This window comes from Camelus ferus, chromosome 5 (genome assembly GCF_009834535.1).
Source record: "Camelus ferus isolate YT-003-E chromosome 5, BCGSAC_Cfer_1.0, whole genome shotgun sequence".
NCBI lineage: Eukaryota > Metazoa > Chordata > Mammalia > Artiodactyla > Camelidae > Camelus > Camelus ferus.
In genome coordinates, this window is record NC_045700.1 from 48,570,239 (window position 1) to 48,714,417 (window position 144,179).

At 35.4% G+C, this 144,179-nt stretch overlaps 1 protein-coding gene and 1 non-coding gene across 7 annotated transcripts; both read right to left on the bottom strand.

The window, feature by feature from the left end:
* Positions 1 to 3,530: 3,530 nt before the first annotated feature.
* TRNAA-GGC lies at positions 3,531 to 3,602 on the bottom strand. Its single transcript has one exon. It is a non-coding gene; the product is annotated as a tRNA-Ala (tRNA).
* Positions 3,603 to 47,742: 44,140 nt separating this feature from the next.
* Positions 47,743 to 116,021, bottom strand: LNPK (lunapark, ER junction formation factor). Of its 6 annotated transcripts, none has more exons than XR_004319952.1 (15): positions 115,869 to 116,021; positions 110,405 to 110,493; positions 108,804 to 108,845; positions 107,620 to 107,807; positions 95,989 to 96,047; positions 91,333 to 91,373; positions 85,173 to 85,256; positions 85,038 to 85,089; positions 68,612 to 68,824; positions 60,809 to 60,914; positions 59,492 to 59,562; positions 58,535 to 58,705; positions 56,907 to 56,989; positions 56,565 to 56,732; positions 51,460 to 51,596 (listed from the first exon to the last, which is right to left on the bottom strand). XR_004319952.1 is itself a non-coding variant. In XM_032479729.1 (14 exons), the coding sequence occupies exons 2-14, from the start codon at positions 110,429 to 110,431 to the stop codon at positions 51,588 to 51,590; spliced, it is 1,158 nt and encodes a 385-aa protein (XP_032335620.1). In that variant the 5' UTR covers positions 110,432 to 110,493; positions 115,869 to 116,021; the 3' UTR covers positions 51,454 to 51,587. The 6 variants fall into 6 exon arrangements, 4 of the variants coding, with proteins under 4 accessions (XP_032335619.1, XP_032335618.1, XP_032335620.1 ...); XR_004319951.1 differs by having other exon boundaries at positions 85,173 to 85,268; XM_032479729.1 differs by lacking the exon at positions 56,565 to 56,732 and having other exon boundaries at positions 51,454 to 51,596; positions 85,173 to 85,268.
* Positions 116,022 to 144,179: the final 28,158 nt, after the last annotated feature.

Consider the following 144,179-nt stretch of genomic DNA (forward strand, 5'->3'; position numbering starts at 1 on the left):
GACCTGAAATGCCCTGTTAGTTTTCTCTGCCAAAACTGGCAGAGCTGCTGGGTCAGGCTCAGCTGGCACCGGCTGGGAGGCCAGTGCTGATTCAGGGGTGGCCCGAGGCTCCCTACTTTGGGCTCAGCAACAGGGAAGGTGGTAAAGAGGCATGCCTGTAGCTTATTCTTCTGAAAGGCACACTTGAGGAGGACAGCAGGAAGGGAGGCAAACTGAGGCCAGTTCTTAAGCAAGGTTAACGGAGTCCAGCAACAGGCTTTCCTGTGAAGATTACTCAAGACGCATTAGCCATCTCCAAATCCACAATACTTTTTTTAATTTAAAATATATTTTTTATTTCAAAAAGCATTCCAGTTATAGTATATGGGATATCTCTTGAGGTAATTAAATTTTTGTTGCTTAGAAGGCTACAAATACCATACAGCATGACTGATAGGCCCATGGAAAATCAGTGTTTAGGTGACTAAATAGAGAAAGGTTGTCTATGCACTTCACTGTAGGCATACTCAGACAGTGTTCCTTTTTCCTCACTGTCCACAGTTAAATTTTGATCGAACCTCCTACATTGCTCAACAGTGGCCAAAATATTCATCAAAATCCTACTCTAAACAGTCAACAAGAAAACTGGCAAATCACATTTGAATAGGTTCAATAATTTTCTATGTAAATGAATGTAACTAAAACTAAAAAGCATAGATTTTACCTTTCCTTCATGCTGCTTCTTAAAGTACGATTTCATCTAGCTTCATTATAAGACAACACTGTCCTAATGTGAACTCTTCTTTACTAAGAAAAGCTGTCTAACGGAGGCTTATTTCTTCACTTGAACGGGCCATAAATGAGGTTTCACAGGCGTAACGTGAGACTCAGATGAATGTCTAAGAAGGTAAATTGTTCAGATACTGCTCTCTTTCACACTGTGCACTGAACCTCTCAAATACATTCAAATAACTTCAGACGGGGCCCCGTTTCCTTTCCCACAAAGGGCACCTCGCTCACCATGATAGACAAAACAGTGCTCCCCCCCCGCCCCCAAGAGGTCCATGTCTTAATACCTAGAGCCTGTAAACATACCCTTTACATGGCAAAGGGGGCTTTGCAGTTGCTGTACACCTGAAACAAACACTGTAAATTTACTACACTTCAATAAAAAATTAGAATTTTTTTTAAATGAAACTTTGCTAGTGTGATTAAGAAAAGGATTTTGAGATGGGGAACTTGTCTTGGACTTTCCAGGAGGGAGGAAGGGGTTAGAAGCCAAGGAATGCAGGGGGCCTCTAGAATCTGAAATGGATTCTTCTCTAGAGCTTCCAGAAGGAACACAGCCCTGCCAACACCTTGATTTTAGCCCAAGGAGATCCCTTTCAGCCTTCAGACCTCTCAAATTTGGGCTATTTTAAGCCACTGAATTAGTGATCATTTGTTACAGCAGCAATAGAAAACTAATACATTTGTGTATTACCTTCCTTCCCATCCTACACCCCGTCTCTCCTCCACATGCACACTGGAGCCTGCCCTGGCTGAAGCATCAATTCTTCCAGGAAGTCTTCCTTTCTGACCCCCATCCCAACCTCCCCTCCAAAGAGATAAGGTGCCTCTCTCAGTTCTAACCTCCATCAGAGCCCTTGTCAGACCATTATTATAATTAACTGATGCTCCCCGAGCAGACATCAAACTTCCGAAGGGCAAGAACTGTGTCTTGGGATTTTTGTATCCCTTGCTCTCAGCATGGGGCGTGGCACAGCTCAGACCCTCAAAAAATATCTCTTAAATGAATAACTGCTGTTTCAAAGGTTTTGAACAGTTCATCATCTCCCGAAAACAAACTATACCCATTTTCACCTGAGATAGGGAACATCTATTGAATGAATGAACAATTGGGGGAAAAACGCTGTTGAATCACAGTAACTGCACCCATGAATGGTGTCAGAGAAAAATAACATTGTGCTGACCAGCCCACTGGCCATTTTACGCTCCTCTTTTTGCCCCCAAGACTCAATTACCAGCTTCTAGGCAGTCCTCTGTCAGGCATTTCAACAGAGATTGCTGGTTTAACATAGATTTGCCAAATGTTAACTTTGCTCATGTAGCTTTGTGTTATGTTATACTGTCCACAGCAATAGTGCCAGAAAAGACGATCTGTATCATTTAAGAAACTTGAAATTTTTATCTATATTAATAAAAGAAAAAAGTTACTAAAGCAGTGCAGCTATGTTTCTGAAGGAAGGGGAGGAAATGCCTTCTAGAGGGACATAAAATTCTGAAGGGAACAGAAGCAAGATTTTACAAGACTATTTGAGATAATGTCAAGTACAAGAACAAAAGAACATAAACTAAGGCTCAGAAAGGGTCAGACCCTCTAGGAATTTAAGCAGAATTTCTTTAGACATAGAGAAGGAAGTTTATAGAATAAAAAGCAGAGGGTTGAAATGGGGGAAAGGCTGTTGTAAATATATCTGAAGCTGTTAGACCAAAATTGTTCCCTGAGTTATACTCAAATCATAGATCATGGCTTCTAATTCCTCAGAACAGAGCAACTCAGCATTGAGTAATGGGCTCTCTTTGGGTGGTGTCATTTTTATCTTCTTTTTAACTTCCTTTAAATCAGTCCTTTAATTTAGCCACTTGGCAGGGCCTTAGGGTATATAAGCCAGTGCTCTCCAAGGTTACCAGACAAAGTCTTGGTCTCACAGATGAGAAAACCAAGACGTGGAGTTTAAACTGTTTGCCACGGGACAGGTGATGAGTCCCTGACCAGGAAGTCTGGAATTCAGACTTATTAGACCACAAAGGGGCTGCTTATTGAATTGAACCCTGGCTTTGTGATTGTTTTTTTCCATCTCAGAAGTGAAGTTGTCATGATGAAATGCCCATTGATTCCAGGGACCACTGTTATTATTACTTACTTACCAAGGCCAAATCTTTCTTTACAAATGATGCCAATTATCATCTGTGTGATTTACTTGATGCATAGTCTTGTTAAATGAGTGGTTTGGCCAATAGTGTGATGTAGTCAATGGGGAAAGAAATCATTCCCAGAAGGAAGTGGGACTTGAACTAGCAGCTGTGCGATGGGCGGAAGTTGGCTAGGTGCAGAGAAGGAAAGCAGAGTGGAAGAGAGTCCTGAGATGCACAGTGGGGTGGGGCCATCAGGTGTCCTAAGCAGAGATCTTCTTTCAGGGAGATGTCAGCAGCCTCCTGGTACAGGACAGGGCAGCATGGAAGCTGGCTCAGGGGATAGTCAGCTCCTGACCAGACCATGTCCAAGTGACCAGTTCTTTCAAGGGGCTGCCCAAATCAACAAACCCCACTTAGGGCAGGTGACTGTCAGAGAAAGTCATGCACATCAAAGCAGCATGGATTGATTGAGGTGGTAGAAGTCAGAACAAGGATTAAGCAATTGGCTAGTTTTTCCTGCCCTTCTGCTCTGTGAAACAGAGAGACTGGCAATGAGTTTTTAAATGCATATTAAAAACAAAAATGAAATAATATGTTGTTCTATTACATTTGCACAAATTTTTATCCCTTAACAGAGGCACTGGGGATTGAACCCAGGACCTTGTGCATGCCAAGCACATGCTTTACCACTGAGCTATACCCCCCACACTCTTTTTCTGTAGAAAAAAATTTCTTTAATATTTAATACTTGTAAGAGTTCTATAAAACAGGCATTCTTGTCTTCACTGATGAGGACGTAAATTGGACAAACATTTTCCAATCATAATTAATTCACTTACTTAACAATTATTGGTTGAGCACCTCCCTATTCACCAGGCACATGCCTTTGAAACATCTTGCCTTTTGTTCGCCCTCCTTTTCCCCAGACTTCTCTTACTGCCTCTGGCTTCCTAGAGCAGCTCATCAGTGATAATCCACCCAGACCCAGCCTCTCTAGACAACGGTCCAGGATGCAGACCTACCCTTCTCTCTCGTTTTCCTTTCAAAACAAATCTGTTTGGTGTCTCATTCTACTAGGGCCCTGCATTCAGCTAGCTCCACCCAGTAAAGTACAGTGAGTGACATCAAACAAACATTTAAGTTAAGTTAATTCAACCAGGTACCCTCAAGAACAATAATAGATTTTTTTTTTCATATAACCTGAACCCTTACCACCAGTTAAATATCTCATCTGCTACTCATCTAGAAATAGTGATCTAGTCTAACTCTGAAGCGAAACTGTGTTACCTAATTACATACACACAAAATCATATGTGGTGAAATTTATGGGCATTTTGATGGTGATTTTGACTATGCTGAATATTCCCCTTAATTACTAACATTAGAAGCTGACCCAATCCCTCAGATGCTCCTCTGACTCAAGCTCAACCAAATGATGCCAAAGAGCTAAAGAGCTAAGGTTAATCATCTACTCACATGTTTCCTTTGCAGAGACATTTGTGTTGTAAAAGAGGACATTTGGAGGAGCAGTGGTTTATTCGTAAGGAATAACACTGTGGTGGGTGTAATACTTACCGGGAAGGGGCCTTTTAGCCAGGCTTCTCCTTGATACAGCAAGCTTTGAAATCTGTCTTCTTCAGCTTTATTAAAAGAACCAGACTGGTCCAACAAAGTAGTTCACATGCCTTGGTGCCCTTATATACATTACAGATGCTTTGGGAATATTGTCATCAGTGTACAACTCAGTGAATCAGATCAACACTTAAATGCTTACTGAGCGTCTAAGAGGAAGCTAGCTATATAAGTACTTTCCTATATATTATTTCATTTAATCCTCACAATCATTTTGTGAGGTAGGTTCTGTAGCTATTTTTATAAATGAAGAAACTGAGGCTCAAACAGCATTAAGTTGCACATTTGGTAAAGCAAAGATTTGAACTCAAATCTGATTGACTACTGAGCCAACTGCAACGGAACAGTGCTTCTAAATGACCTGCCTACAAACATTTGATGCCACTTACATACAACCTTTTGATTTGGGCAGGAAAGTTTCCAAGTTCCTTGTAACATAGATTATAGTATAGATTGTCTAATAACTCCCTACACCTCTGTATCACTTAGCAATTTGAAAAGTGCTTTTAGATATATTATCTTAATTGACTAACAAAACCTCATGAGGCTGCAGGGCAAATATTATTACCCTCAGTTTTACAAAAGAAACTGATGACCAGAGAGGGTAGGAGCAGACACAGGGTTGGGAAAAGGTGGACAATTTTGTAGCTGAGAATGATCGGAAATTGACTCTGGAACATCCTGCAACCCCACATGGGCCAGGCTCAGACTTTCCATCAGTGTCACCAAGCAACCACCCATAGCAGAGCCGTCAGCATGCGGTCTACATACGGTACCAAAATCAGGAGGCCAAGGTCCACTTTAAGGAGCCTATGTCTTCCTCCTTAGGAAACTATTTCTGGCTCATGCTGAACAGATTAGAACATTCCAAACTCATACCAGGACTTGAGTCTGAATCCAAATATTTCTTTTCAATTTCCATAATGTTTTTCTCCTTTCTAAAATTGCTCACTTAATTAAAGATCAGCCTGTTCCTACCCCTTTCTCAATTACTTTCCAAAGCACAAAAATTACATCAGGCAAAAATTTATGTGCTTGTTCTCCACACTGCCACATGCTTGCACCCCTACCCAGTCTCAGATTCCTCCAGTGTATCTGTGCTTGTAAAGGCTTTATTCATGGGTAAGGAGAGGTTAGATGACATTTGGCTAGAAATCCAAGAACATACAAATTCCATCTGACCCACAGGGACCCCAAGACAGAAAACACACAAGGAGAAATTACATGAAGGAAACAAGATACCATTTTCTTATTAGCCAGATGTGACTCTCTTAGATGACTCTGGTTTCCCGTACGCTCGTGTGGACCAGAAGGAAACCCCCTGACCATTATTCTCTATTTATGTTTCAGGCATAATAGCGACAACCTTGGATTTCATCCCTGAAAAATTTCCCTCTGCCGAATACCAAACCGTATCTTCAGAGGCCACAAAAACTGACATTCAGCGTATACAGAGAACAAAATAGGGTGAACACAGAGCTACCATTATGCTGGGTCCAGGCCTCTACCCCGTGGGCCGCGTCAGACAATGTACAATTACAAAGCTATCAACAAAGTCGGCAAAGAGCAGAGAAGACTTTTACCACAAGATAGGAATGAGCACCTATAATAGCAGATTCCCCTAATGAACTGGAAGGTCTGAGGGGTTAAATGCATGAGTAAGGCCTGCAAACCCTCCTCCACCTCGGGGCTGGATATGCCAGTCCAAGATTTAAACAGATGGAAAGCGCCTCTTCTGTCCTTGAGAGGACAGATAAACATAATAAAAAGGAATGTGATGCCTGCTTTTTAAATTTCTCTTTTCAGTCACTTCTTGGCCATCTATTTCCTAAATGTTACAGGAACTTAATGCTACAATAATTCAATATGCAGGGAGATGTAGTCAGCCCTGAATACCCAGATCCAATCACTGAAGCATATACCGCTGAGACTTTTAGTTATTGGTTTGAATGTTCTTTTGTGGCCACTCTTCTACAGAGCTTGAAAGTTTTCCAACCCCTGTCTTGCTAATTCCATGCATTAAAGATTGAAAGGCATCCAAATTTCATTTCCAAAGAAACATGTTATACCAAGGATGATTATTATATTAAAATCTGGAAGCCCACAAGCTGGTGCCTGAGATATTTAAATTATCCTTTTTTAAAAGTATGCAGTGACATTTTCCCCTTGGCTTTTATAGCCTGTGGAATCAATGCTAGAAAGCAAACCCAAGGAACTGGGTATATTTCTAAGGTTACCTTGAAGAGAACTCATTTTGAATGGCTCTCAGTGAAATCTTAGGCTTAGAGAGCACCCTGAGGTGCACTGGTTGCTCACAAGTGTTTTGCTTGATCAAAACAAGGTTTTCACATTAAAAAAACAAAAATTTGTTGCCAACATTGAAAGATCAGGACTTTTCTCATAAGAAAAGTAGGAGTTGTGACTTTCCTTTTAAAACCAGAAGCTCTGGCCATGCTGCGCAGTGTCCCCACGTGGCCAGAATCAGCCGCAGCAGGAGACAGGCTGCTCCCTGCAGACAAGCAGAGGACTCCAGCCTCCTACTGCGCCCACCACCCGGCCCCCTCCCTCCCAGTCCTTGGAGGCATTTTAGTTTGTGACCTTTGCTCCGAAACAATGGTTTTCACCTGAGGGTTTTATCAGAGTCACCCAGAGAGTACTCTTCACCCTCCCCCTCCTTAATCCAAAATAGGTATGGAGAACCACCTCCTTAAATATCATCCTGTCCATCAGTGAAGTAGAAAAAAAGTGTCACTTCTATTTACCTAAAGATATTAGTTTATGTTCCACTCTTACCACTGAGGCAAAAACAGATTCTACTATAAAGTGTCTGACAATCAAAACCTTCCATCAATTTGCCTAATACATTCAAACAATCAATCAATACAGAGAAGGAGGGAAAAAAATTTCAAGTTAATTCATTTTACACTGATAAAACTGGTAAAATGTCTTAGTCAAAATAGTCAAAGTAATAACTATCATCTGCTGTAAAGCTTGACTCCTGGAGTTTTATCCGATGCTTTACTGCAAAAAATCTTTAAAGGGTGGGTGGCAGGGGGTGGTTCCTAGCCACAGCAGTTAGTTCTATGAATCTATTTATGAGAACTGAGATCCTAATGTCTTAAAACAGCCACCTTTGTGATGAGTCCAGAAGCAGTCCAAGACCCCAAGCCTAGTGTAGACAAATGCTGCCCCAGGTGTGGACCACAGACCAGCAACATCAGCATCACCTGAGAGCTTGTTCGAAATGCAAACTCTCAGGTCCCATCCCAGACATACGGAATCAGACACTCTGGGGGTGAGACCCAGCAACCTGAGTTTTAACAAGCCTTCCAGGTGATCCTGCTGTATGTTAACATTTGAGAATCTTCTGGAGAGCCAAAAACATCCAGACTCCTGGGCCCCACTCCCAAGTGCATTTCTAACAAATTCCAATGTGACACAGCCACTGCTGGCCAAGGGCTCACACTCCGAGCAGCATTGTTCTAGACCCGCGGGTCTCAGCCCTGACTGCATATTAGAATCATCTGAAGAGGAGGAAAAATGAGAAAGAGACTGTTGCCAAAGTCCCGCTCCAGACCGACTGCCTCAGGGGTCTCTAGGGACAAGGCCAAGCTCCTGGGAACCTTTAAAAGCCCACCAGGTAATTCTGCTGTGCAGTCAAGTTGAGAATTACTGCTCTCAACACAGCTGATCTCTACTGTCAACTTTAGCTCCCCAACAAATCGACGTACTCACTTGTCTTATCTCTGGAAATGTTCGGAGACTGTATCGGTCTCAAGAGATAGCCATGGCCGGTAATCTCAGATGTTTTAGTAAACATTTCAAAGAGCAGCCTCTCATCAGTTTGGTAGCAATTGTTCCCAACAGTCATCTTCTGACCCATGTTCGGGTTCATATTTGAAGATGGTGTTATTTAGGGATAACTGGTAAGGGACGATGTCAGCAAATTGTTTCTGCCAGTAGGTAGAACCCAGAGCCGTGAAAGTCAGACATCCTCCAAATAACACATTCCATGGCAAAAACTAAATGTTTTGGCTGAGGAAGAGACACACAGATGTTCCAGCATTCTCAATACCAGTGTGATTTCCTTCCAAGCAGCTTCAACAATTCCAAAAGAGATTTGTTTAACCCTTTAACTAAAGTCAGCAAAGGTATCAATATGGTGGCGGGGGTCAGAGGATGGTATACACAATCTTAAAGCCTCCTTAGGACACCGGTTAATACAGGAGCTGCGGGAGGATATGGCCCCCGACTCTACAAAAACACTTTAGGGACTGAAAAAAGCTATGATGAGAAGAACTGTAGTAGACGCCAATGTTTGCCCAAAACATTTCTAAAAAGATTTCTAAAGGAAATTCCTTAGACTCAATGGATCGAAATATCCTCAGACTTGAGTTTTTCCTGAGGAAGCATGTTTTAGTGACAGCTCATCGAACAAGGGGAAGGAATAAGATGAAAACAAAATGCATATTCATGTGTAATAACAGAGTAAAAAGACACGGTAGGAGAAAATATTGATAAACAAATATTTTCCTGGAGAAAGTGGTATGTATATTTCAGCTTCATAAAAATACACTTGAAAGGGGGGAAAAACTTTTTTTTTCCATTTTGGCTTTATTAGAACAACAAGAGACTTTGTGTCTCCCATCAAAGCACAGCCAGGCCCTTTTGTCATGTCTGAGAAACTATTGATTCCTCTATTAAATTGTGCTATATGGAAAAATCTTGACAAGAGCAATATCATTTATTAGACTAACAAATATGTTAGTTGAGCCAGCTTTGGAGACTTCTAAAATCCATTATACAACTGCAGCTCTCTTTCAGGGACCGGGATGTATTACCGAGACCAATTCTCAGGACACAGTATGACTAATTTACTTGCACATTCCCGGAGACCATTATTTCTTAGGAAGAGCAGAAAAATTATAACCTTCAACTTTGGGGGAAATCACCAACAGCTGATGTGTCTATACTGAATATCTCAACAAGCTGTTTCTAAATCCCCTAATATTTCCGTTCTCAGCATTCTCTGACACTAAAAATTTTACAAGGGGCAAAAACAAGAGAGACTACAAAGAATAAAATCGACAGATAATCTGAGTTACCTTTTGAGGAAAATAAGAGATTAATTTGTAGAAGGTCATCAAAGCCTCCCCTCGGCTGTAGCCCGTTCAGATCTCACCTAATCCACTCCTCACCCTGTTTCTCTGCCTTCTTTTCTGAGGACAATGAGACTGTGGGGCCCTTTTAAGTTCTCAAATAATACATTCTACTCCCGGCCATACGCATTATTGTCCGTGACAAGCAAAATATGCTAAACTCAGAGACTCATAGCTCTAGAAGATGCTTCAAAGTGCACTTTGCCCAACCACTCCCCTTTGCAGCAGTGAGACCCAAGGGGAAAGAGACTCAACTAAGAGGCACAATAAACCGATGGTAGAGCCAGGCAAGCTGGCCCCCGTGCCATGTGCTTCCACCCGTCTGCCCCGCAGGCTCCCTTCAACTGTTGCAAAAGTAGTAAAAAAAAAAAAAAAAAAAAAAAAAAGAGAGAGAAAAAAAAACACACAAAAAAACCAGGCTCCATCTTAACTCATTCCACTCTGAAGCAGAGCTGGAACACTCACCTCAAGACCTTTCTTGATACTATCAAGAGGCGAAACTGATCACTCCTTAGGATCAAAGTAAGTGCCTAAGTCCCATGCAGAGAATCTAATGCACATTGTCCCAAACGCATCCCCCGCTCCACTGAGCTGTGTGCTGAGACTGGTGGGGTCTTTGAGGGTGCTGACTCCTGAAGGGAGAAGGGGATGTTTCTGGGACTGCCTGGTGTCTCCCAAGTGCAAGATGCTGGCTTGCCTTTTTGCCAGTCCTTTCAGGCTCTGGATGAGGTGCTCAGGACAGGAGGAGGATTTTGTGATAAGTCCCTACTGAAGGAGGAGGAAAACTCTGTTGCTTTTGTCTACATCCAAGCAAGACGCTCAGAGTCAAGCAGGCCAGAGTCGCAGCATCCTCAGTCAGCATCTGCTGTGTGTGTGGCACGGGAGGATATGGGGCAGCAGCTGGAGCAAGCCGGAAAAGAGGGGGCAGGGAGGAGAATGACGTGGAGAGAAGAGGAAAGAAAGGGGTGTAAGTGAAAAAGAAGGGAGAACAGGTGAGGAAAAGGGCTGAGTTCTGAAAAAGAATTATGATAGAGCCTTCTAATGCTCACCCAGATCCTGTTCTTGTCTTCTGGGACCTTCTGAGCTTATGGAGAAATGTATCTCTCAGTCTTTGGGTGGGGAGTGACTAGTCCAAGCCAGAGCGGGTGGGCGTGACATGGGGTGGAGTGTTTTGCACCAGCACAAGCCCCTCAAGGGCTGAGTACCCAGCCTAGGGGAGACCAGAAGCTCGTGTTGCTGTGGGCAGTGCCATAAGACAGGAGAAGCCTGCAGTCCTGAGCCAACGCCTGGAAGACGTTTGCCTGGCGTCTCACCCAGACAAGTTCTGCTTAAGTGAGAAATAAACTTTGCTATATTAAGCCACTGACTGTTTACTACTGCAGCATAGCCTATCCTGGTTAAATAAAAGAATAGAGTAGGAAGCAGAGAGAAGAGAGAGAAAGTGAAGGAAGAGAAGAGAAAGTGAAGGAAGAGAAGAAAAGGGCAAGGGGAAGAGTGGGAGAAAAAGGAAAAAGGAAATGTGGGGGCCAAGTGCAATGGCCTGTCATGTAAATTGCCTTCATCCTTGTTCAACAAGCTCTAGCAGCACAGGGAGGATGCAGGAGAATGAGTTCAGGAACAACTCCCGAGGGAGAAGTCAGTGTCATGGGTGTCACTCTGCTACAGAATGGAATGAGTTAAGATGGAGCCTGGTCATTGGGTCTAACTTCATTACATCAGAGGTGAAGAAACTGACCTCCAGAGCTCATATGTTCCTTACCACGGTTGCCCCACAGTGGGTTCCTAGCAGAACCAGCCAGGGCAGCTCCTGGAGCTCTTGCCTCAAGTTCCTCACTGCTTGGTGGCTGAAGTTTGCAACCATTCTTGTCTCCCTGTCAGGTGGGCTACTGGCGTGGAGTTCCCCACAGTCTTTAAAGGGAAGGAAATAATAGTTTACAAGCTCCGTGGGGCCAGGGACTGTGTCTGTCTTGGTCTCTTCCATATCCCTTGTGCTTACTACAGCGTCTGGCATTTAGTAATGTAATATTTAATAAGCAAACACACGTGCATTACATGAAGCATGACTCAGCAAGGAGACGACCACAAACATATCGCAGTGGTGAACGTGATAGTTTCTTCACCTCTGATGTAATGAAGTTAGACCCAATGACCTCGCTGCCATTTCCAACTCTGATAAGAGTAGTAATAACAACAGCACCAAGAGTGGCAGTGAATGTTTACTGAGCATTTACTACATGCCAGGCACGGAGCTTGGATTATTACATTTAATCTTCACGGCAGCCCTATAAGGGAGGCATTACCATACCCATTTTGCAGATGGCTAGCCTGAGGCTCAAAGAGGTGAAGACACTTGTCCAAGACCACAGAGCTAGTAAGTGGTGGAGCTGTAATCTGGAGTCCTGAGCCCATACTCTTAACCACTCTGCAAAAACTATTACCATAAAATACGTCTATTACTGTGGTTAAAAAAGGAAAATTAAACCTAGAGACAAAGCAGATGTGTTTTTTGACACTCTCCTGAGATGCAAATACTCTACCAACCCCTACCCCAGAAAGAGTCCTAAAGGAGATAAAGTGCCTCCTAGAAACAAAGTTGAACCATTATTTTCCACCTCTTCTGAGAAATGAAGGGCTTTTGTTCCGGCTGAATATTGCTCTCGCTCTGTGTTGATCTAGTTACATCGTTTAGTCCACAGAAAGGATAATAGGAGTCTTCCCTCTAGACAGCCCCCCATCTTTCTGGGCTCCTCTGACTGTTGGGACAACCTCCTGTCCGTCCTCGTCCACATTTGACCAGCTAGGTTGCTGACCATCCCAGCACCACGCCCATATGCAGCCTCGGCCCCCGCAGTCTTCAGGGCCAGATGTATTTCACCGGAAACACCCTCCACCCATCACTCTTTATTTCAGTGTTGGTTACTTGTGTCCCCATCTGTCCTAAGAATTAAATAAGAACGTAAACCAACAAACAATTACAGACATTTTTCTCTAGGCTTCTAATGGAACTGCAGGCTAACCAGGTTTCAGTGAATCTTGGGGATCTAACTTTTTAATTAAAAAGTTGTTTCGAGAGAAGACTTGAGTAGAAATTCTAAGTAACTGCCTGCCAACTCCAACTACCATACCCAAGGACCAGCAACAAGGAGAATTGTATGCAAGGAAACAAGACTTTGACTGCAGCCTCAGAAGGGAAAGACGCCTGAAAACACGGAGCCAGGAGGGTGGGCTGCATCATGATACAGCACAGCTGGACAACGTTATCCTAACCAAGAGAGCCCATTCTGCTGGAGGGTGCAGACATGGCCTTGTGCTCTTTCCATTGGTCTGTACAATGTATTTGGTGCAATGTCTAAAAAAAAGTTTTAATTTTCTGTCCATATATTTTAAACAGAAGATTTCACATAGAATCCAGATTTCAGACTTAATCTTGAAGTCAGATCTGGCAAAACCCTGAGCCTACTTCCCCCCAGGGCTACCATGGGATGGGGCCTTTGATCTCTGGTTCACCACAGACCACACCACTCCCTGGTATCTCACACACTGGCCTGCTTGTCTAAGTTACCTTCCTGGATCCTGCAAGGCCCTTGAGTTAGCCTGTTGAATCCTCATCACTGCTGACTGGGGATCAAAGGAGGTTATGGACAGGTTGTACATGAGTGCACGTAGCCCCCATGTCTTTTTAGACCCCTAACGTGGTCACTCATGTCTCCTTATACTTGACTCTCCTCCCAGCATTGTCTGTTGGCCTTAATAGAATAGGGCTCATCCAGATGTGGGTCTGAGCCACGTGTCCCATTCCTAGATGGTATTGCTGGTTATCTACATGGAACCTTTACTTCTGAGTTCCATACACAAATGTATAGAGACATAAAGCAAATCAGGGCTTTCCAAATTAGTGGGGCTGGGGTTAAGAATACGGATTGACTGCAAGTGGACATGGAGGATCTTTTGGGAGTGATGAAAATGTTCTAAAAACGGATATTGGTGATGGTGGCACTATCCTGTAAATACACTAACAATCATTGAATTGTACACTTAGGTGAAATTTTATTGTATATTAATTATACCTCAATAAAGCTATTTTTTAAGTCATTCTGACCACTTTATGGGAAATAAAGTTGAGGGGTGAAATCAGGGGGTCCACTTTAAAGGCTTGTATAATTATCCAGGTGAAAGTTGATGGGGACTTAGACCATGATGGCAGCAATGGAGGTGGTGGGACATGGTCAGACACTGGACATGGGACATGTCTGCAGGCAGAACAGGCAGAAGTGGCCAGTGTGAGAGAAAGAGAAGGCAAGGATGACACCAAGGTGTTTGTTGAGAGAATGGAGTTGTCACTTACCAAACTGGGGGAGACCGTGGGAGAAGGTGGTATGGGAGGGTGTAGGAAATGTAAGGGGTTCCATTTTAGACACATCAAGGCTCGAGAGATCCATTAGGCAAGGAAGCTGAGAAACTGAGTAGGATGGAATATACAAGTTTAGGGGAGAGGCTGCCTGAGTGAAATTGGAATAATCAATGGAATTCCCTTGAACCAAGCCACTGAACCAAGGTTTAGGTGAGCTGCTGGTGAGATGCAACAGGCAAGACTGCATGTGCACACATATTCAAACATGTATGTTTATATATTACATGTACACACATTGATTTTTGCCTGTATTCACATATATCAAAGTATCTGCATACTATTAGAAGTTAGGCAGGCACTTTTGGGGCAAAGAGCCCTGAATTACAAGCTGAAGGAGGAGTGTAAACAGTAGGCAAAAAAGGATATAATCCATTTCATGTGTACTACTTTCATGAATAAATAGCAATATCCAATAATGTCATGCCAGGATAGGACAACACTGTCTAGTTGTTAATCATTCCCAAATTAATACATAACTAAAATAAAACTCCACTGGAAACTCTGAAAAAATAAAACAAAAATTAAAAATAAGGCAGACAACAGTAAGATATTTGACTGCTGCTTTTTCCCCCAGCATCATAAAACTATAAAATCTTAGACATGTAAGGGATCTTGAAATGCATTTAATTCAAGACTGAGTTACACAGCTGAGATAGAGCCCCCAAAAAGGCGAATCAGCTTGCCCACAAGCATGTACCTAATTTCTTTACAAGCAATGAATGAAAAGTAGCCATCTTCCACAGGAAAAAAATAAATCAACTTTGTACATTCTGGAACATATCACAAGAGGATAGCTGTTATGGCACCAAAAACTTTCCCCATTATTTGAGTGTGTCAAAAATTTTAAAAATTCAATGGAAAGCAGTTTAACTATAAAAGTCAAAATATTAAATGTGCGTATCTTTGAACCCAGTGATTCTACTTCTAGAAATTTATGTAAGATATTTTGAAAAAATCTACAAATTCTGTTCCTCACATTTTTATTCTATTGCTTCTGTTACTAAAACAAGTAAAAGGGGACTGTTAACACTATAAACTGAAAGTAAATGAAATCTCTATCAAGAGTGTTTTTAATCAAATTAAGGTATACCAGACAATGCAAATATACAACCACAGAAACAACCATGTGGTGCTATATTCAGCAATATGAAAAAACTCAGACATGATGAATATAAAACAGACTGAAGAACAAATGACTGAGGTTTCGAAATTTTAAACATTCAAAAACGAACATATAGTATACTCACATTTGAGAATTTAGAAAAGAATGAAGAAGAAGGGCAGTGGAGGAGGGGAGCAGGCCAAAAAGATACCTAGAAGAACATTCACCAAAATGTTAACCGCGGTTACCAGTGAGTGCTAGGATTTCAGATGAAGTTTTTTTCTTATGATTTTTCTGTATTCCTTGAATGTTTCTTACTATGAGAAAGCATAACTTTTATAATCAGAAAAACTTTAAAGCTAACTTCATTTTGAAATGTATACGCTATAAATAAGCCTCTCTTTTTCCCCATCCTCTTTCAGTGAGAGAAAAATAAATGCAAGTGGGTTGTTGACTCACCCCGGAAGGCCGTTCTGGTGCCGGATAGAGAACTGAGCTGGCGCTGGGCTTGCAGACAGACAAGAAGAGCAAAGAGGTAGGTACTGGGTAAGAACGGAGATCCGGCAGGTGGAGTAAGGGCCAAGCGACTATAATTTCCGCCCACGGCCCGGTATCAGGATGGGTCTGTCCCAGAAGCAGGACGACTTGTCTGTAATGGCGGGAGTGTTGCGGGAGGGTGGGAGGAAAATGGATTCCTGTGGGCAGGGCTGGGGCAAGCCCGTGGGGGAGGTGGCGGGGCTGCAATCCAGCCTCCAGCTCCACTCCCAAAACAGCCCCAGTCTGCTAAGGGATCAGTGATTCCTCAAAAGCACCTGCTGGCAGGAGCAATGCCTCAGCCCCAAAGCTCCCTGCTCACGGGAATGCCTGCTTTCTCATACAAAGAAGCACCGTTTTCACTGTTGGTTTGTTCATGTCTTGTTCCTCCCCTCTTGTAATGGGGAAGGATTCATAAATGACAACCAGCCCTTGACCCCTGCCTTCTGAATACTGATCCCCAAGCCAACTCAGAGAGCATACAGTGTCTCCTCTAATCAAAGGCTATGCAACAGTCCCTATTTTGAAGAAAGGTTGCCAAATTGGATCACAAAACCTGCACATCCTGCCTGGACTGCTCAGGCCCTTGAATGGCCTCTGAAAAGCCCTGGGTTCCTTCCTTCCTGGACCCCACTCGTCTCCTCCCTCCCCACCAGCGCGGTGAGAAAAGTGAGCATTTTCTTTCTTATTCACTGAGACCACTAATGTTTGAGCGCTAAGTCCGTCACTCTCTTTGGCCACCTACCCCCACCAAAGTAGAGGAAAACCCTAGGTTCCTCCTTTTGGGTTTTATCATTGAAAGATAGGCCTTTTGGTGCCACCAATGTGCCCTTGGGAAAAAGTCATGGTGACCAGCAAAGGGTAGACAGGCTTGGCCCAGAGATGAGGCTTCACCAAAATTACACATTTTGCACAATCAAAAATGGATGTTTTCACCCCAATGTTCATAGCAGCACTATTTACAGAAGCCAAGATATGGAAACAACCTAAATGTCCATCGAGAGATGACTAGATAGAGAAGTTGTACTATATATATACAATGGAATATTACTCAGCCATAAAAAATAAAGTAAGGCCATTTGCAGCCACATGGATGGACCTGGAGATTGTCATTCTAAGTGAAGTAAGCCATAAAGAAAAAGAAAAATACCATATAATATCACTTATATGTGGAATCTAAAATAAGACACAAATGAACTTATTTACAAAACAGAGACAGACTCACAGACATAGAAAACAAACTTTACCGTTACCAGTGGGAAGAAGGGGTGGGAGGGGTATTTGGGAGCTTGAGATTTGCAGATACACATTACTATATATAAAATAGATAACAAGTTTCTTCTGTATAGCACAGGGAATGATATTTAATATCTTGTAACCTATAATGAAAAAGCATATGAAAAGGAATATATGTATATATATGTATGACAAACATTATGCTGTACACCAGGAATTGACACAACATTGTAAATTGACTATACTTCAACTAAAAAGAAAAAAAAAGGGTGTTTTCAGGTCCTACCTCCCCAGGGGGAAAGCAGAGAAAACCTGAACCAGTTTCTGTTGCTGCAAGCTTGGGATGGGTCCCAGCCATGATGAAGCAGTGAGGCCCACATGGGTCCCATGAGGCTTCCTCCATGAGGGTTTATGCCCAGGCCTGCAGGAGCCCTGGGTCTGGGCTGCTGATCCCTGAGAAAGGTAGACACCAGCAGGGAGGGCTGTAACCATCCCTGAAAAACATTTCAAACTGTGTTACAAGCTAACCCTGCCAGAGAGAAGTCCCCTACTCTGCTTTCTACATGGTTCTTAAGTCTCTTCAAAGTACTCAATGAAAAAAATGTGGCTTCTATAAAACTCCAAGCAGACTATTATCAGGCAAACAGCTGCCATGTGATTAGAAACACAGGAAATATTCTGAGGAAGGGATGCTTGGTGCTAATAATTTCTTCCTCTTTGTTCCAAGTATGGTTCCCAGAAAATGGGATAAGGGAATAGTTTCTGTTCTTGTTTTTATTTTCAAAAAATACAACTATAAAATAAACACCCATTCATTGTAGAAAATGTTTGGATATGCAGAGAATTACAGAGAAAATAATCAGATTTATTTATAATCCCAGCACTCAGATATAACAATTCTTTTGGTGTTTTATGATATATTTTGGTACCACATTCCTTCCACTTTGTGAAAACATAATTGAGATCATATTTTACATAAAATTTGGAAATCTGCTTTTTTTGCATAACATCAGTTAGTAATCATTCCACATGTTATGTTTAAAAATCCTTATAATTTTAGTGGCTGCATAGTATTCAACCATATGGCATGACACCATTGGCTAATAATTTCCCAATAAGTAACTCTGTGAGAAACATCTCTTGAGTCTCTTTTTACATTTCAGATTATCCCTTGAAGATAGCATTATATCAGTGATATTGCCAGTGAAGGGTAAATTCTGTAGTTAATTAAAGGACAACATAACAGCCATTTTCACTTAAAGTTATGTCATGTCCTTCCAATATGTTTTACCTTTAAATATGTATTACCAAATATGAATATATTAGCAAGGAAATGACTTTTTATAGATTTTAACTTTTAGAAGTTTTTAGACTTATAAAATTGATTTTTTAAAAGAATCCTAATCCTAGAAAAACAGTTCAGAATGTTAACTGCTCTCTTCAGCAAATGGTGTTGGGAAAACTGGACAGCAGCATGTAAAACAATGAAGCTAGAACACTTCCTTACACCATATACGAAAATCAACTCAAAATGGATTAAAGACTTAAACATAAGACAAGATACAATAAACCTCCTAGAGGAAAACATAGGCAAAACATTATCTGACATACATTTCAAAAATTTCTCCTAGAAGAAATAAAAGCAAGAATAAACAAATGGGACCTAATGAAACTTACAAGCTTCTGCACAGCAAAGGAAACCAGAAGTAAAACAAGAAGAAAACCTACGGAATGGGAGAAAATTTTTGCAAGTGAAACCGACAAAGGCTTGATCTCCAGAATATATAAGCAGCTCATACGACTCAATAAGAAAAAAATAAACAACCCAATCCAAAAATGGGCAGAAGACCTAAACAAGCAATTCTCCAAGGAAGACATACAAATGATCAAAAAGCACATGAAAAAATGCTCAATATCACTAATTATCAGAGAAAGGCAAATCAAAACTACAATGAGGTATCACCTCACACCAGTCAGAATGGCCGTCATTCAAAAATCCACAAATGACAAATGCTGGAGAGGCTGTGGAGAAAGGGGAACCCTCCTACACTGCTGGTGGGAATGCAGTTTGGTGCAGCCACTATGGAAAACAGTGTGGAGATTCCTCAAAAGACTAGGAATAGACTTACCATATGACCCAGGAATCCCACTCCTGGGCTTGTATCCAGAAGGAAATCTACTTCAGGATGACACCTGCACCCCAATGTTCATAGCAGCACTATTTACAATAGCCAAAACATGGAAACAGCCTAAATGTCCATCAACAGGTGACTGGATAAAGAAGAGGTGGTGTATTTATACAATGGAATACTACTCAGCCATAAAAACTGACAACATAATGCCATTTGCAGCAACATGGATGCTCCTGGAGAATGTCATTCTAAGTGAAGTAAGCCAGAAAGAGAAAGAAAAATACCATATGAGATCGCTCATATGTGGAATCTAAAAAACAAAAACAAAAACAAACAAACAAATAAACAAAAACAAAGCGTAAATACAGGACAGAAATAGACTCACAGACAGAGAATACAGACTTGTGGTTGCCAGGGGGTGGAGGGTGGGAAGGGATAGACTGGGATTTCAAAATTGTAGAATAGATAAACAAGATTACACTGTATAGCACAGGGAAATATACACAAAATGTTATGATAACTCAGAGAGAAAAAAATATGACAATGAGTGTGTATATGTCCATGAATGACTGAAAAACTGTGCTGAACACTGGAATTTGACACAGCATTGTAAAACGATTATAAATCAATAAAAAATGTTTAAAAAAAATGTTAACTGCTTATGTCTTTAGGAGATGGAACTTGAGCATACTTTTTTTCTTGCCTTTCAATTTACTGCAGTTTACCAAATTTTCTATACTATGCATAATGACACTTTCACAATGTTTCATAAAACAATATAAAATTTCTTTTAAAAGAATGTGTATGCTTCTCTTTTACATTTCTAGAATAAGCCACTATAGACTATAAGCATTTTTATTCATTCTCATGCTTATTCAAGTCTGCAGTTGAAAAAGAGGGTTGAATTCCATATTTTCATTTTTTCCAGAAAATGCTTTGTGAATAATTTAACTGGATTCAAGCAAAGGAAACTAAAGCTATTTATAAAAACATGGAATTATCTCTTTAGTTCCACCTGTAGGATTTGAGTGAATTTAGGGCTACTGTCTTTGTCAATTCAGATAGTTAAAAGAGAATACTGTGGAATGGGTGGCTTATAAACAACAGAAATTTCTCTCTCACCATTCTGGAGGCCACAAATCCAAAATCAGAGAGCCAGCACGGTCAAGTTCTGGTGAGAGCCCTCTAACAGGTTGTAGACTGCTGACTTCACACCATGTCATCACATAGTGGAGAGCAGAGAGAGGAAGTAAGCTCTCTTGTGATGTTTCAAAGGGCACTAATCTCATTCATAAGGGCTCCATCCTCATGACTTTATCTAATCCTAATTAACTCCCAAAGGTCCCACATCTTAATACCATCACATTGAAGGAATAGGGTTTCAGCATATGAATTTGTCAGGGGACAGAAACGTTCAGTCCATAACAGCTACCAAACAATAAAGCTTATCTTTCCCCAAAATATACCTAGGTGCATGTGCACACACACACATGCACACAGGCTCATTTAACACCCAGTCGATTTGACACCACCTCTCCTGATACAGGAATACAGAAGCAATAACAAAATTGTAAGTAAGATAAATGCACAGGTCCTAATCCCCCCCATCCAAAGGAAGGAGCATGTATATACAATTTCTCATTTCCCATCACAACCATCATTTTTAATTCTTTTTTTCCCTACCTTTTTGTTTTTAAATGCTTAGGCAGCAGAAATGGTTGGTTCCCTTTTTACAGAAAAATATAGATCTGATATAGATTGTAAATTATTGGGAAATGATGGGTTAATTTAAAAATAATCTTTGACTCGTTTGCATCATGTAATTTTTACACCAGAAGCATGCCACCCAGGGAGGAGGATATAACTTGGTTGCCAAGGGAACCCTTCCTGATCTGAGAAGATGAAATTAAACAATGTTTGAAGAGTGTATTAAAATATTTATTATTGTCATTTTTATTATTAACAATAATAAATAACAAAAGATAGCATCACAAGATTTTATGAAGCCTCATGCACATAAAGTTTGGAAATGGGGGCTGACTTAGGCAAGAGGCTTCTCTTGGCAGCAAAAAAAGAAAACTAGAAGACACTAAGAAAATCCTGTGGAAGAAATAGATGTTTCTATTAAAAGAGAGCATGAGAAAAAGCAATTAGAACAGGACATATATAGAGGAAACTACATGTATTATATTACTATAATTATTAATATTTCTCCTTGAAAAGCTACAATATTGCAAAAAGTTCTTGATGCCTGAGTTGCAGGAAAAATATACTTATTTCTAAAGCCTCAAATAAAGAAAGATTTTGAGAACAAGAATAGCTATAAAAAATTTTGGCCCTATAAATGAAATCAGATATACTAGTTTTCCTATTTAGTCTCAGTAAGAAAAACCAGACTTAAATTAAATATAGTTGGTAACAGTTTGGGCTCAGTACTTCATGTTCTTAAATGTGTACCTAGGCATTTATATTTCTTTATATCTTGTTCTATATTTTATTCCATTGTTTATACTTATCATTAGATGCATTATTTTTGTATGACATTATTTTTAATGACACGAGTCTCTAGAGAAAAAGTTTAACTGACGAGTTCTAACACGATTTTCTTTTATGCATAATTAGTAAAAGCCTAAGATTAAAAAAATATCTATAACCAAAAGCATAGTGTTCACCTGGCGGAAACTACCCAAATCTTAGGCATGGGGCCAAGAAGATATTCACTAAAGGGTTATAATGACAAATGCAAATCTAGTAATTAAAAGCAAACTCACATTAGCTTAAATACTTCATGCCACAGTTAATACTTGCTTCGGCTGCCTCTGTTGCCATGGAGATGAAGAGCAGCTGGCAGGCTGTGTGTCTGTGGTTCCCAGCTAACCATGGCTGCACATCAGAATCACCTGGGAACTTCTACAAGTACAGATTCTTCTAGCTCCACATCCTCCTCCCTTGAAATTCTGATTCAGTGTATATATATATACACATACACACATATACATATTAACTACTCTGCATATTCAATGCCTTTTTTATTTCATAAAGATTGGTTTTCTTCAAATTATTATTTTCTAGCTCATAGTGCCTTCAATGTATAAAAAAAAAGTATGAAAGATGTAGTCTCTGACATTTTATAAAACTCTTATAGGTATAGTTCCCAGATGTTTGAACTGAATCAAATTTTTTCTAGAAAAAACTTGGGTGTTGTTGAGGTTTGGTATAATAGATCCTGTGTCAGCATATTCCCAGAAAAATACTGCTGCTTCACCCTTCTCTGGTTCAACCTTTTAAGCAACAAATATCAATGATTACAAGGATTCCCTGAGCAATTTATAATATTAAGGAAATTTGATTGCTTATTAATTGACTTGTTTTTCTGGCTGTCTGACCAAAACAGAAGGGTCAATAAAGACATTTTCTGTTCTTTCCAATTCTTGCCCTCATTTGCAAACAAATAAAATGAAGTCCCAGGAGAATATGTGTAAGTGTGCTGATCTAGGAGGAAAGTGGGGCAAGGGGCAAAGAGGGTTAGACTGCCCTCTGGAAAGGCAGGTCAGCAATCCTGATCTAGTACCAGCTATCCCTGCTTTACCATAAAGGAAAATAGAATTTCCCCATGAGTGCTTCAGATTGAACTTGTAAGTACAAGATGGGTAAATGCCAACTGGAGACGGAATATATTGTCCAGCAGAAGAGAGCACATTGGGAGTTTATAACTTGGGAACTCACTGCTCTTGTGGACTTGTTTACTGAGCTAAGCAGATAAGTAGCCAGCCCCCAGAGACTTCCAGTGTTAGCACCACACAAAGACCCATCAAACACAATTAAATAAAAGGATGACTCTAAGTCCATAAATGTTCTGTACCCACAGAGGTGCCACAACCACCCATCTGAATGACTTCTAATTAGCCTTTTTAAGGCACATCCATCTCAAGCCCACTCAAGGGATCAGGCTTGGCAGACAAGATGGCGCCCTGTTCTTCAGGCAGAAAATGCCTCAGTTGCACTGAACAGCTCTAGAGGGAAAAGAGCCAGACAGGAATTGGGTTCATCCAGGAGAGTGTCCTACTGGGTAGTCTCCTTCTCTCCTCCCCCTACTCCATCCCCCCTTCAACTTGGCTGGCACTTCAGGGGGCTGGGAGAGGTGCCACAGCCAGAAGAGCAGTATCTGGAGAGCTCTCCCCACACTTCACATTATCATCAATGCTCCTTTCACAAGATTCCCCTCTCATGAGGCTAAGTGTCTCTTGACTCCTATTGAACCCCGGGTAAGCCGCCTTCCTGCAGCACGCCCAGCTATGTAAAACGCTGCAAAGAGGATATAAGCAGTATAAAATCTTGATAGAACAAAATAAAATGTGCACCAATGTGCATCTGATAGATGTAGCAATTGATTTGTGGATTAGGTTTTTATTTTCAGCCCATTGAAAAGAAATAATGTATGGAGGCAATCTAGTACTAAGCATTTTAGAAAATCTATTTGAGATCATTTCAGCAGAAGCTCTGGCAGTTTGTCATAAGAGGGGAGGAGAGCAAAGGATAATTGTCTCCAGTCTAGTAAAACACAGAATAACTGCCATCACACTTGAGTGAGCTTATAGCCAGCCGGTCCCAGGGCCTCCAGAAGATAGAGCAGTTAATGTTCCCTTTTATTTCAGAGGTTATGTCACTTGTATCACAGATTTATACCATGATACAGCAATTTCATCCAAACAGATGGATAATGATGTCAAAGGCAGAAACCCTGTTTTTATTGAGTTTTGCAAAGATTGCTCAGATAGCTGCTTCAATTGAAAAGCCCCAGCAGTACTTCAGCTCTTAATCTTTGTAATCTCAGCGGTATTAAATTTCATCATTTTTGTTTGAAGGAGGAAAATTCTGCAGTAATGGCTTCCTAATAGGAAACACAGAGGCTGCAAAGCTGGGGGCTCTCGATGCGGCTGCTCCGTAAGCACTGCTGATTTATAGGGCTGTTTATGACAGAAAGGAAAATTATCTTCTGCAGGTATAAATCAGGTAAAGAGTAGGAAATTGAACTTAGATATCATCTTGTCAGATGCTTAATGTTCTTCCTCCTGTCACTTTGGATAGGCCCAATTTGTAGAATACTGCAGAGGTAAAAGAAGACAATTAACAGTGACAGGATAGTAATAGATGAAGCTATAAAACCAACCTGCTGGTGCTGGATGCTCTGTATGATTTTAAGATGAAGTGGTGCCAAAAGTATATATTAGCTCAAACCAACCATTTCCTGTGTTCAGCAATACCCAGTGTGGCACTTGTTTGTCACTTTCATTGAGATCTACATACTACAGTTTACATATTAATGAACCCATAACATCTCACCTTTCCTGAAAGTCAAAGGAGTTCCACCGTGGCTTATTTGTTGTTGACTTACCAAAAACACAGGGATTATCTGCTTAAGGAGCAAGTAAGGAGGTTTCTCACTATGGTGATCACATTGCTGGCCAACACCCAGAGGAGAGACTGGGACATAAACTCTCCTGTCCTGAGGAGCCCAGGGATGTGTGAAGAGGTCAGTACCTAGTTAGGGGAAATGCCACCAACACGGTCCCCAAGCCTAGTCTAGGTAAGCCCTCCAGAATCACCTGCAGAAAGCCGATGCCGAGCTTCCATGACGGTCTCTGTGCCATAAAGGTGGGGAAGGATAGAGTCCAGTTAGGTGAAAGAAACTGGCTGACCTTGGGGGCTGGGGTCGCTGGTGGCAATTATCTGAAGGGGCTATAAACAACATTATGGGAAACAAACTCAAGAACGATGGCTGTTTTAGGAGCTCTGTCAAAGCCAAGCTAAGGCTTGACTGTCAGAAATCCAGGGCTTCCTGTCCTGGACACTGTTTGGTTTTGTTTTCTGTTTTATCAAAGCCCCACGGAACATTTGGTGTGACAGGGAGATTCTATTTAGAGAGAGCGAATCACAGCCCCCCAAGGATCCTCCGTCTCCAGATTAAGTTTCTGCAGCTGGTAGAGGAGATTCAGTCACATGTTGGAACCTGGTCAGTAAACTGGCAGGTGCCAGGCAAAGAACATCAGTGTTAGAAATATCCACCCCTACTCTAATAAGTTGTAACTGATAGTAATAATATGCAAGAGAAAAACGAGTTGCCTGTGCACAAGATGGTAAGTTCCTCAAAGAGGCGGAAGTATGGGATTCCAGAGAAACCCACAGACATGAGGAAGCTCTACACCACAGTTGCCTTAAGGAGGAGTTTCTAAAGGACTTTTGGCAAATGTTGCAACATACAGGGAGGAACATTTCCACATAAGTACTAAAACCTGGAACTCAGCAGACCTGCTTCTGAAACCCTAAGGCTCTGGGTCTCCTGCCCCACGAGCCTGCCTGTTAGGAGCTCCACAGAAATCGACAAGATTAAATTGCAACCAGTCACAAATTGGAACCTATGTCTTTTGTAAGAGATAATGTTCTGCTGCTTCGATCCTCAATCACTCCTTGGTAAATAAAGATTTAGAACAAATATCAACGTATTTGACATGTGGTTTTCAATCCACATATTTCTCATTTTCTATTTGTTTTCCTACCAAGCGTATCATTTGTCTAATATGTGTACATTTTGATCAGTTCCTGATATCAATGAACAAGGTAGGCAGGGTCACAGTGAGAACTGGGCCAGGCCAGATGAGCCAGCCAGGTGAGCCAGACGACACAAATGGAGGGGAATTGGACAGGTGGAGGCCAATGCCAGGGAGTGCCCCGACTCAGTGCTGATGAGAACCACAGACAGCTGTTGGGACAAAGGCTAGGAGCTGGATTAAGGAGGTGAGAGCAAGAAACACAGGAGGGACCAAGCAGTCATCCAGGGCCCGTCTTTGTCATTTGCCTTGTGAACAATAGGAGATGAGTGAGCAGTGACATGGGGTCAGAAGCCCCCTCCTGATGTTGGCCAACAGGAGGCATAGTGTCCCTTCTGTTCTGAGGACAGATATTTTAGGAACACATGATTCCATTGTGTTATTTGAGGAATAATGAGAGAGTGCATCTATGCCCACCTTCTCCCTGCACTGCATCACTCCTGTTCTCTGCCTAAGAACTCCCAAACTAGGCAGCCAGCTTGGTTACATGTGTGCATTATTTAATGTATGAATTTGTCCTATCTATTGTGAACAAGTTTTAAAGTTAGCAAGCTCTGCTCCTGAACCTCCTTGTACAAGATAACGAAATGGCCTCAATTTAGTCTACTTCAAGAAAACTCGCTGGAGGTCCGGGAAGAAAAGCCCATATTACAGCGGATCCAAATTGAATCCTGACTGGTTCAGAACAGTACTGTTACCTGAAGTGATGCTCAAATGAAATAATCATATCATACTCCACCCTGCAAATGTCATTTTTAAAACAAATATTCATCTACGGTAAAGATGTAGTTAAGAATATCAGTCAGCTCATTACCTAAGATCCTCTTCACGTGATGTCCTTCAGGTCTTAGCACAAGGAATAGTTGTGTAGGGAAACTGATTTTGCTTTTTCTTACAGCTATCATGAATTATATAGCTTATCAGATTTTTCCTCTTCTCACTAGCTGTTAAATTGGAAATACTAAATATTGCCACTAGCAAGTATTTAGGCATTTGTAATAAGCACTTTGGAATTAGCCCTACTCCTGGCTCCATTTTATTTCCCTACCATTTTTCTTTTGCACTGATTTTTTAAAAGTTACTTCTAATGTATGTTACCTTGACATATTTAGGTACCAAAAAGCTATCTTAAATTCTTTATGGAACAAGATGGTCCAGAGAGAGGGAGACAGAGACAGAGACAGAGAGAGGCTAATGAAGAAATTTTAAAAACCTGTAAATAGACTTAACCTATGATCCAGCAATCCCACTCCTGGGCATATATCTGGAGGGAACTCTAATTCAAAAAGATACACACACCCCATTGTTCATAGCAGCACCATCTACAATAGCCAAGACATAGAAACAACTAAAATGTCCACCAACAGATGACTGGATAAAGAAGTTGTGGTATATTTATATTATGGAATACTACTCAGCCATAAAAAAGAATAAAATAATGCCATTTGCAGCAACATGGATGGACCTGGAAATTGTCATTCTAAGTGAAGTAAGCCAGAAGGAGAAAGAAAAATACCATATGATATCACTTATATGTGGAAATCTTAAAAAAAAAAAAAAAAGACACAAATGAACTTATTTACAAAACAGAAACAGACTCACAGACATAGGAAACAAACTTATGGTTACCAGGGTGGGAAGAGGGGTAGGAAGGGATAAATTGGGAGTTTGAGATTTGCAGATACTAACTACTATATATAAAATAGATAAACAAGTTCATACTTTACAGCACAGGAAACTATATTCAATATCTTGTAGTAACCTATAATTAAAAAGAATATGAAAAGGAATATATGTATGTATATGTATGACTGAAGCATTATGCTGTACAACAGAAATTGACAGAACATTGTAAACTGACTATACTTCAAAAAGGAAAGAAAGAAGGAAAGAGAGAAAGAGAGAGAGAAAGAGAGAAAGAAAGAGAAAGAAAGAGAGAAAGAAAGAAAGAAAGAAAGAAAGAAAGAAAGAAAGAAAGAAAGAAAGAAAGAAAAGAAAGAAAAGAAAGAAAGAAAGAAAAAGAAAGAAAGAAAGGAAGAAAGAAAAGAAAAAGTAAGGAAGGAAGGAAGGAAGGAAGGAAGGAAGAAGTTTGGGTAAAGGTAGTGACATTTCCTTCCTGAGGCTTCTAAAAACAGTGTCAGCCACTAATGGTGGGGTGGAGAGGAAGGCAAGCCATTGAAGGAGACTCAGAAAAGAGGCCAGAACTAGCAATGATCTTGAACAAGGAAAGTGACGTTGTAGATAGACCAGCTGAAGAAAGGGTGCCTCATGTCAACAGAGCGTAGTGGAGCTGAGCAGGGGAGAAAGGCCACTGAACTCGGCATTAGCTGGACATCTGTGACTTTTGCAAGGGTAGCTGCAGTAAATGCTGGAGGCAGAAGCCAGACTCTGGAGTTAAAAGTGGAGGCATCAGGAATAGACTTTTCTTTTTCAGAGACTTGGCTGGGAAAAGGAGGGAATGAGGTAAGTGTAAGAGAGGCAGGAAACAGGAAAGATTACTTGGGGATGTCAAAAGCTTGAGACTCTGGGCTTGTAGGAAAGTGCTAGTGAAGAAGGGATGCTGGAGGGGAAGAGAGAGTGAAGAGGGAGCTGGGAAGAGAAAAACAGATGATACAAGTCTTGAGATGGAAGCTGGGAGATGTAATCAGATAAAAATAGCAGCTCTGGAAATGCGACAAGTCATCAGGAAAAACGACCAGTCTAGCAAGTTATTTGACACAGCATGCCTGCATTTTTAAAATGTTCATCCTATCATTGTAATCATTTTTTTTTAATACTATTGATTAGCTAGGTAAAAGATCCCATGAATGAATACTACTTGTGGGATGGAAAAATAGGCTTGTCAACAATGAAACAGAAAGGACATTGTGACTCACAGACACACATGCTCAGATCCCATGCCTTCAGATCCTCACTGACACAGGTATTGTGTCCTCTGTGTTTATAGACAAGGGACTTCTAAGCTGAAACAAAAAACAATTCCAGTTTTCCTCATCTCCATCTAATATGGCACCTCCTATTGGAAAAAAAATGACCACTTGAATCATAAAAAATGCAGAGAAACAAGTGCTGTTTACACCTTGAGATTGTGAATACTTCTGCCCATAGTCATGTGCAGTGGGGCACCGAGGGCATCAGCTATCCTCAGCTGTAATTCAGATTTCCAGAAGAGACAGCTGGTCTTTTTCCATAAACTCCTCACTGCTTTTTAATCTTATCACTGACACCTACTAGGAAATACCATAAATCCCACATATTTCTCCTTTCTGCTTACAAATTTTCTTTTGGCTTCTTCAGATTATTTGGTTTCTCTGTGCTTAACAATTTAAGTTAAATTAAAATCTAATAGAGTCAGAACTCAGAATTCCCAATTTATCTTATAGTAGGATAAATGCTTTAATAAGCTCAATTTTTTATCCAGAGTGTGATAACAAGTTTTGAAATTAAGTATAAGAATTTAGGAAATAAAAAAGGACTCATTCCTGGCTGTAAGGCACTGAGCTATGTTTAAAAATACATTAGCTGATATTTTTAAAGCCAGGGTTAGTTACATATAGTCTAACTATAAACAAAGAGGGACATTTGACTACATAGTTACTTTATGCAACTATAAGAACAAAACTTCTATGTCCCATTTAGTTTTAGGTAAACCAGTACGTACATACATGACAGTGCTATGTGACTAAGGAGGAAAGTGTGTTGAGATTGCAGAGACCTGGCTGGCTGGTCAGGGAACCTTTGATCGAAAATATAGCATTTGAACTGGGCTTTGAAGGGTTGGTAGGATTGTAATAAGACAAGGACTGAAGGAAGAAATGCCAGGTAGAATGGCAACACCAGCAAGAGAAAATTGAAATGTACAGGTTTTTAGTCATCCCACCAAAAACTGACCTTGTCTCGTCTGCTAAATTCTAGAATATGGGATTGAAACAAACACAGTCCATACTCTCAAAGTTCTCACAGGACACGAGGAAAGCAGCAGCAGCAACCCGACAATACATGTCTGTGTTTTCTGCCTTTAGGATGCTTTGAGCAACCAGAGAAGAGAAGCTGGAGCTTTGGCTCAGCTGGAGATCGGCACATTGGTAGAGTAGAAGAAGGGCCATCCCAGCAGAAGGAGCAGCATGTGCAAAGACACATAGACCTTTTCCCTCTAGTTTCTAATTATGTAACTATGAAAATAATAATAATAACATTCATTAAATTCTTAACCAGGTACAGGTTTTGAAATGTCAAAGGGTCCTCAGACATCCCTCTGAAGTAGGTACTATCTTCATTTAACAGGTGAGGCTACATAACTTGCCCAACATCACACAGCCAAAGGGAGGATTTCAACTCAGCGTGTCTGGCTTCAGAGCCCACATCCTTAACTACAGTTAGCCTATGTGGTGAGGTCAAGGAAATGTGGGAGATTTGCTCTTACCAGTTCTATAGTTTGGAGAACAGCTATATTTTTCAAGCCCTAAAAGTTGTCTGGAAGGCAGTCTATTCTCAAAAATACATTGAGCACTCGGAATACTATAATCAAGACACTAGCACCTCTGTCTCTGGTGCTTTTATATTTCTGGTCAGATGCTGAGTGGACTGCTATCATGCTGTCTGGCCCAAACCTCCCTTGTCTTGAGAACCCCTCTTTCTTTTCAACTATGTGATCCCAGTGGGGACTGCCATGTTCTTGCATGGCCTCCTCAGCCACAGTTGATGGATCTAGAAGTGTGTCTGTCTGGGCTTGATTGAACTACAACTGAGAAGGCACAACTGGTGAATCTAATGGCAGGAGCTGTGAGATACAAGACTTAGCAGCATCATCTATGTGTTCTCTACCACACGAGGACATTAATCCACAGTGGTTGAGGGCAAAACCAACAGGCAGAAAACAAGCACATGAAAAAATGCTAATTATCAGAGAAATGCAAATCAAAACTACAATGAGGTATCACTTCACACCAGTCAGAATGACCATCGTTAAAAAATCCACAAAAAAATGATAGAGAGGGTGTGAAGAAAGGGAAACCCTTATACACCATTGGTGGGAATGTAGTTTGGTGCAGCCATTGTGGAAAACAGCATGGAGATTCCTCAAAAAACTAAAAATAGACTTATCATATAATCCAGCAATCCCACTCCTGGGCATATATCTGGAGGGAACTCTAATTCAAAAAGATACACGCACCCCATTGTTCATAGCAGCACCATCTACTATAGCCAAGACATAGAAACAACTAAAATGTCCACCAACAGATGACTGGATAAAGAAGTTGTGGTATATTTATACAATGGAATACTATTCAGCCATAAAAAAGAATAAAATAATGCCATTTGCAGCAACATGGATGGATCTGTAAATCATCATTCTAAGTGAAGCCAGAAAGAGAAAGAAAAATATCACATGATATCACTTGTATGTGAAAACTGGAAAAAAAAAAAACCACAAATGAACTTATTTACAAAACAGAAACAGACTCACAGACATAGGAAACAAACTTATGGTTACCAGGGGGAAAGGTGGGTATTAAGGGATAAATTGGGAGTTTGAGATTTGCAGATACTAACTACTATATATAAAATAGATAAACAACAAGGTCCTACTGTATAGCACAGGGAACTATATTCAGTATCTTGTAGTAACCTATAATGAAAAAGAATATAAAAACACTTATATATACATGCACATGTATGACTGAAACATTATCCTGTACAACAGAAATTAACACAACATTGTAAACTGACCATACTTAAAAAACAAAAGTCAGGCAGAAAGAAACACAGCTGGGAGTTGGAGAGAGCAGGAGTTCTGAGGGCACTTGAATGTCTAGATCCTGTTGTCCCCAAGGATTAGTCACATACCTCCCCTACCTGAATTTAGGCCACGTACAATAAACCTATAGGCTTCCAAAACATTCCCCTCTTTCTTAATCTAGCTGAAGTTCTGCCACTTGCAGTCAAAAAGGTCCTGACTAACACAAGCATAAAGAATTAATGTACATAACAATACTCAAGAAAAAAAAACACCTTTACAAACAACCTGCAAGCAGGGGCTGCTGTACACATCTTAAAATACCATGTACATATACATGTGGAAAGAGTTTGATCAGGGGACCCTTTCCTGAAAGTAGTAATTCGCAACAGATAACTCAGTTCATGTTGCCAATTGATTCAGCTTCATCCATCCCTCTTCTCAAACCCCAGAAATTTTAGGGCTAGGCAATCCTATATGCTTTAAACCATGGCAGTTCCCAATAGTTTCCCGAGTTCTTAAAAAATCTGGAAGAGGTCCATTTCTAAGTCAAATTGAACACAAGTTGTGACTCCACAGTGAAGCAACTTATTTTTAAATAAATATGCCAGAGGCTAAAGTCCAAATGTGTGCTTTTTCATTCAAAGCCATCCCCTGCGGTCTGTACTTGGTCTGTGAGGCTGCCGTGTCTCAAAGCAGCATAGGAACTCCATTTGGGGCATGGCCTTCACAACTTACCACCTATGCTCTGAATATTCTTAATGGTACCAAACCTTTATCATTGGAGACAAGTCTGCACTTTTGGAATGAGCCAAAATATTTGGAGCCAAGGCTGTTGATTAAGGTGAGTAACACAGCTTAGAAAACCACTTGGCATCAGAAATAAAATTTGAATATAAATATGGAGATAGACTTTTCTTTCGTTACTGACAAATTGCCTCTGACAAGTGATTTTGCTCAGTTATAAACTGTTATAATTTTATTATATAGTTTAACTGCGAAGTAAAATTTAAAGATCTTATTTGTATGATTTATCTAATCAAATTCATAAATGAGGAGAAGGAAAACCTCTTCTCCTGTCCAAGATCTGACAATAAGAGAAATGCCACTAAAAGTGTGTGGAAGAACCATGTCAACTTGTTTAAAAAAAAATTACTTTGGATTTTACAGAAATGTCCATTCAAACTTCAACAATACTGAATCATCTGGACTACCATCTAGCCCAAGGGAGACATTATTACCTTGAGGGATGAGAAGGGACAATCCTTCACTCTAAATTCTTCCCTCTAAACGTGATCATTTTCTCTTTGAAAAACATAAAAGTTAAAAAATAATATATTTTTTGCCTTTTAGAAAGTTTTCTTCCTCTGTAAGTTATTCTTTTGCCTACCCCATGAGGCCAGTGAGTCTACTGAGGACTCTCTAAGGGTCCAGGAGACAGAGATGTTCGAGGATTCTCGTCATATTTTCAGAATGATACACTATACAGAACTTTCCAAATCCTCTTTTTCACATATTCTCTGTGAAGTTGCAACCCTCTGTGAAGAGCGTTTCAAAGCAATCTCTCATGTTTCCCAGAAAATAAATACATCTGATTTGGAAATTCTTACATCAGCAAGATTGTGCAAATATTATTTGTACCAGTTATTTCTTAAATAAATAAATAAAACCCAAGAAAATCTTTTTAAAACATCATTTCAAACAATACAAATAGAAATGTGACATGCATGGCATGGCTGTCTGCTTTACTTGCACTGTTTTACTGTTTCATATTCTGAGCAAACAGAGAGGCTATTTTCCCCCAAGGGTTCAAGAGGGCATACGATTTCATTTCTTCAGAAAATTGTTTCTCAAGATTTCAATCTTCTTCGCTGGAGATGACAAAACATAATATCAGAAACACTTATGCTTTTTATGTACTATATTTTCAAAGCATAAATAAAAGCTCAGTATATATTTAAGACAGGTAGATTCAAACTTACGTATAAATCACAAACATATTGCAAAATAGTTTTATAATGTAAGAATATTTTTATTTTAAAATGTTTAAGAGAAGGTCAATAGAAAAACTAAGCCCTTTAAAAATATTTTGCATTGTCACTCTTATTTTACTCAGGTAGCATTCAATTTTCTAAATCTTGGGGTTAATGAGACAAGTAATACAAAATTAAATTGGATTTTTAGAAAGAGGGATTCAAATGAAGAGCATTCAGCTAAAGCTTCTTTTTCTTTTTCTTTGTACAGTGGTGAGCACTATTTTGGTTTTCAACCCCATTACACTTCTATTCATAAAGCATCGTATAAAAACTTTAAACCTCAAATGTTTTAAGAATAAAACAAATCATGCATCTATGAAAAGATGAGCATAACGGCTTTTTTTGTAGCATGCCTAGTGCACTTCTTAACTGGTCTTGCACAGCATTAGCTGAAGAATTTCCATTAGCGTTAATATCCTCTTAAGTTTCTACTGTCCTATCATTTAAAGCAATAATTTGAGGATCAGTTCGATTTCATGGGAATTTCACGATTCCAGGTCAGCTTTGTGGCTCCGTGACACAGAGAAATTCAGTTGTTGAGACACTGAAGTTTTCACGGTCTTTTGTACAGTAATTGACACCTACACACCCACCATACACATTATTTAACTAACGCCATGGATGAAACCAGTTACAAAACAACGCCCATCAGCCTCCCACTTTTCTTTTCTTGGCTCCTAGCTTGTTTGCAGACACCACAGCGAATAGGTTATCCAGGAAAACATCAGGGTTGGTCCCTTAAGAGATTTAAGAGACACTTGAATACTTGTGTCCCTGTTCCATGAGGTTGCTGTCTTGGGTTAAGGCCTTGCCTCTATAAGGTCTCTGATAAGATATCAATTTCTGATCTGGGAAAACTTAGCAGGAACTCGTTAGCAGAGTTCCCTACATGTAGCTGATGTTCAATATATGCTTATTGAATTGAAACAGCACCCATGAGATCATGTCTGTGGGATTTGTCCAATTAGTAATGAGCTGAAGCATCAGAGGACAGAGTGAGAGTTCTGAGTGCAGGGTTGGGGGGCAGAGGAAAGAGCAGAAAATACAAATCTCACCTGAAGATACAAAATTCTTATGTAACTGGAATTCTTTTCCAGTTACATAAGAATTTTAGGAAGGGGCTTCATTGTGTGCTGAGCAAACTATATTCTTTTTTTTAAAACATCATTTTATTGAGTAATAGTCATTTTACAATGTTGTGTCAAATTCCAGTGTAGAGTACAATTTTTCAGTTATACATGAACATACATATATACACTGTCACATTTTTTTTCACTGTGAGCCACCACAAGATCTTGTATATATTTCCCTGTGCTATACAGTATAGTCTTTTTTATCTATTCTATATATGCCTGTCAGTATCTACAAATTTTGAAATCCCAGTCTGTCCCTTCCCACCCCCTGCCCTACTGGCAACCACAAGTTTGTATTCTATGTCTATGAGTCTGTTTCTGTTTAGTATTTATGTTCTTTTTTTTCTTTAATTCCACATATGAGTGATCTCATATGGTATTTTTCTTTCTCTATTTCACTTAGAATGACATTCTCCAGGGATATCCATGTTGCTGCATATGGCGTTATGTTGTTGGTTTTTACGGCTAAATAGTATTTCATTGTATAAATATACCACATCTTGTGCAGCCACTGTGGAAAACTGTATGGAGATTCCTCAAAAGACTAGGAATAGACTTACCATATGACCCAGGAATCCTGCTCCTGGGCATATATCCAGAAGGAACCCTACTTCAGAAAGACACGTGCACCCCAATGTTCATAGCAGCACATTTACAATAGCCAAGACATGGAAACAGCCTAAATGTCTATCAACAGATGACTGAGCAAACTATATTCTTGACACCAAAAATTATTTTTACTGGTTGCAAGAAAGTTCAGAGAAGTCACCGCTATAAGCTTAGGCAGCATTTTATATTTTCTCATTCATTCAAAATAGAAGAGGCCCGAGGAATAGGAACATTGCACCATGACTGAGAGGTTGTGAGACCTGAATTTGACCTGACTAATGAACCTACAAAAACTTCAGCAAGTCTCCTGGCTGACCTTGGAACTTTATCCTGTTACACTCTTGATAGAAAATCCTGCTCCAACCTTAGTGTAGCATCCTAGGACAAACCCTAAAAATGAGCAGTTACAACAGCCATATAACATGCATTAAGAAGTTGAAATACAGGCTTTTCACACACACAAAATAGAAGACAGCTGATGGAAGGGATAAAATGGAAGAAAGAGGCTGCTAATATTTGACAAAAGCAAAATACCCAAAGATCAGAGAGAACCACATATTAAGAACTTCTAAGACAAACCACGTGGCTAAACTGTTCACAGGTTGGTCTTCTTCTCAACTTAGTGTGGCTGAAGATTCTATATTCCATGTTCTTCCTGCATTCAGCTGCTATTGTTGGGTGATGTAAAGCATTAATGATCTCAAGGAAGATCATGTATGGCCGACATGACTTCTGAGTCATATTGCCCTCATTCTCCTATTTTCCAGTTGCATAAGAGTTAATTCCTGGAAAACACGCTACAGACTCTCCTGGAAAAGCTGTCGCCCAAGTGTTGACATGGTACTTTTTGAGAAAATAGAAAATGTCTAAGTTTCCTATATGCATTAGTCCTTTAGTAATCTGAAGGCAGAAGCCTGAACCAAATAACCTCCAAGCCTCATCTAGCTCTTCCATTTTAGGAATATTCAATGCTGGAGTAACAAGAGCAATTTTATTTTTTAAACAATAGGTAAATTACAATAACTGTAGATGATATAGACGTAGATGACAATAAATATAGATACTAACTGGCGGGAGAACATTGCCTAGTACCTCACGTAGAAGAGGAACTTTTCATTGAGAGGTAATGATTTTGAAATTCCAACGTAACAAGGGCGCTTAGGCAAACAACAGAGATTAAGCAAGTCATCTATCAGGGGATACCCCAGCTTTTGGGAAACAAGTGCCCAAGGTCTACCAGGGTTTTAGATCCAGGAAGGATCTCTCAAGGTCATCAATATTTCCAGCCTTCGGGATTGTTCAACTAATGCATGGCCAACAGGCTATGTTCTATTCTGTTGCGTTTCACCAAAAGAATTTATCCAGGCCCCTTTCTTTTAGGCTCTTCTTGATGCTAAACAGCTCACGCTTTTAATCTGCTTTATTCAGCACAAAATATGAAATACAAAATAAAAGCAGTGGTTGACTTCCATAACCACCTTTTGTTTTACCTTGTTGGCTCCCTTGTGCCCTATTTGAATAGTACTGTATCTCCTTCACATTCCATTCTTAATGAGGTTATTTACCTTGCATACCCAATGAGATTGTGCCTTATATAATAAATTCTCTTCTCTGAGATATGTCTAAGAGGGCAGCCTATTTAACTATTAAAAGGATTAACCTTTTAACTGAGAGTGTTCTTAAGGCTGGACACAACTTTCATGCTGAGCTTTCAATTACTTAAAGATGTCACCATAGCATACAGAGGTATTTACATTTACATATACTAGTAGATCAACCTTAGAAATAGGCACTCACTAACTCTGCAAAATAGTTGGTAAAGAAAGCTCATTTGTTGCTACACGCATATTGCTCTTGCCTTTGTGTGTTAGTGAAATACATGTGTGCTAATAATGCAAACTGGAAAGTAAAGAATATCATTTTTAATGCATTAGTATTGCCATCAATTATGTGTGCTAATGAAATACATGGAGGGACAATCCACACAGACCCTTAAAATTTCCTTTTAGCCAATAATTTTTCTTTTCTTCCCCACTCAACTTTTTACCATAAGTGGTAACATGGACTACCTTAATTCTTCTCATATTGTCATTCCAGGTAGGAATGAAAACAAACAGAGAAATGGCCAAAATTCTAGAAACAGAGAGGCACAAGTAAAAGCAAATGGCTTGAATAATCTACCATTTGGACAATAAGATCGCTTGACTTCATCGATGGGGTGGTGGAGGTGAGGCGGGAGGTGGTTGGAGGTTAGGGAAAATAGAGAAAAGTCTTACAATTATGTATTTAGGCTTATATAGATTCTTGCATTTGAGGAAATATTAAAAATAATTTTCATAAATCATTTTTCCTCCAAAATCCAGTTGACTTTTGCATTATGGCACATCTCACTCTCAGATTCTCATGAAGATTATCACTTAGTCTGCTTGATTAAATGTTGTTACTGACCTAAAAAACATCTGTTTATAGTGGCATTCAAGGAACTGGGAGAGCAGCTGTCTGAGGTTAAAACATTTTGATCTCTTTTCTCAGGAAAGGACTAATTGAAAGGAGAATCTCTCCTTGGACAAAACCCATTTTGTCCTGCAGTAGTCCCTGGAAAATCTAGTCTGTTTACTAATGTTTTAGGGCTTATGTGTTATTTCTAGAGAATTCAACTATTTATTGATAACCTATCAGGTACTGAGAATACAACAGGGAATAAAACATTTAGAAATTTCTGGCAATTTTCTACTGGGGGGAGGGGTACAATAAAGATGCAAAATATACAGTACTTTAGATGGTGATAACATTGCTATTGGATGTTAGTGATGATAGAGAAGTTTTAGACAATTTTAATGTAGGAAAAAAGCAGGAAATGAAAATGAAAGGATATTTTAAGGAGATTGCTGTCAGGTTAGGGAAGGCAAGTTGATATCCGAGTAGAAACCTGGGGATGGGAGGGTCCAGCTAAGCAAATACGTTTAAGGCAGAGAAACCATTAAGAGAAAAGGCTCTGAGGCAAAAGTATGGCTGGCGGGTTGGAGGAATGCCAAGGAGGCCAGTGAGGCCAAAGAGAGACGGGACAATAAGAGCAGGAGCATGAAGCAGGGGGTGAGAGTGGATAGTGTAGGACTTTATGAGCCATTGCAATGTCTTGGGCTTTTACTCAAAATAATAGGGGGAACTATGGGCCTAAATGTCCATCAACAGATGAATGAATAAAGAGGATGTGGTATGTACACAATGGAATATTATTCAGCCATAGAAAAGAAAGAGATCCTGCCCTTTGTAACAACATGAATGGACCCTGAGGGCATTGTGTTAAGTGAAATAAGTCAGAGAAAGACGAATGCTGTATATCACTTATATGTGGAATCTCAAAAAGACAAACTCAGATAAACAGAGAATAGAATGTTAGTTACCAGGGTTTGGGGGATGGTGGGAGAAATGGAGAGCTATTGGTCAAAAGGTACAAACTTCCAGTTATAAGATGAACAGTTTGGGGATCTAATATACAGTGTGATGATTCTAGCTAATAATACTGTGTCATACACCAGAATATTGCTGAGAGTAGATATTAACTTACTACAAAAAGAAATGGTAACTATGTGACAGGACAGAGGAGCAGCTAATACTACAGTGGTAATCAGTTTATAATTTATAGATGTATCAAATCAACATGTTGTACTTCTTAAATTTACACAATGTTATGTGTCAATTATATCTCAATTAATCTAGAAAAAATGAAAAAAAAAAAAAAAACGAGAACAAAAAAAGATGGGGAACTATGGAATGGTTTTTGAGTAGAGGAGTGATCAGACCCTATGAGCAGGCTCACTTTGGCTGCTGCTGAGAATGGATTGTGAGGAAAGTGGATGAGTGCCTGTTACAGTAACCCAGAGGAGAGATGAGAGGGGCTGGGATCTGAAAGAATCGAACCTTTGTTAAGACAGCATGGAGTGAAAATAGAATTTGTCTATACAGACAGCCAAATATCTAGGTTACAAATGATTTTATTTTACAAATTCTAATTCATATCATTTATGTATTGTGAAATCAATCCATCGGTAAGAGCACAATTAGTGGCCTCCCATGTTAAAATACATTATAAAGCACATTGCATTCTTTAAAGTTACTGCACATTCACATTAAAACTTGAGTCAAATGTTTGAGGAATGACAGAAGGACCCTGTGGAGTCCAGGGGTTCTGTGGAGCAGAACATGAAAACTAGAGCTCCCTAGGCTGCTGGGAAAGATGCCATATCCTGTGAAAACAGATGAAGGTGGCCTCAGACCACTCTTGGGAGGCATCAGGAGAGGTGGGGACTGTTGAAGTGACTGGAAGCAACAGGACAGCCCACTTCCTCATTACTCTCCTGGGAGGGACTGAGTCTCACAGCCCTGAACTACTTCTTTGCCTTCCTTACCAAACATCTGCCAATAATGTCTGATAGCAAAATATGTTAGCAGAAGTTTGTAGAATGCATGCTCTTCATGACCAGAACCATCACAATGCATGAATTACATATAGTTAACAGGAGTCATGAGAATTACATGGAGAAGCCACAAAAGACTAGGGGAAATGTTGATATCCATCCTGAATTCAATAGAAGGACATGCCAAACACTGGGGACACAGGTGCTGGGTGAGAACAGGATGATTGCAGAAGAGGATACAAGAGAAAGGAAGGGGAAAGGGGCCAGACAAGGCAGCTAACTAGTATGGGGTCCTCCATGGGGCCAGTGCCTCTAACCAAAGGTTAAGTGGAGAGAGGCAGCTGATCATTGAAGGTAGACCTCTAGGTAAACCCAAGGGAATGGGACAGCAGCATTCCATACCCCTCCCTCCCTGGCTTCAGTAGAAGACTTAGAGGCACAAGGAAATCCAAAACTGAGTTTTCTTCATTTCATTCAAAAATCTTAAGTTTCAGAGAAGGTAAGCATCTATATCAGGGGCATAGCATCCTACTAAGAAATGATTCCAATTCAACAACATGCATGGAGAACATACTGTTTGCAAGCATTGTTCTAAGTGGAGAGGTGAAGGTAACCATGAGACAATTAGTCCCTCAGTGAATGTGCAATCCAGAAGGAAATATGCATCCTTTGTACAAGCCAAACCAGTATTTGACGTGTTCTCAGAAAAATGTATTTTTTTAACTGAAGTATAGTCAGTTTACAATTTTGATAGACAAGAAATAGGAGATATTTTTCAGGACTTTCAGTGAAAATCTCATTGGAAAGACTGTTTTTTAAATGTCACAGACTCAGAGAATTTAGATGTTGGTTTTAGAAATTTACTTAGTACAAAGAATAGAAAGGTAATTTTATACAGAACAACTTATGATCATCTTTTCTGCTGGTTTTCACAAATCAACTCAATCTGCACGGTAGCACAGAAGTTTATAAAGCCAGCGGTGAAACGGAAAAGAACGCACACTGTTCCTTATTAAGTGGAGGAGAAGCCAGCAAGCAGTACCATATTCTTTTTCAGCTTCTAAATTAACAGCAACATCTCCATTAGTGTTTCACAAAATCAGGGCAATCCAAGGCGTGACTATCTTGCTAAAGGGATTCTTCAAGATATCCTTCAGAATATTGACCAAAAATATTACTATGGAACATTTTTACATGATATTTTAATCACTTTAAAGCATATAAGGTAGAGAGTATTGCTGGCAAAAAGCCATCTTGAACAAATGAACAAGACCAAAGCTGGTATGATATAGTAAAATATTTATGAATCAACCTAGGTTCAAATCCTGCCTTTGCCACTTACTAGCTGTGTGACCTTAGATGCATTACTGAATTTCCTTGAACTTCAGTTTCCTTATCTAGAGAATGGAGATAAATAATTTTCTGTTTCAAAGAATCCTTCTAATGATCAAGACATTATGTACACAAGATGTCTTACAGCAGGTTGGATCTATATTAAACATTCAATCAAGTGTGGTTCCCAGGTAGGAAAATGGCACATCAGAAAGTGGCCTCTGTGTACACTGCTGTACATACGTAGACATTTAACATAACTGCCCATAAAATGAATATTTCTACAAAATCTTACATGTGTTATAAATTTACCTATCTAGTCTAAATCATGAAATTTATTCTCATCTCTATCACAAATTATCACAAATTCTCAATTTGGGACACTTGAGTCAGATTTTGCTGTAATTGCTATCACAATTCCAGAGTAATCTGCACCAAGATGCATTACTGCGTACTGTGTTGTGATTATTTCCAAATGTTTATCAGAACCCAGATTTAGGAAATTATTTGTCCATCCATAAGAAGCAGTCTTGACAACTTGTGAGATTTCCAAAGAAATATATTAAGGGAAGATCAAGGATTATGGTGCCATATTGTGTATAAGAAGCAACTGCTTATTAAGACAAAACCTTTGATTCATTCCTCTTAATTAAAGGAATTAATGAGCTGTGCATGCCTATATATGTGCGTATAAGGGAAGGAGGAGAAACTATGTAAATGTATGCGAGCTTTCCTACCATTCTACTGGCTGAAAGAACTTTATTTAAGCTGCTGGAAGAAAAAAATTATCTGAGCTTCTCAGATTCCTTCCTAACTTTTAAGTCCACATTTTTCATAAAGCATTCATTTCTCGTCTTTATTACAAAGTAACAGAGGTCTTTATGCTTTTACTGCCCTGATAAACTTTTTTTCCCTCTGCCTTTTGAAGTTGAACTCTTTCCTAAGACTTTGCACATATGAAAATGTTCTGACTTTGGGAATAACTGAACTATTTACTTGAATTTAGAAATCTTTCTGTAACACAGTGATTTGTTGTAGATCACCATTCTAAAGTTTTAATTTTTCACTTTAAAAAACACTTGCTAAAAGTAATACACATTCTTGATATTCAGTTTGCAAAGTACGGGGGGGGGGGGAGTGAAAAAAAAAAGTAACATATACTACAACCCAAAAATGATTTGTTAAATTTGTTATTTTATAACATGTCATGTTGTTACATTTTTATAAATCCCCCTTAGATCCTTGTACATGAGACCAGACTATGTATAATGTGTAACCTCATATTCACTTTTCTCTTAATATTAAATATTGAGCATTTTCTCACATTAAAAATACTTCAAAAATATTTAAATGCATTATTTAAACCCTCACCCAACCTACAAAGCAAATGTACAAACTCAAAGTATATCCTGAAGGAGAAATGGAAGAAGTGGAAGGAATGAGACCAGGCATTGAAGCCCTCCGCCAGCATTCGCCAGAGTATGAGGACAAAAACTCTTTATCACTTGATAGCTGTTCTGTAGTCCGTAAAAAGTTAAGAGTTTGAAACTCTTCCCAGTAACCAGGTGCCCATGACTTCAGGTGCTATGGAATGGTCAGTTACTGGCTTGTGCTTTTGGCAACAGCAGTTCACGTGAGAGAAGCTACAGGAGGCAAGTGGGACCCCACAGAGCACAGACACAGTTTGGTTGTGTACATATCAATTTATAAAGCACATAAGCTGAAAGGACTAAAGACTGAAAAAGAACCTAAGGAAGAGAAAGCAGGTAGTGTGTTGCCATGACAGAAAGCAGTGAAATAACTGTAAAACTTTTTCTTAGCATTGTGCTTTAGATTTCTTATATTAAAAACCAAGAGAGAGAGAGAAATAGGCAAGTGTAGGTGATAAAAACTAATTTTATGGTTGCCTGAGCAGAAAGTTCCAGGATGGGGGTGGAGGGAGGAAACAAAAGGGGGGTTGGTGGAACTTTAATCATCAAATCCAGTAAGATACCTTGTGATTCCTTACAATACCCCTATCTTATTTTCAAAATGCAATCTCACTAAGCTGACAAGTTTTAAGCAATTTTCACATCTAAGTGATCACAGATAAAGCTATCAGCAATCTAAAAAACACACAAGACCAACACAAGTAACTATAGTTTCATTTTTATACTGATTTTGCCACTGCTGTAGTATTGCTGCTTTGTACCTGCCATATAGCTTCTGGCCATGGGGATGATTTGATGTATTCTTTAATGCCCAAAGACAAGGTGCTTGAGATTCAATTGATTTTTTACATCATTAAATATTTCAGTAATGTTAAGTAATATCCTTGATAGTTCTTCTCCTAGAAGAGAGCTACAGCATTCCTGCTCTAGTGATTCATGGTTTCCTTTGAAAATTAGATGAGAGCTATGTATTCTCTTCCTAGAAAAATGTGCATGCACACTTAAAAAAGTCGGCAGAAAAGTTCCAGAGGCCCTGGGACTCCCTGAATCCCTGCTGACAACCTCTGTACCAGAAAAGGAGGAATTCATAAGGAAATAGTAAACTGGCTGAGCACTGTAAAGGGAGATCAAGGAAGGACAGGACGTAGAAAAGGAAGTTTCCCATTCTAGTCCAGAACTGGCCTGGACTTGCCCTATTTACTTCTTACAGCAGCTCTGTGTATTCCTCATCATTTTTCTATAGTCAAGGAAATCAAGGTTCAGAGAGATTACATAACTTCCCCACAAGGTCATACTACGAAAGTGGCAGAGTCAAAATGCAGGCTCGGTCTCCTGACTTTCTAAGTCCAATGTACATTTCACTTAGCACTTTCTAAGTCAACTTACTGGGTTTTCATCTTGGGACTTCTTAAAACAGAACTGACCTATTAGACTAAACTTCTACTAGCCTGTGAACTCCCTGAGGGTAAGGTCCATGTCTCATTCATTTCATATCTCCAGTGCCTGGCACATAGAAGGCACTCATAGAAGGAGAAATGAATGTATAAAGTAACACACTGGGGCAACAATCCCATACACAGTGGTAGAAGCTACATGCAGCTGTGTGTGGGCATAACATAAAAATCCCTGTCACCATTAAATATTCCTTTAGATAACCACTGGGCAGAGACTTCAACATATTTTAAACTGCAAATGGTAAAACTCTTGTACAGAAACAAGATTCAATCCTTTTGGGAAAAAACACATTTATAAGACACAAAGTAGCTTTACAACAACCTGCCTAACATTATCATGTCAACAATTAACATCTTTTGATAGTGAACTACTGCATCTTATTAAAAAAAAACCAAACCCATATTGAAAACAAGGGCATAAATTAGGACTGTTTCTAAAGATATCTAATTTTACAAATTTTATAAGAACACAAATGCATTTTTTGTTTTTGCAATAATTGCTCTGAAGATTAAAACTAAAGCACCATTTCAATGTAGTAAAGGTAATTGCTGCATTTACTGCTCATGTCATGTTGATGTATGACCATGTATCAAAGGTCATCCTTCTGTACTCATACATTATCAAATTTGAAAGCACAATATTTGATTCTGACCAACCTTTAAACTGCCCACAATGTGTGTGAAAAATAGATGAAGTTCTACTTTGGGTTTAAAAAAAAAAAATGAACCCATGTTTCGGAAGCAGAAGGGTCAAGAAGCCAGTGGCGAGGTTAGATGTCAGCACCATGAATCTCGCACTGTCTTAGCTTATCAATGAGGACTCGTACAATGATCACAAGCTAAAATTGCTGTACTAATGAAGACAAAGGTCTAAAAAATTAGATAGCACAGGCTCTCTGACAGAGGGCAGTACCTTGCAGACAATAATGAAGAAATAAGGGCATAAATCACTCTTTAGAGACAATAAAACCTATAATGCACAAATGGAACTGTTTACATGACTATTGGAGGCACTGTTAAAAACAAGTGTCAGCCACCATACCTCTTGTTATGAACACAGCAACCCCAAATTCAGCTTCTTCATTAGAAGGCAAGTCATCTGCTGCCCACCTCCTCTTCCTACTCCAAATACACAGCACTACCATCCTAACTCACAATTTAGTAGTCTTGTACCATCCTGACCTAAAAGAAATACTGAACATTCTCGCTTGCTTCAAACTACTGCTGACAATTGTTTGCTGGGGGGATAAATTGGTCTTATCAGAATCTACTAAAACCTGAACAGCTGCTGCTCTCTCCTTTGCTGGTTGAGGGGAGGGGAGGTGGTGTGGCAGGGTGGGCCAGGGGGAGGGCAGCAGGAAAGAAAAAACATCCCCACTCTTAAGTAATGATTGTGACTGTCTTCAAATAAATAAAATACTATTTAATTTCACCAAGCCCAATTACAGGAGATTGCCTTATTAAAAAGATCATACAAACATGCAAAACGAATCCAGGTCTTCAAAAATACGAGAAACCCAAGAGCCTGAGTCTATTTTTTTCAGATGCCAAAAAAGGAAAGGGCTTATAGGCAGTAGAGAAAAGGACAGGACTTCAAGATCCCAGATTCCAATTCCATTTACAATATCCATAAACTAAGTGATCTTGGGGAATTAATTTAATCCCTACTTGACAGGATTCCATCCCCTCACATGTCTGTGTGAGACTGTTAAGAGAATGGATATGAAAGTAACCAGAGCACACTGCCTGACCAGAAGTACATATTCAAAAAAAATGTGCATGTAATGCCCCACTTTCTTCATTCCTTCAAAATCAGACTAAGATAGAAATATTTATTTTCACAAAAATAAATGATTTTCCCCAGTTTTCCTAAATCGAGTGCCAGGGATCTGGTAAAAGTCTTTGGCAGTTGAAAATTTGGCCTATTCTCATATAATCCTGGAATAAGAACTTAAACTAATTTATGAGGGAGATTTTTGAGAACTCTTTTTAATCTTCTCAGAGTGCTTCCAAATTCTATCAATTTTGCTGCCAAAGGAAAAAGGAAGGTACAAATATTAAAAAGAAAAATGCATAAAGCAGAAAATCTAGGTTTAAAAAAAATCAAATAATATAGAAGTAAGTAGACAGTGTTCTCCTAAAACCCATGAGTAGTATAAATGAAACTACATATAACAGGGCCTGTAGAAGAGAAAGGATAGGAAATTAAATGGAACCTAAGTTTCATACAAAGGCAAGCTGATAAAGGTAACCAGGGGACATCCACTATCCAATAAATTCAACATTTTTAAAAGGCATTTTAAAATAGTATTAAAATAGTGTAGATTTGTTTCTGAGAAAAGAAATTAGGCTGAGACAAATAGTTTATGGATTGATACACTTTAATAAGCTTTTAATTCTGTACTCATTTTAATTTTTAATGTTGATTATATTCTAATAAATGTACTTTTCTATATTTTCTATTTATCTGTCTAAACTCAGATCCTGAATCTGTGGACATAAATCAAACACTTACTCATCCTTTAAAGGAGTTCACCAGCATACTTGTTAACCAGTCTCATTTGCTTCTGTCTTTTTTTGTGCATAGTAAAGTCAACTGACCGAGTGACCATGAAAAGGGACTGACTGGGGTTCCTGTTTTTTAGCAGCTGTTCCTCTTCAGCAATGACCATGTTATTGTGTGATTATCTCAACTGGTTTTAATTGAGGCAGAAACTAAAGCTCTACCAATGAACTGTTCAAAAACAAGACACTAGTTTCTTACATTAAAATTGTTCACAGTAACAACAGAAATTTTATATATTCACATTTTACTTATTAACTTGGTAGATTTAATACATTTAGGTCTCTAATAATTTTGAAACAAGTCAAATTACAAACTAAGATTTAGCAGATCATCAATTCACAACTGTATCTTAGTCCATCTTTATGTAAGTACTTTTATTATTTTTAATAGCTCTTTGGGAGTTCATAAATTATATTTAAATTTCTTCTATAATTTTTACAATGAACTGAAGTTATACTAGATAATAACTTACTAATTATTTTCTTTCAATTTTCTAAAGCAGCTCTGTTCTCCATAATTGTTTCAAAATAACTACCATAATGCCATAAATTATCTTCATTCTTTGACCCTTCCACTAACTTACTTGCACACAATCCAACAGGTAATATTGTAGAGTAATACTGTAAAGTATTATTATAAGGAAAAGAATTAGAAAAAAGTTTTAAGATAGTTAAGTAGTTACTGTCAGCTGGAAATAGAAGTAAACATGTTACGTATTTTAAATAAACTCTAACACCAATACTGATTGACAGTGTAAAATCGGTGGTTTAATATAAAGCATCCTACATTAAGAGCTGAGATCTGAGTGATGGCTTGGCTCAGGTGCTAGATATCCCTATGACTTCATATAAGTCATTTATATTTTCCAACACTCACCATACAATATTTAATGAAAATCATTATACAGTTAGTATCTCTTCCCCAACCTCACGAAGCTATAGCTCTCCTGATTCACTTATGTTCACCAAATAATAGTGACTGTATCTAATGCATACAATGAGAAAGACCAATTTCAGGAATAAAAGGTATAACTTAGTAACAATATTAGCAAAATTTCTAAACTTGGGTTCTAAATGGAACTATTTTAATTAAATTCAACAACTATTACTGAGTGTCCCTATGTCTATGTGAGGAAGAGCACTAGGAGGCTGGGGGATTAGTAAAAACTTTGTACATGCAAACCACAGAAAACAGTAGCACAGCTGTATTAAAAGTGGGGGGTGGGGGGGGACAAGGCAAGAGGAATGGTGGCAGTAGCTGTGGTGAGAAATGCCAGAGATAACTAGGAGTAAAATGACTTAGGCTTTGCAGGCCGTAAGGGTAAGTTTGGATTTTATTCCAAGAACAGTGAGTAATGATCAAAGGGTTTAAGTAACAGCATGACATGATTTGTTTTCCAATTGTGAAAACTCTTTCAGGCTACAGTGCACAGAATAAACAGCCATGGGCAAGACTGGAGACAAAGAAATCAGTTAAGAGACAAATTTGAGATGATACAGGCCTGAATTAGAAGGCAGTACAAAAGTAATTAAGAGCAAGATTTCTGAAGTCATTTGCCTGCATTCAAATCCCAGCTTTTTCATTTACCAAGTTGCTTACTCACTACACCTGTTTTCTCATCTATACTTCAGAGAAAAAAAATTTCTCACAGGGCTGTTGCCAAAGAACAAATAAAATAATACTCATACAACAGTTAGCATATTGCCTGGCACAGAGAAAGAATGCAAATGTTTATTACCATTAACATTAGTGGGATGGAGAAATGAGAGTATAACTGGAAGATGTTTAGGAGATGGAAACTGACAGTTAAGACAGAAAAAGGGGAAAGGGATGAGTGGATAGACTCTACTCTAGTTTCTGGCTTGAATAGTACCACTATTTGATGAGATTAGAAACACAGAAAGTTTGAAAGTTCTGAAGGTTTGAAGCAGAAAATAGTGTTCATTTTAAAATAAACTGATTGGGACAGACATTCCAGCAGGCAGGTGAAATACCACTCTGAAGTGAAGGAAAGAGATCAGTAGCGATCCGACAATCAGAGAGATAGATGGTAATTAAATCCAGGAGGGTTGATGAGAGCCCTAGAGAGAATACATGGAGGGAAGAAATGCTGACATAGTAGAAGCTATGGAACACCAACATTTAAAGGATGGGCAGGGGAAAAGAAGTCTGAAAATGACAGAGACTAGCCAGAGGAGCAAGAGAACAGTAGTGTGAGAACTCAAAAGCTAAAAGAAAAAAAACTGTTTCAAACTAAAGGGAGTACTCAATACTGTCGGACAGTGGAATAAGTTAAGACTGACAGTTTTCACTGCATTTAGCAACAAAGTTATTCATTCACATAATAAATATGTGTGGAGCACTGTGCTAGGCCCTGGAGATACAGGGGTAAATAAGACAGGAGTCTTGCACACATAGACTCTATGTCATGAAGGGATACAGTAAACTAGTAAGCAGATAAAATACTTACACATTGTGATAATAAAGTGACATGACCCAGTAAAAGGCAGAGGTCAGCTTTAGATAAGGAGCTTGGGTGGGCATCTTTCTGAGAAAAAATTTAAGCTGAGACCTAAGGTGGGAAAGGGGTTAGCATGGTCAGAGAATTCAGAGGCCCTGAGGCTATGTGGAAGAGGGATGGAGAGAGAAGCCAGACCTTGTCTGTAGATTATGCTAAGGGTATAGTGAGAAAATTTAGATAATGACCTGTTGAACATTAGTAAGTAGGGAAATTAAGATCTCTCTAGCTAATAGCCCTTAGCATTAAGTTTGCTTTTTCTCACTTATACTAGTCTTAATCAGAAATAGGACATTTTACCATTCTTTCAACCATCAGCTGTTTATTACACTATTAGAATAAAGCTTTCTATTTTAAAGGGTACTTTATGATTACAGCATGTTACCCGTTGTATTAATTTTACTAATCCTCCTTTTAACCATCTTCTGTATTTCTTTCAAAGATATTTCTCATAATATATGCTTGATTTTATCAACAAATTATATTTCTCTGAGGTATTCCTAATTTTCCACTGATGTACATCTGACTTTGAATGTTTTTTAATAAGAAAACTCAGTAAGGTGTTCCTAAAATAGTATGGTCCAATAATGCACAAAAAACCTGATATCAGGCTTCATTAAAAAATACTATATTCAGTAGGACTATATTCCATAGTTTCAGCTTCCTATTTCCTTAATTTATGCATTTATATACATGTATATGATAAAGAAAAGTTGATGAAGAAAACTTTGGCTTGATTCTGAACAGCTGAATTATATGTTCATATTGTTTTTTCATTTCCTTACCTGCAAGAGGAAGGATATACAGCCCTTTCATATTCATAGTATAAAATGCTACCATTTACCATTTATCTATTAATTATCAGGCAATGAGCTAATCACACTACATAAATTATTTCTAATTGTACCCATACCCCCAAAAGTAGGTGTGATTCTTCCAATTTTACAGATGAAGAAAACAGTCTCAGAGAGGTCAGGTGACTTGCTCAAGACTGCAGAGCTGGAATTAGCCCAGTTCGGTAATCTTGAAAACTCTGGTCACTATACCATTACACCTAAGACCATTAACAGACTGGGCTCCTTAAAAATACCTATCAGATATAAGATATTAAAGCATAAAGATGAATTTTTAAATGATAACAAATGGTATTGTCCCTCTGGCATAATAACTTGATTACAATTTTCTTTTTAATAATAGAGAAGAGAGATAAAAGGAAGATAGAAAAGATAACAGTGTACTTAAAAAAAACGTCCAAGAATTACCATTCTGGGTCAAAAAAATTTCCCAGTTAATCCTTAATACAAATTAAATTCAATGAACAACCAGTAACTAACTGCTTATTCTCACAAAACTATGTCTCTCGAAATAAAAAACTACAAATGGCCTAAGTTTTTCCTGAATCAGAAAAATCTAATCTCTAATTAGATTTTAATTGTCACTATTTCTAAATGTCACTATTTCTCTGAATTGGAAAGGCAACAAGTCTAAATAAAAAGATCATAATTTGATCTCAGTTGAGTGTATAGGCTTATTGAATGGTGAGCTCTTCCTACTAAGACTTTTCAGGTAGCCAAGCATCCACCCAAGATGTTGTCTGAAGGAGGCTTGATATTTAACAAAAAGAAACTGCTGCCAGATATCTTTATTTTCCTTAACAAAATACACACAAGAGCACAAATTCACTTATAATATCATCATTATTTTACAAATATAAATAACGTTCAAAATGCAAGTACAGTCAAGTGCAGAGATATTTCCTATATGTTAATATGTAAACATAAGCTAATTATATACATCAGGTACCTCTGGCCCAGCTGCAAAATAAGAGACATCCAAAAGTAACTCTGCACTTGACTGTTCAACTTTATTCTTAATGAGGATTCATGTCCATGCCTATATTGTTACTGCAGTAACTTTCATACCTCTTAATGTAAATGCCTAAATAGACATTTCACCCCCTGGCAAATATCTCAAGAGTTAAAATTCTATCCATTTTAATTATGAAGTATTAAAAAATCTTAATTGAGTTTCATTCCTTAAAACAAACACTTTTAGAACTTATTCCTAACTAAAGTTCTTCCTATGTCAAAATGGATAGTATTTACAGGTCACAACTAGAAAATAAAACTCCTATCATATTTGTTTAATTTTAGAATGAAAAAAAAATACCTAAAAGCTGTCTAAACAGTATCAGTTTTTGTACATTCAGAAGGATCTTACTTTACTGACACCACTTGCTTTTAATTTTAGTACCCAGTAGACATAACTTCAACATACTGAAATAACTAGGCAATCTAAATTCAAATGATATCAAGCATGTCTTTTGAGTGGGAAAAAAAAAGCACCACCTAAAAAAGCAATAACTGGCATCAACAAGACTACAGATACCCAGTTGAAGGCACGTGGAAGCGTTTACTACACTGTCAAAGGTTCTCCACATAGTTCAGGATTAGGAATAGCATCAGCTCTGGGAACTGCTGATTTGGCTTCACTCATTGAGGTTTCCTCGTTCTCAGTCTCTTCTTGCTTCTCCTCTGGTTCCTCTGTGCCAGGTGCTTGTTCAATCACTTCTTTGGTCTGCTCTGTATCTGGTGTTTTATCATCTGTCTGCTCTGTACTGTTATCAAGAACATCGTGTTCTTCTAAAGATTCTGAAAAGATAAAAGGGTCAAGATTTTAGGAATATCCAAATGTTGAAACTACTGAGTAAGATAAGCACACGCATATGTGGACTAAGAAACAGTCTAAGAACAGTCTAACATTATCCTTAAAGTCTTTGAAAATATGTCCTTAACCCCCTATAGCATACCATATATGAACTGGTGTGAATGAAGGGGGAAAAAATTAGGAGGGAAACAAAGCCATAAACATACTTTTACCTAAAACCCCATATATCATGAAATATAAGAACTTTCATAATATTTAGCAACTTTCCTAAAGATGGATTTGAAAGTTCAATGTTCAACTATATCAAAGTCCCAAGAGAATCATGTGCTGTAAGACAACAGCCTAGCAAACAAAGCAAGTATACTGACTCCCAGATTATGTTTCCTGAAGGAACTGGTCTCCCTTGTGCCCAGGCAACCCTATGACCAATGTGTAAATGTAAACTTTCGTGTTTGTGTACGTGTAGGTGGTGTGATTTCCCACACTGATGTACTTCTCTATTATCCAAGGACTGGGGAGGTCTGGATCCACCTTTTCCCCTCATCCCTCTGCAAGACAAGTCCTCAGGATCTAAACCGCTGGGTCAGAAGGGACTGCCAGGGAGAGAAAGGGATGAGTCTTTTGCTCCTGTCTCCATAGCAAAAGCCAAGGAAGGGTCTTAGTCCCTACCTGGAAATTTACTCCCTTTAAACTCTTTTGAGTTTCATTAAATTCAAATCTCTTAATAATAATTTAATAATAACAACAACAATAATAACAAGTTTAATTCTTTAAAGTTTAAAGAATGGGATAGGGAAGGGAATGACAGAAACAGAAAGCTTTGGGCCACCCAATTTCCAAATCAAAGTAAAAACCTAACGCTGAGGTGTTTCTTTGTTTTGTCTTTGTAATAAATAGCAACTAATATTCTTGTTAGGAGAAATATGTTTAAACCACATCAGCTACACAAATAGGATTTTTGTACCCTCACAGATGATCCCTTAGAATATATTACAAATGTTACTGATTCAAAAAATCTGGAGGGAAGGCCAGTCTACATTAGTAAAAAGTTCCAGTTTAGTTTCTTGTATAGTACAGGCCAGAATTTTCTAGATAAATAAAATAAATAGTTTTGCAAAGAAATTATGTACTATATATACACATGTTGACATGGAGGTCTTACAAATTTATGGTTTCATCGTATCAGTTTTAATAAATTCAAATTATCTGTATCTTACACACTCTATGCCAAGACTCAAAAAATATTTTAACTATTTCTTCAAACAGATACCTTAGACGCTAGTTTACAGAATTAATTACAATCTCTTTCTCTCTTTTTATATATAGAATGAAAGGCCAAAACTGCACAGTTAGGGACATCCAAGTTAATGAGGTTTTACTGTATGAAAATTTCACATGATCACAAAAAGCAGTGAGGAATGTTCACGTCACAAAAATGCTATTTTTATCTTAAAAGGAACTTAAAATGGCACCACTGTACCACTTGGAATCTTACAAAAATCCAAAGTGGAAAAGCAGTAGGTCATTTGAGTTTTGTTATTTGAATGCCTCAGTGCTCAAAGGAAAAGCAGAAAGTGAAATGAAACTCTACAGACATGTACATGTCATTTCTGCTACAAGGGCAAACAAGTCCTTCAGCGAAAAACTTCAGGAGTCACTAACCATTTGCATTTCTACCTTCACAGAATTTATCCAGGGCAGAGTTTTAAGAGCCATGATTTTCCACAACTCTCTGGCCATAGAGCAATACTTACTTGCCAAGAACTTTACAATTGATTATAATTTAGTAAGCTTTCCAATAAAGTCACACAAAATGAAAAAACATAAAGCTCAGAATCCAAGACTCTGTTCATCAATAAACGTATTTAAGTGAACACAGGCCCACATAATTTTTCATATTCTGTCTGACAGACTGCCTCAGTACTGAACTTAAACAGGGGAGGTATCAAAGTTCATGATTTATCATATTACCAAAGCTTTGTGATACAACTATTTTCAGAAACAGACACATCCCTAGTCAAATCCAATTTAATTAAAAAATTCTGGGGTCTTAAAGAAGTAGTTAATACAAAGAGAAGAACTATAGTACTTAATTTCGTAACACTACAGAGGTGAATTTTAAGAAATACCATGTGCTGTCACAATCAGAAAACAGCATTATACACATATACAAGTACACCAAAACTTGCTCATCAATACTGTATTGTATTTCAGAGACTATATAGAAGACTAAAAACTAGTGAAATGATGAGTGGGGTTTGAAAACAAACAAAAAGCCTATTAATGACTACTTTTCTCTCCCCAGGTTAATTTGCAGAAGAGTAATTTTAATAGCAGTAACATTACAAAAAACCTGTATGTGCACATGTGTCATGATGCCTATAATGCAGACATCAGCTAGTAAAAACAATGTAGATATTCAATGTTTGGAAGCCAACGCCATTTTGTGAGAAGTCATCCCAACAAGATTTAACTGAACCAGGTGTGCAAGATCAACAGAGAATTGTATTATCAGTTTAATAACTAAACCACAGAGCTTTATAATAAGATTAGTAAATGTATTCCAAAAGTACACTTTATTTCTATGGGAGAGTATCATTTGCCTATTCTAAAAACAGTTTTTCTATGAAGCTGTGGTTTAAAATAGCTTGGTGGTATAAAATGCATTACAGTAGATGTCAATATTTAGGCATAAAATGCTGAAAGAGAAACCAGCCTTTGTGTTCACACAAATTAAATACTTCTCCCTTATGTACCACCAGTTTAAGACTAAACCTGACACAAAGTTACCTGAATGACCTAATTTCATCTGTAAGAAAATTTTAAAAATCACCTTTGACATTTGTTATGCCCAGAAAACAAAATATCACAATGCAATGAAACAAAAATGACCCAAGGAATTTGTTCTTTTCCCCACTCCTGCCCCTACCCCACTCCCACCCCAATATTCTTGAAAGAGAAGCTTTTTCCACCAAATTTTAACAGCTGTTGTTTGGGCAAAGCTTCCAGATGTTTGGGCAAAGCTTCAATTCAGCTACACAACTCACTCATAACACTGAGCGTAACTGTGTAACAAATACTGCTATCTCACTCATACACCACACACATGCAAAAACAGGTAAAAAGATCACCTTACCTTTAGGTTTTTATTCTAGCTCTTGAAAGAATAATTTTCTAAGAAAATTAAAGAATAGTCTAGCAAAACAATTTCATATATCTCCAAAAGAAATACATAATTTCCACAGCAAAACACATGATTCTACTTAGATTATGCCTTCAAAAACCCCTCATATTGTAGTGAATCCATTTAGATTCTTTTTATTCCTTTTTGCAATAACTTAAAAAAAATTTTTCGCCTTGCTAACATATCAGTATCCACTCTATGTGTAGACTATAAAACTTACCCAAAGGAAATCTGTTAAATTAATGGACAATTTGTCTTTGAACTCAGATTTTAAACAAAACAAGTTTTTGCAAGATCACTCTGCCTTAAGGGAAATGGCTAACTTATATTTAAGGAATAGACATGAATTTCACTCCGAAAACTCAACTCAATGACTCAATGAATAAAATTCAAATAAATGAAAACCACCTATGAAAAAACAGTTCATATTAAACACACAGACTATTGTTTAATTATTTACCATTGGTGAACAAACCCATTAGGTGAGTATAAATGTTAAAACTAGTAGGTGAAGATGTTTTAGAAAAGGGAATCAAAAGGCCAAAAGATCTCTATGCCTAAAACAAATATGCAAAAACATACTACAGGTAAGTTTACATCTTCAGTAAGCTATATATAATTAAATATAAATAAAGGTATAAGCTTTTTGGACCTGATAAATACACAGAATTCAACAAAATTTACATTATCAAATAGTTCAGTTTCTTACAGCATCATAATAAATAATACTAAAAATAGAATTTTCCCTAGTTCAACATAACCTAATTGTAACAGTACATTGCTTAAAAGAAAGGAAGAGCAGAAATCAAATTATCAAGATAAATTACACTTTAAATAAATTTTACTTGCTATTTTTGATAGTACTGATTAGATGCCATGGGTTTTATAATTAGCAAGTTACTTCCACTCCCATAAGTGCTATATTCTACTAAAAGAATTAAATAAGATCCACTCAAATATAACTGAACAATGAAAACAATATTAGTATTTTTCAAACATGCTAACTACAAATCATTATACTGGAATACTAACTGCAGAAACCTCATATGCTGATTAAGAATGCTATGTATCAGTTATTTTGGAAAGCACATTAAAAAAAACACCTGATAAACCCACTTTAACATGGCTTAGCAGAGACTCAAATATTACTATATTATTCATTTCACAATAAAAGAAACCGAGGAACCAAAAAGCAGTTCATCACTTTGGCATACCATATCTAGTATGTTCTTAGATAAAATGACAATCCTAATTTCTTGCTTTCTCTAACGCTCTATTACCAAAGCATCTGGATACACAGTTCTAGAAAAAATTCTAGGAATTCAAATGAGCAATTAATGGGAGGAATTTCTTCTAGGTCTCATTCTTTGACGAAAACTTTCCAAGATTTCATATGTTGTTCTAAAGAGTGATTCGAAAATTTCAAAAGCCTTGTGCCTCATCCTAAATGCAAAATCTTCCAGTAGCACAATCAAGACAAAATTTAATTTCAAAGTCTTGCATCATAAATTGAAAAACAAGGTTTCTTCTATTAATCCTACATTTAAATGGTTATGGAATATTTGTTGAAAAAAATTCAGATGGAAGAAAGTTACCTTTTAGTTCCAATCAAAGAGCTATTTCAATATTTTTTAAAATTTAAAAAATTAAAGCAAGAGAGTTTTTCTTTCAGACCTCAAGTTTCCACATTAAAAATGCAGAAATCAGCAAATATAAGCCCTTAATAACACTGGCTGTCAGCAGAGAGACTGAGATGATATGCTCTTACTTCATAGTTCAATCTAATCATCAGGGTAAGCCACCAGCATTCAAATAAATGCAGCTTCATCTGTTCATCAGAAATGCTTCCAGTTGTTTACTAGTGGAATCCAGCTTGGAAATGACAACTGTGTATCACAGTCTTGAGGCAGGAGTCTTGGAAAAAATTTTCAGTCTTCTGGAAAACCAAAAAAGTAAAAGGTGCTCATAATAGCCATTTTGATAAATCCAAAGAGATGAAGAAGTTACTATTCTAGAGACTACCTTAACCAAATGGAATTGGTGCTTCAGTTTCTAGCACTGTGGAGTTATCAGACCCTGCTTCAAGCTTGTCTTCACCTATTAACATTACCTTATTAGGGTTGAGTTTGAGCCAGTTAGACTTCATTCCAGAGATTTCTGACAGAAAATGAGACATCTGGGATATTGCTCCTCCTAGATTAGATGAGAAGGAAAGGTACAGAGCTGGGTGTTGTTTGCTAACTATGCATCTTGACCTTAGTAGAAGATAGAAAGCATGGGGCTCATTATCAAGATTTCTATTTTGTTGGTTGTTTTCTCTTTTTTTTTGTCCCAACTACTGGTTTTCAAATATTCACTTTAGCTTTCATAAGCAAGGTTACTCATGGAAAGGACTTCAATTTTTCCTCTAGGCATCTTCAGTATGAAATTCTTTAATTTTCAGTTCCAAGAGGCTGCAATGGCAAGGCAGATGATTTGCATGTGACAGCATGCAGCTCAGAGCATGACTTAAGCAAAGAAAAAATCTGATATTCTGTTTGGAGTGGACGTTTCAGACTTGGAGAAGACGAATGCATTGATTCAGTGTTGGAAGTACACAGGCCTCTTGTAATGGCTATTTGTATTCAAATTCATTTTGATATTTGTTAGTAAGCCAAAAGCCAAGCCCAAGTCAATGCATGATATTTTAAGTTCATTTTCAAAGTTTAAACAAACAAACAAACAAAGACACTCAAATTTTCATACTAACCTTCCAATATGTGAAAATTCACTACCTCATATATTATTCTCAGTAAAAGCAATCTTTCCACTATTCAGTGATTTTGTAAAGAAATCAAATACATGTAATTGATAATTTCTAGAAGTTAAAAGGATGAATACTGACTGTTAAACTATGTGAACAAAACTTCCTATATGGATTTTTTTTTCTATACCAGGCGAAGCACCAAAATATCAGGGCCTGTGTCATAATTTTAGCAATCTTCATAATTCAGAGCTGCTTAACAAACAGCTCCTCATCCAATATTAATAGCAAGAAATAGTTGGCAATTAATAGTCAGATCTTCCACCTTATCTTTTTCATTTTTCATGAAACTTCCTCAAGAATTCCTAAAACAGAATTGAAAGACAAGTTCTAAAACCCAATGAATCCTAATAAAAATCTGTTTCTCTAAAATAAGGTTGTTTTACAACAAAGACATTCATCAGCAGCGTTAATCTCCTGGACCTCGATAGATTGTTCCAAAGTCCTATCAACACAGTCATCTGAAGAACATAAGGATGACTTTCCAATTCCAAAGTTTCCTGCTTTTGAGTAACTCCTATTCATTCAAATCATAAGCACAAATCTATTTTTATCAATGTTAATTATAAATCTTATAAGAAATTTACCCGTAGGAGTAGTAGTTTCATGATGCTAATAATCTGCTTCATTTAAATAAATTGAAAAATTCCATGAAAACATTACTAGTTAAATCTCCCAAGAGCTATTATAAGAGATAATGCCATAAACAGTATTTACCTAGTTGTTTCTAGATGTTGATTAACACAGTATAACTTGTGCTTTAAAACTGAAACACATCATACAAATCACATAGGAGGCCATAGTATCAGAGCAATAGCTGATATATACATGCTGCAAAATCTGATCCATTGCAAGAAGCCTAAAAGCATTGTGCTGTTATTGTTAAACAGCAAACATTATTAAGAGATAAAACTTTTTAATTAACATGTTCATACCTTCACTGATCTGGTTCTCTGATGAAATCACACTTTCTGAGGGCAAGGAACCAACTGAACTTGAACCTTCCACTGCCTGCCTCTTCTCAAAACTAAACTCTGGAAGTCTTGGAGCCTGGGGCCTGGTCTTTCTTGCAGGATTCAAGAAAAAACAGTAGGCACAACGAAAAGCTGCAGAGAATTAAAAAATAAATAAATAAAACCATGAACCAAATAAATTTTAAGGACTAATCAGGTAACACTCAAGATTACTTTTACAAATAGTCAAAGAACCCTTCAAAAGTTATTTATCCCTTGTGAAATTCCATGTGGTTTTAATAATATTATGGCAGGTGTTCTAACAAAGTTTATTTTAAAGCGTACTTTCTAATTATTATTAGAATTATAATATCAACTTTAAAGCAGAAAAGATAGTAAGTTACATAGCAGGTTAACTAATAGTAAAGCAATATTAATAATTACCTAAATGCATTACAGAAATTACATTTCTAGTCACCAGGATCATTAGGTATGTTCAAATCCAAAACCTTGTTCATTTGCCCCCCAAAATGTAGTATGTCATATTTGAGAAGCATAATTAATTTAGTACAATATTTTTAAATAGTAGCTGCACATGAAAATACTCTGAGAATCTTTAGAAAAGATATACCTGATACCTGGACCCCACCCTAGATCAATTAAAGCAGATTATCTGTAGGTGGGACCTTGGCATCATAATTTTAAAAGCTCTCCAAATGATTCTGAGGCACAGTGAAGTTTGAGGACAACTGGCTGAGAGACTGTACATTGTATGAAGATAAAAGCAGAGTTGTCTTTCCTGCTTTGCTGTGTGTTCTACAATATACCTGAACAACATGACAGAGACAGTACCTAAAATATAATGACATTACATGGGAATTGGTATAGAATGAAATATTTGAGTAAAATATTTCAATCTAACTGCCCAATAATTCTTACCAATGTATTCAAATTCTTCTTTCAAAGCCATGCCATTGTGAGAAAAACATTGCTGACATATAAGGGCATACCTACACCAAAAGGAAAAGTGAACAGACCAATTACAAATCAGACAAAAAGCCCATGAGAGAGGCTACTTCAGCCATCACAGTGAATTTATATTTTAACATAGCTAAATGTGTCACAACAGATTAGATGTTACTTAGTAAACAATAAACAGTACACTTTAAGCATGACAACAGCCAAAATTTCAACTACTTTAAAACATAATTTATACATCTACTTAAAAATAAACTAAGCAACAGTCAAAAGAAAATAGTCTTACTAAGTAAGCAGAACTATATTTGATAACAGAACACTTCAGTTTCAATGTTTCCTAACATATATTCCTGGAGATGACAGACCCCAAGTCTGTGGTCAGATAAGACTGGAAAAGATGAAACCTCTCAAAGATTCACAATGATTATTATTAAAACCTCTGAGAAGACTTGCAGTAAAGAAATGAATTTAATTTTGTTTAGCTGAGTACAAAGGCTAATTCCTATACATCATGATTACTGTATCTATCCCAGTTACACTTAAACATCTTCCTCATTTTCTATTTATATACCCTCTGTGTTCTCTGTGTATGTACATAACAAATACTTGGCCCTGTCAAACAATATTCTACCTGTTTTGAATAGCATACAATTTATTTCATTAACATTAAATTCTAGTCCCTTTATTAAAACAACAATATTAACTGATAACACTGTCAAATATTTACTCTAGTATCCTAAGAATTATTTAAAATCTATACTGTAACAATTACTCTCCTCATATCATACCTATCTTCCTAGAGTTACTATAAGGATTAAATAAGATAATAAATGGAAAAGCACTTTAGAACTGTAAGTGCCAAATATATGAAATTGTCCTCACTGTTAGTGAAATTATCACCATCATTAAGTCTAGTACTCATATCTATAAAACTCCAACTCTGCACTATTTATGTGCTCTTCAAGTTTAAAGGATTCAATGAAATGATTCAATTTTACCAAAAATAATCTTATAGTACAATTATAACAAGGCAGAGTTACAGTATTTTTTCCATTATATATAATACATTTTAAAATATTTTATCTAAATACTTTATCCAAACTGCTACTGAAAAATAATTGAATAAACTCTTTTGCAGGGCTATAAAATACCCCACTACGTTCTAAAATCAGGAAACAAGAGCCACAAAATGGTAGAAAATCTAATACATGTGCACACACACCCTAACCAATAAGATTTTCTTTATTTTCATTTATCTACCACCCTAGTAAACATTACCTGTTTTGTGGACCATCACCAACTAAATATTCAACAATTCTATCCAGAGCACCTCGTTCTCGGGGCAGAATGGGTCTTGCTAAAGGTGGGCCAGGAGGATGAAGACCTAGTAAATAAATAAATAAGTATATATAAAATTTATATATATATTTAAAATTTAATTCAGTTGCCAAGAACTACCTATGCTTGTTAGAACTTTTAAATAACTTTTTAAAAATAAAAATAGCTATTAATCTGTTTTCAAATTTGCATTAAAAATACTGCATTATAAAAAATTTATTTACATATGTGTTATATTATAGAACCAGCAACAAAATCTATTAAGGAATAAAACTATGTTGAGTTCTGTACAAATTAATTTTTGTAAGTGCCCAGACTCTTAAAAGCTTATGTAATAATAAACTAGAGGACTTCCACTTTGGACCGTAATAGAGTAATCAGTGTTGGATTTAACCTTTCCACCCAAAACAACCAAAATACTGTGCAAAATATATGATGCAATGGTTTTAAAGACATTGGGTATCAGGCAATGTAGGATAAAGATCTCTGACAGACAAAAAGCAAATTAAGATGAGCCCTACAATTGCCCCAGCTCATTGCCTGGAGAGTGTTTCCAGGTAGCAGCTCAGGCAGGCTAAATCCAGGTGAACTGCATCAGTCTCCCTGAGTTGAGGAGATAAAGCTGGAACTCAAGGGAGGCCAAGGGAGGTTGAGTTCACTGGAAAGAGTACCAGGGAGGAGAGAATGCATAGAGCAAGAACATCAAAGATCTCCAAAGGAGTCATGTGAGAAAACTACCTGAGGACAGAGAAAGAAATTCCCTAAAATATTAAAGGTACCAGTGTTCACATGGGGCAAAAAAAGATCACATGTTCCCAGCAGCCAGAGTAGAAAACTTCGTAACTCATAGGTCATTGGGTAAGTATTCAGAGGAGCTTTGTATAGGAATGTAAAAATACCCAACATCCTATAAGGTAAAATTTACATGTCTGGCATCAGATCAAAAAATTATTAGATACGCAGATTAGCAAGAAAATACAAACCATAATGAGAAAAATCAATCAAAAAAGTAACCCAGAAATGACAGAGATGATAGCATTAATGGACAAACATATTAAAACTCTTATTATGATTATATTCTATATGCTTGAGAATCCAGAGGAAAGACTCAATATATTAAGCAGAGACATAGAAAAAATTTCAAAGATTCAAACTGAACCCGTACAGATGAAAGCTACAATGTCTTAGATTAAAAAAATCCATAGATGTAATGAAAAGCAGTTTGGACATTACAGAAAAAAAAAATTAGTAAACTTGAAGACAGAGCAATAGAAACCATACAAAATGAAACACAAAAGACTGAAAAGATTTTTAAATGAACAATCATCAGTGAGCTGTGGAACAACTTCAAGTAGCCTAGTATACATATAACTGGAGTGCAGAAGAGGAGACAGAGGGAAAGAAAAATACATTTGAAGAAATAATGCACAAAAAATTTCCGTATTTGATGAAAACTGTAAACCCACAGGCCCAAGGATATCAACAAACACTAAGCACAAGAAACATAATTTTGCATGAAGGCAAGCATAATCAAATTGCTTAAAAACAGTGATAACGAGAAAGCCTTAAAAGCAGTCAGAAAAAGACACATTATGTACAGAGAAACAGAGGCAAGAATGACAGATTTCTCATCAGAAAATAGGCAAGACAGAAGACAGTGAAACACTATCTTTAAAGTTCTGAGAGGAAAACTATCAAATTAGAATTCTGCATTAGTGAAAATATCTTTTAAAAATGAAGACTTTCTGAATACAAAACTGAAAGAATTTATCACTAGCAGAATTGTGCTATAAGAAATGGTAAAGAAAGTCCTTCAGACAGGAGAAAAATGACACCAGACAGAAAGTTGGATCTACACAAAAGAAAGAGGAGTACCTGAAATGGTTACCAACTGGGTAAATATATAAAACTTATTTAAATCTCTTTAAAAAACAATTGATGGCTTACAGAAAAACTAATGCAGGCTTCCCTTGCTATCCAAAAGTTCCTATGAAAGCTTTCGTAAGCCAAATGGCATAAAGTGAAGAAGTAATTACCTTAGGACACATCTTGCTAACGGATGCACAAAATAAATTGAGATAAAGCACAGAGGCTCACAGACATAGTTCAAAGCTATGGTGGCTTGATGCTGAGATGCTGAGTGTAGTTCCCAGGGAAGGAGCTTGGCGGTGCCACTCTTGCTGCTTGGGATGTGCGCTGCCTCTATAATGGCTCGCTGCAAAACAAATGCTAAACGCTATTTTCGCTTATCACCTTTTTTTGTAAAAGCGAAAACCCTCTTCCAATTTCTTTCAGGTAGTGAAAACAGGTACTAACGTAGGTCTTTCACAAAAGCAAGGTGGTGTAAAGTGAACTTTCAAAAAGCAAGGGATATCTGTAATTCCTTGAGGGGTTTACAACACATGAAAAAGTAAAATGTATGACAACAGCAGCACAAAGGCCAGGAGGAGAGAAATGTAAGTATACTGTAGTTTGATTCTTAAACTACATGTGAACTAGTATCATACCACTTGAGATGAACTCTGATAAATTAAAGATATATACTGCAAACCCCAAAGTATAGCTAAATAAGCAATGAAAAAAAAGATAAAATGGAATCATAAAAGATACTCAACCCACAAGAAGGCAGAAAACAAGGAGAAAGGTAACAGAACAGATGGGACAAATAGAAAAAAACCAGCACGATAAAGAGATTTAAACTCAAACATAAACAAATCAATCATTACATTAAATGTATGTGGCCTGAACATCCTCACTATCAGGCAGGTTGTCATAATGGGGAAAAAAAACACCTAACAGATGCTGCTTACAAAAAAACTCATTTTAAATATAAAGACAAAAATAGATTAAAAGTAAATGATAGGAACCTAATTACCTCCCTCTTCCCTAAAAAAAGAAAACCTTAAAAAAAAAGTAAAATAAATCTGTTCAAAAAAAAAGTAAATGATAGAAAAATATATATAAATACACTAACACTAAAATATAAATACACCACCACTAATCAAAAGAAATCTGGAGCAGCTGTATTAACTGCAATCAGAGTAGATTCTGGAGGAAATATAATCAGGGATAAGAAGGGTAATTTCATAATGACAAGGAGTCAATTCATCAAGAGGACATAACAATCCTAAACAAATATGAACATCATAACAGAGCTTCAAAACACATGAAGCAAAAACTAATAGAAATATGAAAAGAAATAGACAAATACACAATTATACATGGAGATTTCAACAGCAGCCTTTCAGTAATTGACAGAACAAACAGAAAATCTTTAATAATATACAACACTATCTACTACCAACTTGACCTAATTGACATTTATAGCCATTCTATCCAACAGGAACAGAATAGATATTCTTTCCAAGTGAACATAAAACATATACTAAGACAAATGATAGTCTGAGACATAGAACGAGTCTAAATACATTTAAGAAGATTAATATAATACAAAGTATGTTTTCTGGCCACAACAGAATTAAATTAGAAATCAACAACAAAAAGACATGGAGAAAATATCTGAATATTTGGGGACTAAATAACATACATCTAAATAATCCACGTTTAAAGAAAAATCAAAAAAGAAATTACTAAGTATTTTTAACTGAGTGAAAATGAAAAAACATATCAAATTTATGACATGCAGCTAAAGCAACACTTAGACGAAAATTTATACCACTGAACACCTATAACACTAAACACCTACAAAAGAAGATGGGTCTAAAAATCCATTAATTCAGCTTCCACCTTAAGACAAAAGGTAAGAGCAAATAAAATCCAAGGAGAACAGAATAAAAGAAATAATAAAAATCAGAGAGGGAATTAATGAAAGAGAAAATGCAAAAATAGAGAAAAGCTGCTTCTTCGAGATCAATAAAACTGATAAATCTCTAGCCAGACTAATCAGGGGAAAAAAAGGAAAGATACAAAATAAAATATTAAGAATGAGAGAACTGTCATAAATCTAGATAGTAAAGATATTAAAAGAATAATTAGAGTATGTTATGAATAACTTTATGCCAATAAATTCTGTAAGTTAGATTAAACAGACAAATTCCCTGAAAGACTAACAAACTACCAAAACTCACAAGAGACCAGGCCCAGATACTTCAACCTGTAAATTCAATCTGAAACATTTGAGGAAGAAATAATATCAATTCTACCAAAACTTGTCCATAAAACTGAAGACAAGAAAATACTTTCTCATATTGAGGTGAGTATTACTCTGATACCAAAACCAGACAAAAATATTACAAGAAAAAAAACAAAAACAAAAACAAAACTATTGGCCAATATCCCTAAAGAAAACTGATATAAACATTCTTAGCAAAATTTTAGCAAACTGAACCCAACAACACATATACAAAATAAAACATCATGACCAAGTAAAATTTACCTCAGGAAAGCAAGGTGGTTTAACATCTAAAAATCAATGTTAAAAAATCAATCCATGTATTTCATTATACGAATAGAAGTCCAAACAAACAAACAAACAAAACCTAAAACCCTATAAGAGCATCTCAATAGATGCAGAAAAAGCATTTGACAAAATCCATCATCTATTACTGATAAAAACTTGCAGCAAACTAGGAATAAAAGGGTACTTCTTCAATCTGAAAAAGGCTATTTAAAAACAAAAAACAAAAAACAAACCCTTACATCAGGCTGAATGGTGAAAAACTAACTGCTTCCCTCCTAAGATCAGCAATAAGGCAAGGATGTCTGTGCTCACCACTTCTATTTAACACTGCATTAAAGGTTCTAGCTAGTGTAATAAGGCAAGAAATAGAAATGAAAGGCATCCAGATTTAAAAGGAAGAAGTAGAATTGTCTTTATTCACAGACAATGTGATAGCTTGTGCAGAAAATACTATGGAATCCACAAAAAAGCTATCAGAACTAATAAATGAGTTAAGCAATATTACAGGATACAAGATCAATATACAAAAATCAACTCTATTTCTCTATATATTAGCAATGAATTGTAAATAGTTAATAATATCATTTACACTAGGATCAAAAATGAATTAGATGTACATTTAACCCAAAAAAGATGCACAATCTATAAACTGAACACTCAACTGAACACTCCAAAACAATCCTGAGAGAAACTAGAGGAGATCTAAATAAATGCATAGGTATATTGTGTTCAAATAATAAATTAAGCAATATCAGAGGAGATGAATGGAGAGCAGAGAGAGGAGGAAAAACCTAAGATTTAGTTAATGATTACATCATATCATATAAAAGCAGTAACAACAAAAATAGTTACACTTTCAAACTCTATGAATTGTAACTCCAGTCTCTGAAAACTGAAAGAGAGCTGTTTGCAGGAAATACTCTGAACTGAGAGACTACAAAGAAGAAGGCACTTAGAAGAAAATGAGAGAATAAAATAAGTAAGATGGGATGTTTGCCTTTGTAAAGCAAGGCTAGGTAAGAGTAAGATAGGCAGCAATGGAGGTTTACATGGAGACCTTGTAGAAGACTTTGAAACAAAATGAGGTCTTGTTGGAACAAGCCCTGCAATACAAATGGTTTTCAAAATGACTGTGACAAAAACTTAAAAGCATTCAAAAACAGGTTTAGGGCAGCAATACGATATTAATATATTAAAGAGATTTTTCAGAAAGAGATTTGCTTTCACAAATCTAAAGGCTGCTACCATCTTAAAAAGGGCAAACGATGTAAAATTATACCTAGTAAGTGAAATTAAGGTTTTAGAATAAGTTCTTAGTATTACAAATCAAGTACATTTTTCAGATTTCATCAGTTATTGGCATACTTGTACCAAAACATTCAATCATTACCATCAAAAAATAAACTTGTACGCAGACACTGTCATCCTTCGTTATCAAATTTTCAACTTGAATAAACATGCCAAATTAGATTTTGAAAGCATCTAAGCCAACTTAACTTTTGCTGGAATATTTTACTTCTATACATTTAAAATGAAAATGTCCATAAAGGAATCTGGATACATGAAACAACAGATTTCATAAAAATATATTAAATCCTTTGCATACTAATAACTTTTAAAGTAACACATTTTCGTATTCATGCTGTTATAGATAACGGCAATTAATACAAACATCAAGAGCAATCATTGTAGAAATACTGGTCATTTTTACACAGTTGGCAAATTATCAAGTACCTGCTGCTTATTAATTTTCAAACATATGGGAGCCCTGTGGTAATACACATTAAATTGATTCTCTTCCACAAATATGGCATAATGAAAAAATGAATTATTAATCTTCCCTATAAGAAATCACTTAACTCATTCATATTTCTGGCAATGTACAACTTAGATACATTCTTTTACATAGAAACTAATTAAAAACTTCAGTAAAATATGCTATATTTACATGATCACAAAATGGTAGGCCATCATTCCTGCTATAATCCTATTATTACATGTACTATAATACAGTTTTTATTACTTTATATGTTGCTAAACTTAAATTTCTTTAAAACTAGTCACACAAATGTATATAATTCACGCATTCTCACAAAAAAAATTCTTTCATTAAACAACTAAGAACTTTACAAACCACGGCTGTCTTAAATCAACCAGATAACTGAAAAATGAATAATTTTCAATAAATTTAATTTACTCAGTTTCACAAAATATATGGCTTCCTTGAGTGACATCATTATATGTCAAGTTTCGAAGCATTTTTTCAATTAACTAATAACTAAAAGTTATGATTTGTATTTATTTCATTTGTAGCTAGCTTTCTTAATTTATTTATAAATTAATAGTTTTCTAGTTTTCTAAAATCTTACATGAAGAAAATGCAGGAAAAAATCTACTGTATTAATAACATTAGATTGCTTATTGACTTTATTACATAAGTGCCCTGAGTACCTGATACCAACTACTGACTGGCCTCAAAATCATTATAAAGTACATGTTAGCAATTAGTCATGAAATATCAGAGTAATCTAAATTAAAATTAAATATCCCAAAATAAGATAAATAATTTACTATCATATTCAAGAACATGACATGGAAATCTACATAAAATAATGTGATCTGCTGAAGTAGTGAGCTTCTATACCCCAATCACACTCCAAAAGAAAGTTGCAGGGTAATGTAAACTATTACACTACAAGAGTCTTCCCCTAGAGGTCTACCACATTGAAAAAAGAGAATCCAAAGAAATAAAATAGTTGTAAAGGCAGTATGTTATTTCAGTAGAACTTTATGTTAAAGTATCTGTCAGAAAATACTAAGGTTCTACGGCTTAAAAAAAAAAAGAAATCTACCAAGCGCATATTAACATTAGTAGTATTATACACTATAGTGCATGAATATTCTTCCTGAAATACGTTAAGTAACTGTCATATTAAAAAAATAAATGAAGGGTTTAGCAAAAAGCATGAATATATTCCAAAAGTGTTCTCTTCTATTCTCATTTTATATAAATCTGGAGCCATTCTAAAGCTGAATATAAAAAGATACGCTATACTGTTGACTACAGAATACTACAAAGTTTTATTGCCATTTAAACAAAGAAGCCGTAACAGTTAAATGAGCTCAAGAAATAGGTTTCAGTATCACAAGGTGCCAGCTGTAAAGAGTTATGGCTAATTGAATATGGAACTCCTGCTTAATCAGATAACTGCTCTGCTATTTCCAAATGAAATGCCATTTCCATACTGTCTGAAAATGGCCCGTTTTATTGGTAACCAGAGAAAACAATATAAACTGTAAATAACATTAAGTGCTCTGTTTACCCATTCCAGGCACTGAAGTAGCAGGAGATCCAAGACGTCTTGGTAACACATTTGACGATAGGGCTGGAGTAACAGTTCTTTCTGGGGGTCCACCAGGGGCTGAAGTGTCCTTTGGTGGTCCAGGAGATACCGGAACTTGTGGAGGAGGGCCCTGGCTAGAGCTTGCTGGTGCTGGAGAAAGGTTTCTTTGAGCTGCAGTTCGCTGACGAATCTCTGAGAGTAAGAATAAAAAGTACGGATTAGTTCAATACCCAATATACCACCATTAGCCAATGTGACAAATGACCTACATTTAATAGTTCTGTGGCACTAGAAAGCATCTGTAGGTCAAACTGCTTGGAATAAGCAATCTATAAAATGTAACACTGAAAATTGACTATAAACAGAGTACTCTATTTCTGAACCTACAATTCAACCGCATATATAAATTTACACAACAAGCCTTGATCTAAGTCTATCTGCTGATATTATTTTCAAAATGAATTCAAATAAAATAAAATCATCACCCAATTATGCATTGTATCCTTTTACAATAATCCTTCCCAAGTTATGATAAAAGAAAGAAAACTTATCAGAATTACTGAAAATTACATAACTGTTTTTTCAAGTTCAAAAAATGATAATGCTAAGAAATGAGTGAACAAGTATATTCTGGAATTATCAAATAATTTATTAAGTAATTAATCTAAGTAGTCATAGAAATGCTGAAAAAGTATTCTTTACTATTAGGTACTATTCCCATCTCCTTTATACTACTGCTATCTTTTTGGGTAATTTTTTTTCCCAATACATTTAACAAAGGAAAATTTCCACTCTGCATTCACAATGTACTATCATAAATAAATCTTATCTTTTAGTTGCAGAAATTACAAGATTTTCCTTAACAGGGGTTGGTAAACATGCCAAATTCAGGCTGCCACCTCTTTTTGTAGTTTTATTGGAACACAATAATGCCTTTGTTTACATATTGTCTATGGCTGCTTTAGAAGAGTTGAGTAGTTACAACAGAGACCATATGGCTCTCAAAGCCATTTACTATATTTACTATCTGGTTCTTTACAGGAAGATTCATGATCCCCTCCCTACTTGATAATGTATAATTCAATTCTATCATTCCCTCTTCCCACCAATACTTATTTGAATGTTGATGGTAAGATCTCAAATTTTAAAGAAGCACTTAACAGCTTTTTAATTCTATATTATCACCTTAAATTATTATAAATCCTGAAACTACAGGCTAAAACAAAAGAAGTTAAATTTTAACTTTAATTGGCATGATTGGTTTTAAAAAATGCATAGTTTCAGAAGCAAAATACTTTAGGGTTCTATTTGACAGTTAAAGATTTTTATGAAAAGTTCATTGCAATTAAAACCACAGCTTAATCTGTACTGCCCCTGGGGCCCCTAAATTAGGCAATCAGAGATTTTTACCACCTTAGGCAGGGTCAATGCCCCTACCCAGTCCTGAAGCAGCTACAGAAGATGGACCACTGTCCCTCTGCACCCCCATAAGATTATGGGAGTAAAATCTCTGAGGGAGGAATGAGACAGAAGGGAAGAGGGCAGGACACAGCCATTAAAGGAATGCCACAGCAATTAGTACCAAGATGGCAGGAAAGTCAACTCCCAACAGATCTGGAGGCCCAAGATGGTGGGAGATTCAACCTCCAGTGGACCTTGAGCTATAAACATTGTAATGTATGCATTATACACATTGTAATGTACTAGCATGGTGAATGGTACACCCACAAGTGCCATGACAGTTCCAAAGCTAACCATGAAGGGTCAAAGAGAGGGTGGTGGCCCAATTCCTGGGAATCCATGCCTCTTCCCCAAAGTAGCTGGAATAATCCTCTCACTTATTGGCATATAAAAACTAGCAACACCACACATCTCTTGCCTTCCAAGCCTGCACTCTGTCTATGGAGTGTGCATCTACCTTTACTTTAACCAAACAACCCTCCCTTCCCTGTGTACATCTCTCTAAATAAATATACTTTTACTAAAAAAAAAAAAAAAAAAAAAAAAGTACAGCTTAATCATTAGATTTTAGTTTGCTATAATTTAATCTAATACTTAAAAACCTGGGCCCTGTGGTCAAAAAGGTTTGATTAGACTCCTACATAACCTCAGATGGGTTAACTTCACTAAGCCTCTCATTATCTGTAAAATAAGGATAGTAATATCCTAACTCAAAATTGTTATGACAATTAAATAAGATAATGCCTATAAATTGATAGCTCACATTTATTGAATACATATTATTTCAGATGGCAGTGTTTTCACACAACAATATATTTTCAAATAAGCATTTAGCTATAATTACTGGGACCAATCAGTTTTCCATTAGGTCTCAACTTAATCTCTAATCCAGCCATGGCAATGGTAAATTACAAGCATGTCCTCATTATATAAATGGAATTGCCTTTATATTTGGCAATTTTCCTTACAGTTCATAGAAAATTTCAGATTTTACGTAGACTAACTGTATCCTAATATCTTCTGCAAATTAGCTGGTTACTTAATTATCTTTTACTCACAAGGAACACCTTAAAAGATGGTTACACATTATAAAGGCCATTAAATGCTGCAAAAGGTACTGAGATCAATGAAATTATATAAAGGTTCAGTCATTTAAATTAATTTTTTAAAAATTAAACATCAAATTTTGTAAATCACTCTTAAGCAGATTTCCAGATAAAATATGACTGAAAAAATGACATTTTTCTTCCAGATAAATAAATGCTTAACATCTATTAGACTATATTAAAAGTCACTATTATCCTTTCACTTCTAGAACAAACACTTGAGACTGCTTCTTCTGAGTGTATTTACCCTGTGAAAATTAACTAAAGCCTTCTTTTTTTTTTTTTTAACATCACTCATATGCTACTATAAGGTAAGGTCTATAACTAGTTAACAAAGGACACCATGTCTAGCATTCCATAAAAGAGATTTGACTTAATAATTTCTAAATCTAAAATTAGGCAGACAAAAGCGAAAAATGGTATGTAAGAGTCAGGAAAGGGAGAAAACAGAGTTTCAATGTTCCTAAAGGAAAAAGCAGGTAACAACAAGTTATAATGACAAAGGTTGAAAACAGTTAGCAATATAATACCAAATCTATATTTGGTAAAGTGTTATGAAAATTCTGGTAGTCTCAATTTAAAATATCTAAGATTCATCTACTTTTAGCCACATGCTGTTTACAAATCCATTGTATTATAATTCTCTTAAAGAGTTTCTAGTACTCAATGAAGTAGTCACATTGGTTATATTGGTTATATTTCCTGCATTTAAATGCAAAATACCATCCCTCAACAACATTTACCAAGCATTCCACATCCATCTGTAAAGCATAATGACAGTTGTATAAAGTCAATTCTTGACCAGAGGATGTTTCAATATCCTTATCAATGATCAATCAACAATTCAATAAAAATCACACCAAATATGAGGACATTTCTATAATTTTAAATTCAAAATAAGGCAAATAGAAGCAAAATGAGATTAAAAACTACTATATTATGGTAAACAAAAGGAAGAAAATAAAGTGTAAAATACTGATAAAACAGATACTTGTTAACAACATAGACTCTAGAAACAAACTATCTTGACTTAAATTTTAGCTCCACCCCATTTATTAGATAGATGTGCATTCAGCCTTTTCCAGGTTGACGACATCTCTCAGTTCAGCTTTCTAATAATGAGAAGACTTAACCCTTATGGTTGTTGTAAAGAATAAAAGAGATAATCAACACAAAGAGCTTAGCCAGAGAACAAGGACTTAATAAGCAATAATATTAGAAGTAGTATACATCTAAAGGTTCCAGAGATTACAATGAATCTAAAGCTGAGCAATCTAGAATTTCTAAAGCAATTATTAAAATAAAATATAGACATTAATTTACAAGTTAAATGCTCTCCTAAAGTTACTTGTGAACTTGTTTAAATATATAAATTCACGATTTATGTAAAAACTTAAATTACTCTAGCTTGCTATTAAATAACTCTTGAGATGAATGATCATAATAATAATCTCTTAATTTATCAGATTTTAAAATACTGATTATTCACATACTGGTAGAAGGTTTTGTCTTTGTTTTGGTATTAAGCTGTCATAGGAAGAATGCAACACTTAGGAGGCCTGGATTTTCATCCTAGCTGACATCACCAGTTCCTCATATGAACTAAAAGGTCTTCTACCCACTCAGGTTTCAAATTTCTTTAGAGTTGGCAGAACTAAAAAGAGAGTCTTTGTATTTTCCCTGGCACTGGTTAAAGACCTTCTGAACTACTGTGTTCAGTTCTAAGCCTCATAAGAAAAAATTTCAATAACTAGGACTTTAGTAATGAGCAGCATAAAAATCTTTAAACCTGTGAATGATTCACAAATGCAGGTGAGGACACTCCTAAACTTAGGGTGATTTGGTTCTTTATGCGATTATGAGATACAGTTAGATCAGAGTGGAAATATATTTTCATGAGAGTTTCTATTTTTGAATTTATTTATATATATATTTATTTATATATTTGAATTATATTTGAATTCAGATCTCTATTGGTTAAATTTAAATGATTCCTTTAAGTAATAAAAACAATAAAGATCATGCATCTGATCTCTTCCTTTTACTTTCAAAATTTTCTAATGTTTACATTCACTGTACCATCTTCTTCACATCCTACTCAAACTATGCTCCTTCAATTCAGCTTCTGCCCTACTTCTCTACCAAAATTGTTTTCTCAATAGGTCAATAGCTTTTAATTAATAAAAATGACTCCATAATCTCTTTCTTTCCATAGAGGCAAAGCTTTCGGGGGGCGGGAGGAGAAAAACTTCCCTAACATTTCACTCCTCAACCCAACACAATCTGGTTTTTGTCCTCCTTCTTAACTATCAAAGTATCAACCTAGCACTGAAAGTACCGTTGTTTTGGTTACCAACTTATAACATTACCATTACTGTTGTTGTTGTTACAGCAACTTTTTATTAAATTCCTATTATTTTCTAGGAACTATACTAGGCACTTTACATGAGTTTACTAACTTCATCTAATATTTAGACTAACTTTTTGAGATAACTCCTATCCTCAGTTTTCAAAAGAAGAAACCAAAGCTGGGAAGACAAGTAACTTGCTCTCACAGAAACCAGGATACAAATCCAAGTTTTTATAACAATGATGCCCTCACTCTGTTATACAACTTGTCAGATTCAGTGGCCTCATTTGTCTTCTACTTACTTGATCCTTTGCAGAGTTTGACAGAGGATATCATCCCCACTGACACTTCAACTTTCTACATGCCAGTTCAAGTCTGCTTTTAACTCTGCTCATTTCTTCTTTTTCCTGGGATCCTTTATTTTCTATCTACTCTTAAATGTTAATATTCCCTGGGGTTCTGCCATAGGTCCTCTTACACTATTTTCTCTCTCTGGACAATTTCACTCAATCTCATGGTTTCAATAAATATCACCTATACTTCCCAATGACTCCTGATCTGTATTTATAACCTCATTCTTTTTTCTAAGTGCCACATGAAATAATTACCTATAAACTGTACCACTTGGATTTAATTCCCATGTAACAGATTCAAAAGCAAATTCATTATCTTCTACACAAACCTACTATTCCAATTCTCATGTCCTTTATCTTGTTCAAAACATTAATCTGGGGGGAGAATATAGCTCAGTGGTAGAATGCATGCCTAGCATGCACAAGGTCCTGGGTTCAATCCCCAGTTCCTCCATCAAAAATAAACAGATAAATTAAAAACCTAATTATCTCCCCCCCTAAAAAACATCTAACATCTACCAGTTCCCAAGCCAAAAACCTTCACTCCTCCTCCCACTCCCCACCTTCCAAATCCAATCACCACCAAGTCCTGTCAATCAACTCTGTTCTTAAAGGGTGCATGCAAAAACTCACTTAATCCAAATTCAAGTACAGAGGCCAGGGTCAGACCTATTTGCCAATCTCAGAAAGCTTCCTGGAAAGAGAGGAAGAAGGCAGCTGGAACTGTCCTGGGGAATGAGAGGTTGGAGGCACACACTTTTGGGATTTCACTTTACCCTGATGACACCAGAATTAGCAGGCACCATTGCGGAATCCTCTAGCCTATTAGGACAGGGAACTGCCTCACCCACCGGGTTGCTCACAGCAGTCTCATGTCACCAGGTCTCATAGCCAGAAGTGCTGGGGGGTCTGCACTGCCCAGCAATGTACCCCCAGTAACAGCACAAGGCAAGTCCTCTCAGCCAGCTGGGCCTGGGGCAAGCCCCAGCAAACACACAGTAACTGGCCCCACAACAACAGAAAGGGGCACACAGCCCACAAAGGGTACACTCCTGAAGCATCTGGATCTGGTAGACAGAAGGGAGCATGAGCGTTGGCCCCACAGGACATCTCTTACATAAAGCCACTTCTCCAAGATCAGGAAATGTAATGGATCTATCAAATACAAATAAATAAACACAGAGAATTAGGCAAAATGAGAAGACAGAAGACTGTTTCAAATGAAGGAACAAGACAAACCTGAGAAAAATAACTAAATGAAACGGAGATAAGCAATCTATCTGATAGGAAGAGTTCAAGGTAATTATCATAAAGATGCTCCCCAAACTCAGAAGAATGGATGACCATAGTGAGAACTTCAACAGAGTTAGAATATACTAAATTAAAAAAAAATAGAGCTTAAGAATATAATAACCAGAACAAAAAACACACCAGAGGGAATCACTGGAAGATTAATTTAAACTATATAGAAAAACAGACCAGCAATCTGAAAGACACAGTAGTGGGAACTGACTAAGCTGAACAGAAAAAAGAAAAAGAATTCAGAAAAATAAGAACAGTTTAAAGATCCTCTGGGACAACATCAACATTATAAGAATTAACATTCACATGATAAGAATTCCAGAAGGAAAAGAGAGAAATAAGGGGGCAGCTAATGTATGAAGAAATAATAGCTGAAAACTTCCCTAACCTGAGGAAGGAAAACAGACATCCAGGTCCAGGAAGCACAGACAGTCCCAAACAAGATGAACACAAAGAAGCCCACACCAAGACACATTATACTTAAAATATCAAAAGATAAAGAGAGAATCTTAAAAGCAGCAAGAGAAAAAACAATTAGTTACACATAAGGGAACTCCCATAAGACTATCAGCTAACTTTTCAGCAGAAAATTTGTAGGTCAGAAGGGAGTGGCATGATATATTCAAAGTAACAAGGGTGGGGGGGGTGGGGGAGTGGGGAGGGAGACTACAACCAAGAATACTCTACCAGCAAGGTTATTATTCAGAACTGAAGGAGACACAAAGAGTTTTACAGACAGCAAAAACTAAAGGTGTTCATCACCACTAAACCAGCCTTACAGGAAACATTAAAGGGACTTCTCTATGTGGAAAAGAAAAATCCACAACTAGAAATAAGAAAATTATAAAGGAAAAATCTCATTGGTAAAGACAAACATATAGTGAAGGTAGTGGATCAATCACTTGTAAGGCTAGTAAAAAGTTAAAAGGCAAAAGTAGTAAAATCATCTATATCTATGGTAAGTAGTTAAGAAATACACAAAACAAAAAGATGTAAAGTATGACATCAAAAACAAAACGTGGTGGGAGCTAAAAATACAGAGCTTTCAGAATGTGTCTGAATTTAAACAAGATCATCAACTTAAAATAGATGATTATATACATAGGCCATTATATATGAACTTCATGGTAACCACAAACCAAAAACCTATAACAGATACACACAAAAAAGGGAAGGAATACAAACATAATGTTAAAGATAATCATCAAATCACAAGGGAAGAAAGCAACAGAAGAAAACAGAAACAGAGAAGAATGACAAAACAACCAGAAAACAATAAAATGGCAGTAAGTACATACTTATCAATAATTACTTTAAATGCAAATGAACAAAATGCTCCAATCAAAAGACAATGGATGGCTGAATGAACAAAAAACCAAAACCCATTTATATGCTGTCTACAAGAAATTCACTTCAGATCTAAAGACACTTATAGACTGAAAGTGAAAGGATGGAAAAATATATTCTAAGCAAATGGAAATAAAAAGAAAGCTGGGGTAGCAATACTTATATCAGAACAAAATTGACTTTAAAACAGGCTGTAACAAGAAACAAAGAAGAGTATTACATAATGATAAATAGATCAATCCAACAAGAGTTATAACATTTGTAAATATCTATGTGCCAAATATAACAGAAGCTAAAAATATAAAGCAAATATTAACAAACATAAACAGAGAAAGAGACAGTAACACAGTAATAGCAGGGAACTTTAATGCCTCACTTACATCAATAGATAGATCAACCAGACAGAAAATCAATAAAAAACTGTCCTCAAATGACATATTAGACCAGACAGACAATATATACCAAACATTCCATCCAAAAACAGCAGAATACACATTCTTTACAATTGTATGTAGAACATTTTCCAAGATAGATCACATGCTAGGTCACAAACCACTCAATAAATTTAAGACAAATCATATCAAACATCTTTTCTGACTACAATAGCATGAAACTAGAAATCAATCACAAGAAGAAAATGGAAAAAACACAAACACATGGAATCTAAACAACATGCTACTAAACAACAAAAGATTCAACAACAACAACAACAAAAAAAATCAAAGAGGAAATTTAAAAATACCTTGAGACAAATAAAAACAGAGATGCAACATACCAAAACCTATGGGACATAGCAAAAGCAGTTCTAAGAGGTAAGTTTATAGTGATATAGTCTAACTCAAGAAAGAAGAAAAGTCTCAAATAAACAATCTAACATTATATCTAAAGAAACTAGAAAAAAAAGAATAAACAAAAACCAAAGTTAGTAGAAGGAAATAATAAAGATCAGACTTGAAATTAATGAAACAGACTAAAAAAAGAAGAAGAAAAAGAAAAAATCAGTAAAACTAAAAGCTGATTCTTTGAAAAGATGAACTTGACAAATCTTTAGTCAGACTCATAAAGAAAAAAAGAGAGGGCCCAAATAAATAAAACCAGAAATGAAGGAAGTTACAACTGACACAACAGAAATACAAAGGATAATAAAAAATTACTACAAACAATTATAAGCCAATAAAATGTACAACCTAGATGAAATGGATAAGTTCCTAGAAAAATACAATCTCCCAAAACTGAATCATAAAGAAATAGCAAGTATGAACAAACCAATTACCAATAGTAAAATTGAATCAGTAATCAAAAAACCCATGACATTTTTCACAGAACTGGAACAAATAATCCTAAAATTTACACGGAATCACAAATGACCGAGAACTGCCAAAGCAATACGGAGGGAAAAGAACAAAGCTGGAGGCATAACCCTCCCAGACTTCAGACAATACTACAAAGCTACAGTACTTAAAACAGTGTGGTACTGGCCCAAAAACAGATACAGGGATCAATGAACAGAATAGAGAGCTCAGAAATAAACTCACACACCTACAGTCAATTAATCTTTGACAATGGAGGCAACAATATACAATGGAGAAAAGACAGTCTCTTCAACAAATGGTGATGGAAAAGCTGGAAAACTACATGTAAATCAACTAAATTAGAATACACCCTCACATCATACAAAAAATAAATTCAAAATGGCTTAAAGGCTTAAATGTAACACAGGACACCATAAATCTCCTAGAAGAGAACACAGGCAAAAACATTCTCCGACATAAATCGTAGCAATGTTTTCCTAGGTCAGTCTCCCAAGGCAAAAGAAATAAAAGCAAAAATAAACAAATGGGACCTAATCAAACTTATATACTTTTACACAGCAAAGGAAACCATAAACAAAATAAAAAGACAACCTATGGACTGGGAGAAAATATCTGCCAATGATGCAACTGATGGGCTTAATTTCCAGAAAATACAAACAGCTCATACAACTCAATAACAACAACAAAAAACCCCCCAAACTCAATCAAGAAATGGGCAGAAGACCTAAAAAGACATTTCTTCAAAGAAGACATAAAGATGAAGATCAACAGGCACATGAAAAGCTGCTCAACATCACTAGTTATTAGAGAAATGCAAACCAAAACTACAAAAGTATCACCTCACATCTGTCAGAATGGCTATCACCTCACATCTGTCAGAATGATAAATGCTGGAGAGGACATGGATAAAAGGGAGCCCTCCTACACTGCTGGAATGGAATTTGGTGCAGTCACTATAGAAAACAGTACAGAGATTCCTTAAAAAACTAAAATAGAGTTGCCAGATGATCCAGTATTCCCACTCCTGGCCATGTATCTGAAGAAAACTCGAATATGAAAAGATATATGCACCTTCAGTGTTCACAGTAGCACTATTTACAATAGCCAAGATATGGAAGCAACCTAAATGTCCATTGACAGATGACTAGATAAAGAAGTTGTGGTATATATACTACTCTGTCATAAAAAAAGAATGAAATAATGCCATTTCTAGCAACCTGGATAGACCTAGAGATTATCATGCTAAGTGAAATAAGTCAGAAAAAGACAAATATCATATGCTTTAACTTATATGTGGAATCTAAAACATGAGACAAATGAACAAAACAGGAAGAGACTCTCAGACACAGAAAATAAACTTACGGTTTATTTACAAAACAGAAACTCACAGACATAGAAAACAAACTTATGGTTACTAAAGGGGAAAGTGTGTGTGTGGGGCGGGGGGTATAAACTAGGTATTCTGGATTAGCAGGTATAAACTACTATATATGAAATAAATAAATAAGGCCCTACTGTATAGCACAGGGAACTTATTCAATACCTTATAATAACCTATAATGAAAAATAATATGAAAACGAATATATATAAAAAACTAAATCACTATGCTGTATACCAGAGACTAATGCAACATTGTAAATCAACTATACTTCAATTAAAAAAAAAATTAAAGAAAAAAAACAACAAAAGTTCAGGACCAGATGGCTTCACAGATGAATTCTATCAAACATTTAAAAGAGAGTTAATACCTATCCTTCTCAAACTATTCCAAAAATTGAAGAGGAAGGGTCACTACCAAATTCATTTCACAAGGTCACCATTACTCTGATACCAAAATCAGACAAAGACACCACAAAAAAGAAAATGACAAGCCAATATCCCTGATAAACAAAAGATGCAAAAATCCTCAACAGAATACTAGCAAACCAAATTTAATGATACATTAAAAGGATCAAACACCATGATCAAGTGGCATTCATCCCAGGAATTCAAGGATAGTTCGATATTCACACTCAATCACTACAATACACCACATTAACAAGACAAAGATAAAAATTATGATCATCTCAATAGATGCAGAAAAAGCATGACAAATTTAACATCCATTTATGATAAAAACTCTCAACAAACTGGGTGTAGTGGGAACATATGTCAACACAATAAAGTCCATATATGACAAACCCACAACTAACAGCAGATTCAATGGAGAAAAGCTCAAAGTTTCTCCTCTAAGAATCAGGAATAAGACAAAAGTGCCCACTCTCACCATGTTTATTCAACACAGTACTGGAAGTCCTAGCCACAGAGAGACTAAATAAATAAATAAATGAATAAATAAATAAATTAATAAATAAATAAATAAATAAATAAACAAATTTTAAAAAGGCATCCAAATTGGAAAGAACATAAAACTGTAACTATTTACAGATAACATCATATTATATACAGAAAACCCTAAAGACATTACCAAAAAAAAAAAAAAAACAAACTTGTAGAACCAACTAATGAATTCAGAAAAGTTGAAGGATACAAAATTAATATACAGAAATCTGTTTTGTCTCTATATAATTAACTATCAGAAAGAGAGATTAAGAAAACAATTCATTTATAATTGCATCAAAAAGAATAAAATAGCTAGGAACAAATTTAACAAAGAAGGTGAAAGACCTGTACTCTGAAAACTGTAAGACACTGATGAAAGAAACTGATAATGACACAAATAAACGGAAAAATATGCCATGCTCATGGATTGGAAGAATTAATGCTGTTAAAATACCCATACTACCCAAAGCAATCTACAAATTCAATGTAATCTCTATCAAAATACCAATGGCATTTTTTCACAGAACTGGAACAAATAATCCTAAAATTTGTATGGGACCACAAAAAACTCCAAATAGCCAAAGCAATCCTGAGAAAGAGGAACAAAGCCAGCGACATCATGCCCCCTGATTTCAAACTATACTACAAACCTATAGTAATCAAAAAAGTATGGTACTAGCACAAAAACAGTCACATAGATCAATGGAACAGAACAGACAGCCCAGAAGTAAGCTCATGCTTATAGTGAATTAATCTATGGCAAAGGATACAAGAATATAAAGCGAGGAAATGGCAGTCTTTTCAATAAATAGTGTTGGGAAAATTGGACAGCTGTGCACAAAAGGATCCTACTACTTTCTTACACCATATACAAAAATAAAGTCAAAATGGATTAAAGACTTATATGTAAAACCTAAAAATTTAAAATCCCTAGAAGAAAACATAGACAATAAACTCTTTACATCAGTCTTAGCAAAATCTTTTTGGATCTGTCTTCTCAGGCAAGGGAAACAAAAGCAAGAATAAACAAATGGAACTAATCAAAGAAAAAAGTTTTTGCACAGTGAAGGAAACCAACAACAAAACAAAAAGGCAACCTACTGAATGGGGAAAGATGGCAAATGACATATCCAATAAGGGGTTAATATTAAAACTATACAAATAACTTAAACAACTCAATACCAAAAAACAACAACAACAACAACAACAAAAACAAGCAATCTGATTAAAAAATGAGCAGAGGACTTGAGACAACATTCATCCAAGGAAGACATATGGATTACCAACAGATACATGAAAAAATGCTCAATATCCCTAATTATCAGGGAAATGCAAATCAAAACCACAATGAGATATCAACTCACACCTGTCAGAAAGGCTATAACCAAAAAGACAACAAATAACAAGTGCTGGCAAGGAGAAAAGGGAACCCTCGTACATTGTTAGTGGGAAATGTAAACCAGTGAAGCCACTGTAGAAACAGTATGGAGGTTCCTCAAAAAATAAAAACAGAACTACCAGAAAATCCAGCAATTCCACCTCCTGGGTTTCTATCTGAAGGAAACAAAAACACTAATTCAAAAAGATACATGCACCCCTATGTTCATTATTTATTTATAATAACCAAAGTATGAAAGCAACCTAAGTGTCCATCCATAAATAAATGAATAAAGAAGATAAGGTATATATATATACACATATACACGCATACAATGGAGTATTAGTCAGCCAAAAAACAGAATGAAATCTTGCCATTTGCAACATGGATGGGCCTAAAGGGTAAGTGAAATAAGTCAGACAAAGAAAGACAAAACCATATTATTTCATTTATTGGGAAATTTAAAAACCAAAACAAAGGAACAAACAAAACAAAATAGAAAGAGACACACAGATACAAACTGGTAGTTGCCAGAGGGGAGGGAGTTGAGGGATAGACAAAATAGAAGGGGATTAAAAGGTACAAACTTCTACTCATACAATAAATATATTATGGAGATATAATGTACAGCATAGGGAATATAGTCAATAATATAATAATTTGTTATGGTGACACATAGGTATTATATTTATTGTGGAGATCACTTTGTAATGTATATAAATGTCAAATCACTATGTTGCACGCCTGAAATTAATATTGTATGTCAATTATACATCAATACCTTTTCTTAATAAATAAAAAGAAACATAAGGGATAAAAAAGGGGAGAGAGGCAGCCAGCAGCCAGATTAGCATTATGTTCAGTAAATATTATACTGCTTTTAGTGCTAAACCTAAGCAAATCAAAGAATACTATTCTTAAATTTTATAATCAGTTTCAGTATAATATGTATCATTAACACCTAAATAATAAAAACAAAAGAAAGCAATCTACTACACATGAATCAAAGTTCTGGTTCAGCAATCATGTAAGAGAGCTAGTAAAATAAGGACACCTTAATTAGATTCAATTTGGAGAGCAGATCTATTCAAGTGCCACACATGTACATACATACACCTTTAGTACTTTTTCCCCTTGTCTATTACTTAAGTTCAGAAATAAGTGAAAGAAAAAAAAGGAAAAGAAACAGGGAGGGAGACAAGAAGGTGATGGGGAGAAAGAGTGAGAGAGGAAGGAAGGGAAGAAGGAACGAGCAAACAAGCAAACGAACAATGGTTTAAAGCAAAGAAAGACTTGACTTTTAACTCACAGAAACACAAAACTTAAACATAAATAAAATATGACTAAGTCACCTATAAAAATGACAGTAACAAGATCAAATTAAACAAGAAAACTGAATTATAGTTCTCAAAAAGTAGACTAAATTTGAGATACAGTTTAGAATTTTTTTTAAATAGGGAAAAAATTCCAAACAGAATTACTATGGACCTAGAAAAGCTCCGAATACTAGAATAGTATACTCCAGAAGAAAGTCTTTTAAAAAATAGGTTATAAGCTTCTTAAGGTCAAAAACCATATTATATTCATCTGTTTATTCCCCATGGTGTTTACACATAAGAGTTATTTAATACATTCTTTTAAGTGAACAATTCACTTATATTACAGCTAAATGTTAACTCTCCCTAAAAGAATATCCAAAAGCAGTGCTGCAAGAATCCAAAGTAGGGAGACCACCAATGGTTTTTCTATCATTACAGTACGACATTAGAAGGAAAAATTTGGGTTTCAGAAGTTTCTAAGCAAAGATAAGTTTAGATTCTTAAACGAACTTACATTGCCTAAATATTAATAAACGCTTAATAGCAATATAGGGGATCATACATCTGTTCTTTCTTTAATAAGAGAGAACAGTGTTTTTCTTTAAGTAACAGCAAGAGCTTTCTGCAAAATATTGCATTTTAAAAATATATTCACCAAGATTATTTAAAAAGCAGTTTTGAAAAGTTAGTACCAATTATACAAAATACTGTAAAAAGTATAGAAACTTGCCCTGCAGGCTAATAAAATTTTTATAATTACTAGAAAGAAGTGTAAATTATAGAAAATTTTAAACTGATTATGAAAGTAGGTGTTTCATTGCAAGTATCTATGTCTGATTTATTTTAATCATATTTAAACTTTTGATAAACTTTCACATTTATCAAAAGAGCAAGCTAATATCTCTATAAACCAAAATCTTACTGATAAAGAGTGGAAGAGGGTAGAATTCTTCCCACATAGCTCCACCAATTAGAAAACCTAAAACTGTTATGACTTATTTAGTACTCAAGGTCTTTGCGGATATTTATAAAAGAATTGGCTTCTCAAAGTTCTGAACGTAACCCTAACTTTATAAACCAGGCTCTAATTCTGATGATTTATAAAAACAGAAGTTAAATTTTTAATGGTATATTCTATTACAAAAGCCTTACGAACTATAGACATACCTCGTTGTATTATGCTTCACTTTATTATGCTTTGGAAATACTGAGCTTTTTTTTTTTTTTACAAATCGAAGGTTTATGGCAACCCTGCATTGTCAGATGATGGTTAGCATTTTTCAGCAATAAAGTATTTTTTTAATTAAGGTATGTACATTGCTTTTTTTTAAGACATAATGCTTTTGCACTTAACAGACAACAGTGTAAACGTAACTTTTATACACACTGGGAAACCAAAAATTCATGTGACTCATTCTATTATAATATTGAGTTTACTGGGGTGGTCTGGAACCAAACCTGCATTATCTCCAAGGTATGCCTGTATATTATTATATTCTAGAGAAGAGAACAAAGAGGGAAGCCAATGCAAACTCGAAAATATCTTTTCATATGCCAGTCTTCGGAATACTTCACGTAACCACTTAAAATAACATTTTAAAAATTACATAATATTTAATGATATAATAGTAATTGTTTCACTAGTAATTTGGAAATATAATCTCAGAAAGAGTTAATGTTATCATGTAGAAGTAATTCAATTTTTTCCTCACTTCTAAACTATTTTATTTTCTTCCTAACTAAAAGTGTTATTTCAGAAACTCAAGTTTGACAAAAATTTTCATTAAATGCCTCTAAAATAAGTCATAAAAATGTAAAAATTTTCATAATAGCAGCTATCCCAGGAGATTCTTATTTAAAGAGGGTAAAAATCTTATAAAATATTGGTGAAATAACTTAAATTTCAAAAGACTAAAACCAGTTATATATTTAGTCTCAACAGGTAACATCTTTACTTATCAACATATTCTTTTAAAATCAAAATGAAATAAAATCATTGCCATCTGCTTTAAGTCATATCCTAAATTACCAAATACAAATTAACATAAAAGCACTCTACATAAGTTTTTATACACCTCTACCACACTTTTGAACTCACTTGGGTAAATATGGATCTTTCCAACAGCAGCAGCAGTTTCTACAAAGTTATTTACCTTGTCCAGGTCTTGCAGTTACAGCTGCTCCAGCAGATGGCGGCTCAAACTCCTATCAAATATAATACTGTTATTACAGTGACCTACTACTTTTATGCAATTTATAATAAAACAGTAGCGATATCACAGCCTCACCTTTGCTTTCTTTGAGTCTGGATCAAACCTTTCAAGAATTAATTTAGCCGTTTTGTAAGTTTCTTTTTCCATGACCTCTTCAAGCTGCAAACAAAACTTTCCATAAATTGTCACATATTAAAACACACATACACTACTTATTTTTATAAGTCTTATTCAAAAAGTATTTAAATACAAAGCTTAAAATAAACAGCACATAACATACCCAGATAGCATGAAAGACTTCCTACATTCAAATAATTAAAATCCGGATTTTTAAAATGGCTTCTAACCTCTAATATGTTACTTTTATTTAACAGCTTTACTGCAAGGAAATACCAAATATTGCTAATTGTTTACGTATAATGAGGAGAATAATTACATGCACCAACTTCAATAATGGAATGTGCAAAAATCTATCAGCTATCATTATTGGAAGTTATTAGACATGACAAGCAAATGACAGGCAATTCCTCAGATTTATTTCCTCATAGCACTTAATGCTATTAATTTAAAGAAGGTCGTTAGCCAAGAGCTTTACAAAATAAAATCTCTGTGCCAATTAACTGCTGTCAGCATCGATTTTAGATTATTTATTAGCAGAAGCAATTAGCTTGCTGCAAATGCAGTGAAAACTCACTAACTGGGAGAACAGCCATGCTCTCTCATGGAATTTGCTCAAATGACTTTAAAAGCTGAAGCTCCCTCTTTTTTATTTAGATTCATACAACTTTAGAAGGGAAAAACTGAACACAATAAGAATTTAAGTAAAAATTTTACTGAGCTCTATGCTCACACTAGGGATTGTAATTAAAGCATTCCATTATTATAGCATTTTATTTACAATGTACTTCAGTCACTTTATGGTTGAATATATGGGTTTAATTTAAAAAGTAATCACTAGTAAAATATCATTTTAGCAGTTACAGCCCAATATCAGAAAAAGCTTAACTTTAGAACAAGACAATCATAGTTGTGGCAAATAGCTAATGTATAGAATAAAAGACTTATGTAAAACTTGGAACAGGACCTTTTCCTTCTCATTGACCACTGATAGCCACTTAGATTCATTAAATATGCTTATTTCAAAGGACATTTATTTTAAAATGCAAAGAAGAGCACATTTACCAAGTTAAAATACAGCTTAAAATATACTGCCACAATAGTAGTTAATAGATTCCTCATTAAAAACTCAATTTCACATTTAAGAAGTGCTTAGATGATTTATTAACCTTGGTTTAGTGAAATTAAAACATTTTTCTAATTATTTCAAAATTATGATAAATTCTCAAAACAAGCAAGTTTAATTTTCTTATGTAAAGAAACTGTAACATCACCTTAGAATTGGGGGGAAATTGGGGGTGGGGATAGAGATAAGGCATGATAGAATATATCCCCAAATCAACATAATCTACATGAAATATCAAAGAACTGAATCAATCCCTGATCTCTACAAATTAACTTAAAAAATTTTTTTTGGTGGGGGGAAGTAATTAGGTTTATTCATTTATTTTCAGAGGAGGTACTGGGGATTGAACCCAGGACCTCATGCATGGAAAGCATGCGCTCTACCACTTGAACTAAAACCCTCCCCCTTACAAATTAACTTTTGATGGTTTAGACCAGTTTTGTAACAAGAGAACTTTATGTAATGATGGAAGTGGTTTATATCTGCACGATACAGCAGCTACTACTATATATGTGATAAGTGATCACTTAAAACATTGCTCGTGAAACTAAGGAACTGAACTGCAGCTACTTTTATTCCATTTTAAATAATGTAAATTTAAAAAGCTACATGAGGTTAGTGGCTACAGATTTGGACAGCATAATTCTACAGTAAGGCTATTGCTAGGTTTAAAAGGAAGATTAGATACAACTATGATCTTTAAAACAACACACAAAACTCAAAACCAAAATGCCACTTTTACCAAACAACTGCAATTCCTAGTACATCATTCAGCAAGTATTCATGCTTATGTATATGTACATGTAAAGTAACTTAAAATCATTTTAAAAAGCAAAAGATAAATATCCATTCTCTCTTTCTTTTGCATTTACTTCTAAAAATTTTTCCCATAATAGCTTAACACATTTCTCCTACAACATTTTAAGTAAATAATATGTTTTATAGACATCTGATCAGTTGGAAGAACATGAACATGAAACTCTGAAGTCAGAAAAGATCTGGGTTCAAAGGACATCTCCATTCTTAATTAGCTGTAGAAAGACTTTGAGCAAGTCTGTTAGCCTTAGTTTCTCCTTTTGTAGAGCAGAAACATTAACACTGTCTCATAACACTGTTGTGCAATTTAAATAATGCAGGAGAGTCTACAATAGTACCTAACACAAAGACACAAAATCGTCAATGATACTTAAATTATTCAGAATGCGTCTGAAACAGTCTTTTCAAATATCCAACATATTAATCCATCCCAGGATTCAGGAATGAAAAAGTGAATTCTCAGAATTCCCTAAATTGTAAGTTATTCTGTATACTTCATAATATTTTATATATTTTAAACAAGAGGGAATGATATAACAAAGAGTGAGTTGTTTTCTTGTGATATTGTTATACTAAAAGTTTCAGAGATTTTTATTTAAAAAAGAGAATCATAAACACATGGTTGCTTATTTATTATGAATCAACATTATTTTGACAAGATTATATATTTTGAGAACATACAAAAATTACTTCTACCTGATACAGAATTTCATCATAGAGAAATGAAAAGGACACTAACATAAATGTCAATTTTTTTTAATTTTGAAAGATAATTCTATAATATTTAAATTATAATTCTTGAAATAAAATTTTAAAACACACAAAGCATTAATTGCCCTATCCAATATTCATGATCCTTGTTTCATAACAAGTATTCCAGATATAGAAAAACTTCTTTCATTTTGCATTGACTTGGATCAAATTATTAAGGGTGTGCCCCAAAACATCCTCAACTCAGAGTTAGGTACATGCTGTGCCATTTAAATTCATATTTTTATAATGATAAATACATAAAAATATTGTCTCATTTCCCTGATTTTGGTTTTGCTTATGAAAGCAATATTGTTTTGACTAATTCAGATTTTAAATCATTTTCTGATTTCATATGAGTATTCCACAGTAATAGTAATCTCTCTCTCTGCATTTCTTCTGTTAAAGTGGTTACAAAGATCTGTAGCCTACAGTGAATATTCAAACACTGGAAAATGCCCGCAAACATTATTGGGTAATATAAAAATGTAACATTTGAAACTTCTAGTGAGGCTAACAGCCCTACATAGAATCACTTGATGCAACTGCCAATTGTAGGACTTCTTTTGCTTCCAAAATTTATTTCATGGACTATCACTCACAGGATTTTGTATACAGAATACTCTGTATATAAACTCATTAATATTTATCTGTAACAATAACTCACCATCATTAAGAGAAAGGGCCTATAAAACATATTTATAACATGGCCACAAAAGGAAGACTGCCTGATTAGATTGTACCACTTCTCTTCTCTATGTCCTATCCTGTTCCCTGAAATGTCCACATTAACCTACAGTTCAGCATGTCAAGATATCTTGCTCTTGCTTTCAATGACATTAGTGGATTCTTTTGAACCAGTAACATTTGTAGTGATTGTTAAGCTTAAATTCTCAGAGAATTATAATACTTCCTTCCATGTTCCCAATTTCTCAACTGATCGAGAGAATTTCCTGAGAAATGCCAGAAAAGAATCACCATATAGAAATACCTGTATTATTCTGGAAAAAGCACAGCACTTTCATGAAGCCACTTCGAGAGGTCATTTTGACTCATGTTTTGATGGATTTTGACTTAAGATCACAAAATATGTGACTGGCAGAATGTACACATCCAAACTTGGGAAGGTTTTTTAGGTAACTAAAGATTAATTCCTGGCTTTATTTTAATAAGTAAATTACATTACTTACACTAAGTTCTTAGATTTAAAACGTTGTTACTCATTTTCCCTTTCTAAGTAATTTAACTTTTTAATCAGTTGATGATTCATATTTATTGTTACAAATTACTTCCACACGTTACAAATTACATTACAAATCTATCCAGATTAAAGAGATGCAACCTTGAGGAAACCACCTTTAATAAAACGTCAAGTAGTAAATACAATTTATATTAATTTTTTTAGTGAAAGAGAAGGGTTAGGAGTTGGCTAATTTTAAACCAATAGTTATTTTTTTTTCTGCCAGCATTTTTAATATAAATGTGGAGTTAAACACCAATGAACATCAGTTTTGATTACATTTTGCTTTTGCTCCAAAGTAATGTCCCTTCTTTTTCCTCTCAATACCAGAACAATCATTAGCAAGCATTGCTCCTTATAAATTCACTCTTAATACTTATTGTTCTAAACAAAGTGTAAAACTACTCAAACAAAGCAGGTCTGTTAAGGACTTGAGCAATAAAGGCCAGGGAACAGCTCCCAACAGCAACAGTTCTTTAACTAACAATCAAGTCAAAGCAAACTGTGTTCCCTAATTAATGAAATGAGTTAGGGCTGCCAACTTATTTTTCTTTAATCATAGTGCAAGAGAAATGTCATGCTGAACTAGTCTGTAATATTTTTGCTTCACGAACCATTTAGATACACAAAACTATTGAACCCTGAACTGAATTTTCCAACTGTCAGACCTAGACGGAGCATCTTTTATGTTGTGATTCCATCAAGGGCTATTAAAGAATAGCGTGGTTTGCCCTTTCACAGAATTTTCCAAGTCTGCTCTGTTACTCTACTGAGAGTTTTTCCCCAATCATGTGTTCTCCAAGATTCTGTCTTCTGGTCATATGATGCCACTAACATTGATTCAGCTTCTCATCACTTAGAATTTTTTCTCCTTATTTTTTTCCTTTTTTTTTTTTTTTTTTTTCCTTTTTCTTTTTCCTTTTGTCTCCCCTCTTTGTATTTTCTACTTTAATCAACATTTCTCCCTTTTGGTACAAGTAGGGCTTGGCTCTGATCAACACTACCAGCTCTTCTTTTTATTGCATTGGCAAACTAATCATATCACAACTTTCATATCATTGAGAACCATCAGTATTTCCTCATTTTGAATTTCTGGCTGTTCCACAATTTACAGAATGCCAGAAATATAATAAGATACAATGGGAATATTTCTATGTTTCAATTTAGAACCATCAAAAATGGCAATGCAATTTGGTAAATACCTCACAGAACACTGAAGAGGGATCAAACAAAATGGATAATTTCAAAATTAAAGTTCCTTTATTTATTCAGGTACTTAACTCCCTCAAGACTAGTGTCTTGTCTTACCAATTCATGTAATTTTTAACATTAATCTTAACATTCATAACTTTTATTAGTTTCATACTTGTTACTTATTACATGTTAGATTAAAATACACTGAATTAATTTTGCATCTGATTAAATTTAATTAAATAAGTTTCCATGTAACATACTGCTATCAATTATCATTTTTATATCTCAAAAATATATGAAAAAAGTATCAGTAAATTCAAGCCAAACACCAAGTTCAATTCACTTATTAAAACTATTATATACCAACCTCTAAATATCTAGAGTCCTTCCTCTCTTACTCTTGGCCCTCCTCTTTCCAGCACATCTGAAGGACGCATTTAATGGCTCCACAATACATGCCCATGTGATCAGAATTACTGATAGAAAATGGGAAAAAACAAAGAAAAACTATTCTCTCTTCCTCTCTCTCCACCCCCTCTTCTTCAGCCAGGGCTGTTTTTGTTTTTGTTTTTCATGTTAAATTTGTCTTTTACAACCTGTCTTCCTGATTCCCTCACTCATAGCCTTATCGTGTCAAGAAAATCTGAGAACTGACATATGTTTGGCCCTTTTGGGGCTCTATTAATCAATCTAGATATCTACCTTTTTACCCCTCTACCTCATTTATTAGTCCCCCAATATGATTCATTTACTTACTTCTCAGCTTCCAACTGACATGGACTCTCAGAATCTCAAAAGTCCATCTAACTACTTTTTCCTGTCAATCATTATTACCTAGCAAAAATATTCATAATTTAGCTTCACCATTAAATTGCTATCTAAAAGCACACTTGTTCCTTGGAAAGTCATTACTTACAACATATAAGTATTAATTATTCAGTTCTTAATTTATTAGTTTTATATAAATTAACTTTAAATAAAAGTTAACTTACTATTTTTTTCTTCTGTGATTTTAAATCATCCAATGCTTCATCTAGAAAACAAGATTGAAATGAAAACTAAATCAGATATTAAGATACTTAGATACAAGAAGAAAAAATCATGCCAAATGATATACATTAAGCAACTGCAAGAAAACTTTCTCATTTAAGGATTTCTCACTGACTTGTACAGACAAAAATTATCTCAATCTTTATCCATATAAATTTCATATATTTCCCTATATTATATTTTATAAGCTCAGTAGGGGGAAAATGGCTTTACATAGAATAAAACACCTTTCCAAATTAAAAATATATATATATATACACATACACTTAAAATGTTTTCATAAACATTACTTTTTATTATTTCTCCTCCCTTTCAACATCCCACCCACATTAATTTACAGAATTAAAACCAAGTATCTTTTTATACATTGGTAATAAAAATGTTCTCTCTTTGTTTATAAGGAAAGAAGTACATATTTTATTAAGTTATTCAACCTTCAAGATATTGAGCACTAATAAAAAAAATCTTTGAAAATCTGTAGTATTATACCTAAGGAGGGACTTGGAAAGGAAAGGAATACTACTTCCTTTTCAAAATTAAAATTTCCAAGATTTGACTGCTTAGTTAGGTTGCATTGGTGGAACATGAAGAATCACTTCAAAGGATATCATTTATGAATGTCAATATCTGCTTTACAAATTTATTTTAGGTTTCTAGTTATCTCTAGAAATAATTAACTGGTATAAATAGGAATACTATTCTGGCTGGAAAGAAGAAAGACTTATAACTTAATTTAAACCTTTTACCAAATAGAATTTAAATAACTGTTCTTAATGTTTAATTAAATTTACAAATAAAACTGTTATCTCGTCACTGAAGTTCTGGAGTAGCAAACATCTGAACATCCAATTCAAAACATATTATTTACGTAAAAATCCAAAGAAATACAAGCTTATAAAAAGATGATTTTACTATACTTTTTTCCAAAAGGTATCAAGTAGTCTTTAATGTACTAGCAGACTTATTAAAGGGAGAAAAAAATCTGCTGACATCTTTAAAGAGAATAGTCATCTTGAGTTGGATAAGATCAAGCTAAATATCTATGGCAAACTATTTTAATGCAGAGATCAGCAAACTTTTTCTGTAAAGAGCCAGACAGTGAATATTTTAAGCTTTATGGGCCAAAAGGCAAAACTGAGTCAGTACTTTCAAAGCAAAAGAGTAAACAAATTTCCACAAAACTTTTATTGACCAAATTCAAATATAGTAATAATTGAGTTCAATTTTTGTAACATAGGTCTGGCAATGAAAAGAATGGAATTATTTTTTTTTTGGGTGGGGGATAACACTTCACTTGATTGAGATTCACAGTTAGTGTTTCCTATCAACAAAACTGACTGCAAATGTTAATCTGTTTATCTGTAATGAGATTTCATAATTTTATTTTTGAAAATTTTTTTCACACAGATAAGTGCTGCTAAATATTGAAATCAATCCACAAGCACATATTTTAATTAAGCTTATTCACTTTGCGAAAAGCATTTAGAAAATTCTTTAGACTCTTCTCTTGATATCTGCCTTTTATCATGTCACTGCAAATTAATCATTTCCAGTTAAATGGATTTTGAAACCTGGAAATTTCCTGCGTACTTACATGGGGTCTGAAAAACACTGCTGGAAATGTAGTTTGAGCACAGATAATGCACTTGCTACAAATGTGTGTCGAATGGAGATCTTGCTTCTTAATTTTTCATAGCACTTCTTGAAAAATTACTTTTTGTCATTACAATATTATTTGTTTTCTAAATCACTTTACAACAGTATAGATTTCACATATAAGGACTGTTTTGTCTTGTAATCTTAGATTAAATTCATTAAGAACTATTATCAAGTCTGCAGCAAAAGCTAATTTCCAAAACCAGTTCAACTCATAGTGACTGAAGGTGGTTCTTGTCACTCAGAAACATTTCAATCTGGGCTCTGAACTCAAAATATCACAATAAAACTTTACTACTACTAATCCATCCAACTGCCATGCAGGTCAAGATTTTAAGCTTCTATTTCTGATAAAAGTTGGCATAACTGATGATGATTAAGTCCATAAAAGCAAATGAACTTCCCCACTGAAACTGCTAGTTCAATAACACATGATAGGTTCAAGTATGCTCTGCAAGTATCTCTTGTTGAATAACATAGTGGATAATAACACTTACAGTTTCGTGGGCTTTGAATTAATCCAAGTAAGCCTTTTTCTGTTTCACACATACTCTTACCACATAGTTGTAAATACATCTTAGCAGATTCCACTTCAGGTTGTACTGAATTAGTGTTTTCTCAACTTCTTTGAAAATATTCTCTCCCAGAATGTTCTACACAGACTGTTTCTAAAAGCTAATTCTTCAGTCACATCAAGTTCAATATTGACATATCAAGTTCAGTATTGACACCTCAAAAAACTACAATTGAGTGATATCAATAACATCTGTCAACTCAACAAAAGCCAGTGACAATCACTTGAAATCATTTGTCTTGTTTTTAAATTAACTATATTGCTTCCGATGTTCTTAACTCTTCAAGCAGTTGTTCTTGCCAAAAAGGCTAATGGCCAAGCAATGTTTTCTCTAAACACATTTCTTCAGTTGCTGTCATTACACAATTAACTCACCATTGATAAATGTATTTCTTTGCTTCACAAATAAGCCACTCAGATAGTTAACTTTGCTTGAAACTCCATTTTCACTTTTTATTTTTATGGAGAAATTCTGCTATGATGAGATATTCCATTTTAAATGTTCTAATTTTTCTGACCATACCTTTTCTGTGTGTTGGGGATATCATGATGAGAATCTTAGCATAGTAATGCCAATGTATATTTGAATTCTTCTAGTACATTTATAATGTCATTGCACAATAAGCACAATGCTTCATGATTTGGTAATAAAATAGTCCACACTCCATTGTGCTCTAAAAGTACAACATTTGAAGTCCAATTTTCCCTTCTTGTTTTCACATGATAAGCATGTACTGGTAATAGTAAATAAAACTGTCACAATATAGCAATATACAAGGCACCTGAAATGCTGTCAATTTATAACTGTGTCACTATGATTTGTTGTGCATCCTGCAAAAGTCTGAAGTGTTGAGAATACCATACAGCCTGTCACAACTACTCAATTGTACCATTATAGAATGAAAACAGCTATAGACAACATATAAATGAATGGGCATGTCTGTGTTTCAATAAAACAGAAATTTGAACTTCATAAAATTTAACATGTCACAAAATATTATTCTTTTGAAATTTTTCAATGTTAAAAGTGTAAAAACCATTATTAGATCATAAGCTATATAAAGTGGTGGGCAGGACTTGGCTCACAGACTGGAATTTGCCAACCCTTACTTTACTCTATATTAGGTCCAACTTGTAAGACAAAGTAAATACAACTAACAGAGAACAAAAAGCAAGGACACAACCAATAGCTTCAGGCTTAAAAAAAAAAATATATATATATACACACACACACACACATACATATATGGTACCTAACTTTATATGCTAAAAAAAAGTGTAAGACTGCAAGACAATGTCTAATGAAGTCTATTTTATGTACATGCAATAGCTATTCAAATGAATTCATAAAAATTTTTTTAAAATGAAAGGATCCATGAAATAAATTTTTAAAGCAAAAAGCTCCTTTATAAATAACAAAATCCCACTGTATAGCACATGGAACTATATTCAATATATTGTAATAGCCTATAATGAAAATTGAATATATATATATATGTATAAGTGAATCCTATGCTGTACACCAGAAATTAACATATTGTAAACCAACTATACTCCAATTTAAAAAAACCCTTTATATAATAAGTAAGTCCTGATGTGCCTACTTGTAAGTTAAACTATTTACACATTTTCCTTAGAGAAGTGTTTCCAAGGGCTCTTTTAAAATAGTTTCTTATATTTTTTACTATTTTGTTAGTTCCATGAGGTCAGAGGGCATATTTGTTTTAAACTGTCTTCCCAGCATCTACTATATTACTAAATATCACTGGAAACAATACAATAAGTTCAATTTCCCTAATCTGATTAAAAGTATCAATAGTTTCTAGAACCACAGCAAACACACTTAAAGGTAAAAATTAGAAGCTCTTCCAACAAAATCTCCTGATTCCACTTCAATTCAATATTATACTAAGTCCTAACCCATTAAATAAGGCAAGAAAAATGTAAAAGGCAAGAAAAATAAAAAAAGAATAGGAATTGGAAAAAAAAAGTCAGTAGTATCAGCCCACATGTGTTTAACACTTTGCAACTTTCATACACTTTCACATATAATTTCATTTAATATTCGTAACGGTCCTGCCAAAACAAATATTTCTGTATTCATTCTATAAACTAGGAAACTGAGGTTCAGAGAACTTAAACTTATTTGCAGGACAAAACAGGCATGATAGAAATAACACAAATGAAAAATAGAACCAATTCGATCATTCATAATCCTTCTTATGCTTTACAGTAAACAACTCTTCAATATTTACCATATTGTCATTTCAATATACCATTTCACAACCTTTCATTTCAACTACAAACCAATGTATCGTAAGACGGGTTTTTTTAAATGTATCTATAAAAATTTAGAAATTAAACTTACTATTTCTTTCTGTTCTCTTGGAAAAGAAGAAAATAAGCACTGTTCTTATGCTCCAGATACTACAGAGGAAGCAAAATTCAGAAACAAAAACCGTAATTAGGATGCATGAATTAGAAGCCATATAAATGAAAACAAATACACATTTCCAATTAGAGTTAGGTACACTGTTTCCCTTTACTTTTTGAAAATTAAAAGCACTCCTTTCTTTCAGAAGCCACCAGAAGTACACTGTGCTTTCAAAGGAGTTCTCAATCTAAACTCCACAGATCTCCTGAGAGTCCCCCTAAATTGCAAAATTGCTTTTGTGTACGAAAGTGCATTTCTCTGGAGAGACCACTGCCTTTATCATTCTCAAAGGGGGTCTATGAATCCCTCAAAAGATTAAGAACAGATTATAAAATTCCTTCTTACTAGGTAAGCATCAACTCCAAAAATTTATCTATTCTTATGTGTTAGGGAAAAACATGTTTTACAAATCAAGAGCATTATACAAATGTAAGCTGCTACTCCTTCCCAGTTATTTAACATTAGAGGGATCTTTTCTACTAAACAGAATAAGCTATCTGGAAAAAAATAAAACCTTACTCTTAAAGAAATAAAAGAATGATCCTAAACAAAAACTTATCCAGATCATCTCTTAAATTCAATGTAAATAAACCAAAATTCCTTTCTCCATAGAACATGGCAGAATAAGTATACAAACATTATCACTTTATAAAAGAAATACATTGTATCTAAATATAAATTCAGATAATAAGTATGAAATTAGTTTTTCACTCTGAAATATATCATTGCTATTCCTAGGAGTCAGCCTGCAAGGTCATCACCAGTGAACCCTGTCTCCTGGTATTCACAGATTTGTATAGTCCTGTCTCACCAGTGTTGGTCAGTGTGACCAACAGCATATGGCAGAAGTGACAGTATATCACTTCAAAATTAGGTTATAAAAGACTGCAGCTTCCATCTCAGGCTTCCTCTTCCTCTTGTTATCTTTCTCTCTCTTGGATTACTTGCTGTGAGAGAAGCCAACTGGTATGGCATGAGGACATTCAGAAAACTCTACAGAAAAGCCCATTTGGAGAGAAACAGAGGTCTCCGGCAAACAGCCAGTGAGGAGCTGAGGCTTGCAAACGACTACATGTGTGAGCTTATTAGAAGTAAATTCTCCAGCATTAGTTAAGACTTGAGATGATGGTAGCCCCAGCCAATAGCTTAACTACAATTTATATATGAAAAAAGACCCTGAGCCAGAACCATCCTACTAAGCTGCTTCCACATTCCTGCCCCTTAAGAATTGTGAGAGATAATAAACATTTGTTGTTTTTAAGCTACAAAGTTCTGGGGCAATTTGTTACACAGCAATAAATAACTCATACATTGTTTTTTATATTGTGATGATTTACTTTTATAATATGAAAACATGAAAATAACCAGCACCAGATTCCTACATGGTACATGGACAACCACCTAAGCACTAGAAGAGAAAAAAAAAAAAAAAAGATACTGAGCATTGTCCTTATCAAGGGAAAGGAGGTAAGAAAAAGGTTAAGGACACTGCTCATAACCCTCAAAGACCCTGCAGCAGTAGAAAAGTCCCATAATATTTCCCCACTGCAAACTCCCTGAAACAGTGGCAAGCAGAGAGAGATGATTTAGGAAAAAAGTATAGGGAAAGAGAACTGAGGACACGAGAGAAGGAACTGCAGAGATGATGACTAAAATTCTGAAGGAAATCAGTAAATTTTCTTAAATGGTAGACACTGTTTTTAAAGCACATATAATTGTCAAAGCATAAAAACTACAAGAATGGAAATATACTTCCTTGCTTTAAAATAAAACTCATTAGTCCCCCTTTGTGGACAACAAATTCTTATTCTGGTTTTTATCAGAACTACTGGTGGAGAAAATGAGCTATCAAATAATACACATTTCCAAGTGTCAAGTCTTCAAGACTTTAAAAGGTAGAACAACAGAATTAGTTATTCTTTAAGGCTAAATTAAATGAAATTCTTTTAAATAAAGAATTCCTTAAAATAAAATTTAGGGAAGAATTAAAGTATTTCAGGAACATATATTTTAGTTATCCCAACAAAGGTTTTGCTACCATCAGAATTTAACAACATATTTGTGACAATATTAAAGATATTATTATTGACTCTTACTTTAACAATGGTGGCATAATCTCCATTACCCCTTTCTCTTCTTAGAAATCATTCAAACAGCAAGAAGACAAAGACAAAAAGAGAAATTCTTTTTCTGATAAAATTAAGATAAGCTAAAACCCAACCCTCAAAATATGTGGAAGGGCTCCCAAAATCAATGGAGATGATGCAGGCACTCAAAAGAGTAAAAGCAGGGAAGGAAAACTGCTTATCTCACTAAAAGGCAGGAAGATAAAATTTCCCAAAATGTAAAATCTAAAACCCATGTTTATTATAATGAGAATAAGATACATATGCTACTGGCAGAAACTCCTCAGTTTGATTCCAACAATGAAACAGAAAAGGCAAGAATTAAAAAGAAATCACTCAGAAATGCCCTATTTACAAAGAATATTCTGTTTCTGTGGCAGCAGTGAAGAAAAGAAGTTTCATATTATGAAAAAATATAGAGTTCCCTAACCCTACTACCTGGAAAAAGATAAAAGCTGAACAAACTAACACACTAAATCCTGGGTCATAAGGAAAATTCTAGATAGTCTGAAATCTAGGAAGGCATGCTTCTACACTCTCACATAAACCTCTTACAAATAACTGGGCCAAAGTAAACATACCACATAACTAAAGATTTTCTTTTTAAGTTATAAAAACCAAAAGCAAAATACAGAATTATGTTCCAAAACTTAGACCAACATCTTTTATCTCAAAAATGTAAATGAGCTAAACTCACCAGAGCAAAAGAAATAGACTTTCAGACAGGATCATAAAAAAACCCCAACCCTACAAAATAAACTGACATCTAAAACTGTTTTTGAAGGTTGAAAATACAACAATGGGGAAAAAAATACTAGGCAAATATAAATAAAATAAGAGTTGTGATCTTAATATGCCACAAGATTGAATGCAAAACCCCCTCCCCTCTGCAAAAAACTTTAAACTAGAAAAACAAGGTCATTTTATAGCATTTAAAATGATGCAGTTTCTTTCAGGTAAACAAAAATACATTCTAAGAACTCTGCATCAGCCTGTTCAGGTTGGAAAAAAAAGGACACAGTTTCTTTCCAATAAATGATAAAATGGTGCCGAAGCAACTGGGCATCCACAGGCAGGGAGGCAAGGAGGAAGGGAGGAAGGGAGGAAGGGAGGAAGGGAGGAAGAAGGAAGGAAGGAAGGAAGGAAGGAAGGAAGGAAGGAAGGAAGGAAGGAAGAATCTCAATGTGAACCTCATACTTACATTAAAAATTAGCTCAAAATGGATTATGAACTTGAATGTTAGAAGAAAAAAGCATAGACAAAAACAAAGGAGAAAATCTTCAGGACCTATATCTACAGAGGGGTTCTTGACAACAAAAGCACAATACACAAAAGGAAATTTTTAAAATAATAAATTTGGCTCTGCAAAAATACCCTATTAAGAGGATACAAGGACAAACTACAGACTGGGAAAAAAATCTTTGCAAAACATATATCCACCAAAAAACCTGTCTCTATGTATATAAGGAACTCTCAAAACTCAACAGCAAAAAGACTAATAATCCAATTAGAAAATTAGCAGACATGAACAGACATTTCACTCAAAAGAAGATACACATGGCAAATAAACACATAAAAAGATGTCCAACATTATTAGCCATCAGGGAAATATAAATTAAAACCACAATGAGCTATCACTAGACACCTATCAGAATGGTCAAATTAGAAAATAGTGGTAATACCAAATGCTGGTAAGGATGCAGAGAAACTAGATCACTCAAACATAACTAGTGGAAATGTAAAATGGTACCCCTACTCTGAAAAACAGTTTAGCAGTTTCCTGTTAAAATAAATATGTATTTAAATGTGCCTCAGAAATTACACTCTTGGGCATATACCCTAGAGAAACGAAAACTTATGTTCAGGCAAAAACTGTTCACAAATGTTCATGGCAGCCTCATTTGTTAAAGCCAAAAACTGAAAATCATCCAAATGACCTTCAACAGGGGTATTGCTAAGCAAACTGTGCTACATTAATGCCATGCAATACTACCCAGCAATAAAAAGGAACTACTGATACACTTAAGAACTTAGATGGATCTCAAGAATATGCTCAGTTAAAAAAGCCAATTTCAAAAGACTGCATACTATGTGATCCCATTTTACAACATTTTTGAAATAAAATTATAGGGATGGAAAATAGATTAGTGGGTGGTAGGAGTTAGGAATGAGGCAGGCAGAAGAGAGCTGGTATGATTACAAAGGGGTGGCAAAAAGGAACTCTGTGAACAGTTCTGGATCTGAATTGCGGGGAAGTTACATGAAGCTATACATATGATAAAAATGCATAGAAATACAAAATACATACACACAAATGAGTGTATGTTAAACTAGGAAAATCTGAATAGGCTCTGTGAATTAAACCAATGTCAATTTCCTGCTGTGATATTTAACTACAGTCATGTAAGATGTTACCACTGGGGAAGGCTAGGTGAAGGGTACACAGGACCTGCCTGTACACATTTGTTTTTTCCAATTTCTTGTGAATCTATAATTTTTTCAAAATAAAAAGTATTTTTTAAAGGATGTGCTTACAATGAGGATATAACAGCTAGGAATATCTATTCATCAAATAGAAAAGTATCAACACTCATAAAGCAAAACTAAATGAAATACAAGGAGAAATATAAATACATTGTCATTAGGATACAGAAGATCTATATAGCATAGTAAGGTAGTTTTCATATTAAACTCTGTGGACCGGGGAGGGGGGGAATCTTCAAGTGTTCATGAAATGCTGCAATTGACCAAATAGTATGTCACCCCCAAAAAAAGTCTCAATAAATTCAAAGTGGATATATTATTAAACAATATTTTCTGAAAGCAATACAATGAAAGTAGAAATAGTAATTAAGCCAAAAAACCAAATATAACAAATACACATTTGCCACCTGGAAATAACTCTGAAATTACAAAAACTAAAAAAAGAAAAAAACATTGAATGATACAACCAAAGTAAATCAACTACATATCAAGACCTGTGGGAAGAAACTAAAGTGGTCAGAAAATACCATGGCCTCAAATACATGTGCAGTGTATTGTGTCAAGAAATAAGAATGAAAATAAATATGTTAAAGCATCCATTTTGAGTTATAAGAATAAAATAAGCCTAAGGAAAAGAAAAAGAATTAATAAAAAAGAAGTAATTTTTAAGCTGGATTTTTTGGGAGAAACAGCTAATAAAAATAACCAAAAAAGAGAATATGTACAAATATACAAAATAAGAAATAAGGAAGCAATACCATAGTTACAAAGAAAACTTTAAAAATCAGTAAGAGACAATGATGACTACTACTATTACAACACTAAGCAAACACATTTTAAAACTGTAGAATGGAGATATACATATATCTCAAATTTTTAACAAAACTAACCTTGGAAGAGACAAAAAAGCCTAAAAAATTAACTACTATTAAATTTTAAAAGTTGTTAAGAGCTACCCTTTATTAAAAAAAACACGAAGCCAAAAAAATTTTAAATGGAATACTACTAAACCTGTAAAGGACAGATAATGCCAGTACTATTTAAACTGTTATAGAGCATTAAAAAGGAAAGAAAAGCTTTCTGATATTTCTATAAAATGACTACAACTATGAAAGGAAATATTCCTAGAATTCAAGATTTCAGTATTTGATTTCAATATTTAACATAATCTATCATATCAAGAAATGTAAGATGAAACAGCATTTAACAAAATTCAACAATCTTTCTTGATTTAAAAGAAAACTAAATAAAATACAAGTAGCTAGAAAAATTCTTAACATAAAATATATCTTCTCAATTCAAAAGTCAGGATAATGCCCAAAGGCGAAACGTCAGAATCATTCCCAAGGAGCAAGTCAAGGATGTCCGCTATTTTCTCTGTAACTTAACAATGTCTTGAAAGTATTAGCCAATACAATTAGCCCAGATGAAAAAAAAAATCTGAAAGGAGGTGAAATTTTTTGCTATTTACAAATAATATGACTGTATACTTGAAGTGAAACTCTCAAAGACTCAACTAAACAACTTGCTAGAAACAACAAGACAACTATACTTGGATACAAAATTAGTATAGAAAGTCAGTAAGTTCACAGATATAATCAGTTCTAAGATATACTAAACCCTTTCTTAACTCACATTCATGAAATATTCCAGTTGTTCTTTTCTGAATGAAACTGAACATAAATACAGCATGAATTTTTGTTAAATACTATAAAATTATAAAGGTGTTCTAAAAGGAATACTTGGAACTTCAATATAACAGAATCACTCTTTATATTCAGTAAACATTTTAAATCCTTAATATTCAGTATTTTATTGTACTAAAATTAAAATTGCTAAAAGTTAAAATATAGCAGAAAATAGTTAAAACTCTATTAATATAATCAAACCTTTCTCACTTTTACTAAAGGATTAACAGTCCATAAACCTGATTACTTCTCACCAATCTTCATATACAAAGGAGTTTTTACCTATCTTATCCTTCCTGCCAAATTTAAGTGCTTTCTTCCCAACAATCACACAAGCCCTATACAATTTATTGAGATGTTTTTAAGATGAGATTTAACAATATAGAAAGCTAAAAATGAAAAAGTACAGGTCTCAATATTTATAACTATGTTGACTATTTTGTCAGTTTATTTAACCATCAAAGGCTTTAGCGAGAATTACTTTCGCATTCAGACAATGATTTATTTTGGCATAAGGATAAAGCCTTTTAAAAATTATCTTATTATTGGGGGGTTGGGGAAGAAGAGATATGACTTAACACCATTTTCAAACCCAATGATTTGAACTGCTATCTTTATCATATATAAAAACCATATATAATTTTTTAAATCCTATGGGGATTTATGAATTCTCACGTCTCTTTCTTTGGTCTGTGTCTCTATTTAGACACTGTACCAAACCTTTAATTAATGAAGTTTTATAATGCATTTGGTATCTGGTAGACCTCTGATTCTCATACTGCTCCTTTTTTAGAATTTTCAAGACTATTATTATGAGCTTATTTTTCTGTTAAAAATTATGGAACAAATGCGTCAAGATTTTTAAAGCACTGCTGGTATCTGTATTGTGATCACAAACTTTTAGATTAATTTAGGGAAAACCAATCACATTACAATACTGAGTCTTCCTATCCAAGAATTGGATTTGTCTCTTATATGTCTCAGTACGTAATTCTTTAAGTATAAAATTGTATCAAGTGAATATCAACATTGTAAAAGAGATGCTTGCAAATTATTTTCATACCTATAAAAACTAAGAGTAAATATTCTTCTTGAGTAAATATCAAGAGATGTCTGGATACCTTCTCCTGTAAGAGCCAACTATAGTTGATAAGAAACACTTTGTATTATTATTAGAGTACCATGAAACAAATATTTAACTTTCCTCAAAAGGCTACAAATTACTTTTATTAGTTGTCTAGCTAGATTGAGGAAATATCTCTTACAAAATGGTTGGGAGGAGGAGAACTGGGAAGGAGGCATAAAAATTGTATAAGATCAAAGTTCTATCCTCAAATGGCTTTCAATTTAAGTAGAAAAATAAGAAAACATAAGGAACAGGGGACAAGACTACCTTCCTCGGTTCCTTGAATTTTACCTCCATAATTTCATTTTAAAAGAAACACACGAACGCACACACACACACACACACACACACAACACATGCGGAAAGAAAATATGGCTTAATCCTCTGCAAAGGTCAACATTTTAGGCTAGATGAAATGATATTTTAGAGAATGGAATTTCTACAAAGTTATAATTTTTAAGAATAAGGTATCCAGGAATAAAAGCTGGTAAGATTGCTTGTAGAGATAGTTAAGTGTAGAGACAGTTTATGGTTGTTCACTCTTAAAAAATCAACTAACTTCCAAGGTAATGCATATCTGCCAGCATAATGTAGAAATAAAAAAATTTAACTGTAACCCAAACCTTCCCTCACTATGGAGCATAGTCTTAGTAATTCCTATGAAATCAGTTCACTATAATTTGTTTCAGTAACAGTTAAAAAGATCAGAGAAATGTTATTGAATCTGACAGAAAGAAAAATAGGTTGGAATTTCACCAAGTTCCTCCATATTACATCCTAAAAAGACAACATAATAAAATCTAAAAGTATCTTATATAGAGTATTGATATTCTACTATAAAAGATGATTTTGAAATAGTCATGATTAGGCAATATATGCTCAGTTCTGAGTCCATGACCTCTCTGCCAGTAAAAGCATTTCATAAACTTGGAATGCAGAGAGAGTAGTCACTTTTTGCAGTTATCAGGTAGATTTCTAAACTTTATAATCAATGTAGACAGTGATGATAAAGCAATATATTTTATTGCTCCTTCTGCCTCCATTTTCTTAAGCAAACCCTGGTGCAGACCTCAAAACTTTGGTTTTCAAAGAAAAAGGTCCAGGGATAAGCTTGGGCAACAGCTCACATTACACACAAAAGAAAATGTCCTGTGATAAACCTTCTTTCTATTTACCACAACATCTACTCTCACGTTGTTGTATTTTATTTCATGCTTTTTTGATTGTCATCAATCAGAAGGACAATTCTATTCTTTGTTGGGTAACTGGTCTATGCTTCCAAAAGTGAAGAGCTCACTGAAACAGAAACTGTAGCAGTTGAGAACCAGGTCACAGATGTGAATGAGGCAAAGTGAGAAATGGCTCTGAAGTTTAATAAGCCAAGAAATACTAGACGTAGGTGATGCAGAACAGGTAAAAGGACACAGTAAGGATAACAAAGCTTCATACTTAAAACAGTGAAAAAATCAAACTGAAGAAATAACAAACATTTTTAAAGAAATGAAGTTTTTCTACTTTTAAAAACAACAAGTATATGACTTATTTACAAAAAAAAAAAGTCACAATAGCTGATCACAATTTGTGGACAGAAATTAGAATTAGTGTAATAGAGTCCCTTATCAAACATTCTTTTGCAACTAGATACAATATTTCTATAATCAGAAAATCAATTTTTATATGGAAATGGATGTCAAATTGAGTTGTTTTAAGTTTTTAAAGACACTTAAATTAACTAGACTCAATAACCTCATACTTATTCCCTTTCTAAATCTTTTTTCTCTCTCTTCATTAAAAAAAAAAAATAGAAGGGAAGCAAGGGAAAGGGGCTCAGCATTATGAAATCCATGATTACACCTGGGATAAAAAGCATTCCAAAAGACTTCAAAAGAGAAGGAAAATTGTTTAAATGGCAGAGACAATTATTTTGTAATATGCATGCACTCAACTTTTGACTCTTTTATCTACATACAAAGTTAAAATTGTTATCAGCTCCAGGATTTTCCATTTGAAAAATATGCCCTGCATTAAAGACTAAACAAAAGATGTTTACTATAGAAGTCCCAAAGAAAAAGATTCTACCCTACCAAAGTCAAACCAAAAAACTTAAGTATCACCCTGATTCCTCCCTTCGTTTTCTCTTTCCTTTCATTTCCTCCCATCAAGTTGTCTCAGTTTTACTTCCAAAATATTTCCAAATCATCTGTTCATCTCCACTGCCCACTGGGCAATCCAGTCTATTTTCATTGTTCAACTTCTATAACAGCCTCCTAGATGATCTGTTTCTACCCTTGTCCTCCTTACTCCATCTCCATAAGGCAGCACACATGATCTTCTTAATTTAGATTTCATCATGCCAGTCTTCTAAAACCTTTACAAGCCTCCCATTTCACCCAAAATGAGATTCAGACTGCTTCCCCTCCCCTGACCCTGAAATTTAAAATTCTTCCCCTCACCCCGCATCCAACCAATCATTAAGAGCCTCTCTGTATTACTTCAGTTCTACCTCCTAAATCTCTTCAACCCAGTCACTTCACACAGCCCATCTGCTTCTCTTCAACGCTGCTATCAACACTCAAGTGCAAATCACCCCTAGACAAATACGGTAACCTTCTGCCTTGCTGCTCTGGATTCATTCTTACTCTCTTTTAATTTATTCTCCATGCTATAGCCTCAGTGGTTTTTTCAACATAACAATATGATAATGTCATACTCCTTTTTAAAAATCTTCAATGGCTTCCCACTACTGTTAGATTAAGACCTAAAATCTTTATCATGGACTATAAGGCCCACAAGAAATGTCCTTCTAACTATCCAGACTTTTCTCTATTATCCAGTCTTAGGCCTACTTTCAATTCTTTAAACCCATCATGCTCTGTACTCCCTCAGGGCCTGCAAATATGCTGTTCCTTCTGCCTAAACCACTACCTACCCTGTCACACTACCCTTGCTACAAATACTTATCCTTCAGGTCTCAAAGTCAAACATCACTTCCTCAGGGAGGCAAGATTTTCACTCTCTACTTATACAATCAAACAGTAATCTAGGTACTGCTGTGATGGGACTCTGCAGATATAATAAAGTATGACTCAGTTGATTTTAAGATAGGGAGATTAACCTGGACTATCAGTTGAGGCCTTAAAAGCAGAGGTTTCTTCCAGCCAAAGGCAGAATAGGAATTCAGAGAGGTGCAGCAGAAATCAGCCAACACCCTGTTTGAGCTTGGAAGCATACTCCCCCCAAGACTCCAGGCCAGCTGATAACTTTGATTTAAGCCTGCAAGACCCTAAGCAGAGAAGTCAGTCAAACCACCTGGACTTCTGACCTATGCAACTGTGATATAATAAATGGGTGTTGCTTTAAGTCACTAATTCTGTGGCAGGAATAGTAAAGAATACAAAGGCCCTTCCCTGACCCTCACCCTCCACTCCAGACTGTGTTAGGGACCCTGTAAAATGCTCCCAGAGCATTTGGCATTTCTCTCCCATAATATTCATCATACATATTACCTAATTTAATGTATACAGTCTAAGATCTATAGTCAAAGGTTTTGTATTTTTGTGTACCATACACCATTATAATCCAACATCTACACAATTGGTACCTATAAATGTTTGTTGATTGAATGAAGATTTTTTTATTCAACTGCCTCCCAAAACTCTCAATCATAACCTTCTGTAAAGTGCTATACTATAAAATATTTCTATAATAAAGGTGAATTGCTTTATAGTAGTTACTAAAAAGAGAAGTGAGGTAGGATGCATGGAATACATTCAGAATCATTGGGGCAGTTGTTCCTTTTGTTTTACAAGTCCTCCCTCACTTGCCACTACCCACATTTGAAATGCCCATTCCAAGCCCAATACCCCCAGGGAAGCACAACCATCTATCAGAGAATCACAAAAGATTACCATATAGAGCCATTATTACTAATGTCACTGCATCATATTCTTCAAGTTTGTTGGACTGTACATAAAGATTTAAAACAATTATTCTACTTTTTAAAAGACACAGTTTTCAAACTGCAAAAAAAAAAGCAAGTTTATTCAATCTATATTACTATTTCATAATAAAAAAAGAAACTGACTATATTAAAACTATCTGGTCAGACAAAGGAAAAGTCAATAAAAAATATTTTACTTACATCAATGGGAAAGCAAAAAATGGGAGTGTCATGGCAAGTCTTGCTGTAAATTCATCGGGAAGATACCATAAGTATACAATTAAACATGTAAACAGATAGAGAATTGAAGAATAGAGAATTAATCTTCCGACCCATAATTTTTGTAATCTCTGATTTTTTTCCCTAAATTCTTCCAATGCTTGAATTTCCTGTTAAGAGAAAGTTATTCTATATTATTAAATCTCAAATTCATAAATAAATTAAAATGTTAAAAAAATTTTAACATGATAGGTTACAGAGAAAGAACTCTTAAATATCAATCAAATATAATACCTTAATATTTTAAAACAGAACATAATGTGAAAAAGAAAACTAAAAATGAAGTTAAAAAATATGAAAAATGCCTATTATGATTTGACAAAATTTTAATGCAAAATTAAGATATTTTTAAGCTATCAAATTAGCAAAGAACAGAGGTATGAAATTGGTATCAATAAATAGTATTTGTTAATTCAAACAAGTAATAGTTCTCCCTGTCTAAGGTCTAAAAAATATCTGGCTATCAAAAAAGGAATTAATAAAAATTGAAACAGTGACCCCCTACTAGATTCTTTCAATCTATTCATCACTCTCAATGAGCATATCATTTTTTTTTATTTTTGACATTAAATAGGAAGAGGGTCTCACTGTTAAATTAGGTTTAGTTCTTTTCTTTCTTTTTTTTTGGGGGGGGGTAATGATGTTTGTTTGTTTGTTTGCCTATTATTTTTTCATTTAACAGAATTACTGGGGATCAAACTCAGAACCTTGTGCATGCTAAGCATGCACTCTACCACTGAGCAATACCCTCTCCCAAGTATACATTTTGTATAATGATAGAAACTATAAAAAGCTGTGACATTTGCAAACTGATACAAATAGTTGCAGACTATTCTATAATCTACCTTATCCTATCTGTAACATTGATTTATACCATGCTGTAGATCTAATTTCATTCTAACAGTAACTATTACTTGACACAGAGTTCTTAAGTCACTGACAGACTTTGGATCTTTTTTGAAATCATGTAACATTAAAGTTCTCAGACTTACTCTATATCACCTCTAAATTCCCATACAGATCTGGTCTACAAAATAATATACACTAAAACAATATTTATATAACACCTAAAATCAATTAATACACCGTAGAGCCAAAGAACATACCTTATCTATATTTTCCAGAACTTCTACAGTCGAAGGTTTTGTCTGTTATAGAAACATAAATAAGAGACAATATTAACACTTGCTATTGTAAATTTGGGAACACTCTGACTTATGAAATCATAAAAGAACATTTTAACCCAAAATTAAGTTTTTCAGTGTTGTCAAGCAATATGTATTCCTGTTTATTTACAAATGAGATTTAGATTTAATTAAAAATTATAATTATAAACAGAATCACATGAGATTAAAGAAATAAGATGTTCCTACTTTACTTATTTTTAGTCCTAGAAGTACTTCAACTCTGATAGCTCTATATTTACCATCCTTAACCCCAACATAATATACTTTTATTGAGAGAAACAATTTTTTCTCCAAGAAAAATTTTCTCAGATATGATTATTCAAAAGAATTCACATATTTAAAAATCCAAGACTAAAGATGGTCTGATTCAGTATTCATAAAAGTTCACTTAGGACTCTGGAGGTCAAAAATCAATAGGCTGCCTTCATTCTGAATTCCTAATGTACTTTTCTGAAGACCAGATTTTTAAAGGGTATCAAAGAATACTTCATTATAGCAGAGTTTGTTTGTCAGAGGTATTTTTTATATCACCTAGAATAAAAACCGGCCAAAATGGCTCACACAAAGCTTAAAAAAATAATTACCAATTATATATACTCAACAATCTAAGAGAGTAATGATTATTAAATCATTGTAGCTCCCACAGGTATTGTTACTATTAGGTTGAACCATGTGAGATTGCTGTTTACATAGTCAAAACTGTTAAAGACTGGCAATTTCACAGGGTTCAACCTAAAAAGAAAGACAAAGGAAGAACAGATATATCTGATTCTCCGGCAGAATTGTGATAAGGTTTTAGAGGGAAGTAAGGGGGCGAGTGTCAATATAAAACCAGTCCAAAACAAAGCAGTTCCAGCAATAATCCAAAAACTAAATTGTGTACCAAGTATTGCTAGAATCTATTATTACAGTAAAAATGAGTCAAAAAATAAGCATAGTTTGTCCTAGACTACATTATCTCCTCTTATATTAGAAAAGAGAATTTATCAATATATTTTATATATTATTGCTCTAAATTTGAGATATCTCCTCTAAAGACTTAGCCAGTAAAATCAAACTGTATTTTTAATTTTGTTTAACCTATTAATTCCTAAAAGTATATCCAGTGTGACTTCAGTAAATATCTGTGACAAACTTTAAGCAAAAAGATATAGCCCATAAAAATGTAAGTATTGTATGGAATACTTAATTACAAGTATCTTTCAAATAAGATTGAAATTTAGGCAGTATGAAGAGAAAACAAGATAATCACTTGTACACAAATGCATAGAGAAATAAAAATTCGTAAGTCAAAGTGAAGTAATTCTGTCAAACAGTGACATCAGACAACTATATAGTAAGTAGAACCATTAAAGTCCAAATAAAAAACTAATTCATAAGAGGAGTAAAAAACTTAAACAGAGTTAGGGATAATATCAAACTGCTACTCCAATCTACTCCACAAAGGAGACCTTTACAAATAGCTTTATGTGACACTTTTATATTAGACTACGAACTGGCTGTAAAGAAAAGTAACTTACCCTCCATCGAGAAAATAATCCACCCATTTTTTATTTGTAGAAACTGGGCACAACGATAAATACCATCAACTGTCCAAAGGAATTCACAGCTAGAAATAAAGCAAGTATTTTTAAAATTTAAGTTAAACATACAGCATACCCACTATAAAATTAAGATGCTGCAATATTGTCCAAAAATACCATAAAATATTCATTTCTTTGGACACCATTTATATAGAATTTTAATTCAGACAGTCGTAGGATACATTCCACCTTTTAAAAAAAATCCTTCTTCTAAGCCAGGACATATTTAAAAGTGAAAATAAAGCTGGAAAGGCTTTTTTAAGTGGCAAGGCATTTTAAAAGTGTATATTCAAAACAAATCGCAGTTTTCTTTTTCCTAAAGTAGGTCCCCTATGTTGTTCTTGTAAGAAAAGTTCTACTATACTACTTTCATTCTTCATTGTTAAATACAGTCATTTCTATCATTCCGCTGTCTCCTAATTCGAGTTATCTCAAATTAGGGGTGTTCTAAAATGTTTAGAATAACGTCATCTTACAAATGATAATAAAAAAGTGAACTGGATTTTGAGTAAGAAAACAAGGGTAATAAGACTACCTGGGACAGTAAGCATATCATTTAATGTTTCTGAGCCATAATTATCTTTTCTATAAATTACAGTTAATAAAACTACCACTTTTCACAGGATAGCCGTCATTATTACCATTTTACAGATAAGAAAATTAAGTGGGAAGAGGTTTAGTGATTTGAACAATAGCTCAGAAGAAACATTATCCAAAGCCACTCTTATCTTCAGACTTCTGTTCACTACCATTCAACACCCAAATAAACATTTCTCCCTGAAACTGTATCTAAGTCCCTCAAGTTAGTTGACTATGTCAGCTAGCTATATATCATATCCCCTTCTTTAGCTGTTTTTCTATGGCTCTCAAATGTATTAAATCTTACAGTACATATAAAAGTGTATCAGCAATATTATATCCTAAGTCAATTCACCAGTCAATAATTATATTTTATTTTTTTTAATTGAAATAGTGGAAGTATATTTTCAAACTTACATATTTTTACCAGGTTACAGTTATATACTACCAGTGTATAAAACTGCTTCGTTTCCACCCCAAAAAAGTTAGGCCATAATTCTTACATCTTTTAAGCCCATAAATGTAATGACAAAAATAATGCCAGTACCAAGTAAGTACTCTGCAATACTATTTATAGGTTGGAATTAACATAAGGCCTGCCTATCTTGGGCTTTCTTGGTTAGAGAAGTAACAAAAAGCCTAATTATGAAATATTTACACAGTGGCTTTTAGGAACAGAAATACCTATTATCTGTCCTGAAATTTTTGAAGTTTATAAATATAAATGTTATCAGGTACATTTAAGTTGCAATCTAAGTATTATTAATCGTTCAATAGTAACTGAGTATTCAAATGTCTAAAATGTGGTTATTGGAAATCCAAGAACTTTAATGAATAAAAGTATAAATCGCTGAGTCAAGACATTAAATAGATCTTGAAACCTTAAGATGCTAAAAATCACCAAGAAAGGTGACTGGGGAGGGGAGATTCAGATGAACCATTTAATTTCTGAATTTTCAAAGTATGTATCCCATGTACGTATGGTGTCTAGCACAGTGTTTCTGTACACAACTGACCTACACATTTTTGTTTCAAACAGTAATATGCCTTCAAGATAAATCTGTAGACATCACAAATTAGAATTTTTAATATTTGAAAGCAATGACAATGATAATATCATTTAAATACTTCGTAAGCACTTAATCTTCTAGCAGGCCCTAAAACAAATGCTTTACATGAATTTTATCATTTAGATACTACTATCACTCCATTTTACAAATGAGGAGACTGAGGCTATGGAAGTGAAGATATTTGCTAAGTTCCCAAAGATGTTAAGTAGTAGAGACAGACATAGTATTTAAGTTTTGACTTTCTAAAAAAGCAACAAGTTAGGAGTAGGGGATTAAGATGTACAAACTACAATGTATAAAACAGATAAGTTACAAGGATATATCAAATAGCACAGGGAATATAGCCAATATTTTATAACTATCAATGGAGTATAATCTTTAAAAATTGTGAATCACTACACTGTATACCTGAAATTTACATACTGTAAATCAACTATGGCTCGATTTAAAGAGGAAAAAAAAAAGCTCAAAATCAGAAATAAAATCTACTTCTATAGATTAGATTGGAATATTTATATATAAAATACATGAAAGCACCTTGGACATTATAAAATAGCTGGAAAACAGAGCTACTAAAGTGGGAAGTGAGTTACAAACACAAGAGACAGGGTTAGTACAGTGTATCATGCAGCCCAATTCCTTCATTTGATTAAATCTGAATGCTTAAATCTGCATGGAAAAGCAGCAAAATGATGTGCCAAAACCATGTAGCTCCAGCGAGGGGCAGAACTGGTACTAGAAGTCTGTTACCACTGCCTTTACTTGTTTACTACAAGCCACTTTTAAAATAAGTGCAATTATGAAATGTATGCATAATATTGCAATTAATACCAACTTTGACATCAATTATTTGCTTGGAGAATTGTTTTGGTGTTAATGAAACAAACCATATTTTACTCTTTAAGATCCCTGAAGCAGAGGATTGTGCTTCTAAATTTGTTCTCTAAAACAACATTATGGTAATAGTCATTAAATGCCATATTCATCCTTTCAGGTTCATAATCAAAGAGCCAATCAATCCTCATTGTTCCATCAATTTTTCTAACTTATTTGTTAAAGAAGCTTGATTTACCAAAATGCACATGTAAAGGTAGTACTTACCAACAGATACAAAAGCATAACAAAATTAAGTAAATCAACTATTTCTCTATAGCTTTTATTTCATACCTCTTCTATTTTCAAACACCTTTTCCCGCTTTGCCACCCAAACATCTTAACTCCAATTCCTGTAGCCCATTACTATGAAACCTTGGGCAAGTCAGTTACTTCACCTCTCAGTTACTCATTATCTTCATCTGCAGAAGAGTAATAGTTAAGAACCCTCTTAAATGTTGAAAAACTTAAATGACATAATGCATTCTAAAGTATTTACAACAGTGCCTGACACATGCTAATTTCTCAATATAAACTGTTTTTACTGCTGTGGTTGTTGCCATTTTCTAGCCCATCTCTGCTTCCTTTCAACACATAGAAAATACGCGGGAATAAAATAACTAGCATTTCTTTCTGAAGCATAAATCAATTTGCTTGCCCTTGAGTGGACAGATGGTTCAATCTCAAGTGGCCTGCTCCAAGAGACTCCATACACAAAGAGTCTCTCCACTCTGATATCAAAATGGGACCTGACATGACCTTAAGAACTGGGTGCATCTAATGTGTTTTTCAACAAATAATAAAGCTTGTCACATTATTTTAATGTCTTCTACTAACTGGTATTCACACTTAGGTGTAGGTGTCAGAATTTAAAGTCTTAGGATGTGTTATTCTTAAATTTTTAGCTTACTTGAAGAGATACTGAAATAATGGAATAAAAAAGGTCTGGATTCAAAATATGACTCAACCACATACTAGCTATGTGATTAAACCAAGCTATGTGGGGTAAACTAAACTCTCTAAGCCTCAGTTTCAGCATTTATAAAGTGGTGAAAACATCTACACTTCACAGAATTGTATGAATTAAATGAAATTCCATCTGTTGAGACAGTGCCCAACAAATGATAAATGCATAATGAATTGTACCTATTACTACTATCACTGGAAAACACATGAGCAAACTTCTCATATGGAACACACTTCTTTCTAACTTGTTTCATAATTTTAAAATTGAAAGTAAAATTAGTTTGTATTTTAACTGAAACTGTATGGTTCTCATTTTCTCCAGCAAAATACTCTGAAGACTCTTCCATTAAAATAATCCTGTAGGCCTTTAACAACAAGTTTATGTTTATCAAATTGCAAACTTAAGTAGGAACTATTCAGTCACCATGCACAGTACCTCTATAACACATTCTATTATTCAAGTTAAGATTAAAGGTGTTCCTTCTAGAACTCAAACTTTCAAAGGTCCTAACTGAAAAGATAACTCTGAAATATCCCAAACCAACACATTTATTGCTCAAAAATAAAATTACTGAAAAGAAGTATACCTCCAAAAGCACTTATACAGTGACTGAGTTCTGGTCTTCATGGTAAATCAGTTCATTCTGAACTAAATACTACCAAAAAATGACTATCTGATTAGAAAGATTTCTACAATAAATCATACCTGTTGTAAGCCATACAATTTCTTTCTTTTCTTATATTCTTTCAATCTAATAATATATAAACACTAAGTTTATTAACAGCATTGGGCTGATCCCAATATATGACAGAGAAACTCGAAATTCTAATTTTAAATGCCTCACCCATTTAAAAAAAAATGTGTTCAAAATCAACTTGGTCCTCCTAAAATGAAACTACAGGGGCTGCTGAGGACAAGATATTAACATTCCCTGACAGTTTGAACATATGCCTGAAACCAAGCTTACTCACATCCACACAAACCGCTGTTGAATTTTGTGTGGTGACAATTTTGTCAATGGTGACACCCAGGCCAAAGAGAAAGGAGAAAACAGTCGACACTAGGCACCACAAACCAGAAGCCTACTGGGAAAAGCGGAACATGGAAAATTCAGTGAGTCACAGATTTTACTTAGTACAGTAAGGACACCATGAACAAAACTGAGTTCACCAATCCCAAATCTCTCAATCTCCACACACAGCATTCAAGAATTAAAACTATGGATGTAGTGTAGGTTTGCTCTTCTTCTACTATACCTATGACACCCACGCAACCTCGCCCTTCCCTCTGCCCCCTACAGCGCCTACTGTCGCTCAAATAAGGACAACGGTCGTAGAGAGGCCTCTCTAAGTGACACGCAATCCACGCCCACACGCCTGGGCCGAGCAGCATGACACTGACAGTTTTCAGTCGCTTCCGATCTTTCCAACTCCTGGAGCCTCCGCACAACTCAGAAAAAGACGCCATGGGTAGTAAAACACACTCAAAGCGAAGGCTTAGCGTAGGACCTTCTGACCCATCGCTCGAACACGGAGGTGGGCCAAAGCCCCGATACTCGGCTCAACCCAATCACCCCCCGCCCTGAATCTCCCAGAAAAGGCTGGGGAGCCAGCTCCCCTTGGGGACAGAAAGGGGTCTCCAGCATTCCAGAGCCACCCCTTCCACTGAGCTGAGAAACCAAGAGGACCGGGCGGCGAGACTGGGTCAGTGCGCAGCCAGGCAGGAGTTCGACTAGCCGCCGCAGCCGCCGCCGCCGCCGCCGCCGCAGCCGCCGCCGCCGCCGCCGAGCTCGTAGGCCACTCGGCAAGGGGCGGAGGCGCCTGAGAGAGGAAAGCATATTTCCCAGGCAAAAGCTCGGCGCGCCAACCCCTCTGCCGAACCCTCCTAACGGCCCTCATTTTGAGCCATCTACCTTCAAGAAGCGGGCAAAGCCCGGCGCTGGCGTCCACCGCTGCCAGCTTCGGCCGCCACCGCGCAGACCGCCTCCGGTCCGGGCAGCAGCCGCCACTGACAGAGCGATGGGCCCGGCCAACTCCTTCCCATCAAACCCCGCGCTCCCGCCGCCGGCCAATCGGCGCCGCAGCCAGCGCGCGCCGCTCCCCGTCACGTGACCGTGACCCGGGGGCGGGCAGTGGAGGGGCGAGGCTGGCTTTTGGCCCCAGGGCGCCCGACCGTGCGGCTTCTGCAGCCAAATAAGGTGCTGGACGTCGCGTCTCAAAGGTGGACTGCCCTTTACTATGACTCTTAAGATACAGTTACTTCTTAACTCTTCCTCTGCCTCCTTCCCTTCTTTTAAAGCCTGTTCTGCCAAGGCTCACTGGCGAAAGGAAAACCCGAAATTGGCCCTGATGGTTCTAGACCGCCGCGAGAGAAGGGTGGAGTTGGGTCCTAAAAAGGAGTCCGCCTTGAAAAGTGCTGGATCAGCTGTAATCTAGCCGGCAGCAGAGCGAGTTAATACTACACAGCTCAGAAGAGCCCGGTTCCCAAACAAGCCAGTGGAGAAATTCAGCCTAGATTCCAGGAGGGCTTGAGGCTTTTGTGACTCTTAAACGTCAAAAAGGGTCATTTGATGACTGCATGCTTACCTCATCAATGTGTGATAAGCTTCAAATGCCCAGTGGTGTTGATTTAAAACCTCTGAATAACAACATAACATTATTTTTCTATGTTAAAACTCTGACCTCAAGAACATTCCCTTCACAAGTGCCAGTAGTGGGCCCACAAATAAACCACCCAGATTTGAAACATTGGCTAAAGAGAGTTAAATTTTCCCGATCAACTGGGAGTGACAAGTCTAAATAATAAATGGTACTTGAGCCACACAAGGTAACAAGGAGGTAGGTAGAGAAACTTCAGCAAAAGCTTTGTCATGTTTTACCTGAGTGCAAACATTTTTCTTAGGATTTTTCTATTTTATTCAGTTACGTACACATTTTAAAATAAAGTGCTTCCATCATCTTTAGAGAATAATCATTTTCATATGCTACACTTAAACTTTGACAACCGAACAGGTAAAATAAGAAGAAAGTGAGCATAGTATCTCGTTGGTAAGAATTTATTATACGGAAAGCTGTCAGATAATTCACGGAAGTTATGTGTCTTAACTGCTAAAATCTTTATTTACAGCTTTGTAAACTTGAAGAAGGGAAGGGAACCAGTTTTCCTGTGTACTCTGGGTCAGACACTTTACAAATCTAAGAGAAAATGAAAAGAAATATTTCGCCTGTTTTGGTATGGAAATTTAACCATTTTTATTTTTCATTCTTTGCTATTTCAAAGTTTTTTGTTTGTTTTGTTTTTTAAAAACCCTGTGCAGTTATACAAATACATCTTCTCGTAAGAACAAGGATGAAATATTTTCTACTTGCTAATGATTTGTTCTTTAGTTTTATTTGCGCTGTCAAGATCTACTGTAAAGGAGACAAAAACAGGTGGTGAGAAACAGAAAAGAGCTAGCTGGGTGCAAGAGATTCCAAAAATCTAATCCTGAGACAAAATCCCCTAGGTAATTGATCTTAAAGAGAAGAGATTTGACCTGGCAAGGGAAGAGAGAGAAGTATTGAATCATTAATTAACTCTTTTAATCCTTCCAAGAGCTTTTTAAGGTAAGTATCAGTTTTCAAATGAAGAAACTGAAAAGTAGAAAAATTACACATATACTGTTAAAGGTAATACTATACCACTGCCTTGTATATATCAAGTGGTAAGAGATTGTCAGGCATAGTGAGAGGAGACATTATTACAAGCAGAGAAATCAGCATGTATACTATGTAACTGGACTACAGGCTACAAGGGTCATTCCAGATACTTACTGAGAACAAGACTCTGTGTAAATAACTTGTTGTAGAGGCAAATGTTCAAAAGATTGAAAAATGATAAGGCAACAGCAGCCAGAGGGGATGGGAAAGCCAATGAAGGTGGTGCTTTAGCTGAATCCAAATATTAAAGAGTTACCCCTACTAATCCTAAAATTGTTCTGGGATAGATTCTAAGGAAGTAAAATCAAAAGAACAGAGAAGAGCAAGGAAACATTGTTCTAGGCAAAGGAATTCTAAAAGGTCTAATTCAATACATAATAAGCCACATTTATTTACAGAAATAAATGAAAGTTGCAAGAGATTGGTGCTATGAGAGCTTATATTAGGGACATTCACTGATCTGGTCAGAGAAGTTAGGTAAGGCATCCTTGAGGAAATTGCACTAGAATAGATCTGAAGGGTGAGGAAAAAAGAAGAAAAGAAAACAGAGGGAACATCATGTATAAAGGCCTTTTGTCAAGAGGGAACAGTGCAGGCCTGAGGGACTAAAAGGAGGCCATTGTGGCTAGAGCATAGTTTGCAGGGAGAGAGTGCTACAGTGTGAAGCCAGAGACCAGACTAAGCAGGGCCGTACTGAGAACCTTCACGTTTTTCTTGGGAGCAAAGTGGGGAAGGGATTTGACCTGATCAGATCTGTTTTGAAAAGATCATTCCAGCTACAGTGTGGGAACATGAACAGGGCCAGCCTTGGACCAATTAGGATTTATGGGTTGTGGTTAGTGTTGATAGTAGTTCAGATGGATTGGGATGAGAACAAGGAGATGGAGACAAGTCGGGTAAACGGAACACTTTAGGAAGTAAAATGGGAGGTCTCGGGAATGGAGTTAGGTACTGTGGAGTGGAATGAATGGGGATTGAAGGGAGAGGAAGGAGTCAGAAAGACAGAATTTCTGGCATGCCCAGTGAGTGGATAGCAATGCTCACTGAGGTGTGAGGAACACTGAAAGAGAGTCAGGTCTGGGGGAAGGTGATTTCAATTTGAACACGTTGAGTCTCAGATATTTTTGTGACTTCAAGGAGAGATGTCATGTAAACAGATCTACAGGTCTGCAGCACTGAGAGGTCTAGGCTGCAGAAAAAATATTTTACAATTTGTAGTATGTTCTTTTCCACAGGTACTTATTTTTATCAAAACGCAAATATTTTATTATAAATATATATATTGTTTTTAAGTACATTGCAGAAAAATGAAAGAAAAAGTGGAAATCTCTAGAGCAGTTTCCCAGAGTTACTTTTGAATCACCTGGGGCTTTCATTAAAAAAACAAATTTTCAGGCCTCTCCCCTAAAGATTCTGATTATACATGTCTGGTATGGGGCCCAGAAGTTTTGATTTTTAACCAGTGCCACTGTGATTCTTATCAGGGAGTTTCTCTGAGCAGTGGTACTCCAGTGTCGCAGGCCACTTGCATGAGAATTAGCTGAAGTGCTTATTAAATATAGACTGTTGGGCCCTACAGACTAAGATCTCTAGGAGTAGAAGGGATTGGAGGAATGGCGAAAGAGACAGTATGGTACCAGGTGGTCCAAGATTTCACTCTCCATCTTTGACAGAAATGTCCTAGGCTCTCCACTGCGCAGTTCAGGGGACGCTGGTGTCCTTTTTTGGATGATGCAAATGTAGGCAGCAGGAAGCCCCTGCAGGCTGCTGTGATAACAGCTTTCCTGGCTCCTAGCCCTGGCCTCCTGCCCTGTCCAGTGAAATGGTGCTCAGCCCACTCTGATGCTGCCTTTTCCCACCATTCCTGTTAAACCTCATCCTTCCCTTCCTGGCCCCCTAATCTTCTTCAGTGTTGTACTCCATATACTCCTCCCAGTTCAGGGGTTTCTTTTAGCTAATCTGGCCAGGGTTGGGAGGGAAATAGGTTCAAATGCTGTGTTTCCCTCTCTGCAAAGCTTTTTCTAATTTTCGAGAACCTACTTTGTAAGCGTTTTTATTATTAAAGACTGAATATTTGCTCTCTTTATAGTCTTGCTGTAACTGTTTCTCTGTGAGGCACTGTAGATATAGAGGAAGAGTCAGGAAATAATGGGGAAAAAAGAGAAGATTAGAATTATTTTTTATCATGGAAAATAATCACAAGCACACAGAAAAGTTCATTAAACAGAAGTGTACTGCTTAAAGACTATAACCCAAACACTGATGTAACTCCTGCTGGGTCAAACATTACCAACACCCGAAAAGGCCCCAAAGCACCCCTTCCTTTATAACCCTCAAGTACCTAGAGAAAACCACTATCACGATTATTAACATATTCACTTCCTTACTTTTCCTTACAGTTTTATTGCCTAATTACTCTTAAATAATAGCTTATGCTTGTTTTTAATTCTATGTAAATGGAATCATAGAGTAAGTTTTTTTCACATCTTGAATCTTTTAAATCAAAGTTATCTTTAAGATTCATCCATGTGAATGTGCCTGTAATTTATTCATTGTCAGTGTTGTAGGTTACGATATTGCATGGATATACCATAAATTATCTATTCTACTATTGATGGACATACAGGCTTTTCCAGCTTTGGGCTAATTATAAACAGTGCTGTTGTGAATGTGTGTGTGTGTGTGTGTGTGCGTGCGTGCACATCCTGGAGCACATAAATACAAATTTCTTTAGAGTCTTTACCTTAGTATAGAATTCCTGGTTCATCAGGCATGTTTATCTGCAGCTTTACAAGACCATGCCAGAATTTTTCAAAATGGTTGTACCAACTTATATGACCAACAATAACATATAAAAGTGCCTGTTGTTCCAAATCCTAACCAACACTTGAATTGTCTAACATTTTAATTTTTGCCAATCCAATGGTTGCCAGCTTATTGTGGCACTATTTTGCATTTCCCTGATTATTAATGAAGAATAGCATCTTTTCATATGAGCATTACTCATTGTTCAGGTATTTCCCCATTTTTAAATTGGGTTGTCTTTTTTATTGATTTGTATTAATCAATTTTATAATGTGGAAACAAGACTTTGGTTGATTATATGTTCTTCAAGTATTTTTTCACTCTTTGGTTTGCCTTTTTACATTCTTAATAGTATCTTTGACAAAAAAAGAAATTCTTAATTGAATTAAATTTATCACTTTTCCTTTTTTTTTACCCATTTATTCTCCCTGTCTTTGGAATCAAATTGTCAGGAATCCTCTAAAAGCCCATTTAGACTTTTATTAAAATACCTTTAATCTAACCACCTTGCAAAGAGAAATTTCTCTAGCTGGAGCCAGTCAAAAAGATGAGGTAGAAGAGGGAAGCTGAGGAGAGATGAGGCAGAAGAGAAGGTCAGAGAGATTCAAAGCGTTAGAAGGACTCGATCCATTGTTGCTGACGTTAACAATGGAGGAAAAGGACCATGAGCCAAGAAATGGAGGCAGACTCTAAAGCTGTGAATGCCTCCTGACTGACAGCTAGCAAGCAAATGGAGAATTCAGTCCTACAAGCCGCATGGAACTAAATTCTGTCAACAACCTGAATGAACCTAGAATCACATTTTCCCTCGGAGTCTCTATAAAGGTGCAAAGCCTGCTGATACCTTGATTTCAGGCTTGTGAAACCCAGAGCAGAGAACCAACTGAGCCACAACGTGCCTGGATTTCTGATCTACAGAACTGTAAGATAATAAATGAGTGTTGTTTTAAGATGCTAAAGTTGTAGTAATGTGCTATGGCAGCAAAAGAAAATTAACATACATTTATTATTAAGCAGCAATCTTTTTTTTGACTCCTAAAGTAAGCCTTCACTCTAAGTAGGATGACACTACTTTACTCAAGTTCTGTAGCTGAGATTGCTTCACCTTTCAGAATCCAAACTTTAAAATGCATATATATCTAAGGGAGGTGGCACCTAAAGCTACTTTCAGCTACCCCTGAAGGTGGATTTGGTAGATAGCTAGATAGTACTTGAGAGGAGAGGGACAACAAATTGGGAAAAGCACAGCACCGAAAGCCAAGAGCTTAGAGTGCAGCAGAAGGAACAATGCAGCTCCTCAACCTGTTTGCTCACTTCACGTTTAGACTTGTCCATCCCACACCACAGAAGAAATGCATGCTAAATGTGGTTCCCATATTTCAATAAAAAAGCAAGGAAATAAGGTCTAAATGGCTGTAAAATAACAGAAAATATCAGTGTATTTTGATAATTGGCATTTATCAAGCCTAACATTAAAGATTCCTAGTATCCTAATGCATAATTCCAGAACCATTTGAGTCTGAAAGGTATGATTTAAAATTAGAGCACCAAGTATCCTGGCATGTAGATAATTTCATGTGAGCTCGATCTATTTATTGAGAAAGAAAGGAACATTTCCTTCTTAAAATGAAAAAAAAAAAGTTGCTTAATCTGAAAAAAATGCATATATATAAACTAAGCAGGTTAAAATAAATTATTGGCTTGGTGCCCAGTAATTCCAAAAGATAGCATCCTAATGCTACCTAAAAAATAATGATACACATGACAAATCAGGGAGCTGGTCTTCTTGAGTCTTCCCATATATGCATGTAAAGCTTACACATGAAAGAAGGAAGATGTAGCTTTAGCTAATTCATACTGAGATTCATTGTTAATAGGAATCATAAGAGTATATGGCATTTTACAAAGCATAAAATATGGGAGACAAATTTTCTATCCTGAAAAGCTTAGTAAAACGTGTAGGCATTAGCTAGCAGGAAAAACATTGTCATGGTGATTTACAAGTGATCACCAGTGGAAGACTGGGTACCAAAAAAAGATGTCTTATAAAAACAGAAAATTGGAAAATGCCAGGGATTTGAAAAAAAAGAGATTGCAAAAATTTGAAGGAAGAGTGAAAAAGAGATATGAGAAATGAAAGACAAAGTTCTAAGAAATGAAGACGAAAAATGGAGATAAAAATTAAGGAAAAGACTTATCACTGTGAGGCATGAACCAGTGCATGAGAAAAAAATGTAGGACTGATTTGCTTAACAAAACTCTGAAATTAGACAACTGGAAAGCCTAACTAAATAACTCATTTCTTATGAAACTTAAGAGCTAGTTTGCCCAAGCAATAAATATTAAACCAAACTTCCTGTTCAAGCCATATTATTCCATCTGTAACATATATATAGTAATAAAAGTTCATACAGCTCTGTATGCAGCTAAATTGTGAACAACTTAAAAAGCTTAAGAATATTTTTGAGCTATAGTGTAAAAAGTTTACCTTACAAGATACATTCAAAAGCACTAGTTTTCTTTATATATGTATATGTTCTAGAAAAGTCCCAATGCTATGGCAGTACTGAAATCAGACCCAAATTTCTTTACAAGATAAAGGCCAACTTCTGGTGCAGTGTACTCAGGGCCCAGACCATCTCCAGGTGCTACCTTTGTGGACACAGCAGCTGTATGGTTTTCTTTTTATTCCCCAAATAGATCATACTCAGGAAATTATCTGTTAAAATTTTTTTGCCCACTTTTAAATGGCATTATTTGTCTTTTTATTAATGAGCTTTGAGCATTCTTTATAAATTATGGGTATTAATTGCTTTTCAGATATGTGAATTTCAAATGTTTCTACCAGTCTGTGGCCTGTCTATTCATTTTCAAAGAGCAAAAGTTCTTAATTTTAATGAAGGGAATTAATCTTTTTTTTCTTTTATGGGTTGTGCCTTGGGTGTCATATCTAAGAAATCTTTATCTAACTCAAGATCACAGGAATTTCCTCCTAAGTTTTCATCTACAAGTTTTATGTTTTGAGGTTTTGCTTTTAGGTCTGTGATCCATTGTAAGTTAATTTTATATAAGGTGTGAAGTATGAGTTGAAGTTCATTTTCATAATTGTCTTTGCATATAGATGTCAAACTGCTACGGTACCAGCTGTTAAAAATATTATCTTTTTTCCATTGAATTGCCTTTGTTCTTTTGTCAAGAATCAGTTCACTATATATTTGTGGATCTATTTCTGGACTCCCTGTTCTTTTCCATTGAACCATGTTCTATATTTTTGCCACTTGCCACACCGTCTTGACTACTGTACCTTTACAGTAAGTAAATGAGGTGGTGTGAGTCCTCCAACTTTGTTCTTTTCAAAAATTGTTTTGGCTATCCTAGTTATAGATAAAATTTTAAGCAAATGTATCAATTTATAGAAAAAATTTTGCTGTCATTTTTATTGAGATTGCATTGAATGTATAGATTAATTTGAGGAAAATGCCATAATAACAATATTGAGTCTTCCAATCCAAAGACAGAGTATTTCTCTCCACCGATTTAGATCTTCTTTGATTTATTTTATCATTATTTTATAGTTTTCAGCATACAGAGCCTGCGTATTTTTGTTAGATATTTATCTAAGTACTTCGTGATTTTGGTACTATTTTAAGTGATACTGTGTTTTAAATTTTGATTTTCAAATATTTGTTGGTAATATGTAGAAATAAAACATTTTTATATTTTGACCTTTTGTACTGTGATTTTTCTAAAATGGTTATTAGTGCTAGGAGCTTTTTTTATAAATTCCTTGGGACGTTTCTATGTAGAAAAATCACAGTCTGAACAAAGAGAGTTTTATTTCTTCCTTTCCAATCTGTTTGTTTTTTTTTCATCTGTTTCTCTTGCCTTCTTGCACTATCTGGTGCTTCCAGTATAATATTGAATAGGAGTAGTGAAAGCAGACCTCCTTGCTTTGTTCCCAATCTCAGGGAAGACATTCAATCTTTCACTTTTAATGTTTAGATATAAGTATTTTGTAAATATCTTTATCAGATTAAGAAAATTCCTTTTTAGTTTGCAAAAAGTATTTATCATAAATGAATGTTGAATTTTATCAAATGCTTTTTCTCTATTTATTGAGATGATCTTATGGTTTTTCTTCTTTTGTGAATTGACATGATAAGTGATATTGATTTTCAAATCTTGAATCCTATAATAAACAGAACCATGAGTATAATAATCCTCAGTGAGTTCTGTGAGTGCTTCAAGTGAATTGTTGAACCTGAATGTAGTTTTGAGAACCCCCCTAAACTTGCAGTTGGTGTCAGAAGTCTAGAGAATTGAACCCTTAAATTTCACAGTTTGACTAACTCTAGATGGCATCAGTCAACAAATTTAGGTTCAGAACATACGTTTCATCTCTCTTTCTGTGAGTGATGGTTCCAATATTAGTCTAGGGTCTTTTTTGTTTTGTTTTGATTGATTGATTTTTTTAAAATTTATTTGCTGGGCTATTTTGTATTTTCTCATGTACTACTAAGAAGTTAGTTTGAGATTTGAGATTTATAGTTCCATTCTCAAGATCTTAGCTATGTAACTTATGTCTGTCCCCACTGCAGTAAAATTAAAATATGTATTTGGGCTTTGTTCCAGGTTCCTGGCATAGAACTCCTAAAATCTTAGAAATCTTGAAATCTCCTTTATGATAAGAATGTCTTTGGCATGCTAATGAGATGACTGTTGACTGAGGGGCTCCTAGATAGTTTCAAGATAGAAGCTAGTCACCTGAAATACCAAACCTTAATTAGAAGCTTAGAACTTTTAGCCCCATCTCCCAACCTCCAAGTAAGTAAGAGGGGCTGGAGATTGAGCTAATCACCAATGGTCAATAATTTAATCAATCATGCCTACATAGTGAAACCTTCATAAAAACCCCTAAACCATGGGGTTCAGAGATCTTGCAGACTGGTAAGCATATTGAGGTACTAGGAGGGTGGCATGCCTGGAAAGAGCATGGAAGCTCCGTGCCACCTCCCTCCCCCATATCTTGTCCTATATGCCTCTCTCATTTGGCTGTTCCTGAGTTGTATCCTTTATAATAAACCGGTAATAGTAAGCATGCTGTTTTCCTTAGTTCTATGAGCTGTCTGAGCAAATTACTGAACCTGAGGGAGAGGAGTTGGGGGAACCTCTGATTTGTAGCTGTCAGAGGTGTGGTAACCTGGGGACCCAATACTTGTAACTGGCATCTGAAGTAACAGCAGTCTTCCAGGACCTAGTCCTTAAACCTGTGGAGTCCGATACTAACTTTAGGTAATTAGTGTCAGAATTCAGTTGAATTGTAGGACACCCAGTTGATGTCCAGAGAGTTGGAAGATTGGTTGATGTAAGAAAAAAACCCCACACATTTCATATCTGAAGCATTGTAAGTAAAACAGCTCATCTACACATGTGCAACTCAGTGCTGAGGCTGGCATTGTGCTGCTTTATCACAGAATTGGGGGATCATCTCCTAGTCTCTCCCTTACAGGATTTCCCCCACACTCTCCAGCTCACAGGGGCCCTTTTTCCTGATTTTCTGGCCAGAAAGATGGGATTCCTCTTACTGCTGCATATTCCCACAACTGGGGCCACCAATGGGGCAAGGCAGAGGGAAAAAAGAGAAAGATCAAGAAAAACAGGAATTCTTCCTACCTTCTGTGGCCCTCAGAACTCTCCTCTGGACAGGAAGACAAGAAATCCATTGCTTCAACTCCACTCTAGGCCAGCCCACTGTATGCCACAAACCAAAAAAAGAAAAAAAAGGAAGTAAGAAAAAAGAGTATTACCCCACACTCTCTGGCCCATAGGGACCCCCTTTCCTGGTCGTCTAGACAGAAAGATAGGATTTCTCTGAGTTTTAGCTATCTGGTATGGATGCCCCAGCTTTGCCAGGGGCCCACCCTTGGCTTAAGACCATAAGCAAAAAGAGGAAAACAATGGGAAACTCACCATTGTGCAACTCACTTCTCCAGGTTTTAACTCCTTTCCCCAATCCACCTGCTTCTCTTTACTTTGCAAAGTTCTGAGATAGTTGCTTTTTGTATTTTGTGTAACATCTTTAGTTGTAACCAGCAGAGAGATAGGCTTTAGTGGGCTGATGTCTTGGCTGCATCAGAAGTTCAACCTGCTACTTTTTAATTGCCTCTTCATGTGACAGTGATTTTGTAATATTTTCTATACAGAGTAGAAAAATAATTCAGACTTTTGGTTGATTAAATTTTTTGCAGGGAGCCCTCCTACGCTGTTGATTGGAAGGTAGTTTGGTGCAGCTATTATGGAAAACAGTATAGAGATTCCTTAAAAAGCTAAAAATAGACATACTATATGATCCAACAACCTGGGCATATACCGGGAGGAAAATCTAAATTGAAAAGGTAGCACCCCAATGTAGCAGCACTATTTACAATAGCCAAGGCATGGACATCAAGAGATAACTGGATAAAGAAAATGTGTGTGTGGTGGGGTGTGTGTGTGTGTGTGTGTGTGTGTAATGGAATACTATTCAGCCATAAAAAATAAAAAGAATGCCATTTGCAGCAACATGGATAGACCTGGAGAATGTCATTCTAAGTGAAGTAAGCCAGAAAGAGAAAGAAAAATACAGTATGATGTCACTTACATGTGGAATCTAAAAAAAAAGACACAAATGAGCTTATTGACAAAACAGAAACAGACTCTCAGACATAGAAAACAAACATGGTTACCAGGATGTGGGAAGGGATAAATTGGGAGTTCGAAATTTGCAGATACTAGCTACTATATATAAAATAAACAAGTTTATGCTGTATAGTACAGGGAACTATATTCAGTATCTTGCAGTAAACTGTAATGAAAGAGAATATGAAAACAAATATATGTATGTACATGACTAAAACATTATGCTGGGCACCAGAAATTGACAACAACATTATCAACTGACTATACTTTAATTTAAAAAATGTTTTTGCATTATTGACAGTTCAGGAAAATATCTCAGCTTTTTATTAATATCATGTGAATTTTAGGAATGGCTGTCAAATGTGGGAAGAGTACTATCAGGTTGTTAGTTTTTTCATATGGGCATTGTAAGACATCAGGGTTTTCAAGTTTCCTTATGCAGTGATTAATTGATAATTTTCTTTGAATCAGTAATAGTTAATTACTCATTCTTGATGTCCTTGCTATAATGGTATATTATAAGTTTAAATTACTTTTTTCAAAGTAACCATTTTGTGTTGAATACCTTTTCCAGTGTGTTCATGTGATTCCCTCCTCTCATTAATTGGATTATCAAACAATCCAAGAGCCTACTCATCACTTTTGTTTGAAATGTACCTCTTCTTTCTGGTTAATTCCTGCAGTTGGTGATAATTTGAAATCTTTTTTGTTACAAATACTTCTTGATGTCAGAATAGTTTCTATTGATTTAATTGCTTACCTTTTCCACTTTTGTTTCATATTCCATTAATTTTACATGAATTTTTCTCAATTCTTTATAAATAGCTTTAAATATGACAAAAGATGGTCCCCTTTATGTAATTCAAATAAGGTGACTTAAGTTTTTAAAATATCTAATAGAAACACTTCAAAGTGTCTTTCTGTAGTACAGTTATAATGATGTCTATCTATTTTTTGAATAAGCTTTTTGGTTTTTCTTTTGTGTTGGGGTTTTTCTTCTAAATCTTTGAAAAATATATTTTACAGCCCATAAAATGTCCTTGACCCATGTTGTAAAGCTGGAACAGCTATATAATGGATAACCCATTATATTACACTTAGACTTTTTTTTAATCCAAGTTGATATGTGTATGTAAAATATTCCATTTATGAGAGGAACCTGAAATGAAAATAACTGTCGTAAAATGCCAACATGGTTAACAACCGTGGAGGCAGCTTTTTCTCTTACCAGATTAAAGGAATAAGTTGCACATGGTGTACATCCTGCACTCTTATTAATATCTTTAAAGAGTGCTAGGAGCCCTTTTCCTCACCTTTCATAGCAGCCCCATTGTTGGACAACACTCCATGAATGTTTTCAACCACAGGTTACTATTTCCAAGAGTTATTTCACATTGTTGAATAAAGCCACAGGCTGGTTTTCAATTGGTGAAAAAGTTTAAAATTATACATAGAGTTTTCAGTCACAGCAGTAGAGCACAGCAATGGCCTAATCAGTGTCGGACACATCCAGCCTAGATTCTACAAAAATGGGTTCAGTTTCTGGTTAGTTTATCTCTTAATTCTTTCATTATACAAATATTTTCCTATTATTTCTATTCTTCATAAACTATTACTTTTTTCTCATTTGGGGCATTTTTCCAAGTTCTCATGCAAAAATGAGTTTAATTTAAAATTATTTCTAGAATTCCCATTAAATGTCCATTATTTGAATCATGGTCATTATTTCATCATGATCTCTGAAGGTTCCCCTAAAAATACAATAACCTCAACTACTCTTTTCAGCTCTTCAAAATTATATGGAATGTTCTTATTTAGCTGTTTTTTGATTTATGGGGTAATCTAAGAAAATATAGTTGTCTTGTGCTCCATAGAATAGTCACCACTTTTGAGAGCTTTTAATACATTCGTTTAGTATGAAAACCCATCCAGTGTAAGTAACGTCTGTCTTCTTGTAAAAAAGAAAAAATTGTAAAAAAAAAAAAAATTACAAACAAAATATTTATGACCTTTCTTGGCCTTGGCATAAACTAGCTAGAGTCTCCTAAGAGTATGACTATTTAAAACTTTTTTTTCCAAAGTATCTTTCTGAGAAACATCCCTTTTGCCCATTATATGTTCTGTTTGATTCTATATAAATGTTATGAGAATCACAATTTTGAAGGTAAACGTATCTTTAATTAAAGTATTGAATGACATTATTACTTTTTGCAATAGGCCATAGTAAAAGACCATGGTCCTCATTAAAGTCAATGAAGTCATCAACATGAAGCTGCTGCCAACCTTTGTTGACTATACACATTGTATTTTGCTTGACTATTTTCTGTTTCTCCCGCTTTCTCATTTCCTCTTTAGGAGTGCTCTGATTCTCATAATCTGTATCTCTTCTGTTGTCATTTTAATCATCTACATTTTCTTGGCTCTAATGAATGCTTTCTTTACGATTTTGGCAATTTTAGTGTATATTTCAAAATAATAAGTTTCTGATATTTTGAACCTTTGTAAATCTTCACTTAAAATTTTTGGCTTCCAAAAGGATACTTTTTAGTCAGAATTCAATTCTCCACTTATAATTTTACTCATCTGATGATGGAAAGAATTTTCCACAGATTAGCTTCTAGCTCCATACGTTGCAAACCTTGTTTCTGCTCCTATTCCCACTATCCAGGTACCATTCATTTCATGGTAGCCTCTGGCCTTGCACCTTCATAACACCATGCCAAGTGAGTCGGCAGAAAGAGTAACTGAAGTATGCTTAGAGGTTATTCTTACCCTGAGAAGTCTAGCAATAACCACAGGAGTAGCTGTAAACTACATAACTATATCCCACCAAACCCAAAATAGCATATCTCAACCATCCCTAAGCTAGATCCCAAAAATGCCTAAGCAATTGCCAAGCCACCTAAGACAAGGGGAAGTACGATGGATGGAAAGCCAGAAGGAAAGATACAGCAATCTTCACTGATTACTGTTAAAATATCTTAACTGGGGAAAAAATTGCAAAATATTTAATCTTAGGAATACATCATTAGAGTTCCTGTCAAGAAGCATTGTTAACAGTTTCTTCTGAGGGGTCGTGACACAGCAACCTCCTTAGCTTCAGGGTAAATCTACCTCTGGATATTGCTTCCAAGCTTTATCCACCATTTCTCCCATTGTCTTATCCCTTTCTCTACTACTGGCAAATCCCTGCTCTTCTTACAGGGCTTCAAATGTCAGTAGTTTCCTGAGAAAGAACCCAGTGTGTCAGAAAGAATTTGGGCTTTGGTAAAAGACAGACAGAGGGTTTCAATCTCGGCTGGGCCACATACTGTTTGTGTGTCACAAGCAAAGTATTGATTGCTTTGAGCCTCATTTTCTTCATGTATAAAATATGGGTAAAAATATATATACCTTGCTGACTTGTTAAAAATTTTTTTTATTTAGCATTTCATCAATTCTGTTTTTTTCTCATTTTAATATCTCTCCATAGAATATTGGGAACACAGAAAATGGTGCTTAAAAGAGGCTTTACGTTATTTCTCTTCTTCTGACATTATTTTATTATTTGGTTGATCAGAAGAACTGGAACTGGGATGAAGTGAGTGAGGTATTTGCCTCAGGTCCAGAATATAGAGAGGTGTCAAAAACACAGTAATCCAAAACAAAACAAACAAACAAACAAAACCCCCCAAAACAAAAAACAAACTCAGTAATCAATACAAATAATATTTTAATTCAGTATTTTTAAAAAATCAATGCAAAAAAAATCCATGGTGAACAAAATATATCAAAAATTTTTTTAAAGGTGAGATCAGTATTACTGATTTTCCCTTTGCCTTAGGCTCCAATATGGCTCACATTGGTACTGGTAATCCAAACTTGATGAAAGAATTTGGAAAATTATTTCTTTTTATAACTATTCATAGCAAATTTAAATTATTTTTCTTTATATTCAGGTGTTTTTACAGATGTCATCTTTCAACATCTCCAATATTAATTTTTCTAGCATTAAACTTAATGCTCCACAATAGATGATTATGAGCAAATTATCTTTGACCTTAGAAATATTGTTTGTGCTACTGAAAGTAGCTTACTGTTTTGGAAATCAATTTCTATTAAAGATAACTTCACTCTAGAATTATCTACTTCACTTTTTCCTACACTGAAGCTACTTAAATTTCACTCTCAACCTTCTGCAAAATGACTCATTTCAGAGTACTTCAAAGACCTGATGCTTCCTTTTAGGGACTCTAGCTATATCTCAGTAAGTTCTTATTTTTCATCTAATTATTTAGCCGAATTTATTTATGACTATTCTCTGAAATGACAGAGTAGAACACTTCAAGTATTCTACTTGAGATATGCTCTGTAATGTGTACTCTCATATACTGTTGGTGAAAGTATAAATTGGTACTTAAAAGTCAATTTAAAAATAACCACCAGAACCGAATTCAATTTCTTGTAATAACATATAATGGAAAATAATCTGAAAAGAAAAAATATATATGTATGTATATGTATAACTGAATCACTTTGCTGTACACCTGAAACTAACCTTGTAAATTAACTACACTTCAACAAAAAAATTTAAAATTTTTTAAAAAAGAAAATAGCTTATAGCTGTTTAGAAAAAATAATAATAAAAATCTGATCTGAAGAAAATGAAAAAACCCACCAAATTTGAAATATACATGACACATGTTATTTTTATAATTAAAATAATAATTTTTTAAAAGAAGTAATTTTTTTCTCATTCTATCTTTCTGAGTGAAAGAGTAGAGGGTCCCTGGCTTCAAGGACCTCATACTTTAAGAGTGAAGGAGAAAAAAATGATAACTGTGGTCTTTACATAGGGTGATATTTTTAAATTGTTTTGAGGTATATTTTCATATTATAACCCACCTAGAAAGTATAAGCAGAGTCTAAAAGTTTTTGGAATTGCCTTAATTCTACACTTTGAAATTAAAGATTATTTTGTGTTAAATTTAAATAAATCCTCAAACTCAAAATAAATGAATTATTATACTCTTCACAATATTTGTCTTTTTAAATTATTTTTGTTTAATTTTTGAATGGGTAATACACACATATGATACAAAATTCAAAAGTTGCAAAAGGGCTAACAGTGAAAATCAAGTCTCTCTCCCACCCTGTTCCCAGGACTCATAGTTCCTCTCCCTTGAGGCAACCACTGTTTTGCCAGCTCTTGGTTAGCTCCTCAGATGTGTTTTATGAATATAGGGATGTATTTCTCTCTAGCTTTCTCTCTTTTCCTTTTCCTTTTTTTTTTTTTTTTTTTTTTGCACAAAGAGTAGTTCATTATCTACACTATGCTGCATGTATCTTAAGAATTAATTCTTAGTCTTTTTAGAGGCTGTGTTATATTCAATTGAAGGATGTAGCATTTTTCATCACCAACAACATTTAGGTTATTTCAGATCTTTTACAATTACAAACAATACAAAAAAAGTCTATAACCATTTGCATGTGCCATTTCTTTCTATGTGAATATACATCTGTAAGAGAGAATTTCTAGAAGTGGAATTGCTGGGTTAAATGATATATACAACTATGATTTCAATAGATATTGCCAAATTATCCTCCATAGAGTTTGTACTAAATTACATTCCCGCGAGGAATGTGCCTTTTTCCTTACCCTGGAAAACACAGTGTATGATCACAGTTTTTTTCTATTTTTGACAATATAGGTTTTTTAGAAAAGGGTATCTCATTGTAGTTTTGTATTTTTCTAATAATGAGGGAGGTGGAACATCACTTACGTGTTTAAGAGCAACATTTACTTTCAAGACTCATTACATAAAAAATAGTCAATATTTCCTTCTAAATTTGACTAGAATTCTTCCCTTCAACAACAGTAACAAAAAACTCCTACTGAGTTGTAACTTTACAACAGTTACCATTAAAATAAATAAATAAATAAACACTACAACATCTTAGAAGCAGAGTTTTCCCACCTTTTCTGGAAGAATTAAAAAATTTATCTATGGATTGTAACAAACATGTAAAGTTTCATTAAGTTTATCTATTAGTAAAGCTGGAAGTCCCCATAATATATAAATACTCAACTTGAATTGATTTTCACCATTCTATGCCAAATGCAAATATTTATATATCATTAAAAAATGTTTTTCTTGCAAACAATAGCTGCGATATTGTAAGGTAATTAATAAAGCAGACTTCTAAGACTTAGGAAATCCCTCTTCTAATGAAAGCTTGTCTAGGGACTTTTTAACATGATTATTGATGACTAATATAAGTACAGTATAAATTTGAATGCAATATCCATAAATAGCATTCTTACATTGTTACTTGTGTTGCAACACCAATGTAAGTGTTATAAATGAGTATCAACAAATGTTTTTCTCTGTCTTATGTCATTTCACTGGTGACATCAAATCATTATCTTTTGATCATTGTTACAGAAGTTAATCTTACTAAATAAAATCTAGCACTTGAAATGTATCAAAAAATCTTAGAACATTTCTAGTTAGTTTGTATTGATAGCATAGCAATTACTTAGTATCTTAGAGTTCTGGTATAAACTATACTTTTTAATATCATTTTTTTCAGGAAATTAGTCTTCCTACTCCCTCCTCTCCACCCACCCCATCATCCTCACCCTGAGAAACAGCTCCCTCAAGATACAGATAAGAGATGCCAATTAATCAGTCTGGCTGGTCACTGGAGTGAAAGATGTCACCGCCAGATCCCCTAATACCCTGTATAGTGGCACAGACTCCTGGAATTGAAAGGGAGCCAGTTCAAGGAGTCATTTAATCCAGACCTCTCTCTTCCTGCAAGGCTCTGCCTGAAATGTCTAAGACAGATGGTTTGTCCTTAAAATTCACCAGGGACAGAGATTCTACAATATTACTCTGGAGCCTTTTCTAATGTTTAATCACTATTACTGTCAGGTCAGTTTAAGCTCTTTCCTGATAGTTTTTCCTCTGCAGACATAGAAAACAGTTGGTCAACAACCTCTATGTAATCACCTTTCCAATATGCAAAGACAGTTACCAAGGTGCCATTCAGCCTTGTTTTTTCAAGATTACATAACTTATCTTCTATCTATTTTTAACATATCAATATTTTATTTCTATATCAGTATTTTATCTCATTAATCATTTGGATTACTTTTCATTAAGCTCTTTCCATTTGTTCTATATCACTCTTTATTTAGTATTATAGTAAGTTCTTTCATTGTAATGTGGTTTTTAAAATTTTAATTACCATAGGACAAGGTAACTACACTTTTGTTTATTCACTAAATAAGTACTTATTATGAGTATTTTGTGCCAGCAAGAAAAAGGCAAATCTCCTGCTCTCATATAATATACATTCTAATAGAATAAATCAAGGATAAGCAGTCAAAAATGAATCTGTAATAAATATAATGTTATCATAAGAGTAAAGCATCTTGTATTATTTAGAAAAAAGCTAGGCTGCTGTGATAGAGACCCAACAATAATTCAGTGGTTTGAAGAAAAGATTTGTTTCTTACCTAACAGTCCACCCTGACTGCTCTGGATCATCAAGAAGTTCTGCTCCACGAAGCCGTTAAGGGTCCTCAGTTCTTCCATCATGTTGCATCATCATCCCTCAGGTCATTGGCATTATCTTTATAACATAAGCTAGATCACCCTGAGTTCCAGCCAGCAGGGAGGAGAAAGACAGTGTGGACGAACCTATCCTAGGTCCAGAAGTGCCACACCTCACTTGCACTCTGTTCCATTGAAGAGAACACAGTTATAGGGCCACCACACTTGGCAAGGGAGATGGGAAAACACAGGCTAGCCATGTACCCAGGAAGAAGAGGAAAATGAATTTGAGGGGACGAGATAAGGTGTTGCAATCACTATCAATGTTTCTCCCCAGTATTCTCAGATCCCATCTTACCTCTGTGTGTGTTTCTGCTTCCAACACCAAATATGACTGTTTTCTCTGTGGCCAGGACGGTTCTAAAGCACAACTTCCATTCCAGAGTTCCCATGCAAGCACAGGCAGAAGCTCTTCTCTATGGGAGCTGGCCTGAGATTCATCCTTGCTTGGATGTCTTCTCTTTTCCATTCTGCTTTCCCCATCCCCTTCTTGGTTTCTCTGCAGAGTACTTTCTTAATAAATCACTTGCGCATGAATCCTCATCTCATGGTCTGCTTCTAGGAACTAATCTAAGACACAAGGTAAAGGGTTAAGGGTGCTAGATCATTTTCAGTGGCTTCACACGTAAGACCAAAGGGAGTATTTGGACAAATATGAATGACAGCTCACAGTTATCAGCACTGCTTTGGGGGAAAAAATGTATTTCTTTTGCTGGGGTCACATTCATATATATAAATTTAGCTTTTGTGATGTGGATATCCGCAACCTTTTGAAAAAGTGAATGGATCTGTATCTTGTATATTATCAAATTAAGCTTCAGAAAAGCAATCTTCTAATTGGGTCTTTGAAGATAAAGGGAATACAGTTAAGTGAATAGAGAATGGGCAACAGAAGTGCTCAGTGACACCTCAGCACAGGGTAACCCACAGGGACATAAAGTGTTTCCAAATACAGGATGTCATGGATTCTAAAGCACTAAAGCGTGACATCTTTCTAGGGGACAAATATATTGCATATAATTGTTTTGAACAAGGGTACTGGCTGCTGAACCACAGGGAAAACAGTGTGAGGGTTGGGGTTTGGGGAAGAGGACTGCAGAAGGAGAAACTGGAGAAAGATCAGCTGATTTCGTTTTGACTTTACTAATTGTAATCATCTGTGATTCTTTTCTATGATCTTAATTAATAAGTCAACACAGAAGCTTATATTACACAGTATTTTTTACAATAATATTAAAGTATATAAATATTAGACTTATTTGTGTGTTGCAGAATTTTAAGTTTTATATGAATAATTGACCCAGCAAGATAGAAATTTTTAAAAATAGGTTTCTAAGTTTAATTATCACCTTTGATAAATACAAAAATCAGGAAATATAGATGCTACTTAAAGTAAAATTAGTTTACATTGAGATTAACATTGTACAAATTTTACCCTCTTGGAACCCTGCAGACTTCTCCGAGACCTGTGGTTTTGCAATTGCACATTTATTTTTGTGCTCATTTGATTAATGCCTGTCTCCCATACTAAACTATAGATCTTTGAGGGCTGTTTTTGATCACCATTGTATCTTTAGCATCAGATACAATGCCTGACACATAATAGGTACTCAAAAAAATGTGTTAACCAGAAAAAAAATTAATTAATATATACATAATAATTTATATTAAATTTCAAATAATAGACTCTTACCATCTAAAATACATGTACAAATAATTTATATATTACTTTATAAATTATAGAATATGGATAATACAAATGATTCTTGTCCATAGAAATGCAAACAAATTATATCCAATAGAATGCAGATGATTTTGCTCTATGCATAGATCAGCTTTGCATCATTTGTAAATGTGTTTTAGCTTTCCATATTGCCCACATGTATGTGGTTCTTTGAGTTCTCCTTTGAATTGCCTATAACTTCTGGTTCCCTCATTAAGTAATACATTAAATAAAATACATGATATGGGTTTATTTTATATTTGTATGAGTCATGATTTTACCTTCTTTTACAAAATATGCTGTAATACCTTAAAAACATCTTAAATAATGCTAATAGTTCATCCTTGTACACACAAGTGCATTGAAGATGAACTGCATGAGCACTGTGCTATGCCTGAGCATAATAAACAAGAGTGGGAACTGAATCTCTTCATAACACTTCTTTAAAGAATTTTACCAATCTGCAAAAATATTAGTAAAAGAATTATTCATACACATTTTGCTTTTTATTATTATTATTAGTTCATGTAACCACAAAGTACTAGCACTGCAGTGTCTCATTGGGACGCTTCCCCAGCTTCCTGGGATTCTCCTACTAGGGAAATATTTCACACAGACCATCCATACAAATATTTCAGAATGTCCTGGTGTGTGGTTAAATTTGTTCTTTTGTTATGTTTTCTTTTGTTGTTGTTATTTTGTTTCATTTTATGTACTTTAAAACTGAAGAATTACTCAAAATTAGAGAAAGAGACAGCACAAGCATTGAAATTTCCACTCCATACATGTTTCAAAGAGTGCAAAAGGTTGTATTACAGGGGGAGGGGTACTAAAATTACATATGATTTTTCTCAAACAAATGCCGAGAACTATATCTGCTAATAAGTTTTGCCCAGCTTAGAAACCAAACTCAGCCCCATAGTATGAGAATGCCAGATATACGACAATAAATATTTTTGGCATAGTTTCAAAGCTACATAATGCCAGACATAGACATGTAAAAGTAATGGCAAGAACTACAAAGATTATAAAAGAAATAAAGTCACAGTTCGTAATTCATATGATTATGTTCAATAGCAGCCTTAGACAGCTTTTCACATAATCAGATCCACATGTAAAAGCATCAGCTTATTTTACTCAGAAAAAGATAACAAATATTAAAATGGCTTTTAAAAGTAAAATTTTGTTGAGAGCTTGTAAATGTATTTTTGCAAGCTGAAGGAGAAGAACTTACATTTTTTGTTTGTTTGTTTGTTTCTATTTAGATATCCAACTTCTGCTTCCCTTTTTGTCACACAGAAAAATAAGAAAAGAAAATGCAACCTCAAAGACTGGGCCATCTCTGAAATATTGTCCCTATAATCTGACTAGTAAAAGTGGAGTTTAGGGAAAACACCATTCTTCTAAAATTAAATAAATCGTGCATTGCATTTAAAGAACAGATGAAGGAAATACAGCTGTCAGATGTTCAATCCTTGATTTGACTACTGGGTACAGATTATGGGGCTCAAAGCCAAAGTAAATAAAATAGTCCAAAGCAATCCCATTGCATCCTCCTGGAAGGTGAGTATCTCGGACTGGTTTTTAAGTGCAGGTATTCTAGCAACATTTTGTGGTACTTGGAATATTTTATTTTTGACCTAAAGAACTCAAACTAAATTGAGTTTGTAATGGATTTGATTTACAGAGATAAAAGAAGCACACTTTTGTGTTTTCCTTCAGTTTAATTGATAGATTAGAAGTAGTCGGCCATCAGGGTGGGCTAATGAAAAGCAAGACTAAGGGGAAATGCTAGTGAAAAAAGGATGGAAGAAACTGTAGAATCTGAGATAAACTGTCAGTCCCTTAGGCAAGATAAGCCAGAACACCACAGTGCCAAGAACAACTAGCTCGGATTTCAGTTCTCAGTCACAAGCAACACTGCAAAATGAGGTTCAGTTTTTAAAAAGGAATTTTACCGGGATAGAAAATAATGATTTAATAGGTGAACTGAAAATAGTCACATTTTAAGATTTTATATTAAGTGCAATAAAATGTTTGTTAGTATATAGGTCTATATTTTGTTGAATTTTTATTTTGTTGTGTAAAATATAAAGAAAAAGGCTTTTGTTTCTTTTTAACCCAGTGAAAACTTACAATGTAGGATAATACATTATGTGGCCTCTCTTATCTATCAACTATTATTATAAAAGAAAAAGAATGTTTTGCAAACACACATTTTCCTTAGTTCCAAGTTTTGCATAAAATTTTTAAACACTCCTCTAGCGGTGCACTATTTGTGTTGAATACATGTGTAATGCATTGGTGGTGATATGCACTTTTACTTAGATGTGTGTGAAAATGTTTTTTACAAAAAGACGCTTTCAGATTGAGTTCTATCCCCATTTACACATGGATCCCTTTAATGGATGTTGAGAGTCTTGATTTAGAACTTTTAATAGGCTCGTTTACATTTTGCAAATCTCTACCTTTGAAATAAAAATGCAGTGATCCACCCATCTGCAGACAATTAAGACCAGCAGCCAAGTATAAAAGGGTGGAGAACTTTTAATAGGTGTTTATAGATTGGAAGCACCGACCCCTTTTTAAATGAAAGAGGCCTAAGAAGAAATAGTAAGTGTTAAGGATAACCATGAAATTCATTTAACCCCCCAAGCAGAAGATCTGTTATCAAAGAATTGGCAGGACCCTACACCTTCTAACTTAAGGTTCTCAGCTTAAGTACTTAGCAAAAGTACTTAGAAAAGAAATATCTTATTTAGAAGTGTTTTGATTATAAATTCTTAGCTGCTTTAAGGTCAAAACACAAGCCCACAGGAAGACCAACAGTAAGGTATGTGATATAAAAACAAATATTTCCATAAAAATCTTTGCCCTAGCAAAAAGGGAAATTCTTAGTAGGTTCAAGGTGGGAATTTAGGGAATAGTATTTTTTTACAGGAAATACTGGTTAGGCGTTTTATATAGGGGGTTCTGCATTTGTGAAGGGATAATTTGCTCTAAAATATGTGGGCAACCAGCCTGAATTCTCTAATTGAGTAGTTTGCTCATAACCCCAGGCCATTAGGTGAATGTAAACTGTTACAGGCTTAGTAAGAAAATAGTCCCATTAGGATTTTTGTATTTGTATGTGGTTGTGGGTTAGAGTAACTGTTTCCAAAATCATGGATTAATGAAAAGCTCGTTTTTCTGAGTTTGCAAATACCAGCTTTGAAATGCTCAAACTCAAATTAAGCCAAGGATTCTTTTTTTCGTTGTTGTTGTTGTCGTTTTTTACAGTTAAAAAAAAATTTACAAGAGCAAATCTCAGCTATAAGTTCCACTGTAAGTCATCTAAGGAAAATCAGAGGTATTTAATTGACTGCTTGTTAATAAAGGAAAAGGGCCAAATTTTCTTTGATACTGTCATTCAATTACTTTGCTCATGTCCTAAAATTCCCGTCATTGGCCACTGCCAAGAAACTTGATACACAGAAAATGGGTATGACTTTTAGAAACTAAAGTCTAGGGCAGAAATTCAAGAAATGTTGTATACATGTGTTTCATTTAATACACTTGCGGCGGGTAAGCTCGTATTTCTGTGAAGGAGAAGACAACTTTATGTGCTGCTTCTTGCATCCAATCTTGGGCTCTTCTCTCATAATGAATCCCTTCAGTTAAACAGTCTAATTCCTTTCCTGTTCCACGATTCCTGTTAACTCATCACATTGTTTCTTACGAGGCATAGTATACTTGTACAGCAGAGCAAGGAAGGAACCCAAAATAGACTATGTAATATTCCTTTAAATCAATAACAGTCCAATGCAGAAGAAATTCAAAGGAAGAAAATATCTGACCAAATATATCAGATAAATTTAACAGGCATTCAGAATTGAGATAATTCGTGTCTTTTTCATGTCTCCATTTTCCCATTGAAATTGGCTATAGTACTAATGAGGTTGTGGATGCTAGCATTACATCAAACCTTCTTTAAAAAACTGAATTATACAAGAACTTGTCTTTGCAATTAAATAAATAAATAAATAACAAAATCACAGTTAGAGCCCAACACCAAACTTTCGGGCCCCCAGGGCCAGTGCTGGGTGTTTTCATAGGGTGTTTAACTTTTACTCTGTCAGGTTTCCTTTATTCTAGCATTTCCTATTTCAAAACATTATAACAGTACAGCAAAATGATAAATATGTATTTCCCTAAACCATTTAGTTGAAAAAATCAGAATGATGTGATATGAGAGGAAATACATTAAAAAAAAAGAAATTCTAGAAGATTCTAAAGCAGAATTATTCTGAAATAACTTGTTGTAAGAAGTGAAAAATGAAACTCATATACCCAAGAGTATGTAAAGAAAAAAGGGATTTTTAAGGGGGCCCTGCTCTTCTATGAAAGTACGTATAAACTCCATACGTTCACAGGATGTCCTAAAGATTTTCAAAATAGTTTGATAGTTTTGAATAGCTCTCTTAAAAATTTTCTGAAACATATTACAAGGAGATTGTATTTATTATCTTCTTTGGATTGAGACTGAAGCTAGAATACTTGAGGAATAAATTTTGGATTAGTTGAGAGATGAGATTTGCAGAAAGGTCTGACAATAAAGGAAACACAATGACTCTAGTAACAACCAAATGGAGAGAAAAAAACTTATCTTCAAAATTCTTCCCTTAATCTATCATTCTCAAAAGTATAAAAAATAATCCTATAGAGAAGAAAGGCAGTGACTCCCCTGATTCTTTCACATACCAGTTTACCAATATTTTTAATATCAGCTTAACTAGGAATTGTGTTATGAGCAAAATGAAAATACGTAGATGTTCCCATGGAGAGCAACCCCACTTGGAGTAACCAAAAGAGACAGTTCCATCTTTTGTTAATAAAAGCTGAGACCTAACAGAGGAAAAAAGATCCATCAATAGAAATATAAAATTAGAAACTATCTGCATATAAAGATGCTTCAAGAGGATCCTAGGTGATTTTTAGAAGAGATGTAGGTGGAATTTTTAAAGAATAAATATCCCATCTCCCTTAGTTTCATCTTGCATGTACAATACCTTTAGTAAATATTTTTAGGTGAATGAGAAAGGAAAACAAGCCTGTTATGACACAATATCTATTTCATGAGAAAGGAAATACAATAAGTATTTGTTCTTTCAAGTTTACTAAAATAGGGTTTGCAGTAGGTTCCCAGTAGATAACTGTGGAAGTCAGGTGAGGAGGTTTCATTTTAGCATTCTCTCGCATATGTTTGAAATTTTCCATAATAAATATTTAAAAAATGAAAAAGTGTATTCTCTGGGGTTTGCAGAGTTGATAAAGTGGCATTTGCAAAATTCACGTTTTGCAATCAAAACATGGAGATTGTTGTGGTATTTCTTCTAGAGGAAAAGACTTGCTGGGAGAAGGGATAGCACCATGGGGTCTGCTCTGTCTAGTGACAAACACGGAGGTGGCATGAGGCAGAAAAGGAGTCAGAGGGAGGGGCAGGCAGCCGTTTTAAGTGTGGTGGCTATTTTAATACTACAAGACTTTGTTCTTCGGATGCTTCGCCACCTCATTAACCTATGTGTCATTCTGAAGTATTTTGCTATGCTCTGATGATTAGAGACTTGCTCGCTAACAACACAACATTTTAAATGCAAGCTCTTCCCTGGAGTAGTGGTGAATTAATTTTCAATTAGTTTTCATTAATGAACTTCATTTTTATGGGTCTAATTGCTGTCCCAGCTTCAGGAAATTCAGCGAGTACTTTGGTGGGGTAGGAGGGGGCAGCTATACGAGTCAGGAAACCCTGGGCCCTTTTCTGGAGACCTTACTTCAATCATCATCCAAAACAAAAACTTATGTCTAATGATATATCAAACACGTACCAATAGAACCCATGCATCTTTCCTGGTGTCTATTGAGGTAAGTTTCATTGCTGGCTGCACACAGTGTTTATTTTGTACCCCAAACCAGGCTCAAGAAGGGAAAAGATGGGCATTTAAGTAGAAAAATGCTCTGGGCATGGCACTCACTCTTTCTGTACCTTTACTTCCTCTCACAGATAAAGGTTGAGTCCAGATTGTCTAGCCCCAGATAATATGTGTCTGTAATTGTTGGCAAATAATAAGTATGACTAATACAGAAAGATAAACTACATAGTAAAACCAATGTTCTTGGGTTGCTAACAAAGGACTAGTACCTGGGTAACCCACCCACAAGCCAAAATTCTAGCAGCTTCTCAGGAAGAGTGTGATGCTCTTGTGCCCAAAGACTGTAAGTTTTCTATGCTCTTTCCATTTTAAAAACCTGCAACGGAGAGCTGTGATATACTCACCACCCATAGCCCAAGTCTTCACCTTTATAAAATTTAATAAACATTTTCCTTCCTCATGATTTTTCCATGAAAACGCTAAGCTTATCTGTAACTTAATCCTTTGGTGTTTGCTGTTAAGGAGGCACACATTTTTTTTTAAAGCACACTGTGATTTTAGAATCATAAAAAGGTATTTAATTTCATCTTGTTTCTTTGACTCAGAAATAAAGTTTATTTCCTAGTTAATGGAGTTAATTCTTCCCTTCACACAGAAATGATTAAATATTCTTTTAGTAGGCATTTCTTGAGTGCTGATTTATTCCTAATACCAAGATCTTCAGGATCATAATCTAAAAAACAAAGACAAAAAGCTAGAAGATGGAGTCCTGTGCCAGTGAAATGATAAAGTAGTTGAGATGACAATAGAGGAGTACATGAAACTGTAGAACATGACAAAGCAACAGATGAATAAATGCAAGGTGATGCAGTCGAAATTGTAAGGGGAAGTACCCAGGAAATGTAAAATAGAGCAAATCACGATGCCATAAACCTTAGTTGGTGTTTTATTATCTTTTTTCCTTTCTTCATCACGAGCAGCTTCTCTGCATTACTGATCACTCTATTGTGAAAACAAACCCAGATTTAAATTCTTTTTAAATGAGTAGTATCTTATAGACAGAAGCATTTCCTAGCATTTGGTTCCTTACCACAAAAAGGTAGAAGAATAAAACTGGGGAGGGGGCAGGTATAGCTCAGTGGTAGAGTGAATGCTTAACATGCATGAGGTCCTGGGTTCAATCCCTAGTACTCTCCATTAAAAAAAATAATAAACCTAATTACTTACCCCCCCCCAAAAAAACACACAAACACACACACACACACACACACACACACACAAAATAACATTGGGGATCTTGTATAATGATGTAAAGATAATGACTTCCCCCCAAATCAGCAAGAAACTAGAAATATGAAATAACTTATTATGTAAGTCACGTTTAAAGATCTGGAATATCACAGTACAGATTAGAATCCAATCTGTAAGAATAAAGAAAGAATGAAAGATCATAAAACTGAATTAATAACGTACAGGAACAAAACTGACCCTCAGAAGAAATAGGTGGCCCATTAGTTAATGCAATGAGTTAAAGACAATTTGTCAGAGCATTCAGAGGTGTTTAATCTTTAATAAATTTATATGTTTCTAATAAATATTGTCTACCTATGTAATTGGTTACAAACTTAAGGTCTGCAGTCTGACGGCGTAATAGAAAGCGCTCAGGTTTCAGAGTCAGACAGACTTGAATTAATCCCACTTCTGACGTTTATGAACAGGTTCTTGGGCAAGTTTCTTAGTTTCTCTGAGTCTCGGTTTCATTATTAACAAAGGACAAACAATAATAATGCCTACATTCAAGGATTTTTG

Bases quoted from the DNA above. Each gene is read 5' to 3' on its own strand.
- LNPK (XM_032479727.1), bottom strand. From the start codon at position 110,431: ATGGGTGGATTATTTTCTCGATGGAGG. The intron at 91,374-95,988 runs GTAAGTTTAATT...CTTGTTTTCTAG, and splicing joins CAAGAGAACAGAAAGAAATA to ATGAAGCATTGGATGATTTA. The intron at 51,597-58,534 runs GTATGAACATGT...TTATCTTTTCAG, and splicing joins AGAGAACCAGATCAGTGAAG to AATCTTTAGAAGAACACGAT.